The sequence below is a fragment of the Prinia subflava genome, chromosome 9 (assembly GCF_021018805.1).
Source record: "Prinia subflava isolate CZ2003 ecotype Zambia chromosome 9, Cam_Psub_1.2, whole genome shotgun sequence".
Classification (NCBI taxonomy): domain Eukaryota; kingdom Metazoa; phylum Chordata; class Aves; order Passeriformes; family Cisticolidae; genus Prinia; species Prinia subflava.
The window spans coordinates 18,525,538-18,667,192 of record NC_086255.1 but is presented as its reverse complement, the minus strand read 5'-3'; the positions used below and the strand labels follow the sequence as shown (position 1 = coordinate 18,667,192).

Sequence of the window (141,655 nt, the reverse complement as noted above, 5' to 3'; positions counted from 1 at the left end):
TGGAGAATGTATGAGAGTTAATGTTCCATGAACGTGTTTCTCAGCCGACAGTCTCTTCGAGCTAATTACCTTCAGGTGCTAAATGGAGGGAAATTGCAATCCATTTGGATGTGAAAAAATTTCGCCTTTCCAATCCCCTGTGCAACATTCTTTTTCCTGAGTGTTGCAGAAAGAATGCACTTGGCTTCTTTCTTTTTTTTAATGTTTTCCTCCCCTCCCTACCCTCATCCTCCTCCCTCCTTCCCCAAAACCCCCATCCTCACCAAGAACCTGTCTTCCCTCAAAGACCTTGGGTTCTCCAGGAGACTCCATGGCAGGCTCAGCAGAGGGGAGCACTGTCCTCAACACAATCAAATGGGACAGCACACTGGTCAGGAAGAGGGGCGAAAGTAGGCAAATCCATGAAATCCAAACACGTGGTGAAAACATGGAGGGCAAAGTGAGGAAGACAGCAAGAGGCTTCCTTTGGAGGTCTGAAGTTAAAGTGTATTTACACGCTTAATAACACGCTTATTACAGCCATTTCCCAGTTGTTGAGTTTTGAATACAGAGATAATAGAATTTTACAAGCTACATAAAGCCATTATGCTTTTGGATCCGGGACTGGGGAGGGAGTTCGGTAGAACCCATAGAAAAAAGAAAAGTGAAGGAAATCAAATCCAAGTGTGTTCAGACCAGGCCTGGAAGTCAGTGTCTTCATATAGGCTGACAGAGCCAGTCAGAGTACATGTGAACAGGCATAATGGAGGTTTCGTATGAACATCTCTCCTGTCTGGAAATCCCATTCTCTCATGACCCACAGATGACCACTGGAGATGACAGACATCTCAAATATAAGCCCCTGCCAGTAAGAGGTTCGCTGTTAGCCATTTAGCTTCCAAAGAGCCAAGACAAGTGGCGCAAGACAGATTCACCAGACAAAAAAAAACCAGTGAGAATAGCTACACTAAATTCGGAGGGTTCTGTGCCATGACTACCACCAGTAGGTTTTGATCTAATTTGTCCTTGGTGTTTATGATAGACTTACTGCAGCATTATCTAAAAGGCTTCATGCAACCTTGCCTCAGAGTCAACCATGGCAATTATCAGGAGCAGAAGTCTTTTCCACAATAACGTAAATATGCTCCAACTGGGAATGGTGTCACTTGAGAAAAATCCTTGGAGCTTTGCTGAACCAGCAAGATGTTCTTGCAAGATCATTCAAATGCCCCGTTTTTATGGCTCTCCTCATAGTCCAGATGCCACTAAGAGATAAAGCTAAACCTGCACTTTGTCAGTAGACTGAAATTGAAAACGTTTATCAATCTCTGTAGACTAAAACACTTGCTGAATTCTCCTAGCATCATTTCAGCCATTAGTGACTGAAGGTACAGATGGTTTGCTATTCATCCCACTGGTTCTCTGCAAAGATATGTTCACTTTGACGTGGGTGTTGGGGAGCTTGTCTACAGACTCCATCAAAGAAAAGTAGTTAGTCTGAATTACCAGCACTGACCAACTGCCCTAGATAGTGTTTTAAACCACCTTTCCTGAAGCAATAAGGTAATATCAGGTCCAAAACTTCCAAAGTGTGACAACAGTCCAGAACACTGGGAGAACTTGTCTGGAGCTTGGCTCTGACAAAGATCACCAGGGTAGCATGTGAGGTAGCAGACTAGCAGGGGAACTTACATCACTGCAAAGATTTTGCAGAGTATCCTGGCCACTGTCCATGTCTGAATCCTCTCTGAAGTGTTTGTCTGAGCTGCAGAATATGAGTATCTCTTATTCTCTGCAGGATTTCCACTGACACTGTCTGCCACATATGAAAGGCTGCGTGATTTTACCCAGGGCCACCTGAAAGGTGATCACAGAACAGAGTTGTACTAGAAGTTTTCTGCACTTCTAAAGTATCCTTCCTGCCTGTCAGCCCAGTCCCACAAGGGTAGATTTCTGTCACCTTCATGTTCAGCCACTCCTCCACACACCTCTCACACAGCTATCCATCTGCTAGCCCCACATACCTGTGCTCTAGTCAAGTCTCCTTCCCACTTTTGAACATCCAGCCCTTTGAACATCCAGCCCTCAGCCTTTCTACATAGCTGTTCCATTCATTCTTCATTTAATGAGATTGGCTGAGGAAACCAAAAAGGTTCATTTAAATTGGGATCTTTCACAAAAGTCGGGCTTTCTCTGGTGAATTACTAATCCCTCAAAACTTTATTGTTTTTGTTTCATGTTTATTTTTTAATTTTGTGAGGAAGAAGTTGAGTGGGGATGGTAGTGGGACTTCACAGGGAAGCAATAATTTCAGTAGCACTGTAACAATATAGTAAGGTTTTTATCATATTTTTCATGGCCATGTCAAGGTTTTGCTAGCCAATATGGCTGATAGGACTTCACTGGCTATAACCAAGGTGTATACTTGATGCTTCATCCTCAGTCAGGATTAAACCACTGGCTGAAGGAGAGGGTTTAAGCCAGCAGCCAGTCCAATCTGTTGCCTTATGCATGCACAGAAGCACACATTGTCATGAGCTACATAGTTTTTTTAATATACTGTGCTTAGGATGCAGGTGGAAATGGGCTACAAAGGCTTCTCCCTTCCACTTTGACTATCTTTTCACACAAAACTTCACTTTCCCATTCCTGACTCCCTTGTTCCATTTGCTATGTTCTTGCCCTCTTTTTCTCTCTTGCTCTCAAACTGTGTTTTTCTGTATTTGTCCTTCTTTCCTTGTTCTCATCCTCAATTTCTCCTTCTTTTTTAATATATATATATATATAAAAAACCTGGAATTAGAAATATTGAAAAGCTATTTGATCACCAAAGTGGGGCTGATGAGCAGGCAGTAGAATTTCCCCCTGACTTACACTTGGTGCTGACTCCATTGCAGAAAATTCTGTCTTTTTTCGTTGGTTGCTTGCTTTTCAACTTTTCTTTTTTTTTTCTTTTAGTTATACTGCAATTAGTCTAAGATTGTGGGAGTTTGAAAAAGCAGAGCAATTGCAAATCTTTATTTTCTGTCCTTCTGTCATCCCTATGGTTCTCTGAAGCTAGAAAAGCAACTTCAAATTATAAAGAAGGGAAGAACAAAATTAAATTTCAAACTGCACACACTATTCACTTGTTGATTAAAAGAATAAAATGGAGAAAAGAAAGAGGACAATTAGTGTGTTTGGGATGCAAAAACTCGTGTCTGTATGTATGTCAGTACAGAAAATGTGAAAATGGATAACAGAAAGATTGCAGCTAGGAATCGATGTACATTACTGGTGATGGTTTAAATACCATCTTTTAACTTCTTTAATCTGCTTAAAAACCCCTGTGGCTAAATCAGTATAAAGCCTTCAGACTGTAAGCACAGTTACACTGGTATCTGTGTACCTAATACCTGTGTAGCTTAATTTCATGCCTACAAGAGGATAAAGTTAAACTGTTAAAAAGCCTATTTGTATCAGTGTAAATGCTAGAGGGAAATGTGCTGTGTTTACCCTGCTGCCACAATTAAAATTTCTCATAGAGATAAAGCCAAAATGGGACTTCTGACCATTCACCGTTTCTCCTCCTTCCCTTCCTCATCCCTTCAACCCCCTTTGTGTCAGCCTTTTACTTCTCTCTAGAAATTCCCAGCAAACATGTTTGTGGGGCACCTTGGAATTCATGCTTAAATCTCTCACTAAGGGACAGTTCTGTCTTCCTGTGGAGCCCCGTGAGGATGGGAGAGTCCTGAGCCCAACCTCTCCGCAATGGCACACAGGGGCAAGGGGGGAATGATGCACATCTCTGAGTAGCAATAGGACTCATTTTCCTTCCAACTCAGCTTTTCCTGTTTGCTTGCTCTAAGATCAGGAATAAGCCTGAATTTTGTTGGGGAGGGAAAAAAAAAAGACATTAAAATTTAGCAAAAAGAAGAACAGGTATTTGTGAGAAATTTACTGTGTGGGAAAGAAGAACCAGGGAGGCTGAAACTGCAGGAAAACAGAGACTACTCTGGGGAATGTGTAATCTTCCATTTAAAAGCTGGACTGCTGGCTCATTCAGTCCCCACACTTGTCCCTCCTGGCTGTTTAATTTACAAGCTTTTGGGTGCAGAGACTACCTGTACTGCTCCAACAGAAATCCTGGGAGGTTTTCACTTGGCTCTTCACAGCTGTCTGGGGCATGAAAAGGAAGCTGCACTTTAACAACATAGGTCAAAAAAATAGCAGCTGGACTCAGGGGAAGAGAGATTAAAAGGCTCTGCCAAAGTCATCCTGTTAACACTGGTACAATTGAGGCATCCTACCTGCCGTGTCCTATATCCTGTATGTGAAGTAAGAGAATCATGGAGAGACAAAAACAACCTGATAGAATGACAGAAGTAAATAAACCTATTTCTATGCAGAAGACTGCAACCTTTAATGATTTGCATTGAATGTGAAAGGCATCTAACTCTTTGACTGTCTCTTCTTTCTCAAAAATAAATATAAATCCACCCAAGACATACCTTAGGTTTGGGCTTATGGGCAGCTGCCTAAAACCAGAACAGAAGCTTTCAGGCCAAATTCATAACTGGAGCAACTCCACTGACTTCATGGATGTTAAATTGCACAGGGATTGAGGCTGATGTTTTAACTGTAGTCACAAACTCAACTGCAGCCTGATGAGCAGAAAATAATCTATTACCAGAACAATGCAGTCCTGTATCCCAAAGAAAGGAAAACTTGCAGGAGTGAGAGCCTTAGCTGTACTGAGCCTAAGGCCATATCATTTGGAGAAATGGGTATCTGGAACAGCCCTGATATCTTGTTTTTTTTGCACCAGCATCAGGTATAAAGCACTGCAACACCCAGGATCAGTTCACCATCAAGTGATTTGCTCATTAATTTCATCTATAAATCACATTCCTGCTTTTAAAATGGCAAGGACAATAAAACACACAGTAAAAGATATGAAAGACACACAGATCCATACGGTGGGGGAAAATGTTTGCAAAGACAACATTCTAGGTATAAAATAAAGATAATTTCCAAAACTGTATAAAGGACATGTAACACTCTCCTAGGGAGAGCAGTCAAGAAGGGATGATCAGTACAGCCATGCAAACTTCATGACCTCAGGGACTTTAGAAGAGGTTTGCAAAATGCATTAAAGGACTACCTAAATCTCATCACTGAACTATAGTCACTTCTGGGGAAAAATTCAGCATCTCACTTACTAGTGGCACTCAGCAATTAAAATTCCTCATTAGGTACTCTACACTTAAGTATGTCCTGAACTCCTAGCACATGCTTAAATTCTTACCTCTACAGGAATGGTAAAGTCCATGACTAATGAAATAAAAATATAATTTACAAACGTTCAGTCCTTCTTTGGAAGACTGGAGTTACGCATGCAGTTCTCAGTGTCCTTCAATATTTAAATGCAAAAGAAACCAAAAACATTATCACTGAAGAAGTTTTAACAGTGATAAGAATAGATGTATTTGTTGTCTCCATGTTAGGATTTACAAAAGCTTTATAGTCATTGAAAATGGAGCTTAGCCTGATGAACAAAATAACAAAATTCTTATTATAATTTACAGGAACACACACACATAAACATGTATCTATCTGTGTATCTGTAATACATTGTGCCTGGTATATAAAAATTTTATTGCCAAATTGAATACCAAATAATAAGTTAAGCTGACAGAAACATAAAGATCTGCATTAGATGGCACCCAAAGGAAGGCAGAATTTCCAGTAGGAAATTACTCACTACCCCATTGTGATTTGGGGGGAATTTGTAGGATATATGGCAATTGCTGGAACATTTTTGAGTGTGGCTACATGTATCCTCAGGAGATCTGGGTCCTGATAAGGGATGTGGCCTTTCTGTTTCCAGGGCATACATCCAAGTTGAACTCAGTTGCAAGTGCTGAGCACTGGGACATTTCCTGTACTTCCTGAGAACTCGTCAGAGGAGAAGGTAGGTTTCTTGGTGGTTGGGGTGAGAGAAGAGAGACCAACAGGCTGTTCTAGGCATGCTGCTGTAGTGCTGCATTGTAGTGAGAGATCAGGACCAGAGAGAAGGAACATAAGGCAAGAACCAGCAGTGATGAGGAGCACGGCTGCAGAAGACCTCCTTGCACTGGTCCAGGGTGGCTTTGCTTGGCAGAGCATCCTTTGGCCTCGGGGCCGGGGCTGCCCTCCCCAGGGCGCATCAGCCCACATGGACATGGTCCAGTGGCTGCCCTCAGACTGCAGGACAAGGGCAACTACAGGGACTCAGCTGAGACCTGGATGTCTGGGACACAAGTGGTTGGAAGCTATACTGGAAGGCTGTTTGGAGAACATCCCCACAGCATTTGAATGGTTTGGATACAGTGGAGCCGTATGGTGGATTACTGGTCTCAGTTCATGGGAGATGCCAGCTGACTGGGTACTCACTTCCCTTGACTTATCACTTGTCTTTAGGTCATTTGGAGTGTAAAAGTGTCTCCTGTGAGAGGCACCCCTCCTCTCTCAGCAGCCATGCAGCATGGGGCAGCCCTTGGGAGTCCCTGTCAGCGGTGCTTCCTTGCCAGCTGGCAGGAGCAGCTGATGGGCAGCAGCAGCAATCAGAGACAGGTGACACTAGCACAGACACAAGGGACACCTTTTGCAGTGTGCCCTGTGGCCAGGAGAGGTGGGAAGCTGCTGGTTGGTTAGAGATGCCCAGCAGCCAGAGGAAACCCTGCAGACAGCAGTGTGCAAAAGACTGCAGGCATAGGCTCCATTGATAAATGTAAGAGCCAGAATAAATAATCTGATTATGGAAAAATTACTGATTGGCCTCACCTGAAAAGATGGTCCTGTACTCTCTACTTGTGTAGAAAAGGCAGTGCTTTAGACTGTGTCCAAACCCAAGTTAATCTGGTTCTTTCAGGGACAGAAATGTTCCATTAAAAACTTTTTGCCACATTACTTTGGATGGGTCCCAGAAGCTCAGAGCATAACCTGATGGTTTTGCTCAAGGGCCTTCATTGCTCCTGCCCATTCCTGCTGTGTTTCCTACTGACCCTTGCAAAGGTACCTGCAGTTCAGTAACCTTGTGTCTCCAGAGGGAAATACACACCTCTGAACAAAAAGAAACCCAGACATGAAGCTTCTCCTGCATCAAAATGGGGGGATCAAGTCCAATGAGCCTCATTTTAGTCTGTCCTGGACAAGATGCTGAAATCAGCCATGGAACGTGTACTGCCTCTCTGTGTAAGTTTTGGTGCCTCCCATGCTGGGCTGCAACCCTCAAGGGAAAGGAACAGCACTTTATTTAAGGGCACTAGGAGAGATCCTATGAGGGGCAGGGGATGATTTGCACCATGAGCAATACAAAGCCAGGTGCTCTACACCTTGAGTATAAGCTGTTAAAAATGGGCTTTTCCTTCATCTCAGAGGCCAGGAATCAAAAAAATTGTAGAAAACATCTTGTGCTGGTGCTGCCACCTCTGCTTGCAACAGACAGCTCGGGCTGTGAAGACATGGTGCCGAGGTGAGTGTGTGTGTGTGTGTGTGCGTGCATGTGCACGCCTCTTGGTGCGATTCCTCCTTCCTTGCCAAAACATCTCCTGCTGTTTATTTATTTATTTCTCTCTGATAACGGAGGGGATCGCGTTTCCGGAAGAGTGCCAGCAGATGATACGAACCCAGGACTGATACTGCCAGCAAACCCATGCCAGCCCTTTCTGCCGGAAAAATTTCATTTTTTCCAGAAGGAAGCCATGAGTATGAAGCAGAATCCAAATCCGATTTCTCGGCATTTTTTGTTATCGCTCAGCAGCCCACCAGGTGGGGCAATGGAGGGAGCGCACTCAGCTGCAACTCAGTGCCTTAATCCAATTTACAGCTTCTCTTGGAGAGATAATTACAGCCCTGAAACCAGTTAGCACTGTACAAAGAGGCTCTCGAACCAAAGCCCCGATCCTGTCTTTCAAATATTCACCTAGAGTGTCAGGGATGCTTTGGAGAGGGAGGGGGGCACTTGAGCTAAGCCACTATGTATGGAGAAGTGTGTACACAACGCCCCTTCCCAGACACGTGTGCCTCACTTGTACACTCACACAGGTTTCCCAAGACCCACGGGGAGTGACAGTGTGGGACTGCTAGCCCCTGATTCTCCATCTCTGGACACCAGGGCAGCAGGAAGCTGCAAAGCCTTCTCTTCTAAGCACTACTAGCAGATCAAGGGGGGATGATAATGGGAAACCTGGGGTGTGGGAGGGGGGCAGAGAAAATGACCAAACCTGCCCTTAGTCATGGACACAGCAGCTCTCCCATTAAGGTCACTCTGGCAGCCACCCTGAGGAAGCCAAACCTGTTCAATTTTTCCCCAGTGGTTTGTGGTTTAATACTTGGTTTAATACAAAATGCAACGTCTCTTTGAAAGACACCATAGGGTGCAGTATCTCACAAGCCAAGCAGGCCACCCCTGAAGGTGCTGACTTCCTGGCAGCTCGCAGCAGCTGGGCTGGAGTTTTGCACAATCTCTTATCCCTCTGCATGGCCCTTGTGCAGCCACTCAGAGACGTCCCTAAGCTGCAGGGCTGCAGAGGGATTCATAAGCAGTGGTAAGAGGGAGGCTTGGGCACTCTGTAGCAGGGCAAAAGACATACAAAGGACATACAGGGGAATCTATGCTCCATGTAGATCTCCAGATTCCATCCTTTTCAGAACCACAGCCCATTCTCATCACAAGGCACAATGGCTGGTGCCTCTGCTGTCACCATCACACCACTGCCTTGAGAAAGAAGACATCTGAGAACCTGAAGAGTGGTAAAGTCTGTGCAAGTAGATACCTTTAAGATTTCCTGTCATATTACCACAGGGAGGTATGGGGACATACAGACAGGTGACACTTGGTGATGGACATACTGGATTGAACTTGCAAACTATCAAGAAGGAAGCCTGGGGCTTCAGTGGGTTTCCCTAAGCCACATTAAGCAATTTGTAAACTGTAAATTAACCTCCTCTAGTTTAACAATTTTGATCTTCATCATTCAAGTGTGATTCTGGAAGACGTTTCTTGCACGTGATTTCCACTCTGATTGGCATAGTCAAGAGAGGAATCCAGCCTTTGTGTGTTAAAAAGGAATAGAGAGAACAAAAATAGAGATCCTTGCTGGTAGGAATGCCGGCTGATGTAGGAGCAATTTGAGATCAAAACACATGTAAGTAATCCACCAGATATGTAGCCCCCTCCCTGATGCCTTGGTAGCAGAGGCCAAGTTCTGACCACAAGCTGACCAGTTGAAAGTTCTGTTCTGGAAACTCCTCCTTTAGGTGTGAGTCTGGAAAATTTCCCAGAAAAGAATCAGCCAGTATAGCTGAGGCTGCATTTGCTGCGGAGCAGCTCAGAGGCCAAAGTGGACTTTCCTTCCTTGCCTCATGCAGAACTGAAGGAGTCAGGCTGGCTGCCTGGCAGAACACCCTCTTCCAACAGGCCAGAAAGGCCACAGCAAGTCTGCAGTTACAGAGCTTTCTCTGGTAAAAAACCAACCTTTTTGTTGTTGTTGTTCAAGCTTGCAGTCATAAACAGAGTGTGCTTGGTTGGGATCCAGGTTCAAGCCCTCACTCTTCTTTCCTCTGTGTCCTTGGCCAACTCTCTCCACTGAGCATCCGCAGCTGACAGAAGGCACTGTCTCACTCTGGGTGTGCCTGGGCTGGCAGGCACACTCAGAACTGAGCTCTGAAGCATGGCAGTATGCAGGAGAGGTTGGAATTGGCTGGATTCAAGAGCCATGGCTTATTTGTTCATGCGTAGCTGGGGAAGAATGTGCCCAGACACAGAAAGCTGGCACAGGCTGAACCTCTCTCCTTGCAGACCTCTGGTTGGGCTCTTCTGCAGGGCAGGCATGCCCTGATGTGGGCTTGTATCTCAATGGATTAATGATGGATGTAACCTTGATAGGAACCTCCTAGCAATTACCTGGACTCTAGGAGTCAAATACATGGAAGTTTGTCTCTTGCAGGAAAGGAAGTGGCAGAAATCAGATCTCAGAGATATTCTATTTAGAAAGTCTTTAGGCTCTGAAGCATTTGCATAAAAACCTTTCTCTTGTAACACAAGCCCATTGTAGGCCTCAAAATGAACATCTACCCTGTATCAGATACTCCACACTGGACAAATTTATGAAATCCCCAGCTATCCTGTTAGGTACTCACTCTGGCAGTAGTTGCAATGTGAGGATCATAGATATATTCCATGAGAACAGTTGTTTTGATTTTCTAGCAGTACATTAGGATCTAACCCTTCTCCACCCCTTTTGCATAATATTGTTCAGTAATATGAAGCACAGAAGCTCTGCTTTGAACCATCATGTTCTGCCTTTAATTCAGGTCTTCTCAATCAGTGCTCTAGCTGTGGTACTTGGCTTTTCCATTGATTGCTCCTATGGCATTTCTGACCTGCTAGGAATGTGGCAAAAGGGCAGCTGGAGCTTTCCTTCCTAGTAAACCTAGGGCAAAGTGTGGTTCATCTGACACATACCTCTCACAGGGATGACACCCTTTGTGCACGTGATATGCATTTGCTTTTCATAGCACAGCACCATCAGAATCAGTCATTCTCCAAGAGTGTAACAGGACTTACACCATCTTTTTTCTTGTGCAGATACAGGAAAACACATGGAAATTCCTGTATTTATAAAGTAATTTCATCTGCCTCTCTAATACAGAGACTCTAACATGGGACACAACTGCCCCATTAGCAAGCTTATGGTTCCTTGGGACGTCTGCAGAGAAATTAAGTTTATTGGTCTCAGTAGCCAACTGAGTTGAAATCCATGGATCCCTTCACTTCCATCCATTTGGCATCTGGGACATTATATCTGACTGTGAGCAGTGGAGAGACCCAGCCACCCAAAATCCCCATGCTGATTGTGCCAGGGCTGGACACACACCTGTAGGAAATTGAAGCACTGGACCAATGCTGACCCATAGTAGAAAGCAAGGCATTAACACTGCTTCTTAACTCTCCACAGGCTCCACAATGGATGTCTGTACTCACTTCCTCTATCACAACACTAATTGCACTCCAAACTAGACTGTATCGGGAAAGCCCAGGAGATTCGACAATCTCCTCTTCCAATTCAACATCATATCATCCCTTGGGAACAATTCTGATCAGTAGTACCTTCTCTGGAAGACAGACTATGGGCTCTTCATCTCAGAAATACTTTCCAATAGATAGGCAAAATCCATAGCCATTAAAGGAGTGCTGGTAAAATCATTAGTATAAAATAAGCTTGGGCTTTGGGGTGTTTATTGTTTGTTTTTTACATTGGTGGCTGGGTTATCTAATCACTGAAGAACTTAAGAGTGTAAGAGGGGCAGGACATCTGTTAGGTGAAGAAGTATGTATCCAGTGGAAACCGATCAGGAGGCTGGCTTTAATCATGACATTTTACAAATAACTGAATTTTTTAAATGGTGTCCTAAAACAAATTCTAGACCTTGCTTACCTCAGAATTTCATTGTTAGGCCAGCAGCCTTCTGTCAAAACTGTATGCCTGAATCTGTATAGGCAAACTCAATGTCTTCTGCTGGAACTACACTGCCATTAAAAAGCATAAGAATACAGAACTAGAGATTATTGAAAAAGAACAGATGGGAATGAAAACAGGCACCTCTGGTCAACCTGGAGAGAGCACTGAATAGCTCCAATTTGCGACATCATCTTGAAAGCTGTGGTTTATGCAGCCTCAAACTGAGTACCTAATTTTTTAGGGAAACCTCACCTTTTGTTTCTTTTGTGGCTTTGTCTAGACTCCGAAAGCAGCCACATATATAGACAGAAGAAAAGCTGAGTGCTTATCTGGAGTAAACAGGTGAGGATCCCCTGCTCCCAGCAGTCAAATAAGAGCTGGAAGGGAGGGAGGGAGAGTATGACTCTCTCTCATGTTTCTTTTGGTTGGTACAAATGGCAGCCTAAAGGCTGACAGGAATTTCCCCCCCCTCTTATTCTGGTTGGAATTGGGAAAATTCCATGGAGGCTGATGAAGCTGAGTAAGAGCACTGCAGCCAGAGCAGCTGCCAAGCAGCCATCAGGCAAGACTAGGTCAAGACACAGGGACCTGGTCTAGGACCCAGGGGGTCCCTGTGGGTCCTGACCCCTACCACTACGTCCAGGCCTCTTCCTGTCTCTCTGGCAGCAGCACAGACCCCCAGGCCTGTTGCCACCGCCGAGCTGTGCGGCTGAAGGGGATGGCACATTGAAGCAATTTGCCAGGCTGCATGACAATTACTGACACAGATGCTCCTGTGTCAATATGGGCTCTTCTCTCCGTTCTGGTTACAGCAATGGGTGTGCCTGGCGGGGACTCCTCTCAGCACAGGCCAGTAGGATTATGGGGCTGGGAAGGGGCCATGACTGCCTAGGCTTGCAAGAGCAGAAGCAGACTCAGCGGTTGTCCCCACTCCCTCCCCTCCTCCAGTCTTTTTATCAGGATCTTCAGCTGCCTGCCATCCCCACACTCTTCCCTCTGTCTTCTGCTACCCACATACTGTAGCTTTCTCTCTGCAACAGCCCTCCCTTGCTGCCTGTTTGGAGATTAGGGATGAGAGAAAGGGGCACTTTTCCAATTTTTCTGATAATTTCTGTCAAAGGCTCTACATCCCTCATGCACCCTCCTCCTTTCAGTTTATTCTTGTCTCACCCTGCCTCAATATCCCTTGTACTGGGATATCAGTCATTGCATAAGTGCTAAGAAATTACATCCTTCACAGACAGAAGAGAGGTGAGATGGGGCAGATTTTAGGAGGATCAGGACAGGCATAAGGAATTACAGACAAACTCCTTGACCCTATGAGCAGCTCTGAGAGCCATTTTCTCCTGCCAGCTTTTTAACCGGCATCAAAGTCAGTGGTTTTTTCCTGCCAAAGGCTGAAATGCAGCGAAAACATTCACATCCAGTATTCAAATGTCATCAAACTCTATCCAAACCGAAAAACTTCATCAAGGTGACATAAATACCTCAGCCAGACACTGTAAATGATACACACTGCCATCCTCATGTCCTCCTGAATGCCTTGGATGATCCCAGGACCCCTGGGTATGTGGCACAACTAGTTATCAAGTCTGTATGAACAAAAGGGTCCTTCCTTTGGCTGTAGCTTCAGCACCAGGTGGACAGACAAGCAGTCCTAGGCCATTTGCTGCCCAGAGCTGCCCAGCCTTGCCTCTGCAGAGGCCCAGAGGGGCTGTGTCCATGTGTCCATAGTGCCAAGCCTATGTCTCAAAGCTGCACGCTAACCAGTGCCTATCCCAAGTTTAGACATGGCAGTCAGTGCTGAAGGTTGAGACACAAAGCACTCTGCCAGACTTCTTCCAGCACATCTTGAGGTGATTTGAGAGATCACTGCTTTCAGCTGCTCTTCTTTGTTTGCTATTCCCTGTCTCATAGGAGCATGTCCCACTGCCTGCAGGCTGGAGCAGCTGAGGCCCAGCCATGTGTTGCCCTCTGCCAGCTCAGCAATGGTAAATGGGTCTCCAGGAGAAGTGCAGCTGGCCTGAGGAGCTAGGAAAAGGTTATGGGTGTGACAGACCCACCAAAACAGTGTCTGCTAGGACACACTAAGAAACACCATGCCTTCCCCTGCACTGGCTTAACTCTAGGACAAAACTACCTCAGGATGTATCCCTAGTGTCTTCTGCCCTTTGAGGAGACCAGCAAAGGAGTCTGCTGCTCCTGCCGATGCTGCACAAAACTAAACAGGCCTCCTTCAGCCCCAAACCAGCTTCTTCCTGACCCTCCTCTGATGCAAAAAAAAATTGTACTGCTCCTTTAAATGTGGTGCATGTTAAAAAAAAAATTGACAAGCTCCCTCACTCTCAAAAGAGTGAGAAATTTTCATTGATTGATTTCTTCATGGCTTCTTAAACAGATAATTAATTCACCGTGAACCTGCGGACACACCGTCGTGAGTCGTTAATATTGTAAATTCACATATACTTCAATAATCGCCTGACCCCCCCGTCACCCCGAAAAACAGATAGCTGTGCAGCAAGGAGGAGGGGAACAGGGGGGGGAATCGATTTTCGAAGACATGAAGGGATCACCCAGCAAAGGGAAGCTATTGATTCTCTTTTATAAGACACTGCTATAATATTTATTCTTTTGTAAACAGAATTAACCCAGCATCATGGGTCATTCCTATCGAACAACTTTCCTCACATGTGCACAGCAATGCTGATTGTATCAGATGAGGTAGAAACATCCAAACTGTACCACCTACCCTGGCTCGCACCTCAGCATCTGCTCAGCTCCCGCCTGCCGGGTGCTGCCGCCATGGCGCAAACCCAGCTGGCGCAGGGCTGGCCGCAGCCGGGCTCGGCTGCGCAGGTATGGGCAGCCCAGGGAGCAGCCGTGCTGCTCTCACCAAGTGCTGCTGGCACCGTGGTGGTCTTGGGCTGCCTCATGCTGGAGGGGAGGTGGCTGGGGGCTTCCTGCAGCTGGAGCCACAGAAACAGTGCTCATGGTGCATGGCTGAGCTGTGACTCACACCTACCCATGGCTGCTGATAGAGGAGAGGGGGGATTGTGACATAAAGAGGAACTTCTCTCCATCCCCATACCTTCTCCCAGTCTGGAGAGGTGTCTATCCTGCAGACTCGCCATTGTCACCCATCCAGCAGCAGATGGGGCAGCAATTGGAGTGAGGACTCCATCACATCCAAGCTCCTGTCCACTCACCCGTGGCAGGGGATGCAAAGGACCCATTTGGGCCATCACATTCCAGAGCCCTGAGGCTCGGTGGCCCTTGCACAGGGACAGCACAGGGACAAGGAGTAACAGGGCTTCCCCTGTTACTGAGGCGTGAGCTGTTGCTTGTGAGGGGACAACTGCATTTCAACCAAATGAAAGATCACTCCTGAAGGAAGTAAGAGCTTTAATGGCAAAAGTGACAAGCAAAAGCCAAAGGCAGGCTTCTGGATCAAGCATCCCAAGAAAGAGCCAACAGGTTGTGATCCAGTCAGGGAAGGATCTGTAAATCTTGCCTGGAGCTGTTTTCCTTCCCAGATTTTACCTGCATAAACAGTGAATCAGTGTTCCCCATAAGAGACTATTCATACACATTCAAGTCTCTTGAAGATGCATCTTTGTGGGACATAAAAACGTGTTCTCTGTAGATAGAGATGCAAATCTTTGTCTTGGGTACAAACAAGCCTGAGGGGCAGAAAAGTCTGGAGGCTGTAACTGAAAATCCTGGCTGCCCATCAACTCCTGAATTGCCAGCTTGTAACACCATGCAGTCCAAAGCAAAGACAGAAAAAGTAACAACGCAGTTGTTCCTTTTTGCCACACAAACGTGAAACTGTTTTCCAACAAGGTCTTCCCAAGAACTTCTGGCACGGGAAGTATAATTCAGATTTCACAAAAATCAAAACCACGTCTCGGTCACGTTTCACGAGCTAACCCCAGATCTACCCGTCCCAGCGGCCGAGCGGTGCCTGGGGGTTCCCCGGCGGAAGCCCGGCTGCGGGGCTGCGGGGCTGCGGGGCTGCGGGGCTGCGGGGCTGCGGGGCTGCGGGGCTGCGGGGCTGCGGGGCTGCGGGGCTGCGGGGCTGCGGGGCTGCGGGGCTGCGGGGCTGCGGGGCTGCGGGGCTGCGGCCGCTCAGTCCCGGGCGGCAGCGGCGGGACGGCCCCGTGCCCGCTCCTGCGGCGGGGATCCGGACGTGCCGGGCCGCCGGCGCTCCGGCTGGTTTCCCCTCGCCTTCCTCCCGCCGGCCGGCGGCCAGGCCGAGCGAGAGCGAGCGCCGAGCTGTGCCCATGGCTTTAGAAGCGGCGGGGGGAGCAGCAGCCGGGGCCGGGCGGCGGCGGCGGGGCAGCGGAAGCCCTAATTAGAAGCGAGGCCGCGGGCAGGCAGGACTCCATTCAGAGGGCGGACAAAGGGAGGGTCTGTGGAGCAGAACCGGCCGGCACTGAAAGGAGCGCGGGAGGGCCCCGCGGCGCCCCTTGCCCGCCGCAGCGCAGCGCCCCGGCCGGAGCGCCGCCTGACCCGGCCGCCCGCAGCACCCGCGCCCCGCACGGCCCGGGGGAGGCCCGGCCGGTGGCCTGCAGGAGGAGAGCGGGGAGCTCCAGCTCCGCAGGTCACCCCGCGGCCCCCGCCGCCAGACGAGCGCCTTTCCACTCCAGCAGCGCCCCTGAATGCACTAATTAGCCCCCCGAGCCCGGTGCTGGGAAAGGCCACAGCGCTCATATGACCGCCACGAGGGGCCTCGGGCAGCGTCTCCGTGGCCCGGGCCTCCCCGCAGGCTCCGCAGGCTGGGGCACGGCGCAGCGAGGCCGGGCTGGGTGCGGGTGCCAGCCCCGGGGCACCCCTGCGTGCGGGCACCCCTGGGCCGGTGCTCGGAGAAGGTGCCGGCCCTGGAGGTGGAGGGGGCTGTCAAGGTGATGTTCTGAAAGGCTGTGCGGAGAAATGAACAAGAGGCCCAGAACTCTTGTCTAAGGGCAGCAGTACATCACAATTAATTAAGCGCTCTTTCCAAAACAAAGGCTTTCTCTGGATTTCAACGTTTGCACAATAGTGGACAGAAATAGCAGTGAAGTGTCATCTCAAAGGCCCCCTCCCGATCTGTTGCCTCTTTGCCTTCCTTGCCCACACATTCAGCACATCTTCAGCACTGTCTCCTCTTCAGACACCTTCTTGCTACAAATACACTTTTTTGTTTTTACCACACCACATGTGCATTATCAGCATGTCACATGTGTTTTGCTTTCTGCAGACTTCCCAAGGCTCCACTGTGAAGCATCCATGGCAGTGATGCCCCACATGTCCCACTTGGGGATACGCAGCACAGGAAAGCTCATGGCTATGGAAGATGTAGTACAGCAGCCACACATTAGGAAGCCGCTACTGACAAAGGGAAGAGTCCACCCTGCCCTCTTTCCCCTGGACTTGAACAACATCCAACTCAAGCCTCAGCAGAGGCCACTCTATCACACGTACAAAAGCAATTTCTCCAAAAAGAGGGATGAAGACCATCAGCTATATGAGACCTTAGTGACAGTGATCAGGGAATTGGCAGGGGAGAGGGAGGTCACCCATGAAGACCAAGTGAGGTGGCTGTGTCATGAATCCTTCCCCATCCCTGTCCCACTTGACTCCGCACGCAAGCCCAAAGGTGGTAGCCAGCAGCTTTGTCCTCCCATGGTCTCCATGATGAACCAGCTGGGACAGAGAGCATCTCAGTGCACACCTGCACTTCTGCATGATACTTTTGCTTTCTCTGCACATTTGGGATCTGCACCCTGGCAGACCCCAAGATCTCTCACATCCTTGCAGAGAGTGTGCAGTGGTCTTACTCAGCCAACACATACCAGTTAAACCAGGCTGACATACAGCCTTTTGTGTTGATGGCAACACAAAACAAGCCAAACCCCCTGATTTAGCTGGGTGTGCTATCAAGTTCAAGGATTCATGAGCTCCAAGACCCTCCCTCATGGTGCTCACAGCCCTCACAGCAGTGTGGTGCCCCACCCTGGATCTTCAAGCACCCCAAAAACCTGGCAAAGGTTCAAAGCCTTTCAGAGGCTCTGACATGCTGGTAAGGAAAAAGCAGTATAGTATGGAGGAGTAAACAGCAGGCAGTAAACCAAGGCCATGGATTAACCAACTCATCTTTGATTTTTCTCCTTCCCCTCTCCTCCTCTCCCCTCTCCTCTCCTCCTCTATCCAGCTTCCAAAGGTAAGGGCTTCCAGCTAGGGCTGCTTTCTCACCTGCACCCTCCCACATACACCCCCTAATCCCCAGAGGCCTTCATTGCACCCCAGGACCCTGAGAACAACTGCAAAGAGCCAGGAGGCCTCATACAGAAACCCAACAACCCTAGCGAGAATGTAATTGCCTCCAAAACTAGCAGTGCTGGCAGGAGAAGCTGCCTTCAATACAGCCTTTCCACAATCACACGCGTCACCCAGGTGCACAACATCTTTTGCAAAGGCCCAAGGGACTCAACAGCTCTGTAAGGCCCTAAGCGAAGGGAAATTGCTATCAGAGACTCCTGTCGACTGCATAGCCCACCAAGGAGGCTGCTGGCTTCTACAGGCCATCCCCCATCTGTTGGAATAGCAGGAAGTTTAACATTAGCAATAAAAAATAAAAAATGCTGGAGTCCAACTGGTGACTGAAGTCTGGTGCCAGGCTCTGCTGCAGAGACATCACAGCTGCTTACAGTGCCTGCTCAGAAAGAGGTGCTCATTAAACATTTGCCTTAGGTTTGTTTTCCCTGGTTGCTAAAGGCAAACATTCACAACAAAGATCTGTGACGGAGGGCTGCAAAACAAAAGTTTGATTTAATAAAAACAAATATTACCAGCCATCTGACTTGAGGCTCTTCTTCCTTTGGCTTCTGCTCTTAGCCTTTAGGAGTTATTTGGAAAAGCTTAAAGCCACAGGAACTAGAAGTGATTTTTATTTTCTAATTAAGAACTCTAGAATTTCAACGAAGAGATCAGGCTTTAGAGAAGACCTCAAGTAACTAATACACTCTTCAGAGCTGGCAAAAGAGGGTTCATATCATAGAGTTACCTCATGATGCAGAAAGAACTTTTCTGAGGTGGGTATTTTTGGTGGAGTTCTTACCTTTTTTCCCAGCTATGGAGATGCTTTCAGTAGCTGCAAATAACTTCCATGCATGAGCCATGAATAATGGCAGATCAAAGCTGAAGAGTTGGTCAAGAAACTGGACTACTAAAACACAGAATGCTCATCAATGCCAGGCTGCTCAGAGGAAAGCTCTCATCAGCAGAATCCTGACAGCAGAGCTGTGAACAGAATTCAGAAGTACCAACATCCCAATGTTAGCAACACATGAGGTCTCTAGCAGGTGTGGGAAGCTCACAGTCAGCAAGCCAGGTAGCACCCACCACTTTGCATTATATGACCCAACAGCACGTGAGCTAACATGGATGCTAGGTACCATTCAGCTGCAACTCAAGTAGTTAGAAAAGTTCATTTAGCAGGTTCCATAGGTTCACTATGCCCTGAAGCATAGTGAGCTCTGGCTGGTTGCAAGCCCAACTACTGCCATACTAAGGGCTGAGCCTTCACATGTCCCACTGAAACCATCTCAGGAAGCCAGCGCTCCCCAGGCACCACTGCTGTGTTTGCACCCCACACCACAGCAGTGCTGTGCAGCATCCACAGAGCATGGCATCCCCTGCCTGCAGCTCTCCTGGCGGTGCCTCTGCACCTGGGGGCCCATCTGTCTCTGTGCCCACCCTTCTCAGCATGGCCAGCACCAAGCCAGTCTCGCCCAGCTCTCCGGCAACCTGGGGGGAAGCTGGTCTCCTTGTGGAGCCACACTGTGAGGCACTGACATGAATCGATCCGTAAGCCACCCCTGATGTTCTCCACTTCTGATTGCTACATTTTTTGTGACAAATTGATAAACTGCATCTCCACTCAGTTAAAGATTTGATCTCGCTCTCTTAATCCGCTATCAATAAGATATTAATCGTGCACCCGACCCGTTCTGTTCCCCGTCTGCCTGCAAATCCAATAATCATTTCAGAATTCACAGCCGAGTGGGGCACTCCCTTCAAACAATTAATTATAGGGGAGTCTCATTTATTTTCCCTGTAACTCTCTTCCCCCTTACCCCTCCCCTGCCTGCCTGTCTGTTTCCTTCTTCCCCCCTCCCTCCTTCCCCTGCTGAAATTCATGCTCAGCAGAGACAGGAGGTGGGAGTGCCATTCAGACTGGGAGCTGGAGAGGTCCTGCTGAAGTCCCTTCCATTTGCTGCTCCACACAACAGATTAAACCACACTTTGCCCAGCCCCCATATTTCTCTGAAGGTGGAGGCCAAATTCACTCCAAAGCTAAAAACCTGAATAATGCCCACTGATGCATAGTCCCTCTAACACCTCTAGCACTTGCTCTGTCAGTGGCTTGGGATTTCCACCTCTGGCCAACCAGGACAGGGTTTATTCATGGCCAGAGCCTTGTGTTTCAGGGCAGCTCAGGTAAGGGACAGTTGGATGAGAAGTCTCTGTGTGGGCCATGAGGATGGATGAACTGATGACAACTGCGCTTTATCCAGTTGACACTCCATTGACATTTTCTAATAGCCTGCACTGCTATCTGAGCGCTTCTTGATTTGGACTTTAGAGATTTTGTTTCTGTCCCTGGTCCAGAGGAGAACCAAGCTTCCTGGCCACCTGAGCTCTCAGGCAAGGTCTCACTGCACTATTCCTTCCCTGACCAGCCTCTTCTGGTGCTACATTTCAACAGCCAGCCCATTTCAGATGATGCTATTAGGGAATCAGTCTATGCAATAATTTCTAGCCATAGCATTCATATGAAAGCCAGATACACAAATTAAAGTAGTTTCTGTACCAAATTTGCTACCATAAGTGCTAGAGACCAAGAACATAACCCATAGGAAGGTAAAAGGTTGCAAAGAACCACGGAACATGCAAAGTCTTTCAGTTGTCCATGCTACAAATACCAAGGAAAAAGTGTAAGTTAAAGTGTTCCTCACTGTCAGAGGACTCACTCCTGAGTTGCATCTTTTACTTCATCCTCTTTGTCATTCTTCCCCATGGCACTATGACCAGAGATGGGAAGGGCTGGGAGAGAGGAGCTGTCACCAGCAATAGCTGCTCTAAGCATTGGCAGGAAGGCCAGAGGAAAGAGCGTCTCTGCTTCTGTGTGGGGACAGGAGCAGGGCTCTGACAAGCTCTTTAAGCTCCCCAGGCTCCAGAAAATGCTGTGCAAAGTGTTTTAGCAACAAAAGTCTTGAGAAGAACAAACACTCTAATCCCTTAATGAGCCGGCTGATCCCCCATCTTGGCTCTGGCTACTCTAAAGAGCCACACGCTCCCCTCCTCCCTGGCCCCCGGCCCCCTTTGGAGCAACCCGCTGTGGCCGCCTCAGAACCGATTCAAGGTGCTCTTCGGGATCCAATCCAATTACCCTGCATCCTGCTGAGCGGCCCCACAGACAGACTGGCTCTTTCAGGGCAGAGTCTTATGGCCTGTTAATCCTTCCCTCATTAAAAGACCTTGTTCCTCCCTCCTCAGAGATGAAAAAAAAAAAAAAAACCACCACAAAAACCCCCTCAACCCCACACTGGGAAAAGTTTATGCAAGAGAGCCCCAAAGCGGAGCATGAAAGCTGGTCTGGAAGCTGCGGCCTCTGCCTGCTCCCAGGGGTCACCTCTACGCAAGGCAGGAGCATCTCTGCCTCCTCCTGCCCTCAGACCTGGCTCACCCATGAAGAGGACAGGCAGGCAGCCATCCTCACACTGTTCTTGCACTGTGGCTTTATTGGCTTCTCTTTAATGGGCCTGTCATTAAGGCAGGAGGAAGCTGGGTGGGAGGGTTCCCATAAAACTAAGGCCTCAGCTAATGAACGCGGCACCTGAGGGGAAAGGACACAGGGGCCGCGGTTGTTGGTCACACAGGGCTGAGCTGGCTGTCACGGCCTCGCAAGGACAAGGTTCCCTCCTCAATGGGAGAGGAAATGTCAGAGCAGCCCCCTCTGCCATCCACCCCTCTTCTACCACACATGCAGGAGGGACCAAGATCTCTGTCCCAGAGGGTGGCCATTCCCACACCTGGGAGTTCTCCTCAACACTTAGCTGGAGGGATGAGTCAGAGGTCAATCAGCTGCAACCACCTCCTAACAAATGTGTAATGCTGCTGGGATTTTGCACCTCTCCTGCTTCCTCCTGTTGGAAGCTGCAGTCACAAACCCCAGCGTTTTCCCTCCAGCTGCACATGCTATCTGACCAGCTCAGGTTCAAATCCACCAGTTGTACTGTAGATACTGCTACTGGTACCAGTACTCATTAGCCCATCAATAGCGTATAATGAAGAGTAGGATCACTCCTCTTCTGAGGGAAGATCCATCTATGTATAAGCCAGGCACTCCTGGCAGGGGGTGTCTTCAACTTAACCTATTACACATGGCAAAAAGGAAATTTGGTCATGCTGAGAAAATACTTCATAGTCATGTTTTCCAAAATAAATTATAGTTCCTATTGTTACTGTCTGGTAAGCTGAATTTACATCCCCACCAGCACACCACAGTGCAAAATTTCAGTCCCAGATCCCAGGAGTGTTAAAAACATTGCTAAAGATGGAGAAAAACCTATTACATTTGGGTGGAAGATAATAACAAAACCAGAGTTAGATAGTATGATAGGATAACAGCAAGGACTTCTCTCTAAAGATAAGGAAAAAAAAATGAAGCTGAATAAAATTAAGGAAGAAACTCCCTGACAATAAAACTCACTAGGAATTTTCACTATTTGAAGCCCTAAGAAAATGGCACTGACGAAAAGGGCTACAGGGGTGCCCGGAGAGCCTGAGCAGATATTGCAGTACAACACAGAGCTTGGGGGATCACAGTTTTATTCTTGGTCCTGATACCAGTTTGTAGTACAGCCTCACCACATTAAATTATGTTTAGATAACATGTTCAGATAATGCTCCCATCCCTTCAACCGCCAACATGCAGAAGTCACTTGCCAAATTTAGCACATCCAGACAGGCTTTCAGTTAGAGGTAACCTAAGCGGTGTGATTCTGGGCTCAGGAGAATGCAAATTCCACAAAGTCTTCTCAAAACTGAGGCAGGCTCACAATTCCTGTGAAAGCTGCCGTGGAGGTGGTCAGCTTCCCTCCAGAGCTGCAAGAGTACCTGACAGTCATTAAATGTATGAAAAGGAGCCACAAGAATGAAGCAACTAAGTTTTGTGGGGCGAATGGCTCATCCCAGCTTGGGCTAACCCAGGAACTGGTGAGTCAGGCTCTGCTCTGGCTGTGTACTCCAAGGAACAACATATCTGTGATGGTCTGACGCAGTGGGGCTCAGGATTACAGGTGACTGAGAAGGATTTCAATGATAACAAAAGGCATGATTAGGTCTTCCTAAAATTTTGCTGTTGCAGGAAATTGCAGCATGCACTTACTAAGCATTTTTTCACAGTAGGTATCTGATTTTTTTTTTTCTTATAAGACAGTAGAGGGAACTGAACATATTAAGGTGAAAGGGACATTTTTTAGTGAGGTTTTGGTTTGAGTTCAGTTTTTGGGAGAAAGGATGAAAAAAACATTTAAATTTCTGACAACTTTTCTCCCTGCTCAGAAAAAAAAAATCCTTACCAGTCTGTCACAGGCCCCAGGGAGGTGAACTGCATGATCTAATTGGGCATTATCTCAGTCTTCTCAAATTTCTCTCTTGTCACACAGTCTGCTTTTTGACCTATGCCAAGAGAAACAACGTTGGCATGCATCCTTTTTGGCTTTGACAGAGCCTTTTTCTGCTCAGCTCTCTTCCACGAATTCTTTCTAGTTATGCCATCTCATCTATTCACTTTGCACTTGCACATTTTACACCATAATTACAACACACAGGATTAGAAATCAGACTCACCTTTTCCCACCTAGGGCTGTTTTCTTCTTGTTCTTTGTATTCCCTTCAGTAGGACCAATGAAACCCACTTGTTCATTTCACTTTTTTTGTTAATGTCAGGTTCATTTTTTATTCTTTCTTATCGAACCCAGCCATCTGCAGAAAACTACTTTACTCAAGAACTTGGTCTCTGCGCACCGGTTGACTGCCATCAGGTGATAATTCCTCCCCATCTGTTGTTTGAAATTATTTTCTAAATCATTTCTGTGAATGATTCCAACTATCTTGGTCAGCTTTGACTGGATGGAGTGGTTACACACTCCATTTCTTTCCCCATGAGTCTTCAGTCCCTTTTAAAGTCAGGTCTTGGGTGGCAATCCTGGAGTTTTTAGAACAAAACAATTTTCCATTAGATCCTGCTAAATTTTACTTAGAAGTGCTTTGTTCCACAAATACTCTGGCTAGTAAACCTGTCTACTAGAACACAATCAGAAAACACACACCTAAGAGAGAAATTCCAAGGAAATTTAAGTTTTTTTGTTGGATAGTGCACTAACTGAAAATGCATTCTGTGTCAAGATTTACTTCATTATAGGCTGAGTTCAGCAATGCTGCTGCAAACACAAACCTGGTCCTTTGACACACCACAGAATGCTGAGAGCTTTGGACTCAATCCAGCAAAATATTTAAGCACACGAGCAGCTTAAGAAATTAAGTGCATGGTTAAATATCTAGCTAGATCAGGGCCAAAACATTTGGCATCTCGTAGGATTGCTCCATAAAAATGTTCTTCATTTTAAAAAAGCTCATGTTTCATCAAAAATATATTAGGAATTACCAACTTCCTTTTTAGATGCAATTTAACATGGTTATCTAACATAATATCATGCCTTTAACCCTTTTCTCTGGAGACAGTTATTTAGAGGAAGGGTTCTTCTTATGTCGCTCAGCTACAACACAAAGCTAATTTCTTGCCAAGGTGTTGCCTGGGAATCTCCCCTGCAGTTGTGACCAGTCTCAGCACATTCTAGCAAAAAAGGAAAGGTGGTCTGAAGGACACAAATATGCAAAGACTTGTAATTTAGAAGAAGTATGTTCCAAAATGGTGTTCTCAGCAGGATGTCAAGGGACTGGCCCAGATGCAGAGGTCAGATACAAGTGTATGAGCCAAACTTGCTCTCTCTTTATCAAGCAATTGCTTGCACTGTGTTTAGCACAGACTGTGAGATAGAGATCAGAGCCCTCTGTGCTACCTACGAGCATGAACACAGAGTTACTGTCCCACAGACCTGTCCAAATAATCACAGCAGAAACTGGGAGGGGAGACTGCGCTTTGCCAGCGGACAGGGCAAAAAGCTTTCCTGTCTCTCTTTCCAGAAGCAGTTACAGGGGATTGAAGAAGACTACAAGACATCAGCAAGATCTCTTCCTTCATGCTTAAAATACCACCTCACAAGATTAATGGAGCTGATACATGATCCACCACGTTTTCCTCCGCCCACTACCACCTTCACCAGTCTATCCCTGTACCGAAGTACTGGGGACACTGGGAGCCCGTGGGGGCAGAGAGTTGCATCTGTATCTCCCAGAAGTGATAGGTCAAGAGGAAGTCAAGTCAAGCTAGATGGCATTTTACTGATCCTCCCTCTTAAGGCCATAAATAGCTCTATCCTCTGTGACCCTCGGCCTCCCGCAGCCCTTCCCCACCTCTGCCCCCTCCCCAGCACAGGCTGCTCCTTGCCCTCTGCAGATCATTGTCTCCCTGTTAATTGCTCTGTCTAGGAGGAACAGGTCAGCAGCTTCAGGTGAGAGCCAGAGAGAGCTGTTAATAAGTAAATGATAAAAAAAAAAAGTTACAGAATGAACTTGCCTTGCAGTTTGGCAACCACAACTGTCCTGTTGCAAAAGGGCTCTTTTTATCTCTCCTTGACCCAAAACTCTGATGGTAACGTTAAGCACAAACATGTGATCCTCAGCTTCAAAAAGAGTGTATGTTTGTGTGTATGCACGAGTCTTGCCAGTTTAAAGGCTGCCCTGATGGCCCCACTGTATCTCTCTGTCTGTGTTACTAAACAAAACAAAGCAGGAAACAATATGCCCTCAGATCGTTCCTACTGTTTAACTACAGGCTCCCTGGCTGGGGGATGGCCCTGTCTCTCAGACAGTGTATGGTGACAGCCTGTGACACCAACCAGCCCCACTAGACAGCACAGACAAAATCTCCAGCACCATCCAGCATGACTTGCACCCCTTGACACCATTACTTGCCACACCTCGGGGCCCTATCATGCTCTAATGCTCCTGAGATGCAGTGTGGCACTTTCCTGTGATGCCCTCTCTCAGCATGAGCCATGCAGTGCCACACAGGAGCCATGGTGCTGCAGAACCAGCAGTCCCAGCCATTGCTGCTGTCTTTAAGTGTTACAAAACACAGAGAACTCATAGGAAACCTCTCAAAACCAAGTACAACATGAAAGATGAAGCATTTGGAGTGCACACAGGCCACCAGGTCCATCCCAGAGGAGACACTGCAGGAAGAAACTTCTGATGTTAGGAGACCTGAGAACAGACTTGTTCTCAGCCCTAGAATCAACCATCAACCAGAGGGCCTAAATTTCCCCTGGAAGCAGTACCCTGCGCTTGTGCCATCTGGCTTATTGGACATGCTGTCCTCCTGCCTCTGTCCATGGCACAGTCATTCCTGTTGCTGCCCCTTCCCAGGAGGAGGTGCTGTAAGGTGGTGGCCACACTCCTCCGCTCCCCACCTTTGTAAGCCTAACCCTGTGGGGTCTCATATTCCTTTGAAACCTGAGTTGTGTTGATGGATATATTTGCTGGGTGCCTCCCATCTCTCCTGGGCTCAGGCTGCCCTGTCTGGAGGTTCTGTGAGGGAGAGGGGTCTGGAGTTTAAGAGCGTTATTGTTACCGGAGGAAGGAATTTTTGGTCCTATAAATCAGAGGCAGGCAGGAGTAGGGCCAGCATACTTGGGCTGTGTGAACAAACTTCATTTCCTGGGAGACTGGCCTTCAATCACCCTCTGTCATACTCCACTGATCAGAGGTGGACATGAGAGGAGTTCATTAAGGTGGAAGAAAAATAATATAATAGGTCCTCCCCATGCATGCACTATTCCCGACCTCTGGGGGTGGCAAGACATCCCTTCCTTGTGCTAAGATCCAAAACACATACACACAGAGCCACTCACCCTGAATATGCTGGTATTCCTCTGCCTAAGCAAATTTTCTTCTAAAAATGGACACCTCGAACACAGACTGAGAGGTTTTTTTTCTGGCTACTTTTCAGATGAACTCAGTTCCACTGTCTGTTGACTCGCTTTGTAATTCTTGGCTGCACTCTGTCGGGGAAGAATCAGGTCCAGCACTTGAGGCAAAAGGAATCGACAATTTTCTGAGCAAAACAGAACACTCAAAGCTTTCCTTGTTGATTTTGTTTCCTGGCTTTCTGAATGGATCTTTTTTTTTCCTTTAGGAGATTATCTCCTCTGTTTCTCTTTACCCTCCTCAGCACTACTGGTTTTGATTGGAATTAGGAAAAGAGGCAAGAATGTTAAGCAGGCAAAAATTAGAAAAATAAATACATTTAATGAAAAGAGAAAATATTTTGAGTTAAGGATATGGAAAAACGTCAGAAAGGAAAACTGTTTACAAAAAGGTTTGTGTTTTCAAGAGAAATTGTGAGCCAACCTGCTGTATGTAAACACAGAAAAGAGGTCTGGTAAGGCCCAAGAGACTGAGCTGTTGCTAACATGGACTGGTGCAGTGGTGATACCACATGGAATGAAAGCCTTTCAGACTTCTGAGCTTGGCTGGGTTGGTGCCATCCATTTATATGCTTGTCACAGAAAGCATAACTGAAAGAAAGACATAATTTATTGTTTTGACCACTTTGAAAACACTTTTTCTAGCAGTTTTTATGTTTATAAGATACAAATACAAACCAGAGCTTGGACCACAGGACTCAGGAAACTGATACAAGATAAAAAATTGTTATTTGAAGGTGCTGCACAAGTAGCTTCAGGCTAGTGGACAGCTGGTGCTCTCACCTCCTGTATGACAGAGGCACACATTGGTTTAGGGAGCTTCTTGCATGCAGTTTTAATCGATGCCTAGTTGTGCCGCTGGACTCAGCTCCTGGAGAAATTTGTGGTTCTGTCCAGGCAGACAAGGGAGCCCAGGAACTGCCATCCTTGGTTCCAGTGTCTTGCTTCTCTGTCTGTGATGTCTAGAAGGACCAAATCCCACAGAAAAGGATGAGAGGTTGGTGTGAATTGGCCCTGGGAACAGAGGACTCTGGAATATAAAGAGTGCACTGTGGAGCAGGAGCCTCTTCACATGGCAGTGCCTCACGTTCCTCACTTTAGCACAGTTCTGCTGTTGACATTTGTGCACATCCCAGAAGAGGTGGCCAACTGCAGCAGGAGCACTGCTTCAGTCTCTGCTGGTTAGGGGAAGTCCAGAGACCTGCATCTTGGTGAGCTTACAGGGGCTGAGGAATACACTGATTCAGTGCACCCACTGTGACAATCACACCAAGAAAATTCTTCTTCCTTATGATCTCTTATGGTCTCCAAGGAAGGTAGCAAGGTACATCCACAAACAGGTGAACAATCCTGAGCAGTAGCAGGCTGCTCCTGGTTTGAGAAGTAGTTCTTACATTGGTGGGTATAAAATGAGTCATTCCTGGTTACTATCCAGAGGCTGAAGCTGGATGGTGAGGCAAATCAGGTAGTATTTAATCATGCCAGAAAATGTTGGAAGATATTCTCAGAAGGATTCTTGTAGGGACAGTTGCTGCATAGAAAACATAGAACTATCTGGTACAAACATCTCCTCTAGAGAGAGAGATCAGACATTTCAGTGGCATTTGATGAATAGTCACTGAAGGATTTTGCAGGCCTCTCAGATGAAAGAGGTTGTTGGAAAACAAGACTATGGGGTAGCTTTTCCACCCTGGTTGTTCATCACCAGAAAGGCTGTTTGTAAACCTCCCTTTTTATTTTCTGCATAAAATCTTTCTGAATGGGCTTTTTACACTAATATCTAAAAGGAAAGTTGTACAGTTGTTAATGGATATATGCTTCTGTTGGCTTTCAAGCTGCTCAGCATATCTGCATTAAAGAAAAGCTCACTGCATTTGTTAAGAAGTGTCAGAGAACCAGATATATTAACTCTAAGCTCTGCTGGACTGAAAAGCAAAGGGGATAGAACAACTGAGCTAAAAATCTAATGCCATCATTGCAGCACAGAGGAGACAATGATATGCAATATTGATAATGCACTGGTTGGGGTCAAGGGATTGTGGCTGGAGATATGCAAGAGTACTGTCAGAACAAAGTGTATGACAGAGGTGTACCCTATACCCAAACACAGCGATGTGCCCCAGCCCACTCCCACTACATCAGAGCTCTCTTTGGGTCATTAGTGCTTGTTTTAATTTATTTCACCAATTTTATCGCTGGAAACACACAGTGATTTACAACCTTTCCTGAGTGCACAGATTAATAAGTCTTCTTCTCACTTCCCCTAGAGACAATTAGCACATAGCCATGATGGGAAATGACTGTGAGGAGCACACAGGCAATATGCTGTGAGAACTAGACATTAGGCTGAATTCTGCTTACACACAAGGTCACTTGAAAGCCACTACCCGTGCTTTCCTCACCTGGAGACAAAAGACATTCCCATCACTGAGCAGAACACACACAAAATGGACTGAACCACCTCTGGGACACATCTGATCACGGGGTGCAGTTTCAATGCAGAGTCCTCTGGAAAGCTGGCCAGGAGGAGGCAGAGACCCCAGCCTCCTGCATGTTATGCCACTGATTTTGTGTGTGCCCTCGAAGCCTCTTCTGCCTGCCTTTTTGGAGCTGACCCCGCTTTACGTGGAGGTGAGTCCAGACACCTGCAAGGGTCTCTTCCAATCTGAGCTGTTTTGTGACTGTGACACTGCTTTTAACACAACAGGACCCCAAGTTGTAACTCAGCCTGGGAAAGAGTTGCAGCAACTGCCCTTAAGGCTACGGACTTGACTTCCAGCTTCAGAAGGCTTTACTATGAGATGAAACATAAGCAACAGATTGAAAAAAAAAAAAAAACCCAACAAAATAATGTGATAATCTTTCTCTTTTCTCTCAAATTTGTCTGTTGGATTCTTTCCCAAGCCATCACTTTCTCACTTCCAGGCTGCTCCCTCCCAGCAAGCACTATTACAGACTTGGATTTTAAAACAAGACCGAAGAATTCAAACTCATTCTTTCAAAATCAAAGGGGAAAAGGATGACAAAAATATGCTGACAATTTTCTCACAGTTTTTTTTTTTAGCTTACCAAAACTTCTTTCCTCCAGGTCTGATAAGTCAACAATATTTTTATTCTTCAAAACAGAAAAAGATCCAGATTCTGAGAGTGAATATTCAAGAAAATTCTATCAAAAATTTTAGCCAACTTGCAGTCCTTTTTATCTCCACAGGTAATTTTTAAGTAATCCTTTCCACATATGTTCTGATGAAGATGAATATGGTAAACCCCACTTTACATGCAGAAAAACTGAGTCAGATACAGATAAAACCAAATGTGGTGCTTCTGCCTCCCTGGGGAATCTTCTTTCTTATTGCAAAGTCCCATAATTAGCTACACAGTGTGCTCTGATCAACTTGTGTAGCTGGGGCTGTAAAGGTGCTGTTAATAACCCAACACTTCCACTGCTCTGCTGACCCACGCTTGTCACCTCACTTAAGGGAGTCCCATAGGAAGCTGACAGACCTTTCAAGTGCCCTGAGGCACCATGAAGTGGTGCAGAGCTGTGAAGTCATCAGAGGTGACAGAGGAGCATGTCCATCACTGTCCTTCAGCAAAGCCCTTGTCTGTATCTGCCTGCTCTCATGCTTTCTTCCTGAGCAGCTCAGTCTTGGTTCTTTCCTGAAACCCCATCTCTGAGCATCTCAGACTAAACCAGGAAGGTTTGGGAGAGACTCCTGTGGCCTTCTAGCAACTCCTTGGAGTTTGCTAGTCTCATCTGTCTCCTTTTCTTTTCCTAGGCCCTGGTGAATGTGGCCATTGCCCACCAGCACTGTGTGCTCGCTGCCTCCCCATCAGGTGCAGCTCACATGTCTTGTGGGGCATATTCTCACAGCAATTGTATGGCCTCTTGAATAGCTCTGCTGTGATTTTGCTCCCCCATTCAAGTTCCAGTGACAGCATTGTCCTGCAGAGTATCCATGGCTTACATGGAGCTCATTGCCATGGCAGGGCTCGTATGGAGATCTGTAAGGACAGTTTCTAGTGTTTAAAACATTACCAAGAGTCAAATTTCTCTTTGCTCAGGCAGAGCCTGTCCTCTCCTGGGAGTGTCTCATCTCATCTCCTTGCTCGGGTTGCCCAGAGTTGCTCCCACCCTTGGTCTCCACAGATCTCCTTTTCCTTCCCCAGAGCAGCAGTGAGGCTGAGGCAGCAGCAGGACTGCAGTGTGTTTCTGCAGAAGATGATGGGTCAGAGAGGCCAAGGGGAGCGACTTTTAGGGTGTAACAGTGCTGACTGTGTTGCCTTTCCCTCCTCCCTGAACCCAGCCCCGCTGATAGGCATTAGTGGGTGGGAGGCTGGCTCACTCCAGAGAGCCTTTGACATAAAGGGAGTTTTCACCCCACCTCTTCATCAATCAAAACTTAAACTTATTTGTGCTTATATGCTACTTCTTAAGTAGAGAAAATAAAAACTGGGTTTAGGAGAGTGCAAATATTTAACAATAAAAAAACCACATTAATTTACCCTTTTTCATTTCTACAGAAGGATCCTTAATGGAGTCACATGACTCTTATTCTAAGTGATAAACCACAGGTCATAAAGCACCACTTTATCACTCTGCACAAGCAGTATAAATAACAGCTATTACCCAACCTCACTCCATCTGATAAGCTCGGAGATTTTCTAATATACATTTCTGATTTTTTTAAATAATATTCATGATCATTTCCTCTTGAGCGTTATGAGTCTCTGGCTATGTGGCCCTTGAAACCAGGGCCTGCAAGCCCTTGTACCATCTCCCTGATTTATGGCCATGTTGGTCGGGACTGACGCCCTAATGAAATCTGTGACACTGCATTAATGGGGCTGTTTGTTACCACCAGAGTTCAGCAGCTGGCTGTAGTCTCAGCGCCGTGCTCAGGATGGTACACGCAGAGTCTATAAAACCCACCCAGTGGGCAGCAGCCCTACCCCGCTGCACACACCGTGGCACCAGCGCACAGGGGCTGCTGGCCGGGTCAGTGAAGCCTCCAGGTTGCAGGTACAGGGTCACGGCTCTGCACCTCCTGCTGCACTGCACGAGCACACGGAGCATGTGTCAAGCTCGGGGTCTTCCCCGGGCCCATGGCTACACGCACAGACACACGGCTCTCAAGCGTGTAATTAATGCCCAGCCTCCTGTGCGGAGCCGTCGAGTTGCACCACCACAGCGACAGTGCACCAGCAGATTAGCCACTAACACGTGGAGTGTATCCATACACATCCCTTGTGCCTGCAGCAGCCCCGCAGCCCCAGCGTGACGTGTGGGCAAAGAAACACTGCCCACACCTCCCCACCATCCTGCCCAGGGCTGCCTTCCCCTGGCTCCAGAGCAAAGCCACGGGCCAGCACGGAACACCGGCCTGCGATGTGTGTGTCCTTCCACAATGTTTTCCAGTGTGATCTACTTCCATCGACTGAGACATCTAAGTCAAATAGCCACCCAGTTCTCATCAACTCTGATGGCACTTTGGAGGATGATTCATGTCCTCAGCTCAGAAAAACTGAGCCAGCATGTATGCAACAAAGATCTTGTATATCCACTGCACAATAAAACATACCTGCAAGACAGTTATTTTAATACCAATATGCCCTATATAGAGATACATTATCGTGAACTCAATCTTGGACCTACCACGGCAAGCAGAGAGAACTCCAGCTTTCTATAAGCACCGAATGTTGGTACCTCTGCTTGGGCTAAGTAATCACCTGAAGTATTTACTTCAGGTACATGCTTGAGTATCTAGATCTAATACAGACTGACTGAAGCAGTTCCTTTTTGTTGCAATCAGCTACCATCAGCCTGTGCTTTCTCTTGAGTTTTATTTGCTTCTGTTCATCTTTGTTTCATTTTTCCTTTTTTAAAATAGTGTAGGGAACAAATGCAAAGATTTATGTTCATGCAATGCAGACTCCTTTGCAACAGGAAATAAAAATTCCAAAAGTGAATATTTAGCCTTAATTCTGCCCAGGGTAAAACTATGTCAGCTGCTATGACCATATATTACCTATCAAATAATTCAGCACAGCACACACTTTCCTCCACCTTAGGTACATACAAGGAAGAGTCTTAGCTTCTGTGTGCTTTATTTTACAATTTTAAATGCAGGACTATTCATTGAAATGAAAGCGTTCTTCAGGAACATTTTGATGTGAAAAGTGGCAATGTTATGGAATATATTGTTGTGCCTTTAAAATGCAATGCCTTTTTTCAGGATTGCTTTTTTGGTATTTTAATAGTCAAAATGGCTTAACAAGAAATCTGGGGTTTGACCAATTCACATCTTCTGGAATTATTACGTAATTATAAATAATAAAGCATTGAGCTTAAAAATGACAATTTAAAATCAGTAATATTGATATGGCTGAGTTTCATTTATCCTGGAAAGGAAACAGCTTTGACAAGATCGTATTTTTTCATAAAATGAGTGTGATATTTTTCTATCAGGTCTCTTTAATTCCAGTACCATAAAAATGTGGTATATCTTTATTGATAGACTTTAGCTGGTGCATTGTCTTCTCTACAGCATATATATGTTAATGATTTTCTCAGCACTGACATACAATATGTTTAACTGGATGATTTTTCCTTTCACTCAGAGTTACTTCTCTGAGCAGTAATTTAGTGGGCAGTTCTCAAATGACAACTCTGAGAAATACACACACCATGTCTTGTTAAAAGTGTATTTTAATGATGTCTTGCTTGACCATGTTTCTTTTTTGTAGAATTGTAAATAATTCCTACTCTTCTTGTGAGCTGTAGCTAGAGACACAAGACTGAAGGAGACCGGCTATGCAATCAAGTCCAGTGCATTTGCAATCACTTTGCAGCAGGTGTATAGTCCAAAAGAAACCACAATTCCCTCCCTATGCCACAAACCTCAGAATAACTCAGACTTGCATGTGCTAAAAAGATACACACACAAACACAAACACACACACACACAAAACCCAAACAAACAAACAAACAAAAAAACCAAAAAAACACCACCCAAAAACAACAACCAAAAAAACCCCAAAACCAAAACCCAAAGCCCTTGAGAAAAGTAATAACGCATCACAGGGAAACAGCAGAAGATACCTGGAGCCAGAGCATCACCCACTGCTGAGAGCCGCATGGGCAAGGGAGTGTGGTACGTGAACAGGCACAGCTGATCTCAGCACATTGCAAATGTAACTCTAGTCAGGCAGTAGATGTGCTCTCTTTAATGATATTACTGAACAGATTACATAAATGAGTGAGAATTTATGTACAGAATTTGCATGTGTTTGCAACTGATCTGAGACTTATAAATACATTTCTGTATTTACACGCACAAGTAAATTAATATTGATTTCCAAACAGCAAGCACCACCAAAATGGCATTCAAGTGCATGTTTCCAGGTGCAAAGTATTTAGCTGGAGAGCAAAGCAAGCAAGTTTGCAATGAGAACAGTGAAAATGTGCATGCAGTTCTGGAAAGAATGACTTGCACTGTTGGTGTTGCAGCAGTGCTGGAGGTTGGAGGCACCCAGGGGATCTCCTGGGCTATCCTACTGCGGTCCTACTGCAAAAGAGCTTCTCCCCAGCATGTGCTAGTGAGACAAGTGCCTCAGTTTAGCAACATGGGTCTAATTCCCAAGTGGGTGCTTATTATCTGTGCAGAGAGCTTTACTGGGTGCGAAGCTCAACTCTCCAGGTAGGCCATTAAAGGTTTACAAGCCATTGACATGAGCTAGCTCAGGGACATTGTGGCTATTGCATGTACCCAGTCTGCGCCTGCATTGTTTCATTTTCAAACCCCTGCATAGCTGCCAGCTGCACACCCTCAGCACCCCTGCTCCCCATCTTCTCACTCTCCAAGCTCTTACACATCCATGCATTCTCCAAAGAGTACTCTCTCCCTGACTACCCACATTCCAGAGCCTCTATCTACTCCTTCCCTCATCCCTCCTACACAGCCTCCTACTTTTCCTAGACCCGGACCACTACCCTGGGCAGACATGCTGGGTCCCAAGGCACCATTCCTCACTGTCCTCCTGGTCAGCACCCAGTCCAAAGTGAGAACTTTGGGTCAGGGCTGTAGAGGTCAGGGGGAAGAGTAGCTGTTGGGGCTGTGTGAGTCAAGTCTAAACCCCTCTCTCCACCAGAAAAGGCTATTACTTCACTGAGGGTTGGAGTTTTAGCCAAGCTATGACAATCACATATCTCTGGATTTCTTTTGTTTTTTCCTTCTCCTTCCCCTGAAACTCCTCCTGATGTTTGGTGCATTTTTCTTGAGTATGCTTTGTTGTTTTTGGGTTATTTTGTTGCTATTGTTGCTTGCAGCCACCAGAGAGTTCCCTTCCTCTGGTTAATGGCTCATTAACTAGCTCTCTCCATGCAGGAGTAGGGCCTGGGAAGTGCTGAATTCTGGAAAATCTTCACCAGCAAGGAACCATTTGCCAGCAACAAAATCCTCTTTTCAGAGGGGGCCATGTGTCATGGGGCAGCAAGGGGAGACAGTCTGTGGATGGGAAGGATAGGGACAGAGCCTACAGGAGTGTGGGACACAGGCATTGTTGCTGTTTCTTGAAAAAAGGCACTGGCTCTTGGGAAAAGGGGGGAGAGGAGACAGGAGCTGGATTGTTAGAGGATTCAATGAGCTGTGCCCAATGTATTCGAAAGGTGCTTAAGACAGCCAAAGCTCCTCACCAAACATACACTGCTGTGAGCAGCACAGCAGTGCCCACAGGCTGCAGAGAGGCAGCCCAGCTCCCCCGCCCCTCGCACAGCACACCCGAGGAATGGGCACCATCCCCTCTGCCCCACACCACCACAGCATGGCCAAGGCGTCAGAGCTTCCACCCATGCTCACCTGGACTTCTGACTACCCCAGGAGAGGTGCCCATCTCAAACCCTTCACCTCCCTTCCAGGTAGAAAATGACTTGCAGCTTTAGGTTGTCCCAATCAAGCAACCCAATGGCTAGGCCAGAGAGGAGGTACAGGATTTTCCATAGATATAAAAAAGAGAATTCAGAGCAAGTCTTGGTATTGACCTAGGGAAACCTGTTTTCTGATAGCTTTGTGTCTTGATTCCTTTGTCCTCCCTCCATCACCACTACAATAAAGGACAAATTCTCCTCCAGTTCATCCCATTGCTCCCGAGGGACCCTCAGCTTGCATGCTGTCACTGACTCCAAGCCGTGTGCTGTTTGGTCACTGGGCATGGAGGGGTGGCTGGCCAGCAGAGAAGATGGAGTAGTCCTGGTGCTGGCACCAATGTGAACCTCCTTCTTTGCCCCATCATTAATTTAAACACATTTTGTAGGCATAGAATAGTTTAGTGGTCTCTGTCCGTGTGTCAAGTATGGCTGACATTGACAGGTAGGTTAAGCATTATGGAGAGGATGGGGACAAATGACAGACAGTGCAATTGCCTCTGCTGGGTTACCTGAGCTTAAACTTAAAAAAGGTGATAGTTTCATTTCATCAGTGTCAGGAAGTGCCCTCACCTGCAGCTGCAGAACAAAGCACAGCTCAGGCTCATGAACATAAGCAATCAGTTTGTCACACTTTAATCAGGTAGCTCCCATCAGCAAAACTGCAGAAATCACTTTTCTTGGGGGTCTTGTGGCTCAGCTTCACTGCAAAAATGAATTTTCTTTACCCACAAGGGCTGGCACCTCTGGGCCTTCAGAAATACCCTGGGGCAATCAAAATTTAACCTACTCCTGTAGTTGCTGAGCTCTCCAAGTGGGTCCACAGGCACAGCAGAGATGTGCAGATCTTGATGTCACGTGCAGTGACTGTGGCACTGCTTATGACCTAGCCCTGTGGCCACAGTCCCAGCAAGGCAAGTCACCTTGTTACAGGGCAATTTTGGGTTCTGTGGTACCAGCTCACCTACAGATTATCATACCTGATAAAAGCAACAGTTTCTCACCGTGCATATTTCACACATCTCCCAGTTCATCACAAACGAAGTAGTGATGATTATTGCCATTTTAAAGCAGGGAAGCTGAGGTATTTCCTGATGCATGACCCAGGGTCTCCTGAAAGATTGGTGGCAGGGACCAAAGAGACACTCAAGTTCCCTAAATTTCAGTGCAGTGTGTAGGGACTGGATTATCATGTGGACAGTATTCACTCTGTGGTGCCCACACTGGTCTCAGGGGAAGCTTTGTAAGACCAGCTTTACACCCAGGGTGGTCTAGGACTTGAGGGTGGCAGGGCAAAAAGGAGACATTCCCTGACAAGCTTTTGCCTCAGAGAAAGACTTGAAAAAAGTTCAGCTCAAGGTCCTAGTGAAAAGGACGCCTGCAAGGCCACCCGCACCGCTCTCTAGTTGCTCCCAAGCAGTGAATTCATGTGGCTGAAGTTCTGGGGAAAGTGAAAAAAAAGTACATATGAGAAGACAGAAGCTAGCCCCATCGACCACTCACACTGTTTGACATTAAAAAGTGCTGACAGCAGAGAGGGAGGAAAGGAATGGACGAAGGGACACTTTCATCTCATGACAGTCTCCTGCCAGCCCCAGCCACTGCGTCTCCCTCTCGCCCCCCCTTCTGGCCCCTTGCTTTCCTAGCCATTTTATTAAATAGGGTCACAGTCTGCATTACAGTCCCTCCCACGGCCCTGGCAAAATGAAAACACTCGCCCGTCCCCATGACCCCCACCCTCCCAGATCTCCGTCTCCTTCACTGTTTCCCCCCACTCCAGAACTGAGATCGCCACCCCACTGCAACCCTGGCGTTTCACAGCCAAACATCAAGGCTAAGGGCTCTGGGGAGGAGGAAGGTCTCCCCCATTTTTTTTTCCTCTTACATTAATTATCTCATTTAGTTGAAAGAAAAGTCCAAAAATTGAGCTTTCCCTTGGCAATTTATGAGGCTAGAGGAGTAATTTATGGCTTGATACAACTTTATTTTGTTCCTTCTTTACACGCACATGCACACACATACACGCAGATAAAGACACACATACATACACTTAAGGAGACACTAAGCTGAATTTATCACATTAAGTACCTGCCTGCTAAAAGGACAGGACTGGACATAATTTACTAGGCATGATAGGGAGGGGTTCATGTGGGGGGGGAAACATTTAGATGAGTTAATGTTTGAAAGTTGGTCTTTGAAGGCAGGAGGCTCCTCTAGACAGAAAAAGAAAACTTAACTAATTAAAACTGATGTATCAGTTTCAGAAGAAGAATGTGCTGGGAATGAAACTGTGCATTGGTAAAAACAACAGTCAGCCAGGTTAGCCATGACAGTGTAGATACCCCCAGGGAGAAGGCCCCGATTTCAGCATCAGACCAACAGGGTCTGAGATCTAACTCACCGGGGCAGTAGCCAAAGCCCCCTGCCAAAGTGACTGGTCTGATGCAGGACACAACTTGGAAGCTGCAGAAGCAAATGTGGGTCATCTATAGGGTTTGAATCATGGCCATGGCATGCCAACAATGTGACCCACTGTGCTCTGCTTGGAGGAGGAGGGAGGGGACCTTGGGCCTGTTGTTTCAGTAGCAATCAAGCACTGTAGATGGCCAAAGGAGAGGACTTGCCTGGCCCAGAATGCTGACCAACGCAGGCAACAAAAAGGAAAGAGGGCACAGAGGGGTAAGTGCCTGGTCCAAGACCAGTGCAGGCCACCCTTGTGGCCAGCATTCACACCTCCCCAGTCAGCCCTTCAGCCTCGCTGTGTCTCGCTTGGCGAGTTCAAGAGGGAACATCCTGGCTTCATCTCTGCATTTTCCAGTATACCTTCCTGAAGAGTCTTCCTCCCACTTAGGGATACCTGTGGGGGCTCTCCTAGCACCTTCCCCAGTTCTCCAAACCTCTGTAACTGATGCCTAGGGGGGAGGTCCCTCCAGACATTTACCCAGGAAATGTGAAGTCTGAGTAACTAAGTATGCTGAGATAAGAAATATGTGCAGAGCATTTCAACTGATGTTCGATTTTCTTTCATGCACATGAACTTCCCTAACTTCACAACACATCTCTACCTTCCATATAGGAATCTGAGCCATAGCAGATATCCAGTGACTTGGACCTGGATCATAATGTCAGCCAAGTGCTAGGTGAGCCCCCTGCAGCCAGACAGTTCTACGCCAGGGACCTGTACCTGGTGTGGTTGGGCAGAGACTTTAACCCCTCTTCCACTGCCTTTGTTGAGGATGGCACACATCATTTCCTCTGAGTCATAGAATTCTATTGCTCTTACAAGCCTCAAATCCTTTAAATCATTAGGAAGAGAGGTAACACACTGTGGGTGTGGAGGAAGGAGGCAAAGAAAAAAAAAAAAAAAAAAAAAAAAAAGAGAGAGAGAGAATCATAAAAATTATTTTGGAAATGTCCCTTACCCAAATGCAGATTCTTTTCAAAATGTGCCTTGATGAAAACTGGTCAGGCAGCGAGTGCCCTTTTAAAGTGCTGGGTCTGTGCATCAGGGCCACCAGACAATAAACAGCCCCTGCTTGTCAGTCCACACAGCAAATTTCTGGAGCCCACTGAAAAAAGCCCCAGTAGGTGATTTGTATGTAAACACAGAACACCCACTCCCTTCGGCAGGGAAGGTGTTCTTTGTCTTACAGCTTTCCCTGTAGACATCAGCTTGTTTACAAGTCTCACAGCAACCCACAGCCGTGGCATTAAACAGGTGAAGAGAATAACGCTTTTTTCTTATTGATCTAGGGTCGGTTTCATTTGTAAGCAAAAGGGCAGCTGTCAATAGACTGCATGATCTAAGGCACCAATCCAGAGAAATCTTAAGCACGTGAGCGCCAGGGAGCAAGGATGGGATTCAGGGTTGTTGAACTGGGGCCAGCAGCCTAAATCAGGCTTTATTTCATGTTGCATCATAATTCTATTGTGTGAATGAGAGGGAAGCATTAATAAATGGGAGGATGGAAAGGGAAGAAGAAGAAAACATGTCTATTTCTTGTCCAATAATGTTAGCAGTATATTAATAAAACTGAAACAAGACTAATCTTCACTCCTCTGTGCCTCTCAGGGAGCCGTGTCTATGTTGTCTGTTTTGTTTAGATTGTGCACTCTTCATGACAGAGATTATCTGTATTTTGTGTCTTGTAAAGCACTGGGCACTTTTATATAATAGTAATAATCTATAAAATGCACAAATAAAAATATCAGAGCAAACAAATGATATTGCAGAATTGTTTCTGCCTAAAAGGAGCAGCAAAATTGCAGTTAAAAATATCCATGTCTACCTTGATAATAAAATGTATGTATGTGTGTGATTGTGCATGCACATGCACATATGTAGGTGCATGCAGTAGAGAAAAAGAGTCAAGAAAGGAATAAGTTCATCAAATCTGTAAGTATGTGGCACCTCAGCATCATGCAAGCTACCCTGGGCACAATCAAAGCCTTCCGACACTCCGAGGGACTCAGGAGAAGTGTGCAGGATATTAAGAGTGACAAGCCATCAGGACTGCACCATCAGACCAGTAGGGAAGGAAAACTGAAGCAGGGTGTCAGTCTAAATTGTCATTATCCCTGTTCAGGAAACGGAATTGGGCAAAGCAAAGTAGTGGCAGGAAGAAAGGAGGTTGGGACATCTGGGGACTAATCCCCCATCCCCCAGGAATTCTACACCCGTTCAGGGCCTGGGACTCACTGACTTGGCATCACTCCTGGTCCTGCCTTTGTCATCTTGAGAAGGGGGTGTCTGCTCCCAGGGTGCTGGGAGTGGAAGAGCAAGGGGGCAGATGCATCCCTGTGCCCAGGGAAGGGTGTCGGGCAGTGGGAGGAACTCCAGGGTGCAGTGGGAGTGTGCAGCACTGGGCAACACCAGGGATGGAGGGGAGGAAGGGAGGGTGGGGAGGGGATGGCCTATAATCCCCTTGGTAAATCCATGCCTGAACTATAAAAGGATAATCCATGTGCAACCCTGGCCCCACTTATAGGATTTAGCTCTTAGTGTAGAATACTAATATTTGGCTGTTTGTTTACCCCTGTGAACTAATTTGGCAGATTCTTATGATTCTCACAGGGAGAATTTATTTCGATTTTGATATTACTCAAAGCCTTGGGTCCTGGAGTCATAGGATTATATGCAAAGCTCTGAGCAGACTTTTTTAATCCTTTTTCTTAAGAAATAACTATTTGTTGTGGATGCAGCAAAAAGCTTGAAAGCTGGCCTGCTGTTCCACAACACAATGGCATCAGAAAAGAAGCCACTTGCTAATTCCTTTTTTTTTTTTTTTTTAACATGGTGATTTTTAAGCCAGTTTTGCAACTGTGAAAGGTGAAAGGAGATCAAGCCCACGATTTTTGAAGAGTCAGCACAGTCAAGCCAGGCTCTGCCTGTAGATTCACACTGGCTTGGTGAGCTTCAGTGTCTGCTCTCCTGCTCCTAACCGAGTAGCACTGCCTTGGGAGAGCAGTATCACAGGCAGAAATTAGATCCTTCAGCTAAAAATAATGTGCAAAGTTTGGGAGAAGGAGGCACAGGAAGAAAAAGAGTATGTGTTAGGATCAGGAATTCAGCCTTCAATTAAAAAGTAACTTTCTAACCCTGGACAATGCAGAGAATGGCTTGAAAATGTGATGCGTGCATCCCCTTAACACAGAAAGCCAGTACAAGAATCCCAACTCTGTTATTTTTATAATCTTGCTGGTTTGAGGGCTTGCTCTGTGATTTTTGAACAGTTAAAGTTGTTAGTACTAGCGGTGTCCTTTCTTCAAATACAAAATACAGCTTTCGTAGTAAAGTGTAAAGAAATGGAAGGAAAACAACAGTTTTCTCTAAATATATTTGTTCCTCTCCCACTCACTGTCCTGAAAGAAATTAAAAGTTGGAAATGTAATCACAGCTAGGAGCAAGACAAAACTGGATATGTGCTGAAGATTTGACTCTGTATTTATGAAAATACCTATTTTTAATTCTGTGTCCAAGATCATTTCATCTGAGAAGATTTAAGCATGTGCCTGAAGTAGAGTAACTGCAGAGGGAATCCACCAAATCAGGACCACAAGGAGAAAGCTGACAGTAAACCCAAAATTTATTATAAGAACAAAATTCTCTTCCACAGTAAAAACAGAAGCAATGCCTAAAAACCCCAAACCTTCATAAATCAGGCAAACAAGACAGGCAGATGAGAATCTTATCAGGCAGTGGAAATGAGGCAAAAGTAATTCAAATTATTCACACATTTTGAAACTTCGCTGGACTGAGAGGAGAGGGTGAAATCTTGGTGAATAGATCAGGAACACAAACAAAATTTGTGCCTAGCAGTTTAAGCTGCAAACACACTAGGTACAGATCCTAGAAGTCCAACAGTAGAAAGTTTTTAGAGGATGTATGTGCATCATTGGTAGCTGCCTGGTTTTCCTCCTTCCCAGATCCTGCTGTGTCTGGCTGTCTTGCACGACTTCAGCTTCTCGGGCTCCCTCCTTCCCGGAGCCGAGCGGGGAACAAACTCCCCCGGGGCCCGCTCGCTCCCCAGCCCAGCCCGGCTCTGCCGAGTGCCGCGGAGAGGGGATGGGCACTCCACAGCCCCTCCTGTAAATCCCACCCGTACCCCGAACATCTACGTGTGCCTAAATACACTCATTTGTTGTCATGTTACCCCTCACTCAGATACTGATGGCCAGTCCTATCTCTGGTTATAGCTATTAATAATTAGTCTATAATTATAGAGACTGAGAGAATATCTTTTAGATGAGTGATGTTTTCCCGAATTTGTTCCAAAGATAATGTGAAGGGAAACAATGTGTTCATGCACATTGAGACAAAGAGAAGGGAAGGTTTGGCTGTCTGATTTTCTAGTGGTTTGGACTAATTTCTGTGTCCTCCTCCTTCTATCTCGGCTTGTATTCTGGTAACAGGATAGAAGAACCCCAAACATTGCCCAAAACTGGAGGGAAAATGCACTACACCAAGGATCCAAAGGGAGCTATTTATTTAGTCTATTAAAAAGGATTATTGCTTCCCATATATAAGTTTCTTCCTAGGAAAGAAATACCAGGTACTAAAAAAATCCTTAATCTGCCAGAGAAATCTGCAACAAGAGCCAGTGGATAAATGCTGAAGCCAAACAAGTCCAATTAAAAATAAAGTACTGGAGCTTTTTAAATTTTGTTTCACTTTGTCCGAGGAAGTCAGGGTGATTAACCATCAGAGCAGCTGTTACGGGAAGCACTAGAGTTTCCCTTTCTCAACACCTTCCGCTCAAGACTCGTATTCTTTCGGGAAGAAAGTTATTGTGCTCAGTTAAGGGGTAGCAGGGGGACAATCTCGGCTCTGCGTTATGCAGGCAATCCAGTCAAATCATCGGAAAATGTTTTGTGAGCTTAAACTGAATAAACAGCTTAGCACCCCTCAGCTTATTTTTAAGTAGGAGGCTTTTTTAAAAAATTGGGAAAGGGAGAATAAAAATCCTCAGCAACTGAATAATTTTTCTTATTGCAGGGAAAAAAAAAGGTGAAAAATTTTGTAGAAGCAGAGGGATCTGGAGCAAAAAGGATGCCAGGATCCAGGGCAGAGCAAAGCAGAGGGCTCACTGTTGGTCGGGGCTGGTGGAGTTCTCCCCCAGCACCGCGAGCCTTTGGGGAAGGAGCTGCTCAGGCTCCATGGAGAATCCTGCCTTGCTGATTTCCAGCTGAGCAGCTTTCCACACTCAATGGCTGTCCCTGCTGCTTTCATGCAGGGATGTACTCTAGCTCAGAAGAGAGCGGTTCTGTTTAGATAGCCCCCAATCCTAGCTTTACCTCATCCCTTCCAGCAGAGTCACTGTAATTAAGATTTGTTAAGGTTTGGAAGAAATCTCATTAATCAGATAAGATCTGAACTTTATTTTCTTTTTAAAGACCCAATTTGATCTCTCTTGCTTGTGGTAATTGCTCTCCTCTTCTGACATGGAAATTCATTTTCCAGGCACATAAAACACAATAGATTTCCATTGTCAACAGCAGCAACCCCAGGAGACTTAAAAATATTCCTCCAAAGGCTAAAAAGAGTATTGGGAGCAAATCCAGACACAGGCGGGGAGAGGGAGCATGAGACAGGGTGCTGTCAGAGAGATATGGGGTGGAAGGAAGGGGTTTGTATGGCCCAAAAAGGAGGAGGGATACAGCAGGAGCAGGAGGGGCAGCAGGACCCCCACTGTGACCCTCAGTAAGTCCCTAAGGGACTAAGGGACCCTGCACAGAGAGAAGAAAAGTTGTTGTCCGTCCTGGTTCCTGACCTAGGCTGGTAAAAGCATCTTTCTCCTGAGTTTATCAGAAACCAGTACTTCAAAGAGCGATCAGAAAAGCCTCCTCGACGGCTGACATTTCACATGAGGCAGCACCAGGATAAATGACACAGTGTGAAATATACTCCACCACATCAGATCCTATCCATCAGCAGGATTCCTGGTTTCTAAATGTCAGGTATAGAACAGGAACTCCTCAGGAACATCTGAATCAGAGGGTGGATTCCTTCCCTGCCACCTACTCCCCAGTGCCCCAACCTCTCATGGGCTGCACCATGCTTTGGTGGGCTCTGCCTTCCCATCCAGGCCAAGCCCAGGCAGTCAGGTGCTGCTGCCAGGCTGGGAGATGGGTATGGATAGGGCACACACCCTGAACAGGGCTGAGTGTATATGTAGCCCTTCTCACCCAAGAGACTGCACTCCTCAGGACAGACAGGACAGGGGCACATGGCAGCCTGCTGCTGAACCCTTCAGCCAGGGCACAGCATGTCAGCCCAGTGTGTGACCATCAAAACTGGCATCACCATCTTCCCCCTGCCCAGGGCGCTGTATCCTGCCACCCCTCTGTCACACTGGTCACCCCCAGTCCGTGTCCTGCTGCTTGCACCACCCTAATCCTGAGTTTGACCTGGACCAGGAGGGGCTGAGCCTCAGCTGTACCATGAGGCCAGTGGCTACAAGCAACCTCCCTTGTCCTGAACTGTCACAGCAAGAATAAAGCTGAGCCACAGTTTTCCAGCTCTTTCAGGGGGCCACACAATCCTGCAGCAGCAGCAGTCCCTGTCACAGCTCAGCCTGGCCACCTTCTGGAGATGCTGAAACTTTGGTGGAGCAGACAAGGACAGAAACCACTACCAGGCATGCTGTGGGCTCCCAGAAATGGGCAGTCCTGGGCAGCTGGGCCACAAGGCTGGCTGTGAGTGACCAGGGTGGCCAAAGCAGGGAGAGCCCCCTGCACCACTGGCCACGTGGAGGCAGAGACCGGGCATGGTGAGTGCACGCAGAGGTACTAATAGAGACCTAGGGCGAGCATCCCAGCCCTGCCTGCTTCTCTCATTCTCTTTGCAGAGAGAATCTGCAAACATATTAATCTCATCTCACACACAAACCCTCCGTCCTGATCCCAGAATCCATATATTAGAAGATTTACATAAATTACCAGCTATCAATAGGGCACATGAGGTGCAGGGGCTGAGAGCCAGCACCCTTGCCAAGAATACAGTACAAGAGGATTGGAAAGTAGGGAAAGGGAGGGGGCTGCAGAGGAGGGCTAGGAGCACAGACCTGGTGAGCAGAGGTCTGGAATTGCAGTGTCTGGCTGTGGTCTCTGATCTCTGAGTCACTTGCTGCAGCCACTGTATGGTTTGGCTGCAGTGGTAGGTACATAACTAGCAGGGGAAAAGGTATGAGCTCTTCACAGCACTGCTCTGCTTTATTCAAGGCTTTGCATTTGCCTAGGTCAGTGCTCACCCTAGCCACTGGTATCCCCACACCTCAGGAGCATTGAGGAATCAGAGCTGTGTGGCTCTACTGGGGTGTTCAACACATCCTTGACTCCCTCCTGAGGGGTTTTTCCTCTGCTGAGAGAGGAGGAAGGCCTAAGTTCAGCCACTGACCACACCACCTGGCCAGAGCCAGGATGCTCTCTACCTTAGGTGCACTGAAAACTCGGTCTTCTCTGAGCCATGAGAAATACAGGTGATGCTTGGTGAGCATTGTGAGAGCCATGTACAGAGCCCTGGCATGCAGATGCAAAGAAAACCACCAAAACAGATTCCCTTCCAATGTGTTTCCCAGGACAGACCTCCTCTGCAAAGAGGGTGATGGCCAAGCATAAGGCAGACCCAGAAGTGCTCCAGTTGACACCAGGGCAAGGACACAGCCGTGTAATGCTGTACATTTCTAGATCCACCCCCTTGGCATCTGCCTGGGGCACAGCCCCATTCCCATGACCCGAAATCTCAGGCCCTGGGCAAGCCTGGGGCAAGCCCTGGTTCCAAGAGGGTTTGGAGATGGCTCCTTCCGTTCCTAGGCAGGCAGTGTGCCTGACCTCTTCTGCAGCATCTTCTGAGCGTCCCAGGCAGCAGTCCCGGACTCCCCTGCCGTGAAGCTCCCCGAGTCGGGGTCCCTTTTGTCAGCAGCCCGTGGCCACCTGGGGCTGAGCCCGCTTCTCCCGCGGTGCTCTGCTGCCCTCGTGGGTCTGGAGCGCTCATTGCAGCCCCGCACCCGCACCGGCCCCGCGGCCCCGCGCCGCACCTTCCCTGCAGAGAGCCATGCACAGCTCGTTCCCTTCCCTTCCCTGCCGGGGGGAAGGGCAAGGCGAAAAAGGCAGGCAGACCCCGTTTTGGGCCTGGACCGAGAGAAGTGGGGCGGGGAGCACTGACGGGGGGCCCAGCACCCAGTCCCAACCCTGCTGGTGGCGTAAAAAAGGGTGCAGAACAGAAAGAATCTCCTACACCAGAAACAGTGATCACAGGAGTTAGAGCATCACCTCTTCGGAAGGGGCATCACATGTCATCTGTCCTTCCACCTTTCCAGTGGACAGGCAGACATTGCAGCTGAGGCCAGTGTGCCCACAGGCTGCTGGGGCTGTTCCATAGCTGTGAGTACAGAGAGGTACGGGAAGCTTCTTCCAAGCTGAGGTGAGGTACATTCCAGTGTTATTTCCAGTGCAGAGAAAGATAGAAAAGTAGCCAGTGAGGCAAAAAAACAAAGCAATGCAAGCCATGGAAAAGAGGTCTGGATTTATCTGCTAGAGAATAAACGGTGGATTAAACAGGGGAGAATTTTTCTTTTGTTTTATGATAGTGGGGGGAGGGGGGCAGGAAGTTAGGAAAATGGAAACAACCAAAATTAGAGTTCACAGATACAAGACCTTCTGGCACTGTGACTAGAGTACACACAGACCTCAGCGGGTTTGGTTTGTGTTGGTATATGACAACATATGTGGCACAATGAAAATACGACTTGCACCATATGCTTGTACTTGTACAGCATCTAGCACAGCAGACAGCATCCTTCCTAATGCCAGTGTTCAGGTGTAGGCACCTGGCCCACGTACATCCCCAGAAACTCTAGGTATGGTCGAGAAGAGACAAGTCCTACCCAGGTATAGCAGCTAGGTTCCAAACTGAAGCTGAAAGGGGATCCAGACTCATGCCTGCTGTATCTGACACGAGAGCTCTGTGCCAGGGGACAAGATTTTCACGGGGTAAGTGCTCCTAAGGTATCTCGGTTCGGAATCAGGTTTTTGACCCTCCCGAAAGCTCGGCCTGCAGCCCTGCAGCGCTCTCCGCAGGCCGAGAGCATCCCCGCGGCAGCGCCGGGAGCGCCGCACGGAGCGCGGGCTCCGCGCCGCGGCCGTGCCGGGCAGCGCGGGCAGCTCCGGCGGCACTGCCCGCCCGCCCCGCGCTGTGCCCACCCTTACCGCGCCGCATACCCCTACAGCTGCCCCTTCCGACCCTGCCCTCGCCGTCTTTCCTACGAGGGAAGGGGTTGGTTTCGTCTGCTATTTCATTGCTTTCCCCCTCCACTTACCTCAGACACCTTCATCAACACTGCTGTTCCCGAATTTGATCACAGTCCAGACACTTCAAAACCCGGCTCCTTTGAGTCTGAGCTCTTCTCTTTGGGACACACAGGATGGCTCTCTATTTGTTCACTAATCGATTATTTGTCTGCCTTAAAGCACTTGGAAAGCACTGCCACGGTCAGATCCCGGGGTTTTCATTTTCCACCACAGCCACCCCCTTTCACTGTAACCCTCATGCAGAGCCATAACATGGGAATTTGCCCACCCACCCCTGCTTTTTTGTCATCCCAGTGTGAATGGACATTTACAGACACATCAGGTAGATACACTTTGTCCAGTGCCTGGAAATGGCTGGGCAGTGTTTGGTTGTGCCTTGGGTGCAAGACCTGTGTTTTACAGAACCTTTCCAGGGCAACATCTATAAACCAACAACAACAACCCAGTCTCTTGGATGCGGGAGGCAATCCCAACATCAGCAGGCATCAGCATCAGCTCTGTCCTGCTGGGGAAGGAGCGAGAGAGTCTGACAGCTGTACAGAAACTGCCAGAGGTGACAGCATGCCTTGGCCACTGCACCAAGAGAGAGCTCATCACAGCTGCTCCTGAGGAGCAGAGCACTCCCTTGCAGACCTGGAGAGTCACTGTGGGAAAGACAGGTTGTCATCATAGCATTAGAGACTGCAGGTATGGGAAAGGCAGCAGCCAGCCTGATGGCAAATTCTCCTGCAGGACAGGCCAGGCCAACCAGCAAAGTCTGGCTGCTGTTCAGCAAGGGCTGCTGCAGCCCAAATAAACCAAAAATCGTCAGAGCAGCTGGAACAGCACCCAGAGGTCAAAGGTATTGGGGGCCAGGGGAATGTGAGCCTTTCCATACAAGTTTCAGATGCTGATAGAGAAAGAAAAGAACCTACAGTAAATGCAGACAAATTTCAGTCAAAAATGGGATTCACTGATGGGTTTTATATTAAGTGATAGGAGCCTTTCACCTCTGGAGCAAATTCTTCAGAGCAGCAGTAGATTTTCTGTCCCAGTGCCTTCAAACCCTGACAGAAGGCCCTTTGGGAAGGAGAGGTTTAGACAAAAGAAACAAGGAGAATTCCCTCAGTTACCTACCAGCTTACACCAAGTGACTGAACAGCTGCTTTTTGACTTAAATTCTCTCCCTGGCTGTGCTTGAGCTGCACAGCTCTTTCAGGTGTGACAGGCAGACCTGCCTCAAGTACCATAGCCTCCATGTGTGTGGGGACAAGGGGACAAGTGACTCAGGTGGTTTTATAATCTGTCGTAGCAATAGCCAGCTCATGCACTCTATCAACCCTACCATCTCTAGTTTGCCTATTGAGCATCAAACCAGTTGCTACAACAAGCAAATAAAGTTTGCTGAGGAGCATTTTTCTGTTCTTGACCTGCATAAAGGGCACCACCATCAGTTGCCTGTCTCAGAGAAGTGTTTGAGTCACAGGAGCAGTGGAGATGACTGTACCTACTCAAAGAGAGAAGTCTTCTGGTTCAGCAGCTAGTTACAAAATCTCTCACACAATTGCTCATGGACTTTCTCCCCTCCTGGAGTCATAAAACAGAAGGCAGATGCATGTGTGATCCTTCAAAGGACCTTCACCAGGGTGACAGCAACTGTACTGTAATCCCTGGGCACAGAAGCAGCTCCAATGCAGGCAAGACCTTCAGGGCCAGGGCAGATACCAGTTGTCCACTGGGAACCATAAAGCCCTCCCTCTCTTAGTATTCCTCAGAAGCACCTCCTGCATGTAAGCAGCTCAGCAAAGGCTCTCCCAGCTAAGCCCACATTTTCCCAGCAATTCCGTGGGGAAACAGGTACACATCAGCTCACAAGTATAGGGTCCTGCCTCAGCCTGCAGTTCATTTGCTTGTGCTGAAGGGCAGTTCTATGACTGAGAGCTCACCTAGAAGCCCCCTCTGATGCCAGAGACCTCTGTCTAGGCCAAGGCATGCCTCAGGCAAACACACCATAATAAATACTTCCATCACACATTTACTTCCATCTGCACTTGAATCCCCTCAACCCTGGACCACAGCTCTGTTCCCTTCATCCAGAGGCTTCATGCCTGATCTGACCCCAGCTCTAGAGCAGGATGAATGAAATTCCCTCTGATGCATCTGAAATCCAGGGAACTTGAAGCAAACACAAACCAGAATGGGGAGTTTCGAGTAGTCCACAGGTCCTGAGGATGAGTTTTTATCTAGCACCATGCATGCAAGGTTCAGAAGAGGATTTATGGATGGACAGAGAAGAGGGCAGACAGCAGTAGGGACTGGTGATACCAGTGGCCCAGAAAGGGAAACCTTACTGTTCTTTAGTCCTGCCCTTCCCCATTGGAAATTGGGCATACACCTCTACCCAAACCCCAGCGGACATGATCCTCTCTCAGAACTGGCAGGAGGTAAGAGCTGCTCTTCTCAGCAGAAAGCTGAGGGAGGGAGGTTGGTCAGTCGGTCGGTAGGTAGGTAAAGCCTTTGTTGCTCTGGACACCACAGGTACATTGTCTAGGAGACCTCTGCCTCCAGATCTATGTGCAGACTAATGACATCAAGCTGGCAAAGGACAGGGATTAGTAACCCCTTCTTTCATCCGAGGGACAGAGACTCAAACCCACTGGGTTTAGTGCTGCAGGAGCACGGAAATACCCAGAGAAAATAGGAAGCTGGCAACAAGCTACAGTCCAGAGGTAGTAAAGCAAGAGAGCAGAACAAGCAAGGAGCTAGTTCAAGCAAATGCAGAGCCTTTGAAAAGGGACAAGTCTTGAGAAGAACTTCACATTCAAAACTGACCACAGTAGAGATCTTTGTGAGTTTTCTGGACAATGGTTAGAGGGCTGGCTTCATCTGATTGTTATAAAGACAGGGGAATTCTGTAGGTAAATATATCTGTACTAATAGTGTTAGACATGCCTTCTCAGCTTGATTTCTTAATTGTACAACTTCCCTGTGGTACTTATGTATCAGAAAGAGCAAGAATGCTTATAGATATAAACACTGCAAATGCCTAAATCAGCAGGTGACACAAGGCAAGAAATACAAGCTTTTTTTCTAATATACCACATTTAAAGAGATAAGATTATAAGCAGGAATTTCTTCAATTAATAAAAACTCATACTGAAAATAAAGTTTATTTAATAACAATTCATTAAAAGCTTCTTCCACCATTATTTTCACCAATTTTGTTCAGAGCTGAATATGCAAGTGAGGCAGGCATGTTGTCTTACCAAAACGCAGCCCTAGGCAGTCTGCTAGATGAAGCCAAGGACACCGTCACATGCCTGCCTGTAATCTCACCAAAGTTACCCTTTGTTAACGATCCAGGTGCTCCAGTCCAGGGTCTCCATTTCCAGGATCAAATACAAGAAAAGGTATGTTCTCATGGTTGTATATGAACCAATCTGAAAATTCAAGATCCCATGCAGAGCTGAAGAGAACCTACTGCTCCTTGCATCAGCTTTGGACTTCACTGTATTCCTTGAATTCCAGGAAAGCAGCCACTTATGGCAAAGAAACACTAATTTTGTTTATTTTTATTTCACTTGGGCAGATCTTACTCACAGGTTAGTTTCAGAAGATTTCTCCCCAGAGAGGATTGGAATCAGCGAGGCTTTGCTGGGCCAAACTGCCAATATCCTTGGCTTTCCTTGCTGGTGCCCTCTTTACTCCTTCAGAAGCTGTTCTCCCATTAACTGCTGTGCAATTTTGTCTCCCAGATCCAGGACCTCAGGGCAGTCAGTTGAGCCACATTCCTCATAGTATTCAAGCTACTTTCCTGTGTCCTTTGGGAAAGGTACAGCCTTTTCCAAAGGAAAGGTACAGCTGACACTGGCAAGGTGCTTTCCTCCCCCTACTCACAGGTAACTTTTTTCATGTCAGAAAAAGGGGAGTCAGCATATGGCAAGAGAAGAAGAACACCTTTTTGGTACTCTTGTCACTCAGGAAAAAATAATTTTCACATGCTGGCATGTTCTCTGTAAGTGGTGGGATCAGAGCAAGAGGTTTTGAAGCAGACACCTTGCTCAGGCAGTGAGTCCCATGGTTTTAGATGTGCAAGATCCAAGTGCAGTTCCAGTAGATGACAGAGCTCCTTGGCAAGGTGCAAAATGGTTGCCCTGAGGAAGGATTTGGACTGCTGTGTTTTCTACAGTAGCTGGAAAGGTGCTATCCTGGGCAGCATAAGCAGATGGAGCCCGAAGGCACAGGAGATGAACAAGACCCGGCTCTCCCTTTCTGGGAGGCCAAGGCAGCCACTGACCTGCAGCGCCTTCACAGCTCCCGACCTGAGCCAGGCCTGATCCACCTCGCCCATCAGTTCTGCCTCATTGACCACACACAACCTCTTCCAAACGCTGCTGTAAACAGCAGGCTCCTGGAGGGGGCTGGAAGGTGGCATTGGTAAGGTTCATGAGCCACCTCCTGGCTCTCTCCTCTCCAAGCACAGCCACATTGCCATGTGGAGGAAACCTTTGGCAGCTGTCTTGTGCTGGGAGACAGGGCTTGTTGAGCTTGGCTGAGTAATCCCAACCTCTCCCCTCACTGCAGCTGCATGCATCCTTGTTCTCCCAACCTAAGGATCACTGCCTCGCTGAATCACCCCATTAAATTGCTAATATCTTATTGTTCTTTAAGATTTCGAAACTTGCTGCGAAACGTTTACAGATAATTTTTTTTTGCCTGCAGTCACTGTGCCTAATGCCCAGTCATTGAGTGCCATATGTGTTTATATGCACTGCAATTTTCCACTTGATTACATTTTACCACAAACACTTTCATCCACTCCGCAAAGACAGCAGCAACACATCCATAATGTTCAGAGCAGCCCAGACAGACAGAGCTCAGACACAAATGTCTCCACTGGATGGGCACTGCAAAATGTGAGATTCTTAAAACTAACTGACCCAGTCTCCAATTCTGAAGTCTTCAAGGGCACAAACACCTCAGCCACCTAACAGAATGTGCAAAGTTAACTTTATGCTCCAGCTTTCCCATTAAGCGCCAGGTGCTGCTTGTAAGTCTGGAACAGCTACACAACATGGACATGCTTGCCAATAACCAAGGATATCTCAGATTTTCCAGGAGACAGGGGATGACACAGACTGCTACAAGGTTGATTAGCACTTGAACCTCAAAAAAAAAATCCATTGGGACAGCAATGGTGCAGCATGCAGCACAGACAAGTTCCTAAATTAGATCCTGAACCCCGAAAAGTGAAGGCAAGTTCTCATTCAGCCTTCAACTGAGTTGTTAATCCAGCTAGTCCATTGTGGGGGATTTCAGCTCCAGATGGCTACACCTCCTCATCTGCAACTAGGCAAGTCACCCTGCCACCTCAAATAGCACAAAGCATCCTGGCCAGAAGGCCAGTCCCTACCTGGGGACAGGGGTCCCCTGAACTCCACCTGGCTCAGGGCCACAGCAGTGCTGGTGCAAGCTGGCCACAGTCTTGCAGGAGAGGAGAGGCAACATGATCTACACAGCAACACTGGCATCCCCATGTGAGCTCGTTCTTTTCACCAGCACAGCACAGAGCAGAATGCCAGCTCAGCTGCAGCAGTGAGCCAAGCCTCAATACTGCTGATGTGCCAATGCTGCTTTGGCTTCCACAGCCCTTGCCCTGCGATGTCCCACCCTCTCCACTGCCTGGTGTGGACACCCACTGTGGGGAAGTGGCAAACATCTGCCATGTGGTGATCAACAGCTCTCAATCCATTACCATCCACCTGAGCCTGCACTGATGACTGGCTCTGCTGACAGAGACAAGGCTAGTTTGGTGAGGAAGCTCTTCATAATTCTGGAGACCAAAGAAAGTAGCCTACAACATCCATGAAAGATTTTACATAGAGAAATGGAATAACCTGATACTTCCCTTACATCCTGGGTTATCTGGGATGAACTCTGCCTTCAGATCTATGTGCAGACTGCTTCTTCTGTTATGTCCAAGGAAGAAATGTTACTACCTCTTACTGTCTAGGGACAGGCCATTTTCTGCTGCTAATGAACATCTTCCATCCTTGACCAAACTCATGGGAGCAAACATATCCACCCTATATTGGAGAAGAGGCACTCAAGCTGTTAGTGGTCACTAGTCAGGCGGTCCAAAGCCAGCATTCCTCACCCCGGACCCATGAGCACAAGTCTGCAGAAAACAAGGCAAATGAGTGAGCCTTGCTGCCAAGAAGGGCCACCACTATTCTGCCAAGCATTTACAGCCTTTCATTCAACAACACTGATTAGCACCACCAGCACAAAATCAATATTTACTTGAGAGAAATTCTGGTGGAGAGAAACCCAACAGTGACCTTGGCAGAGGCCACTCCCCAGACATGGGGCAGCATGTCTGTCAGAGGGAGCAAACACTGCATGCTGGAAAGTGCCTGTTTACTCCTCTTTTGTTTGAAAATTCCTACCTTCCAGACATCTGATGCAGTCTGTCCTCAAGGGGCAAAGGTGTTTATTCCAGATGAGTTCATTGCCCTCCCTTGGGACTCAGGCTGTATCAGTTTTTAGGTCTGTACCTAAAAGGCAACCTTTTTGAGGAGAAAACAAACAAGAGGGATATGAGCAAGACTGGTTTTTTTCCTTGGCTGCTTCACTGAACCCATTCAGCCTGCTGCTAAAATTCCCACGTGTTTCATATGGGGCAAGAATTCAAGCTCACATGGCAAATAGTAAAAGGGTATGAGCTTCCTAGACTCACTTGGGAGCTATCAGCTGCCTGGCTGCTCCTCACAGAGGAGAAGCTCCACTAAGCTTTGGGGTTTGGCCCTGTGTTGCTGCCTCCATCCCACTGCAAGATGGGGCGACTTCAAAACGCAGCTCATTCAAACCACCATGCTCCTTGGCCTAACAAAGAATTGAAACAGTCTCATGCTAGGGCCTTTTATCTGGGGTGAGCCTATTACCTCTCTTCTAGGCTCAACTCAGGGCTTATTTACTTGTTAAATGCACGAGACTAGAGAGGATCCCTTGAGTCACTGTGTTCAGTCTCCTGCCTTATGATACTTGGCCACCTTGTCCCAGATTTTTACATCACATTCCATTTGACTTCTAGCGCACCACCTACTTCTTTCTCTCCATCAGAATCTCTTCTACTTCTGTAAATGTTAGTTACAATCCATCACCCTGCGCAATGAGTCCCTAGATATCCCCAGAGCCCCTAAGCAGAAGTTATTGTTACCTCTCATTCCCACTGTGGAGGATATCAGCTTTCATGCATAAGAGGGAAAAGAATAATTCTAAAAGTACAGCATCTCTCGTTTCCAGGATGATGGGACAGTGGGTAATGTAAAGCTTGATAAGAGCAGATAAAATCATTTTGGGAATGTCATGCACCTGATGTACCCTATTTTCATCCTAGTTAGGTAGCAGGGCATTTGGAAGAGCAGGTACTGTGGCCCAAGAGCTTCTCAGGCTGCAGGTGAATGGAAGGCATCCTCGTGACAACATGACAAGTCCAGGTGAATCATGACAGAGACTCAGAAGCAACTTCCTTCCTGCACATGACAAAAGGGAGTTTCCTAGGAAGGCTTCCACATCCACCTGCTAAATCATCCCCATTCTTTTTCCCTTGATGATCTCAACCTGCTCCTCTTCCTCTGACAGCTTTTCCCTCCAGCCCCTCTGTTGGAGGCTGATACTTTCCGAGAAGCCCAATTTCTTCTCAATTGCCTTTGTGCTGAAACCAAGATTTGAAGGGAGCCTCAGGAGAGGGAGGGAGCAAAGTATGACACATTCAAGCTATAGTGAAATGACATATTTATCACAGCTAATGGGGGCCCACATGGCACCCCAACTCGATGCTGCCCCACTGCCCATTTCCCAGCTGGCTTTGCTGGAGTTTTCCCCCTGCTCCCCTCCCCATGTTTCTGACGGTGTCACTCCAAGTGAAGTGGCTGATCTGATTGGTGAGAGAACACGAGGGGTGTCAGAGAAGGTGCTCACAGACATTTCTTGGCTGCCTCAAGGAAATAAAGGCCATCGCTGAGCTTGTCAAAATGATTAATCGCTTACAGGGAATGAGGGGGAGGAGGGAGAGGGAGGGAAAAGGAACAAGAGGAAGGAGAAGAGAAAGACAGATGGGATGGGGAGAGCTATAAACAAATAGCAAAAGCAGGAGACACAGGATTGCCTCTGTGCTGGGGAGGAATTGGAAGCAAGAGACCCCAGGCTGTGCTTGGAGTGAGCTGGTGGCAGATGAATGGGTCCTTCACAGCCCCCAATTCCACTTGGAGATTCCTTCCTCAGGTGTGCACCACTCCCAAACACAGGCTCGAAGAGCACTAAGGCCTGCTCCACCAGAGCCAGTGTCAGACCTGACAGCCCTGTGTAACATGGATAACATGGCCCTGTGATGCCTCAGTTCTACAGATCTCAGCAGGTCCTGTGATCTGACAAGACCAGGAGCTTATTACCTCAAATGCCAAGCGAGGCCTTGCCTCCAGCTCCACAGCCTGTAGTGGCTGGCATTTGACACAAATACCCACCAGCACTAGTAATTCTTTGCTGCCAGAAGGATTTTAACCCAATGAAACACAGATGGTTGGGAGCAGCTTCTGAATATCAGAGGTCCTGGCAGGGGAACTTGCAGCAGAATCAGCCCCTTGCCTGTGGTACTAATCTCTTCCACAGAAACTACCCCCTTGGATGCTATTATAACCCCATGTGCCCTCTCTGTGGGCATGGGGACTGCCCTTTTATAGAAGCAAACTATTTGACCTCACCCCTTTAGCTGCTTTCAGCTCAGCTCGAGCCCTCACACAGCTCACTGCATGAGGCCAGCAGCGCTTAAGCAGCTCAAGGGGCACAGAGCATGCAGCAGATCTTGTAACACATATTACCTATACACAGGAGAGCCTCCCTTCCTGGCTTCCCAGGAGGCTAAGTCACATCCAAAGGTCCTTCCCATCAAGGCATTCAATGGCAAATCCTGACTATTCAGGGGAAAAAAAAACCCACAGCTGACACTGAGACAGAAGTCATACTTGTGCTCCTGCCATCCAGTACAATGACATTTACTACAAGGGCAATGCCCTGCCATGTCAAAGTCTGGGATTGCTGCAAGGGTTTGCTGCAAGTTTGTGAAGTGAATTCTGACCCCACTACCTACTACACCACAACCTACCTTCCCCCTCTAAAAGGAGCATGAGGTCCACTCCTCCAAATGTAAACAAGCACCTAAAATGTTGCTGTGAATGAGAAGCAGCCTTCTGCTCATGTTCAAGAGGGAATAAAAGTCACTACCTGACATATCTCCCCATCCTCAGCGATGTGACCAGTGATTCTCCTAACTTCTGTCATGATGAGCTTTGGATGACAAGCCTTGTTAGATCCTGTCCTGAGATCTACTGTTTCCTATTTCATTTGAGTTCCTGTGGTGAACACTAGCTATGAGAAGAGGCTGAAAATCCAAGCTGCTGTCATTTGTCTGAGCTCAGAGCCAGCTGGGAATGAGACAACATGGCTTCAGCTCTCCCCTTTGTATTTCCAGTCACAGAAAGAATAATCACCATGGTGGAGACCTTTACCTCAAGTAAATGACCCAGTCTTGCAAAGACAGGAACTGTCACTGAAATCAATGGATCCAGTAAGCTTAAGTTCTTTAGATGAACCAACCAATATTGTACAGCCCACAAGTGGTCTGTCACGCCCCCTCCCAGATTAGAGCTGTTGATTTAATCAGAGGCAATGCTTCTTCATGCAAACTATACCAAAATATTTAACCTGGCAAGACCATGGATGACAGCTATAGGGAAAACAGGTAACATGGATTTCATATGTACGATAATTTGATGAAAGCCCACAAACCCCAAACAAATGCATACAGTGAATTGTACATGACTGGATGATGAGGTAAGACAGCAAATAACACACAGAGAAGTGACCACTGCCTTCTTTGCTTTACCTTTCATGCAGTCCATGAGGTTCCTCCTTGCTCTTGTAGAAAATGATATTATCATGAGAAGAGCCTGAAACTGCCTTCATGTTGCCTATCCTAAGCTTTCTGCATGACAGCCAAGGCCCCTGCCTGCTCTTTTCCACACCACAAACTGCATGCAAGATGTGGAGAAAGGAGACAGAAAATTTAAGACATTGTTTCTGGGTTTTTGCTTGTCATTTTGTGGCCAGGCATCAAGAGGGAAGCGCAAGGTGTCAGTGAGGGAAGGACCGGTCTCCCAGCTATGCTCTCTCCCTTACTAAGTAGGTATCTGAGAACCACTGAGCAGGACTGGAAGGATTTTGCCACGCTGCCTTCCTCCCCAAGCTTTCCGAGCCAGACATAAAGCTCTTTGCTGCTCTGTACCTAAGCAGAGATGGGTCTGTGGAGCAACAGGAGCACTTAGTTATGCATCTTGTGGACTTCACTCTGGCTCTAGTGGCTGCCTCCATTGTTTGTGGGATATTCTCCCCCCCCTTCCCTCCTTCTAACAAAGATTCTGATTAATGATCGCTCATTCCTAATTGTCAAATTTCTTTTCCTTCATCCTGTGTCTAATCACCAGTGACAGAAGCCATTACGCAAATGAGAGCAGACGACTTCCCACAACTGTTCTCGTTGGTAAAAGCCTTGTAATTTAAAGCTCTGATTTGTAGAGGAAAGCTGCGTTTCCCCAAGGCGTCCGGGCATCTGTTCCACTTACACTCCAAGAGCCTCCACTTCCGCTCCCTCCCCCCACAATTAGTCCTCTGCTTGCAACAAATATTTGACTTTTTGAGGCAGTAATTAGAACTTACTTTGCATGTGTTTGTCACAGTAACAGCATCTTTCCCTTTCCTTCTAGGCAGCACCAATGCAGAGAAGCGTCCAGGGAAGATGGTGGCTTCAGGGCTTCCGAGGACATTGATGGGAGAGGTGCTTTCTGTTCCAAAACAGGAACAGAAGATGGAGACCAGAAGCAGGAGTGCAAGGAAGCTTCTCACACACATGAGGCAGAAATGCATTTCTCTAAGTGTAAAAACATATGAGCAAAGGCAGTACCTCTGCTGCAGCTGCTGCTCTGCTTCCAGGGCTGAGACCATGCATTAACAAAGGCCTGCCAGAGGATTGCTGAGACCCTGAGAGCAGTACCCCCATTCTAGGGCTTTAAAGTACAGCTGGCTGTGTTCAAGGTCAGCTTGGTCATTGGTAAGAGCCGTTGCACACAAAAGAAGTCTTGGCCCAGGCCTGCCCTCTCTCAAGAGCTGCTTTGATGCCAAGGGCGCCCCACAGCTGAATGAGGCTGCCCCTGCACTACAGCTGTGTCTGATACCTCCTCAACCCACGCCTGATCCTCAACTCTTGGCTTTGCCTTGGACTTCATTTATCACTCCAAATTTCCCTAAGCTGAGCATGAGCCTGATCAACAAGGGGGTGAACAAGTGGATCACTTCAAAAACCCACGTGCTTCTCTTTACATAGGGAACATCCTGCAGCTATGATTTACAAGGATTAAGACTTCTCCTCAAAAGGATCCCACTTTTTAAGGAACAGGGAAATGAGGAGAAAAAAAAACGAGAAGAAAGATATTAAGGATATTAACCTAAGTTAATAAAACAAGAGAGAGACTAAAAGTACAAGTGAAAAATCTTGGCCTCTGACCTAGTTTTCAAATGACACACTGCACATCCCTCAGTCTCCTCTGCTCTTTGCATTTCTGAGCTTTGTGATGCTACCTGTACATTATCCAAGAGGCAACTGCAGAGCAGAAAGGATCAGACACAGCAGATCACTAAGTTCAGTGGAACAGAAGGGTGTTCAGAGATGATGATCCCAGCAGGCACAGCACCCACAGTCAGACTTTCTGCACTTGGCCTTCCTACTCCCTTCACATTCACCCTGTCCCCCAAGGCTGTGAGGAGAGAATGCCATCTGAGGTAGCCCAGGCTGAGGCATCTCTCTCTCCCACCACACCAACATCCCTCACCTACTACTCAGCTCCTCCCCATTTTACTACATCTAAGCCATTTGTTCAGAATCAGTCAACATTTCACCAATGGTTAGATTTCAAGATTGCTGCAGTGTTAACATTACCATAATAACTTGTGTTTACTAGGTAGAGAGGACTTCACCTCCCAAGGCTGCTAACACACAGCACAGCAAGCTTCCCTTTAAAATCTCCGTGACAATTAATTGAGTTCATGAAGCCTGGTTCATTAGGTGTAGTTTGCTCTGTCACCCAGTCAGTGACCAGAGTATGATGACACCATTCAGATCAGCAGGGAGGGGAATTTTTCCCTTCCCACAAACACTTCTTGTTGACAGGGTACACAGACAGCATCTTATTGCCAGCTTTCCTTTCAGGGTTATGGAAGTAGTATGGAGAAAGTTGTGAAGACACATAATAATGCAATTGGTATTGCTGTTCTGAAGGCAGTTCTGGACAGCCTTCACCAGTGAAGAACAAACGTGGAGTTGTCAGAGTGAAAGGTAGCTTTATATGCACAAGTCCTTATAGAGCTCTTTTACACAGTCACACATAAAATAAAAGCCACACCGTTCTGTTGTTCAACATTGGTTGTATTTAAGAACTACACTTCAGAAGGTACCATGTGTTTGTCACACCCCACCCCCTGCACACACACCCCTAGCAGAGAACACACAGCTTCCCAATACCATGGCAAGGGGCATTGAAAGCACAAGGTGAAAAGGGAAGGGAGGGGGAGTCAGTCCATCAGTGCATTGTAAATGAGCTTTCACAAAGTCAAGTGCAGCAAAACTTGTTCAGACACTTTAAAAGTTAGACCTTTGGCAAATAAAAGAAAAAAAAAGGATCCTAAAAGTTCTGTAAGTACCATTCTCTCTCCACATGGGATATGAACTCCCACCCTGAGCTTCAAGAGTTGATGGTGTCTAACAAGCAGTACTGAAGATTACCACGTGCTGAATAAATAGCACAGAAATGGGATTTAATTTGAGCATCTTTCAATAAGGGGCATGTGCCCAAGATTCCTGGGAAGGCCTTGCTTTTGGCCAGTCAGAAGCTTCTTCCCCAGTTGTCCAAAGGCTGTGCATTGATAAGCATCCAGCTGAGTGACCTTCGTCTGGATCTAACCATAGCTCTGGAGAGTCTGCCACATGGCAGTCAGACTACTCAGTGACACGTATTTCTCGAACAAGGACCCTGTAGCTGCCAATTAAACTTCATTTATTCTGACCAGTAAATCAGCCAGAAAACTTGCCTCAGGACCTCCTGTTTGAGAAGCCTTTCACTTTTGTGAAAGACAAGCCCACTACAAGTGGTGCATGAGCTGTCCCAGCAAAAAATGGGACCTGAAACCAAAGATGGAGAACTTATCAAGTAGCATGTTACTATTTTATGAGAACCCACATCAGAACAAGCCCAGCACAACAGGAAAAACACTGGGAAGTCTCAACAAAACAAATTTTACACCTTCTGGGATGAGATACATGGGCTATGAAACAGCTTCTCCCACCTCTACCTCTTGGGACCCATTACAACCACATCAAAAATACAAGACCTTTGCACTACTCCCCAAACCAGGGACAGCAGTGCAGCACACCTCAGGGAATAAAATGCCAGCTTCCACCTAAGGCTTCTGCATGGAAGAGGAGAAGAGGAAAGCAAAGTTATTTTTCAGAGTGATAACTGAGGACTCAAACAGAGGTTGTCACTTCCCAGTCTGCCATGTCAAGTCCCGGAACACGAAAAGGATCAAGATAAACTTAATCACATTTAAACAAAAAGCCCTGAACTCTTTCACGTGTCTGTACAAGGAAGAAAACCACACACTGGCATGGATTCAACTGATAGACAGGAGCCACACAAAATCACATCAACATGCGCACCTGTGCGCAGCCACACACGCTTGAGTTCTTGCAGTTTCAGTAAAAAGGGCACTTTCCTGCATTAGTCTGAGGAGCCAGCACCCCTGGTGGGGAGAGGTGAGGCTCTGTACCTATCTGACACTGTGTTTTGACAGTTGAGCTCAGAATCCCTTGGAAATTTAATTTAAAAATGTGGCTTAATCATTCAAGACTTGGACAGTGCCCTGCCATTTATGCATCTCCCTTCATAATGCTACATCCCCTTTTAACCATGCTGCAGCTTCAGAAGAGCAGGAGAGAAGCCCTCACTTCCCTAAAAAGCTGTCAGAAAGGAGATTTATCTAGACTCATAAAAGACAGATGTATTTGGAGAGCATAAGATTTGGTGCTCACACACTAGATAAATTCATTCTGATCTCTACCCTGTACTACATCCAAAGTGTAGATATCTTAGCTTGAAGTAACTGAATCATTTGTCCAGTTGCTCAACACACACAGGCCATCTCACATGTTCGTTTCCATTAATACAAAAAGGTGCCAGAGTTGAGCAGGGACAAGTCCTCTAACAACAGAGGACTGTGAAACCTAACATTTCCCAGCTTATATCCACTGCTGGCACCAACACACAAAGCCAGCCAGGAGGTCCAAATCCCATGAGGCTGAGGAAACAATATTGCTCCTGGTTATCCTCCAAGCTCTTCTTCATATGCCTGAAAACCCTGAAGTAACACATCCGAGAGCCAGAAGCCATGCTCCTTGTTGTGGCAAACAGGGCAGAGGGAAGAAAATAAACAAGTTAGTGAGCATGAATTCAGCTTCCAATAAGTGCAGACTCTTTCTTGGGAGGTTCAGTTAGATGAGAGTGGAGGATGAATAGGGTACTAATGGTTTTGCAGTTCCAGTAGCCCCTTCATTGTAGTGGGGCCAGGATAGGCCAGGAAACCCATCAGTCTGTTAAGTGCTGCGTGCAATACTAGCGCTCAGTATCTTCCATTGCTTGTGAACAAAGCAGCTCCAACATCAGCCAGGGGCACCAGGCATTAGTCATACCGGCCCTTAATCATCATATTCAACAAGGGACCCACCTGTTCAAAGCAAAAACAGGTCATTAGCTGGGATAGTTACACCGAAATGGCAGTACAGAGCCTGCTCCCTCTGCATCACAGAGCCCAAGATACAACGAATCACTTTCAGAGTATTTTCCAGAAAAACACTGGGGCACCCACAAACACATCCTTAAAATACCCTACCAAAACTGCAGGGTTCTCTGTCAACACCTGACTTCAGGTGACACCAAAACATTCCATCCAGAGTACAAACATGCTTGAAACATTTTCACTTCCCACCCAACATCTGTGATTTCTAGATGCAATTAAAGGGAGTCAGTAGTCACCACGGGTTGCTTTTTTCAGAGCAAAGAAGGAACATTCTCACTCTGATCTCTGAGATCAGAAAGAAGAGGGGCTATGACTGATGATTTTCCTAAGGTTTATTTTCAGTCAAGACCACTCCCATATCTCAGCACTGCCTGATCATGTAGAGAAGTTCAGAATGCTATGGCAGTAAAACAATCCCAGGGGAAAGGCTAAAGAAGAGTTTCTGCAAAGTGGTAAGGGTTACAGACCATGAAAACATTTCTATCCTTGACACCCATTTCCACTTTCAGATGATCAGATCTTCAAACGCATACTCAGTCTTTTTAGACTTAGTACCTCAGGGTGGGATATTTTTTTTTGATATACCAGATGGTTAAGATTGCAAAGAATTCAGAGATGAGCAAGACACATGTTAAAGATGAAGCACATGACTTAATAGAGGAGATTTCTGTTATTTAAGAGACTTGGATTCAACAGGTGAAACAGTTTCTTTTTTTTTTTGCAAATAAGGGGTATCATTGCTGCACAGGAGGCTAAGGAGTGTTTGGGAGCAACACTTCCCTGGAACTGCCCGAAGTCAAAGTACATTTTTTCCCACATACAAGAACAACTACATCACTGTTTGTAGTGGTCCTTTCCAGAATTATAATTTTAAGAGCTTGCCTTTTCGTAAGCAACCTTCTGAAGACTGTAGGAAGAACCAGCAAAAGAGCAATCCTGCTTTCTGCCACCCTTACTGTGGCACCTAGAGAGCCAAGTAGCCGTCAGATCAAGTTTTGCATTATGCTTAACGATTTCAACAGCAGTGATGGTTCTTTTCCATACCTCTTGTGGATTTCCTAAGGCTTCTCCTAACATCTTCTCAATGTTCCTCATTATTGCCACTTTCTGATGAGCCTTTAATGGATACTCAATTCTCTTTGGGGTTGGGGCACCCTGAAATATCAAAAAGAGCTCATTTGCATGCCTCCTGTATTGGCAGCTTATTCCACCTTCCCCCAGACACCCATTTCTTCACACATCCAACTCTGAAGAGGAAAAAGTAGCTTCCAGAAGCAAAGGAGTTGGAGCCATGAAGTTCTCATACTGACAGTGTGTGCCAATACATCTCTGCCTGAAAAAACCTTCTGGAATGGAGCTATCCAAGCTGCACTTGTACTCACCTTGTACCAGAAGTTCACAGTGATGGTAATCCCCCCATTCAGGAGAGACTCAATGTGGTGCCACCTGCATGGAAATCACATAAAGAGAAAAAGAAAAGAAACTATTGCTGTAGCTTACAGTGAAATAACTTGGATTTGAGTTCAGAAAGCACAAGACAAGGCTTGCCCTATACCTTCTGCATCAGGACCTCAAAACTTCTGAAAAGCTCTCCTTATTTAAATATAGATACTTTTCTCACACATGTTAGTGAGTACATGTATAATTAATGTGGTGTCAGGGAGAATTACTATTCCCATCAAACAGACAGGAATCGGAAGCATTCTGGCCCAAGATATCACAGAAAATATCACAGTTGCTGGAGAAGTAAAAACAAAATACTCTTAAGAGCCAACCCAACACTGAGTGGAAAACATTTTAAACCACTGTTTTTTATCATAGTGCAGTCCTGCCATCCTCCTTACCAGTACATAGGTATGTACAGCACATCCCCAGGACCCACCACCGTCTCATAGCCAACCACATTCCGGAAGTTCGGGAACTTCTCATAGTCAGGATTGTCAAAGTCCACCTAATAGAAGAAAACATTAAGAAACTCAGGAAAACTTCCTGTAATGATAGTTCTCATCATTGGCTCTCAGTGTCAAATCATCCTGGTCTTTCCTACACGGCTTTTACATTCCCATTTGTATCTTAAGTTCATTGTGAGGTCCTGCAGTACCTCCAGGTACCAGATAGGTAAGAATCTTGCAATTTGTCTGTCAGCAAATCTGTGTTTGACCAAGGGATCAACGAAACAGAACAGAGAAGTTAGCAACTGCAACCCCATTGTGCTATCAGAAAAAGGTTTTTATGGACCTAGAACTTGCGAGTCGGGGCCAGACACAAACAGAAAACCACTAGTTCATCCAGCAATGCATTCCCCACTTAACAAATCTGAACAGAAGTTTTGCAAAAGCTCAGCAAGTGTCTTGCAGCTTTAACTCCAGTGCAGCTTCCTCCCACCTAGCATCTTTACAAATGCCCATTTTTAGCATGGAGCAGAGAACAGATCTGCTACTCTCACCTGGCTCTGTCTGTCACATGGATGGTGCACAGGATAAGGGTAGAGACATTCAAACTGATCAGGAGGGAACAGGATACATCTCTTGTAGCCCTTAATCTGAGCAAAGAAATTCTGTTGCTCATCATAATGAGCTGGTGTCACATTCCCTACATAGAGAGAAAAGATAATTAAGACACTTTCAGGTACAGGTATGAAAAAGAAGCAAGTTATATTCCTTGCTAAAGACAGAAAGTATACTCCCACATGTTCAGAAACTAAACACGGAAAATGACAACAGGAATGTTACAAACTGAGCACTCTACCAGTCAGCCTTTATTGAACAGTTGCTACTCCACTTAATTTCTGTTCCAAATCCATACTCAGCAACTTACGCTCTACAGGATTAGGATTTCCATCTTGTTTCAATGAACAGCAGATGCTGAATGTTGATGGGAAGCTTTTTCATAAAACATTTTGTTTAAATGACAAGTTGTGGAACAGACTGTCAAAGATTATTAGTCTAGAGGAAAAGAGTTCAGTGGTCGGATTTGAAAAAAAAAAGTCCTGGAAGTTTTTCAAGAAAACAAGTAAACAATCTCTGTCACTGGAGCTCCCAATAGCACCTGCTGAAGTCTGATTAAAAGTGCTTGACTGTTTCCACTAGGTCTTAAATTTAATCAATTCTTTAAATACAGTGGGGTGTTTTGTACCCCTCACAACTATTTTTCAGGCTTGCCAATTCCGGCATTACTGTCTTGGCCTGCAAGAATTAAGATAACAGTTAGCCCTGTAACTTCATTAAATAGATCATATGATCACATGCTGCTCTAAAGACACTCCTTTTTCTAGCACATGCTGGTTCAAGACAATTCCTTGGTTTCTGTGCATAACTGTTAACAGGATTTCAGTGGCCTGTCAGGGAGTGTTGGTCCACTGATTTTGTATTATATTCTCTCAGCTAGTAAAACAAGCAGCAAAGACAAACTACTGAAGGTTGAGTATGACTGGGTGCAAAGGGGAAAAAAGCCATCCAAGTTGTGTAATTGAACAATTATAACTGGATGTGTTTGCCACACTGATTATAGGCCCTCCTACTTCACAGAACAGTGCACATTTCTTGCCCAGTTATTGAGATTACATTCTAAAAGAATGTTCTCCTTGTCAACAGCCTAGTGGTACCTCTGTCTTCTAAGGCACCTGCCCCTAAGCCAGGCTCCACATGGATTTGGAATTCTATCCAGACATTTTTAGAATTTACCCATCTTCAAGTTTCCCACTGTCCTCTAGCCTTTCAAGAAAAAAAAAATCAAGTCTTAATCAAAAGAGAATTCCTCCTCACAGTGTACTAGCTCAAATGAGGAAAAAAAAAGGCTTCACAAAATAATCAGGTTTCCTTCTGGGCAGACACTGGATATACTCAGTAAAGCCCAGAAGCCTAACACAGTTCAACCTGCAAACCTTTCTGCTTTTTGAATCTGCAGGCTTTGAGTTTTTTAAATCCACAATGCCTGAAGCATGTAAACAGATCCCAGGATATGATAAGTAGTTACTAGAAACACAGTCTCACCAGCATCACACAGAGCCTTTCCATGAGCATTACATTCAGGCATTCACAATACACCCCTGGCAAAACAGACTATTCCTTTCCTTGTTTCCTCTTTATAACCCAAGTTAAGTGTGACAACAGTCTCCTCCCCAACACAAAGCTTTAAACTACCTCCTCTGAAGGAATACACAGAAACTAGGGGAAAATCCATTTGAAAGATCTTCTAGAACTGAAATATGGAATTGCTGAAGCAAGCTTCTCCCTTTCTCCTCCAATCTGAGGAAGCTATTTACCTTCCATGCCAATAAGAAGTAAGTTAGAAGTCAGTTGACCCCAGCCACGTTTCCCTTGCTGCTTGTTAATCCAGTTCCAGTTGAAGCCAAGGAAATCCACCACAATCTTCCTTCCAACTGTGTCATTCAGTGTTTGCTGTAGATATAGCCTGAATTGTCCAAGAGAGAAAGCAGAAATCAAGTATTAAGCTTTGTCATAAACACAGACATACTGTCTCTTCAGAAAGATTTCAAAACAGAGAAGTACCTCCTGGAGATTCTGTTCTGTCACTATATAATTTCAACACCTGAGGAAGGAAACAGTTTCAAAAAGGCCCCAAACTCTGCTGTAAGGTTTCCCAGTACAGAAGAGAACAGACCTTGGTTCAACTTGAACAATTACAAGGGAAAAACATAATTTTAAGGAAGATCAACCCTCTCACAGGGCAGGAGGAGGAAACTCTAAACAGAGCAGCCAGTATCAAATATGTTCATCTAATCCCTAGATGAATGCCACCCCTCTTAATTCATCTGCAATACCAGTTACTTCTTCTAGCAGAACTACATGAGGGAAAAGGGGGGCTCAGGAGAGCCTGAACATTTCAGTATCAAGTTACTTAAAGCCATGTTTACATTTAGACATAGAGGATCAGAGGAATCAAGCATGTGTACCAACAATCACAGTATGCTGTCTGCAATGCTGGAAGAAAATGCATTTTTAAGAGCAAGGACTGCATTCTCTCTTGGAAAAAGCACACCCAAAGCTGAGACAGAAGAGAAATGCACAGATGACACGTGGGCATGGGTACAGTGTTGCTTCCAGTTAAGACAAAGTTAAGCATCTGTAAGTCCTTTTAGAGGACTGTGACTGAAAACACTCAGGGTTTAAGTACAGCTGCTGACGGTTATATTCCATGTGCACTTGAAGCTCCTCTCAGTAACTTACAGCTCTGTTAGTGGCACAGGCCATCACCACCAGTACACAGCATGTGCACAACCTGCCCTCATATTTCCCAAAGAGGGTTAGCTCCAGCTGCCTTGGGATTCTGTGGGAAAGCCTGAATGCCATAGTGTGCACCTTTTCATCAGACAACAAGCTTCTCTACCAATACCACAGTCTGCCAAAAAAAAGCGAAGCTTAATTTTATCTCTATATAAACCTTGCCTCACAGAGAGGAGGAAAAAAAGAAATACATTCCCACAAGCAGTGTGAACAGTTTGCTTGGTGTGACTTTTCTAATAAAGTAACAAGGCTGCTGTCAACTAGAAGCCCTGCAGGTAAAGCGGGATTATTAAAAAGAAACAAACAAAAAGTCCAAGAAGTTCAAGACACGTTAATCATCAACACCCACTGAAGAGAAACCTAGCTCCTACTTAGGTCTGAAGGAACAGAGAAACCTCCACATGCCACATATCACTTACCTCTCAGCACTCCCTTTTTGTTGTATTTCTTTGAGTCTGTCCACAAACTCGTTAAACTTCATTTCTTCCCTACTTGACTTGGGTTTGAAGTTCTTAAAATTGGCCATTTTCTTCTCATCATAGTACAAAAACTTGTGTGTGCTGGCACTATACACTGAGAAGTCCCCATTGCCAATGTTTTCCTGGAGGTAGTCCAGGTCCCATTTGAGAGCAGGATAAACCAGATTCGTATCTGTCAGCACCACTGGCTCCTAGAGAGAAACAGGAAGTCTATTGATTCAAAGACTTCTTGAACTTAAGAACGAACACATTCATTATTGCACCCACAAAAACTCCCTTTCAAAATGGGGACTTGGAAAAAGCATTTGAAGTAATCATAGACCTTGTTCTAGGGAGAAAACCAAGCAAGACATGACAGGAGGTTTTAAGAAAGTGGTGGCCTGGGGTTACAGTAAGCTCCTAGTAGCAGTGGGACAGATTGCACTATCTACTTAGCCAATCTCTAGCAGCGAGGTTAGACAAACACCAGCTGGCAACACTTCTGGGCCTGCTGGTCCTGCCACGTAGCCAGGAGACACAGCTGATTCTGGCTGGTCACTTCCAGCCTCAGCTGTGAAGGGGGAAATGCCAGCAAAAAAATGCCTCTGAATCCAGAAACAGAATTCATCTCTCTTCTCAGAGGACTGCGAATAATCAGCCATCAAAAACCTGACCATCTCTTCTACCATTACAAAAGAAAGACAAAGGGCATTGCCTGACTCCTCATCTACCAGCAGTAAGCAACCCAGCCAAGGCAGTGCTGTGTTCCCAACCTGTGCATACACAACTTCCCTTCTTGCAGACTTTCCTTAAAAAACCCAACTACCAAACCTACCAAAAGGAGACTGAGCTGGTACAGAACCAATACAAGAGCCACCACTGCAAAGCAACCTTTACACCTGTGGCCGCTCACACTTAAAAACCAATCAATATGTACCCAGGGTTTTACACAACGTTCCCACAAGTTCCATCCCGATAACAAAGGGCTTAAAACAAACGTTTCCTGAGAATTTCACAGCTCAATGCTGTAGCACCGAAGAAAAATGTCCACTACAGCAGAGAGGAGCGGGACAGCGGCTACAACGGAGCCCGCGCGGCAGCCCGGACGGACAGGGCCGGGATGAGGAGGTGACTGCGCCCGGGATCGCCCTCACCTCGTTCTCGATGAGCTCCTCGGCGCGGGGGTCGCTGTGGCTGAGCCGCGGGATGGGCCGCGTCTCGAAGGAGTAGCGGCGGAACTGGGAGTCGTTCCAGCCGGGCCCTGTCGCCACCGTCGGGCCCTCCCGGCAGCCCGCGGCCGCCGCCGAGGAGGAGCAGGAGGAAGAAGAGGGAGGAGAAGAAGAGGGAGAGGAGGAGGAGGACGAGGCCGCCGCCATCGCCGCCTCCACCGGAGAACCCGTACCGAGGAAGCCGGAAGCGGAAGCTGCGCACCCATGGCAACGCCGGAAGCGGAGGGCGAAGGCGGAGGGCGGGGAGGGAGCGGCGGCGGCCGCGGCAGCGCCCCCGCGCGGGCGGAGGCTGCAGGGGCTGCGCTGCCCTTGGCCTGCCGTCCCTTTGCAAGGTTCTCGGTCAGCCCCGGGAGCACAGGCAGCGGCAGACCCGCTGCAGAAAACAGAAAGGATGGGCTCTGCAGCGTCGCTGCCGGGCCCCGTGCCGCCCCGCGTACCTTCAGCCGGCAGCCCCTTCCCCTTAAAGGCGGCGGAGCGGGCGCTAGCGCTGCCCCTCGGGCGTTTCCATTGCCCTGAGGGACAGAGCGCTGCCGCTGCCTCAGGCGGCCCACGGGAAATGGACCGCCAGCTCTGAGCCTGGAAACAAGCACGGTAATTAACACTTGCTACAAAAAAAAGTAGCATTGCCTGGTGCAACTAACACCCAGCCTGTGATAGCGACTACATTATTTTAGCAGGATTTCATGAACTGTGTGACTGAAGTGGGAGCTGTTGAATTATTTTCTTATTGTATGTTTATTATGTGAGACAAAGTCTACATTTAGCTTTTAATCTGCAAACAGCAAGAATGATGATCACTGTTTCCCAAGAATGCACGCCACAATTGGGCATCAGCTCTGGAGAAAATTTTGGTCTCTGGCATTCAGTGGTTTTCATCTTACAGTAACTGGGATTTATTCTGCCTGTGCAGAACTTTGCCTTGTGAGAATAATGCAGTTTCCTTTGTCCTTCCAAAATTTATTAATATAATTAGTTTCTAGGAAAATGAATGCCCTCTCACCTTTTAAATCTACAGCATTTCTGCAGTACAAGCTACCAACATTTTTTACCGTGTGTTTGCAAATATATTTGGGTGCTTAGAAAACTTGAAACACAGCTGTGGAAAACTCAGACATAACTCAGAAAATAAATACCCAGCTGCGAAGAGCTGATGTAAGAAGTAGCTGACCACAATCCAAGCCTGCAGTGTCGCCCAAGTGAACAGGAACCAAGGTCCCCGCTTCCAGTGCTGTCCCCACAGCGCTGTGGGCTGCAGAGGTGGGACAGGCACCAAATGCTGCTCCATGGACAGCAGCAGCATCTGCACTGGAAGGTTGGGCTCTGAGTTAATAACATTATTAGATAACCGAGTAACTTCACTGCACACTCGTTTCAAGGGAGTTGGCTGAACTGACACCATCCCTAAAATGACATTAATAGGCCTTTCTTTGGGATAAGTGAAAGGATCCTGTTCTTTATCTGTGACAAAGCCCCCATCTCAGGCATTGCTGTATCTCAGATATATTTTTGTGGTTCATCACTATCTTCATTCAATTATTAGGTTTAAAATTAATGTTGTTATTAGAAGAAATGGCTTTGATGACAAATTGTCTGTGATAGTTTTTGAGCTGCAAAGGTTTATAATGTAAATCGTTATAGAGACATTTCCCATTATGGCTGATGTGAATAACTGAAAGAAAATGAGTTCAACTACCACAGAGTTTACATAATGAAGTAAACTGCAAAATCCTTTAATGCTCATATTGATTTTATTTACAATAATACATTGCTTACATTTGAAGAATCACATTGCTAAATTAACATGCCATTTCTGCTGTCCACCTTCCCCTGGCTCTATGGAGACAAGACGATTACATTTGGGTATCGAATAATAATATTGATACTGATACAAAGAAGGCGATTTGCATAACACCGCCGGGCACGGCATCGATCCGATTGAGCATCGATCCGGCTGCTCCGCAGGAGGCTCCCCGCGTCTGGAAGGCAGTCCCTGCCATAAATTCCCATTGCCCCGCTTCAGACGATGACAGACAGAGCACAGTAGCGCACCGGTGCCTTTTCCGTCCATTAACCTCGTGTCAGTATTACAAACCAGCGGCCGATTTATTCCTGCTCCGCCGGGGTCAGTGCCGGCGGCACAGCCAGCCCCGGGAGGCCCCGCCCCTCGCCAGCCCCGCCCCAAAGCCCCGCCCCAAAGCCCCGCCCCAAAGCCCCGCCCCCGGGGCTGGCCCCGCCCCCGCCCCGCCGCTCCGTGCCTCTGGCGGCCTCGGCCGCGCCTGCGCGCTGGGGGCGATGGCGGCGGGCGCTCTCCGCGGTGTCCTCTGGCCCCGGGCGGCCGCCGGGCTCAGGGTGGCCCGGGCCGCCTTGGCGGCGCCTTCGGGGGCGCGGGCGGGTGAGCGGAGAGGTGGAGGCTGGAGCGAGGGGCCAGCGGCGGGGCCGGGGTGTCTGGGGCGGCGGGCCGGTGGTTGCAGGGTTGGGGTGGGAGGGCGGCGCGACCTCCCCGGTCCCGCTGTGGCTGCCGGCGGGGCCCGCGCCCACTCTGCCGCGTTTCTCTCCCCGCAGCCTCGGAGATGTCCAAGGACATGATGCCCGGGCCGTACCCGCGGACTCCGGAGGAGCGGGCAGCCGCTGCGAAGAAGTACAACATGCGGGTGGAGGACTACCAGCCCTACCCCGACGACGGCCTCGGGTGAGCTGGGGGGTGCCGTTGTTCCGCAGCCGGGAGCGGGCCGGGGCAGCTCCTGTCCTTGTGGGGAGGTGAATGCCTGGCTTTGCTGTACTGTGAGCTTAGAGCTTTGAGGACACTTCAGTGTTTTAAAATAGGAACGAATTGAACGAGCTGGAGGCCTCTGTGAATAAAACACGAGAGGCTTTTCATGAGAGAAGATTGAGAGACTTCATATGCTGTTGTACTGCAAGGCTACAACAGCATACGAGTGTTGAGAATAAAGGTTTCAGGAAATGTTTAAATGTTGGGGAATACTTTGACATGTGCCAAGATAACTAGTGTTCCATATTTTAGTTAAGCTTGCATTTTCTTTCATCTAGTAGAGCCCAATAAGGCCAGTTTGGGGAATGCCATTTGTTATGGTGACGGGTATCAAGGTAATTATTGTTGTGCTAGTTGTTGTAATGTATTTCAAAAATGTATATGCATAAAAGCTATATGCATAAAAACAAAGTAGTATTCATTTTTTTTCTTAGGTCTGTCTTCCATTGTCTCCTACAAATTATATATGAATTCGTAGAGATTTCTTGATGTTTGATCTTTTGTTTGTTTCTCCTAGGTATGGTGACTATCCCATGCTCCCTAATAAGTCTCAATATGAGAGAGACCCCTGGTACCAGTGGGACCAGCCAGACATGAGGCATAACTGGGGAGAGCCGGTAGGAATCCCAGTCCCACTTCTCAAGTTACTCACCAGTGTTCCTGTTACTGAATTCTAACATGTGCCTCTTGTTAGTGCTTTCTGTTGAATCCTTTGTGTAATTTCATCACCAGAGCAGGTGTGTGTTGCCTGTGCAAGCAGGGACAGTCAGTTCCAGGCAAAGTTAGGCTTTTCAATACTGTTAAACAGTATTTACAGTCTGGGTAAATACTGTAAAAGTGCTGAGGATATTTAACATATGAGGACAGTTATTACTTATGAGAAGAGAGACTTTACAAACTTAACTTTCCCTGCAGGAGCAATTTTGTTTGCCTGATCAGACTCAGTACAAGATCCTGGGTCAGAATTGTTTAGCAAAGAAGCCATTGTTTGAATAAAGTCCTTTTGGTGTAATGGAAGTAGCTACTGTTGCTTTATTACTCCAGGGCTTTTTTGAGGTAGACTACAGACAAGGCTGTGCTCTCTAAAGGAAGTTTGCAACATGTCCTGAAGATAAATGTGAATAGGTCATCTATATTAATTTGAAAATCTAAGCTCCTCAAATTCCTTTCAGGAGTAGCTTTTCTCCTAGTGAATGACTGCAATCTGCAATTACTGAGCTTGGTAATTGACTTATGATCTCTTTACTAAAAGCAAGAGTTCATCTAAATATGTGTGCTTAATATATCATAGTGAAACCATGTCAGAGCATTTCAACATGTGTACCACGGCAAAGTGTATGTTGTAATGACTATAAAAGCACATGAACAAAACCCGTGTTCATTCTGTTTGTTGTACTGTTTGCTGCAGGAACCCCTTGCACATGGTGTTGGCAATAAGAGGACTGTAGTGGTGTATTCCAGCTGCCAGCAGATGCCCCTGTTTAGGCAGCTTTCATTTCTGCTCATTCTGGCTCTGGATTTGATAGGAAATGGCTCTGGGGGAACTACAGCTGGGAATCTGGAAGTAATACTCGAGCTACAAATTAATAAGTTCTCTGCATTTATTAATGTGAAAGGAGACTATAGGCAGAACGTGCTTGAGACTTTTCTATTTATACTTCAGGGCATTGCTACCAGTCTTGCTCTTGTAGTGGAGTAAGAGCAGCAGGTCCTCTCCCTGTTTTGAGGGATCAGCTTCCAAGTGTCAGGTAGTTGCTTCTTTGTTTGAAATATCACTATTTCTGTTTGAGTGTATTACTGACTTCTCTTAATGAGGGTTCCAATTTATACTATTCCTTTCCAATAGTCTTGGAGAACAAAGCTGAGGTGGAGTGATTATGCATAGAAATAAAAACTGCTGCTATCCTGTATTTAAGCATATTGTGTGGTATAAGCATAGGATGAAATGTAGAGTCATTTGAGTTTTACTGTAAGCAACAATTTGTTGTGACTGTAGGTAAACCATGTACCTCCTCTGTGGCTTTATCTCTACACTGGAGGTGGAGATGAAACAGCTTCTGGCAGTTTTGTGAATGCTGTGATGTCCTGCTTCCCTTGAGTGAAGCGTCTTAACCACTGTTGGTAAATGTGCAATTGTTTTCCTTTGTTCTTTAGATGCACTGGGACTTCGACATGTACATTCGGAACAGGGTTGATACATCCGCCACTGTCGTTCCCTGGCACACCATGAGCAAACACTTCTTTATCTTTCTGGGCACAATGCTGATCATGTTTGGTCTTGGAGTGATCTACCCATCCTACATGCCTGTGGTGAGTGAAATCTAAGGGTAAAGGGAGGAAAGGTAGCTGTATTTCTTGTCACTGCCAATGCCCATAAGAGTGGTCTGCCGAAGATGAGTGATGGGTGTGGATGCAAAACTGCTGCTGGCAGTGGACGGGCCAAGCGATGTCCTGTGGCCTCATCTAGCCTGAGTTCTTCTCTTGACTGGCCTAGCTCAGCTCACCCCAGATGCTGCTTCATAGTGAGCAGTCCCTGTTCACAGGGAACAAATTTGAGCTATGCTTCTTACAATATCTTGTCTTTGGTCCACATACTGTCTTTCCCTGTGTGTGCATTTACTCAAGTGAGATGCTTTAACTCTTCTCTTGCCATGTGTTTTTAATTATATCTGGTGAGCTGTATCATTTGGGGAATGTAGTCTTGAAAAATGTCTGAATACACAAGCGGGTTTTGCAATATATTATCCTCATGCTGTGAGATAAACTGTTGATTAAGATTAAAAGCAAGACTGCCTTGATGTTTCTGTTAAAAACAATCATTTATGCAAGGAAGCCCCTATTTCTGAATTTACTTTCCTCATACTCTAATATTCTAGCTGAAGCACTTAAGAAATAAAAGTTTAGGTCATAAATTAGAAGCCTTCATTTGGGTGGGATGGAATGAGACATTTTTCTCTTACAATTTAATTTGCTTGGAGAATGTGGTAAATTTGCCACTCTTTGTCTGTTCTTGTAGGGACCGAAGCAATATCCCTTCAATGACCTGTATCTGGAGAAAGGAGGAGACCCCAATAAAGAGCCACCAGCGGTGATACACTATGAAATTTGAAAGTTGTTCAAGTGCTACATTTCCATCAGTTCTGCTGGGGAAGGAGTCTTCTCCAATGTTCACTGGCATATGTTAACACTTGTTCTTCAATGTTTATCTGCTAACTGCAGTGAAATATATCAGTGACACCTACTGTGCTAGTTGTCTTCTGTTGGTTTGAGAAGGCTGAATTATAGCTAATGAAATGGAGTGAGCTTTGCCATTTTTCTAAATGGGTTAATATCTGTGGGGCAAAGTTATGAGTGCAGACTTAGGTCATTTATATATCTTGTGCACAAACATTCCTCATCTGTGCCTGCTTGTGTAGGCAATATCTGCCTGTAACCAAGGCATTTAATGCAGGTGCTTGCTGCTGGGAGTTGAACTGGAGTGTGACTGTATACTGTAAAATGACAGGCAGAAACAGGCTGCCAAGTGCCAGTCCTTGGGAGTCTTGTACTGTGTCATCCCTTACTGGGAGTTGACTTAGATCTCTTCCAGGTCTAGATGCCCTCTCAGGTGAAGTTTGCACAAGCAGTAGGAAGCACTCGTGGGGCACAGAGCCTTGCAGTGTGTAGCTTGAAGCTGACAGAGCTGTGTGGGCAGCATTGGTATGAAAAGGCTAATGAGCAAGTTCAGCTCTGGCCAGATCTGTTTTATCCAAGTGCACAAGTGCCCATAATGGTTCCTTTATGGCCTGAGTTCATCCACCTGGCCTGAGTTATATTTGACCCATGAAATCTGCCTGTTTTGCTGCAAACCACTGGGCTTGGACCTCCTATAGTTTCAGCAACAGTTTGCTTGGGAAAGTTATACATACAGTTAAATTAAGCTCCTAAATTTATCCAGCTCCACTCTAACATAAGGTTTTTTCCCTCTTGTTGCTGGAGGAGACAGTACCTTTAGTACTGATTTACAAGGAATCTTCTCTCAACTCTGCCATCCTATGCCTTAACACCACTGTTTAGTTGCAGGAGTAGGTGATCACAGAAGGCTGAAGGCTTGGGCCACTCTAGGTGCTTCCTATAAACTGGATGCTGTGCTCTGCTCTCAGCACCCTGTCACAGCTTCTAGTTTTGTGTTTTAAGAGAAGCAGGTATATAAAGACAGTGATTCACGGTTTCTCTATCTGTACAGATTTTAAACCCCAAATTCTAAAGAGACTGTTAACTTTGTTTTTGCGTAGGGGTTTTGATAAGGATATGTATCAAAGGGAATTATAGGACTGGATGCTAGGACATAGTTTTATTTGCACCTAAATATTTGTAACTCCTTTGGAGGTGCTGAATAATCAACATTCCTCATAGCTCTTGTAAGCTGTCCCCTTCTCATTACAGAAATGCTTGCTTTTAAATTATAGTCAATGATATTTTATCCCAGAAGGGCTTTTAAGTGGGTGTTGTTTCTTGTTGGTTTGTTGGTTTTTTTTTTGGCTTTGGAGACCTTAAGACTGAACTCTGTTTTTCAGGATGAAACAGTCCCTGGGGCTACTTGAGTTGAGAATTACCATCTTACAGCACTTACATGAGAGCACTATATACAATGTTATGAGAGTTGTAAGAGTCTTCAAGTAAAAAGAAAGTGGTCAGAGCAGTAATGGAACCGTGCCTTGGTGTGTGTGCTGGTGTAGCACTGCACTGAGGCAGGGCTAGGCCCATCCAGCCCACTGTGCAGCGTTCCAGTGCTGCTGCCCGCTTTGGGGGCTTCAGTCCGTTTGTTCTACAAGGTCGCTTAATTCCGGTTTTCATCATGGGGAAGGCATAATGGGTTGGGCAGATATGGCTCAGAAATCCTAAAAAAATGGGGGTGCTAATGTAATTTTTATCTTAAAGCAGAAGAGATGTAAGGGAAGAAAGCCTGGATCCTTCTGCATGTATTTTCCTGGCAATCAAAATACTTCTAGAAATAGACATTCTTTTCCCTTCTGCACGCCCTCAGGATGTATTACATTTTTAGCTAAGTTAAAGTTCTGAGCGGGGTCATGGCAGCCGCAGCAGAGCCGGGTTCCAGCAGCGGTGTCCTGGCTCCGGCGTGAGCCCTCCGGGGCGGGTGCCCGGAGCCGATTCCGGTCTGTTACCGAGGGTGAGGCTGCCCGGGAGCGCCGGGCCCGGCCGGGGCAGCGGGGCAGCGGGGCGGGCTCCGGGGCCGCTCCGCGCAGGCGCGGCGGGGCGGGGCCGAGGCGCTCGGGGCTCCCCGCGGCCACCGTCGGAGCGCCGGGCTGCGGGAGCGAGCGGCGCGGGAGGCACGGCAGCCAGCCGGAAAGGGCAGCCAGCCGGTAAGGGCCGCCCGCCCCCCGACCCGGCCCGGCCGCGCCCCTCGGACACCGCGCCGGGGCAGGGCCCCGCCTGCCGCGCCCCTGGCCCCCCAGCGCAGGGCTGCGGTGCTGCCCTGCCCGTCTCGCTGTCGAGACTCCGCTCCCAGGTGCCGTGGCCCCGTCCTTGCCCCGGGAGCCTCGGCTCCCCTCTCCCACCTCTCCTCCGCCGGCCGGCTGGCGGCGGGCGGGGAGCGGCCGGGGATCTCAGCTGTGTGACCTGGGCCGCGGAGAGGCCTCTGGCGTAGCCCAGAGCCTGTGTCTGACACCCGGTGTCCGAGGTCAACGCTTTCCTCCTAGAGCCTTGCTCTTTTTCACCATCCCACGGGGTAATGCTGTGCAGACAAGCACGTTTGAGACGTGTGTGCACTGAGAAGCGCTGTGCAATGGGCAGCAGCTTCTGAAACTGCGCAGAGCACAAGAAGTTTCTTTATATACCAGTAGAGCTGTCATGGAGGAATGTGCTGAGCCCTGCCCTGCAACAACCCCACCTTGCACACACCAGTGATTAGCTGAGATTAGCTGAGTGTGTCTCTGCCCTCTGTAATCGGGGTTTATAATAAGCACATACGAGAACAGCCTGGCTGTGGGGTGTTGGGGAGCTGCGGCAGGAGGGTGTCAGATAAGTGCAAATGGAAGGGGCAGTACAGAGATTTTTAAATCGACACCGGGATGTGGAAACTGTAGGGACAGTTTGTGTCTTAACCATTGTGTCTTTGCTGGGGGATGTTTTTCAGGTCTTAGGCTGTCTGCTTGTCACCTGGGTGACCTTGGACAAATCTTTTTTGTTCTGCCCAAGTTTCACTTTTAGCTAAGTGTGGAGAGGTCAGCCTGTCAGGTCCTTTGTGTGCAGTGCTGGAAGTCCAATATCAGTAGGAGTTGTTCAGAGAGGAATGGTTGGATGTCCAGTGGCAGGAGGAGAACTGGGAAAGTCAGTGGGAGGGGATTTCTGATTGACAGTATTTGGTGGTGCAAGAGAGAGGCGACCTCACTAGCGTGCTGTCAGGAATAATTATTATGACAGCTTTGAGGGTCAGTTGGCTCATACAACAACTATGGTCTTACTATAATACTGTAGAGCTGTAAGTATTTCAGGTTAGCAAAGGTGAGGAATTTTTCCCTCCAGCAGCATTGTTTGCATGGTCCAATGTAATTTGGGAATTTTCACTGTTTAGCTGCACACTCTCCATTTCTCAGTGGTGAGGTGTGCTCTGACCTCTCAGGTTTTGCTTTGTAGGCATTGTTACCCTTTAAGGTCTGTGCAGGAAGCCATATGTGAGGAAAGCTGTGGGGAATTGCTGCTTCTGTCCACTCCCTTTGGGGCTGAGTTTCATTAATATATTAGATCTGTAATCAGATGGATGTCTGTAGAAGGGTGAGGAATTGTCATGATTAATTAATTAGAAGTCCTGAGAAAACTATGAGCTTTTTCTTGGAAGTCTTAGATGCTATTTTGAGAGATGACAGCAGGTGGCAAACTCTCCCTAAAAATTCTATTGTGAAAGAGTTTAATACTTGCAGATTTTTCTCAGGCAGCCGGAAGAGTTTGCTAAAGGGCTTTTTCCTTCTTTAAGGATTGTGAGTCCTCAGTCCTCTCCTGGATACAGGTATGCACTTTATAGAAGGATCACTTCTCTAAAAGTAAGATTCTATCAGGCTTTTTTTTTTCCCTTTCAAATTCAGAACTCACTGATTTGAGGAGGTGCTGCTGTATCTCTGCAGATCCTCAGCTGCAGTGGAGCTGAACTGCTCGGACATTTCAAAGAGATGGTTGATACTGTTATTTTTTAGCTTCTTATGCATCCTCTGTGGGCCTTCTCAAGTCTGTTGGAACCACTGCTGGTTTGCCCTTAGGGCCAGGGACACAGTGAACCTGTTCAATACCTATGATCCAGCATTTCTACAGTTGTTCTTGAGCCACTCTGAATGGAGGGTTGTTTGCTTTCCCCATTTGGGTGGGTTACCATGACCAAGACACTTTACCTTCACATTCTGTCCTGACTTAAGTGTGTGAAAAGAGAACAGTAATGATGCAGTAATTGACTTTCTTATGTAAAACGCTCTATTGACAAGAAAAGCCAAACAATTGATCAATTCTGTTCCGCACAATTTTTGCAGCTTATCTTTATTTGCAATTATTTCAGCCATGCAGTCAATCCAGCACAGAGGTAAAGGCCGGGGGGAGCTTGTACCATTCACTCAACTAAGTTTATGATAGTTGTACTTTTCATTGATTCCTTACCAGTTAATTTCCTGTAGGGAAGAGGTCTGTTGGCCATTGTCTATTAATGTTCACAGGGAAGTTGCCCTATCAAAAGCCCAGAAGCAGTGAGGCCTGAGTGTATAGCCAGCTCCTACAACTGACAGGTTGTAACTGGAGGAGGAAGAGGCAGGAAAGGAGCTGTAAGGAGCACACCAAGCTGTCCTGCCCACCACAGTGGTGGAGTCTGCTAGAGCCTTGTGCAATAGACTGTTGCTAGAAGATTCACCTCACTTCTGGGGATATTTTCACTCCCCTCGGCCAGTGTAGGGAGGAAACCTGGACAGGGTTTCGGCAGTAGTATGGGAGGCATGAGTAGGTGCTGGAACATCTTGAGAGATGTGCTGCAGAGAGAGTGTGGTGGACCCCTAGCAAGTAGCCCACAAAGTGTGTACTGGAAGATTGGAAAGTAAGCTTTAGATATCCGTTATGGTAATGATGAGATGACCTTTCCACCCCTATTCGTAGGGGGCATGAAGAAATAGTTACACTGTTTTTAATTGTACAAGAGTTCTGTTCAGATTCTGTTGGGCCTTAACTAAGTTGGGATAAGCTTAATGTGAGAATAGCGGTTGGCAGTTTGAGCTTTGGGAGATACTGCTGCAGACTTAATGCTAAAAAGCATTAAATAGATTCTAGTCAATCAGCATACCCGAATAGTGCATAGGAGAGAGAGAGGATATCCTTAACTTTTGACTCGTGAGGCAGAAGAAACCCTAAAAAAGGGTGTAGAATTATTAGCTGGGAGGTCCAAGCCCGAGAAGTAATGCTGACCAAACTTCTCCCATTCTGTGGACTCTGGGAGTCCGTTTCTTATAAGCCCTGCATCTGAACAGAGGGCCATGTGATGCAGGTTGTGGTTTACACCAGCAGTGTCAAGTAGCCGGGACAGGTTAATCACTGCAAACTGACAGGATGAAGAGGGTTTTGCTGTGCTGCCTGCTGATAATTTTACTTTATTCAACGTGATATCATCTGAGCATACAGTTCTGTTTAGTTGTGCAGCCAAGCTCAAAAAGTTTAGGCACTACTCATGAGAGTGATCCCATTAGCCTGTGAATGTCCATACATCATTTATAATGCTTGGAAGGCCTGTTTGTGGTCAGGAGTGGAGTGCTGGATGCTTTCTTCTTAGTAAGAATGGGATCCTACTCAGAACAATAATTATTTGTATTGTATTCAGTTATCTTTATATTCAGTTTTGCAGCCTCCCAGCTGGCTGCTGTTTATATTTGATTTTCAATTAACCTGCTACATTGTTGCCCAACTAATCTCCCTCTGGAGACATGGTGAAATTCTGTTCCATTTTTACAGGTGTCACTCCATCTATCCTGAGTAAATAAAAAGAGTTGCTCTCAGTGCTGAGATCGAAACCCAGTAGTTACTTGTGGATTACTTCTTCTCACCTTCTACCATTTGCTGGTTCAAAGAGAAAGTCAAATGATTTTTTTTCCTCTCACTTTTCAGAGGAGCAAGAACAAAGTGCATTAACTGAATTGGCACAGATAGCATTGCACTTTGTTTTCTGTTGCCACGTCACTTTTCTGCATGGAATTTAGCCTGCCCTGAGATTTCTTCTGCTCCCTTTTTGCTTATGTATATACTGACATTAGCTTGTTTGGAGAGAGCAACTAGTGCTAGGTAAAAAAACCCATTTGTTTTAATTAATTTCTGCAGCTGATTTAAACCAGCCTGCAGACTTGAGTATGTTAATTTAGATTCCCTTCTTTTTTTTGAAACTCGCCTGTAATTGGGACATATGAAAAAGAGAGCTATATATGAAAGAAAATCTGGGGTCAGACAGTGGGATTGTGATGGGGAGTTTAACAAATTCTTAAATATCCTGATTCATTCCAGTAAAACTCTATTCCTGCCTCAGGAAGTAGCAATTAACTTCACTCTTTTGAGAGCAATGTGTTCTCATCATGTTTCTGATGTGAATCTTTTCACATCAACTGTATCTCTCTGTTCTAAACTCTGTGTGAAATTTCTTTCAGAGTCTAGAAAATGAAGCTAAAAGAAATTGAGCGAACGGCTGTGCAGGCGTGGAGTCCGGCAAACAACCACCCTATTTACCTAGCAACAGGTAAAGTTCTTCACAATTTGGGAATATTAGAGTATGAATCACAGAAAAAAATTATGTAGAGTTGTATAAGTTTTAGTTTTCAACAGTTTCCACCTTGATAGTGTCTGGAAAACTTACAAGCAATATACCAAAAACATTACAGCTTTTATGTTTTTTTAAATTTAGAGAACTATTTCTGTGCCCAACTTTGGTCTTTTAAAAGTGAGTGATTTTTCAAAGGTTGAATACACAATTTTTTGATTGCTGATTAAGACTGTATGGACTCTTAACATTGCTTGCTATTCTGCATTACACGCTTCCTATGCCTGTGGGGGGAAAAAAGTTAATTCAAATAATGTTCATTTAAAGTCACTTGTACTTGTGTGTCTTCCATCATAATCATGTAGCTTGACAATCAAATAGTATAAATATCTTCTCCTGAAGTTGCCTGTTTTGGTTAGCATTCCATTTCCAGTACTTCTGCAAAATGTTACATTGTTGATTTTATTAAGCAATCACTATTCTTAGAGTAATTTTATTTCCTGAAGCAGAAAGTGAGCCTGTTCACTGAGCTGGCAGCAGGCAAGTGTGTCTGTGTGGAGCTGACAGCTCCGGTGGTTTTGTTGGGTTTGCATGGTAAGGCTTTGGTAGCTGGAATATTCTGTAAGAAGCTGCTGGAGCAATGCCAGCCGGCCGCCAGACTGACCCACTGCTGAGCCCTGCAGTGCCAGTGGGAGCGCCTCTGGGATGACAGGGTTAATAAGAGGGAGAAAAAATGCCCTGTGTAACTGAAGCACAAGAGAGGAATGAGAATATGTGAGAGAAACAATGCTGCAGTCACCAAGGTCCATGCAGAAATATGGGCTGGAGTTGCTTCAGGTGCCAGAGCAGAGATTCCTGTGCAGGCCCTGGTGAAGACCTTAGTGAGGCAGGCTGTGGAGGTCCATGGTGAACAGATACCCAACTACAGTCCACCATGCTGGAGCAGATGGATGCCAAGGGATGCTGTGGCCCTGTGGAAACCCCATGCTGGAGCAGGCTCTTGGAAGGGCCTGTGGCCCCATGGAAACAGGAGCCCACACTGGAACAGGTTTGCTGGCAGGACTTGTGACCCTGTGGGGGACTGAGGTTGAGCCAATGTGTTCTGAAAGAGCACCCCATGGAGGAGTCCCACAGTGGATCAGTTTGTGAAGGAGTACAGCCTCTGGGAAGGATTTGCATTGGAGAAGTTTGCAGAGAGCAAAGCCAGAGTTTTGGTTGAACCAAAGGTCTTGGCTTCAGTTTGCTTTAGATGAGAAGCTGTGTAGTTTCATAATTTGTACTGCTTTTTAATAGTCCTTTGGGCACTTTCCATGATGTAAACATCCCTTTGGTAACTGGGGGACAGTTTGCCTGGCAGTGTCCCATGAGGCAATGTTAAATCAAATTGTAGCTTTTATTCCATAAGAATAAGGAGAAAGAAGGAAGCTACCAAATTGTGACTCCTAGCTATATGTGGTTGTTGAGGCATGTTTAGTTGGTTACAGTTAAAGAACTTATGCTGTGGAGTAGGTGTACAAGGTCTGAGTAAGACACGTCATGACTGAGGAGCAACATGCAGTAGTACTTGGGATCATAATTGTAGCTGGATTTTATGATGTTAGTGTATTTATAATTTAGAGAAGAACTTAATATCAAAAGCCATATTTGCTTGGAGGAGGGTGCATGAGTTGCACCTATCCCAAGAAAGAAAGTTACCTGTGTAACAATAACCTTGGTGACCAGAAGTTCTTGAAGAACTTTTAATTTCTTCCAAAGTCTTTGTCATAATTGTTGATTCCTTTTTCTGAGATATTCAGACATGTCCTCTTTTAAATTGTTACAACACCAAGGTTGTGTTGACTATGAAGAAAAGGTTTTCTGTGCTTTACTGGTTTTTGTATCTTGTGCTTTTGATAAAAAATCCCACTTATGTTGCCCTTGTACTTCTGCTAGGAACATCTGCCCAACAACTGGATGCATCCTTCAGTACAAATGCCACCTTGGAAATATTTGAGGTTGACTTCAGGGATCCCTCCCTGGACATGAAGCAGAAAGGAGCACTTCCTGCCTCAAACAGGTACTAGAGGCTCGTACTGATGTATCAATCAATGAAACTGCAAAGGGTTTTCTGGTGCAAGAAAGGAGAGGAGGAGATAATGTTTACAGCATATGAAGTGGTCTTTTGAATCAATTGATCTGTCTTCAAAAACGGAACATCTTTGTTTATACAGATCATATTGGGTATAAAAGGAGAGCAATTGGACTATTAGGGAAATCTGAAATTACTTGTATGGTAGTCAGTAGAGACATTATGTATAATGTGAATTTGCTGGGGCTAACAATTTGCACTGAAGAGACTATAGAGAGAGTGAAACTTACATTCCAGCTTTTTGAGACAAGATGATTTCTTAGGCTCACCAGTGTGGGTGATATCTGCACCCAGTGTAAAACACAGCTTGGATTTCTAACTAGCAGATTTTAAAGGATGTAAACCTATTTTCCAGATAACAGCTCTAGAATTGAAGGCATGTAGATCTCAACTAATTTTCAATAAAGTGCAGACTAGCAGATTTCACCCACCGAATCCCATGTGAGGTCCTAAATGTTTTAAACAAACAACAAAACAGCCAAAAATAGAGACAAGTGCTTCCTTTTTAAGTTCTCTTCAAAATCTGTTGGAAGGAAGCTGATTTCTTTCTTTTCATGCAAGAGCCACAGTCCTCTTAAAAGGGAGATGATTGTTTAAAGTGCTGACTGATGGATATATTTAATAGGTTGAAACATGGATATGAGTTTTCGTGATGAAGAGAGTGTCTTGATTGCCACCAAACATCATGGCCTATGCCAGCTTTATTTTCTTCTTTTTTTAGGTTTCATAAGCTGATCTGGGGGAACTTTGGAAACGGGTCTGCAGAGTCCTCTGGGGTGATCGTTGGTGGAGGGGATAATGGAGTCCTGACAATGTACAGTGTGCACTGCATCTTGACTTCAAAGGGCGACCCTGTCATCGGGCAGACAGAGAAGCACTCAGGGCCTGTTCGAGCCCTTGACTTCAACCCTTTTCAGGTGTGAGACATGAAGATACCAAAGGAAAGTTAACCTCCATGTTAGAGAATATGTTCCTTTGTGTATAGATTCATAACGTGAAGGCACAAATTTTAGCTTAAGAGACAGTAGTTGTAACACAAGGCTGGTGTAAGACTCAGATTTGGGTTCTGTTCACAGCTTTGCAGCTGGATTCCCTGTGACTTTGTTCAAATCACTTACATCTCTATAAAAACATGTCTTGTAATATTGTTACATGTCAAACCATTGTCCTTTTGAAGTCAGAGCTTCAATTTTTTTATTTGTTCAGTTGGTGTTTAATTCAATGGGACTCTGAGTCTGGGAATCACGTTTGAAAGGACTGCAACATCAATGAGGACTGAACAGAACATGGTTCTTGTGATAGCACAAAGGCAAATGGAAAATTGTCTGCATTCAATTATGAGAAACTTGCATCTTCTCTAGAATATACCAGGTCCTTAGTACCAGGATGCAGAGTAAAAGCTCAGCTGGCCAGAGGTGGTGGCTTCCAGGCCTGTGGCACAATTTCATCATGATTAACAGCAGCCACCTGCACAAAACCAGACAAATTTTAAATGTGCCTCTGCTATGCCACAGTGGACGGCATGGAGGCCAGAGATGTGCTTGGTTTATAATCCAGTTTGTAACTTTATGCATGCCAGTGGCTGTGAAATACAGCTCTCATCTCACTTTGAAAGATTTTGGGGTTTTTACTTCTGTTTATTTTTTAAGAAATCTGTGAGCAAGAATTTCAGCTGAGGTTTTCTTCTTTTTTTTCTACAGAGTAATCTCTTGGCTTCCGGAGCCAATGATTCTGAAATTTTCATCTGGGACTTGAATAATTTCAGTGTGCCTATGACTCCAGGGACTAAATCACAGGTAAGCAAGTTTTCCTCTGGGCAATACTCCTGCAGTTTTGTATCTCAGTAGGCAAGACAAAAAGATGTGTGTGGAGATAGCCTAGCCTCATCAGTCTGAGAAAGGGAAATTACTTTGAAGTCTGTCAGGAGAGATGTGAATCAGAAGAGACTGACTGGTTTCATTCTTGGGGCTGGAAGAAGTGTTGTAAAGGGAGGGGGGGTAGACTGGCAAGCTCTGGAAGGATGCACTTTGCATGGATGGGTAAGCTCTTTGTGGATTTGAATCAAGTAACTGACTAGTTTATCTTGTGATCCAGCTGGGGCATGTGTGATGGATTAAGGAGGTTTATTGGACCTTCTCTGAGGAATGAATTTATTTCAGGCTTCAGCTGAGGCTTTTCATATCTCATGAAAGTCATATCCCTAGCAGAGCCAGTGAGCCATTAAATGCATCTTGGCTATTGCTCCCAGATAATGTTTCCCAAGTTTGAAGAGGAAGAAGTTTCTGATCGTCTGATGCTTATTATATTATTCAGGGCAATCAACTCCTGAAAGCAGAAAAATCATAGTAAACTTCAGTAAAAGCAGGCCAGGTTTTTCCTCCAGTAAGTGTCCTGTTTGTTTCCTTCCCCATCTCTTACATTGCTGTAGATACAATAACAGCAATTAGCCATGAATACTTCATCATTTTCCATCTCACTGCATTCCTGAAATGTTGCACAAGGTCATCCTTCCATTTAAGTTCATCTGAGAAGTTGAGGTAGAAACATACATGTGTGCTCAGCTGCAGTTCTCTCTGGAGTGATTTGTAACACTTATGGCCAATGTAGAATCCAGTACCTGTTCCTCAAATGCAATTGTGCTTTTCCAGCTGATATTCTCCTATAGAATTTTACTGTCCATGTACTCTGAGTAAAGGAGTTTCCCTAGTTTTCTGGTTAGTGCTGCCAGTATTTCCAGTTAGTTGATCAGCAACTGAAGATGGGAATCTATGTATCATCAAATCTATAATCCCTCTGTTAAATTATTGTCAGGCTCCTGTGATTGGTGTTCCCTCAGCTGGGGAATAATGGGTGTGTGGCCTTTCCTGTCTTGGCAGCCTCATGAAGACATCAGTGTGGTGTCCTGGAATCGGCAGGTGCAGCACATCCTGTCCTCCGCTCACCCCAGCGGCAAGGCTGTGGTGTGGGACCTCAGGAAGAACGAGCCCATCATCAAAGTCAGTGACCACAGCAACAGAGTGAGTGGAGAAAAGGCTGCATTTCTAACTAGCTTACAACATGTCACATGTCACTACAAAGCAGTGGCACAGGATCTTGGGACAAGTGGTTTTATTCTAGGAGCTGTTGCAGCTAGTTCTCTTGGAGACATAACATCAAAGCACCTCTATTTATTCTTTCCTGAATGAAATGGGGAAACAAGACCCCATACTGTTCTTGAAATTCATGCACTCTTGCATTCAGTTTCTATGTTCACAACTCATTTATGAGAAGCCTCCCAGCTTTCTTCCTAGGTCACCTTTGGGCTTCAACTTCTGTATGGTTAGTGGGTTTTTTGTTTCTGTGAAGAGAAGGTAGAAATACTTGCTGCCTGGAGCAAGACATTACTAGACTTGGTTTATGTCAAGCATTCTAGGCGAGCTCAGTACAGAATGACATGGCTTTGACCCATTTGTGCTATTGCCAGCTTGCTTTGCTGAATTTTCAGCCTGTGCTATTTTTGTCCCTAGATGCATTGCTCAGGAATGGCCTGGCATCCAGAAGTTGCAACCCAGCTAGTTCTCTCCTCTGAGGATGACCGTTTGCCAGTGATCCAAATATGGGACTTACGCTTTGCTACCTCTCCCCTTAGCCAGCTGGAAGGGCACACGAGGTGAGGAATTGCATGTTGTGTTGCATCTTTTCAAGGCAGACGTCTGGGAAACTGGGCTTTGGGGAACTATGATTTTCTCCTGGGCCTGCTATCTTTCCCAGATGAATCTGGTTGAAGGTAGAGATGAGAACTAGCATTTCTGAGCCAAGGTGCCAATGCATGGTGCTTTCTTAGTGACTGCATGGCAGAGCAGACTGTACAGGAAATATGATTGATTTGTTTCTGATCTATTTTAGGGGAGTTCTCTCTGTTTCTTGGTGCCAGGCTGACCCTGAACTGCTGTTGAGTAGTGCCAAAGACAATAGGATCTTGTGCTGGAACCCAGGTTTGGGGGAGGTACGTAACCACTGCTATCAGTGTACATGGTCTGCTTTATATTGTGTGCTTTGCTGTGTGTGTGTCCTTCCCTGTGTCCTTGTGGAGTGCCAGTGTAATTCCATCAAGCGTGTCTTATGCACCCTTTCTGTCTGGAGTGAATGAGTGTGGTCCATATCCAGACTGAAATAGGTTTTTGCTGATACATCTTTGTCCAGAGATCAGAGAGGGAAGAAAACTTTAAAATTTAGTTTGAGTTTCAACTATTTATAATTACTCTTGCTGTGCTCACATTTTAATGTTCTCTGTTTCCATGTGTTTCTTCTTTTTCCTTCTGGAGTAGTAAGTTCTTTTGAGAGGGAGATTTAAAGGACACCAAGGAGAAATTGTTAGAGAGGGTCACTGAAAAGGAAGCAATGTATTTAAACAATGCGTGGAAACTTTATTTATAGTAAAGTAGTTTCACATGGATGTGCTTATCTAATCATGTACCTCAGAATTACCATACTTGGTTTATTTAGGTATCACCTGAATTCAAATGGGGCAGTTTAATTTTTTTTTATTCACACCCATTCATTCAATGTTGAGTTCCTGGATAAAACTGAACTTTGGACAATGCAGTTAATCTTGATAGCATGGGGAAGCTGCTCTAACAATACTGAACAAAGTCCAAATGGGAGCCCCAGCCTAGATTAATTTCGTGGGACAATAACACTCAGCTGACCACTTTTGCCTTAGAGGCAAGGAAAAAAACGAATCAGTTTTCCTAAAATGCACAAAATGCTGCTTTTGTAGTTTCATGGGATTTGATGCTCACTTTGTCTAGATCTCTTGTGGTTAGAAGTCAATCAGACTCTGAAATGTTCCTGATGTCTAATTTTTACAAAAATATTTTCGCTGTCTTTTAGTGGAAAACTTAAAAAAAATTAGTGTGGCTGACTTATCTTTATGGATGCTGCTGTAGATTTGCAGAGTCCCAATTCAAATTAGACTTTCATGTATAAACTACTATTAGGGGCCTCTTTTTGACTTGGTACCAATGAACAGCAAGTTTTCAGGTGAAAAAGTTGGGAAGCTTTGCAGTATTAAGGATTAATATAGTTACACAGAATGGCTAATCTCATAAGTTTGAGGGATGTATTGGTTTCTTCAGGTTTGGGAGATGTTTGGTTTTTGGGATTTGTTTGTTAGCTTTTCTATTTGGCAATCTAGCTTTTAATATAAGCAAATGATATTAATTTGCTTCTACCTGGAACAGAAAGCACACATCATGTTCCCACAGAAAACAAAACTATGATTGTCTATACTTTGTTCCTGTAAACCATAAAGGAAATATATTTGTTTTACGAATGGGAGGTTTAAAGTCAAGGCTGTGTTAGTGAGTTGCCCAACATCAGGCAGGAGGTCTGTGACTGGGCCATGAATTGAACTTTGGCTTTTTGAGTGCTGAACCATAAACTTGTTGGCTGCAATGTCCTTCATAGTTCATGTGCAGCTATTATATTCCTCTCTTCTTGTTCTATTTTTTTCTTTAGACTCTTTATTTTCCTTGTCACATTTGTTACTCCACACTGTTCTTTCTGGTTTTGTGTTCTTGCTCATGACACATTCTTGCCTCTTGACTTCTGGTTTTATTGTGTTGTTTTCTGGTGTCTCTCCCTTGGTTAACAGCAAATGTGACAATGCTATAGTACTCTGATACAGTAGTACTTAGAAAGCAGAGCAAAAGTGACTTCTCACGTTTGGATTTTGTTCTACAGTCAGAATCCAATTTAATGTGAGCTTTCTGTGACTTTCAGCTGTTCAAGGTGCTATAACTTGGTTACAAATGCACCCTTTAAGAAGCAAAAATAAGAGATTTGTATGCAATGGTGACATGTAAATAAAGTGACACACTTGCCATGGGCAAGTAGTTTGGGGAAAGCAGGAGGCTCTTTGTGTTGTGCTTCTATTTTCTCTTTCTCTGTGACAGGTGGTGTATGAGTTGCCCATTCGGAGTCAGTGGTGCTTTGATGTCCAGTGGTGTCCTAGGAATCCTTCAGTCTTCTCTGCTGCCACTTTTGATGGCTGGATCAACATTTATTCTGTTATGGGTGGGAACTTAGAAGCTCAGCAGAAGACACAAGCTGACAAGGTGAAGTCCTGTGACTGTGTTAGACCTTGTCAGACTGGCAGTTTCTCTCGTGGCTGCTCAGAGGGGTGGAAGCACACGTGTGTAACAGAGTCACTTTTAAACAATGCAATCTGTCCCATGCACCAGCACCTATGGCTCTATGGGGTGGGAACCAGGAACTGCCTGTGTGAGGGCTTAATAATCCCACCAGATCCCAAAGGGAGACCACATTGCCTCTGACAAGATGTGTAAAGAGAACCAAGAACAAGCACAGCTGTGATGTTAAGATACATTTTATTGTTATTACTACTAGACTAAAAATAAAGCAGCACACAGGCTTTTCTTGTCATTAGGTTAACATTAAATACATTGATACTAATTAACAGGATGCGTTATTCTTCATTAGTTTAGAAGGTAATTTTATAAAGTGGCTTATAAACCATTATTAGCTTTTGACTACAACTTGGAGGATGTTAATATTTTTGATACTGAAACCCATTACTTAGCCAATGAATAGATGAGCAAACTCTGAACAGATTAAATGTCACTACTGTCTAAAATTTTAGTTTTAATCTGGTGTCTAGTCTTTTAATTCCCTCCCTCTGTCCCAGCCAACAAATGCCTTTCAATACAGGTTTTAAGAGAATACGTATGAGCTGGCTTAAGTGTTATTTATATAGTCATTTACAGCTGACTGAGTTCAGTTTCATAGGATTTGCAAGATACAGAAAATACTTTATCAAGCAACAGCTGCGGGAGATTAAGGATTTATTTAACCCATGGAGAATTTTCTTTCTCTGCATTCTTCATGTGCATGTGCCACACTTCTACTGTTCAAAATTGGGGAACAGTAGTGTTGAATAATTCCTGAATAAATTGAATAAAGGGTAAGAACACAAGCAGAAGGAGATAATGCAGTTATGGTGCCAGGGAGTTTGTGACCAAGAGGTCTCTCTCTTATGAACTCATTAGTCTCAGGACAGAAACTGTCGCAGATCTGGTTGTGTATATTTATTTCTTTAAGGTTTAGGATGTTTGATCTGTTGCATATAAGCTGTTCCTCAAGAAATATTCTTTCTTTGGAACTGGTTTCCTCTGAAGAAAGACAAAACATTGCCTGTGATTCTAAGATTTGGCAACCTTAGCTTGATCAGCCTGATGTTGCTTCTTTTGGGGTACGCTGGTTAGCGGAATTTTAAAGCTATTCCCTATGGTCCACTCAAACTTGAACAGCATTATCTTTAGCAAACAAAAAATCTATGCAAACAATTTAAAAATGAAAAGTGCTTGTGAACAGCATTTTATGTATATTCACTGACTCCCTGAATGTCAGAAATCTGTCTCGGGGCCACTGCCTCTCTCATGTCTAGACCAGAAAGTTTTATTTCATCAGTCTCACCTAAGCCAAAAAAGCGTGAGACAATCCTTGAAACTAACCCATTTGAAAGACTCCAGCAACAAAAAGGGAGTCAGAATTCCTTTGTGAGAAACACAAGAAATAAGTGGGACAACTTTTGACCATATGTTGTCATTATCTTGCATAAAACAAGTAATTTTGCAACTTCTATGTTTAAGCAGGGTGCTAGGCCAAGCAATGTTTTTTGGGAAATTTGCATCTTACTAAGGAAAAACTGCTTGAAAAACTCTTAGGGTAAAACTTTCTTGAGAAACAATTGCTGGAATTGTTTTGAAATGCCATTTCTCTTGCACAGGGTCTCAGAGGTATTCCAGAAAGAGGTGCTGTACTACCCTCATTCTTCATTAGAGTGGAAAGTAACTAATTCCTAAACAATGGGGTTTTGTGCTTACTCCATACAGACAGGAATTGAATTATATTTTCTTCCTATTTCTATCTGATTCTAGATCTCTTCCTCCTTCAACAACCTGGATCCCTTTGGCACAGGACAGAGCCTTCCTCCTCTACAGGTGCCCGAGCAAGTAACTCAGACCACCTTGATTCCACCGTTGAAAAAGCCACCCAAGTGGATTCGCCGACCTGTGGGGGTTTCATTTGCAGTAAGTGAAGGGAGCATCCTTAGCTGAAAATGCGATAGATGTGTTGGCTTGTGACACAATCCTTTAGTTTCACTGGAGAAACCTATATCTTCCTGTTGCTAGTTGTTTTAATGCCTACTTAAGGTGCACTGTGGTGTCCCATGAAGTGAAGTTTGTTTACTCTATATTCAGGTGTATTTCCAACAAGAAAAAGCCCTGTAGCAGAGAATGGGCGATGATAAGAAGCAGTTAACAAAATCTAAGAAAAATTTGTTAAAGCTGTCCTTGTAGGCTGGCATGCGTTCCCATTCCCCTCTGTCTGTCTCTTTCTTGTCCAGGCATTTAATTTTCCTCACATCTTTGCTCCTAAATTGGATGGCTGAATTGTTCTGTCAGCCTGTTGCTTGACTTGTTCTCTGTCTAGTGCCTGCTCTTCACCTCATAGTTTTTATCATTGCAGTCTGCCTCTCCATGTAACAAAAGAACTAACAGTTCTTTTCAATGGTACTTTTTCTTCTGTGCCTCTCTGGCACTTGCAATTGGCTAGGCCTGATCAGATATGCACAAGTGTCAAGTTTATCAGTGTTCAGTTCAGCTGAAGGGCTTGTAATGTGAACTCCCTCAATGTTGATACCATCCATACACACTAAACTCTTGGTTTCCTTGTGATCACTGCTGGAGCTTGGGTCTGCCTTGCTAATATGAAGAACTGAGTAGCTTTTCCCTTTGTTTATAAGAATACTTACTGTGTCTCCCTCTGTCATTCTCAGTTTGGAGGAAAACTGATTACCTTTGGTCTTACCAAAGCTCCTGGACAGCAAATGCAGCAGACTTATCCACATCAGGTATTCATCAGTCAAGTCACTACTGAAACTGAATTCCTACTCCGATCCAAAGAACTGCAGATGGCCTTGCAGTCAGGGAACCTCCTTGATTACTGCCAAGGCAAGATCCAGACAGCCAAGTTGCCATTTGATGAGAACCTTTGGAACTTCTTGAAGGTAGGATGGCTGTGGTGAAATACAGAGATCAGTTCTTTTATGGTCCTGGGGTAGAATAAGGTCCTCTCTAGCCCTTTATGTTCCTGTTCTTTAAAATATAAAATGGAATTGAATGGATAAACTCATTACTTCCCTAAAGCAAGTTGAGTTCTTGGAGGTTGTCTTCGTTTTCATTAGGAATGGTCTTTTCAGTGGACTTGTTTGGACTTCCTGAAACAGGATTTTTTCATCTCAATACACTGCTAAGCTATATCTGCCTGCTACCTGTGGTGCTGTACATCATTATTTTTCAAAGTGACATCCAAATGGACAATGAGATACCCCAGAACAAGGGAGAGAGCTGTGGTGACGTGAGGACTGACTAGCCTTCATGGACAATTTGGTAACATGAGAGTTTAGTAATAAGAAGTGGTCATCCTTCTGAAGAGGCAGGGCTTAGTCTTGGCAGTGGTTTACAGACACTTGTAGCAGATTGTGTGGAGGGCAAAATATTGGGGTCTTTGCCATAGTATTATATTTGCGTGGGGTATCTTGAATAGGATGGCCAGCTGTTAATCTAGGTGGTGACAGGGGTCTCCATTGCAACATCTTCACTTGCATGAAATGAGACACATCAAACTGTCATTGTTACTCAGTTTTTATGATCTGTCTGGTGTGTGGTCCTGAGACACCACTCCAGCACACAAAGGATCTGTTGCAATTGATTGTCGTAAACTACAAACTAGGCTTCTGTACAAAAGTGTCATGTAGCACCATTCCTCCTTCTGCAGGAACAGTTTCTGAAATGGACTGTTCACAAGTATCTTATCCATGTACAGTTTGATCATTTGTGTAGAAGGAGCAGCATGGTACTTAACTGAGACAGACAGATTCTCCTTTCAGAATGTTAATCATGCATTAAAGGATATGAATAGTGCCTATCAATTAGGCTGGGTGCAGCCTGTGGGAATTTTTTTGTCTGAAATCCTCATCCAGGGAGCTTCTGTAAAAGTTAAGTAATTCTTGTGAAGCCAGCTAGCAATTCAGGCAACCACCTTGTCTCTGTTTCATCCAGACTCAAATCAGTCAATTTTCTCTATGAAGAGATTAGCTTGGCAATTCCTAGACTATCCAGGGAATTAGTGACCAAGTACACTAGGTATGTATATAGTCACATTCTTCATTCACAATTGTATCTCAGTTTTAACTGTGGCAAACTTGAGTTTGCCCTTTTATCATGAGTATAGCTTAAATTCCATACATCTTTACACAATAGTTATTAGGTTGACATTTCATAGTTGAATTCTTTATCTATAAACTGGGCTCTAAACTTTGCCGCTGCCAGAAGCAGCTAACTATTGTCAGTGTGTAGATGTCTATTATTTTACTTATTTTTTGTCTTTTTAACATCCATTGTGATTCAGGTGAATTTGGAGCAGGAGTCCAGGACTAAACTTCTCAAGCTGCTGGGCTACAGTAAAGAGGATCTTCAAAAAAAGGTAAGGGATATTTCCAATAGATAGAAACCTTTACAGGACTAAAGCTGCTTCAGGAGAGTTGTAGGGTCCTACTGGAACTGAGCAAGTGATCTCACAGCACACAAAAGACCAAACTGTGTGAAATTTCAGCTGGGAGTCATGTGAAGTATACCCCACTAAAAAGCAAATGCAAGCACTTGGAAGGGTGTGACTGTAGCTGTACTGAATCAAGTCAAAGGGATCTTGAGCCCAGTTACCTTGCTTTCAGTTGTTGGTGCACTGGGAAGTGTTTAACAACAGTGCAGCTGGGAGAGCTTCTTTTAGCATTCAGCTCTCTGCATCTCAGGGGATTCTTCAGCTGGGAAGAAGGTGACAGGTGGAGGCAGTCTGGCACAGTACTGATGGATAATGCTATGAAAAGGATAAATAGTCACTGATAGGCAGCCAGTCAGGAATAGGGTGAGGTAGAAGTTTTCAAACTGGTGAAAGTGTTGGGGAATTATGTCTGGGACTTGCCAGTCTCTTGGTAGTTTTGCTGTCCAGGTGCTTACTTGGCTTTGCTCTTTGTGTGTCCGTTACTTTTCTAGATTGCCTCATGTTTGAGTAATGGGATCCCAGATAAACAGCCCCTTCCTGAGGCAGGTGATACAAATGCTGCACCAGATCAGGTATGTCCTGTACCACTTGCCAGCTTGGGAGAGCAGAGGGGGGTAGAATGAACTGGGGTCTAATTCCAACCACAACTTGCTGGACTCAGTGCTGACATTGCAGAGTGCAGTTCACAGGCCTGTCAGACCCTCACAGGGTCAGAATAAATGACAATAACTTTCCCTTCTGGCTTTAAAACAAATCAGTGAATAGTGATGGACTCTTGGCTTTTATTCCTGCAAGAAGGTTTGCTTCACCTGTGTTGATTTCTTCAGTGGCAGAATTAGCCTCAGCCCAGCTTAACTTGAGGCTACTGTTCTGGATTTCCAATGTGAAGCTTCTGCTGTGGTATTTCTTTCTTTTTCATCTCTATGCTCTGAAATGTATTTTCACATAATTTGAAGATGTTCATCTTCAGATGCCTTCCAAGGCCTGGTTCACTGTAAATTTTTCTCCTCTGAGGTATCTAAAACTTCTATCTTCTGATTGGTAATTATCTTCACAAGCCACAAACACTGGCTGAGATATTCTGGGAGTAGCAATTGTGTCCTACGTTTCAGTAAAGCACCACGCATGGCTGTGATCCAATCTGTTATTTACAGATTTTACCTGTTTGTCTTGTGTCTGTTCCATCCAAAATAGTTCAGCTTGCTCAAGTGCTGACAGTTGAGTTGACAAATGCTGCCCAGCAGTGCTGTTGGCATTGAATGCCTTGCACCATCAATCTCCTAAGCTTTGTCAGTTGCAGCACTGCTCTTGTTGCTTCCCTTGTGAAACTGTGCAGATTGATTGTGCAGTGACAGGAGTTTCCAAACTGAAATTAGATTTATATGAGCATGTACAACCAAATGGAGAACAGCTCCATACCACCCTGTAATCCACTAAACCGTTTTGGGTAGGATATGTGTGTGCAGTGAATTAAATAAACTCTTGCACTTTTTGCACAGCTTTTGATGAATTCCAGCGATGATGTAGCTGCTGTTTCTTCCTCTTCAGCCTTTTTTGATAACCTCATCCCACAGAATATGAGCACATTGGAGATTCCTGTCACAGAAGGTATGTTACATAGTGTTTCTGCCCTCTTAGGAAAAGGGGAGAGGAGGGGAAACCAGAAAATTGAGAGACCAGGAAGAATCTAGTTGACTCCAGCAGACTTATACTTTTAAAACATATGACCCCTTCAAGTGTCATGCAGCATATCTCATTGAGCATAGAAGTACTTCTCCCAGCTAAGAAACCCATTAAAAATATAGAAGAATCTTCTAAATGATGGAAGACTTAGAGTGATTAAAATTATTTGACTTAGAGTCAAATGAGTGGGGCTTTTTGAGTTTCCACATTTTCTTTTAGCTGGCCTTTACGCTGTTACTGCGTTTTACTGCCTGCCCTTTAAAACAACCATCATCAATGAATCTGAGTGATGACTCTTTGGTTTGACTCTGCTTCTCACCTCTGTAGATACAGATGGACTCATCAGCCAAGCCCTTTTGTTGGGGAATTTTGAGGGTGCAGTGGAGCTGTGCATGCGAGCAGAGCGCTTTGCTGATGCCATCATCTTAGCCATAGCTGGTGGGGATAACCTCCTAAAGGAAACCCAGAAGCGCTACTTTGCCAAGCGTAAAACAAATCTCTCTGTGGTGAGTGATGGTTTTGTGTACACACTGAGCAGGGGAAGGTGTGTGCTGTCTTCCTAAATGTTTCTCTGAATATATGTGAAAATGCTTTTTCTTCAATGAAGGAAGTGGAATGTCAGCAGAATCTGTGTATCTCCTACTGAAGTGACATTTACTCTAATATCTTGGTAGTTTTATGACAATCTTATGTTGTCTGTGTAGTATGTCTGTGTTCTCTATTCCCTTTTGTTGTTTTTTTTTTAATGGTTTCTGTCTCAGCTTCCCATGCTTGTAACCTGTGGTACATGCTGCCCCTTTACAGCTCAACTAGGAAGTTCCTAGCTTATTAATTTACAAATGGGAAGTGTAACAGAGGTTGGGATATCTTAACACTGTGCTCCCAGCCATTGATAAGCTGCTCTGAAACAAGATACGTGTTAGATCTTTAGTCTTGTCTAGTGTGGCTGTTTCCATATTCTTTTAAATGCTTTGTTGGGCCATTTTACTTTCCTTAGAGGCATCATTTTCCAAGTACTACGTTAACATAGGGATGCTGAGATTGTTGGACCTTAATGTACAGTGAGAAAGTCACTGCATGGTGGCAAGCATGTTTGAAAGTGATCTGTTGCTTAGACTGTCAGCTTATCTTTGTCTTCAGTGACTGACAGGCCTTCTGCTTCCCTTACAGCTGCTCTCCTCCATTGTGCAGCAGAACTGGCAAGATATTGTTTGCACATGTGATCTACGGTGCTGGAAGGAGGCACTGGCCATCTTGTTAACATATTCAAAGCATGAGGACTACACTCAGCTCTGTGGTATGCAGTGTACTATGTTCTGATACACCTTCCCTTGCAGGGGGTACCTCTGCATGCTTACAGAAAGAAGTGGATAGAGTTAAGAAAAGAAAGCACTTCTTACTCATTACACCTACCCAGAACTTAAATAAGTGTGGACTGTTGAGTTAGGAGAATGATAGGTGCACACCATAGCTGAGAATCATGGTATAAAGTTGTATAAGTGGATATTTCCTGTGACCTCTGGAAGAAGCATGGAAAAAAACCAGGGATAGATGCTGTCCCTAGGCTGAGACATGAAGAGGGTGATTTTTATTCTGTAGAGAAAGATATTTTGTTTACAGTAAAAGGTCCAGTGGGCTTCATTCCATCTAAAACAGATTTCAGCACCCTACTATTGCCTGGAGATTCCCACACCTCCTTTGGAAATTTAAAAAAGATGTGTTGGATTTTTTCACTGAACTCATCTGTCATTTTTGTTTTACGTGTTTATACAGACATATAAAAATTGGCAGATATAGAAAAAGGGTTTTTTTGTCAACCGGGTTGCCTTTGAGTTTCCTTCCCATTTCTCTGTTATCAAACAGTTGTGCAATGGAGCTGATGAAGGGTCTAGATCCCAAGTCTTATGAGGAGCAGCTAAGGGGTTGTTTAGCATGGAGAAAAGGAGGTTTGGAGTGACCTTACGGCTCTCTACAACTACCCAAAAGGAGGTTGTACTTCTCCAAAATAGCAAGTGATAGCAGAAGAAGAAACAGCCAGGGGAAGATTAAATTGGGCATTAGGAAAACCACCTACACTCAACGGGTTGTCAAGCATTGGAACAGGCTGTCCAGGGAAGTGGTGGAGTCACCATCCCTGGAGTTACTTAAAAAACAAGTCTATGTGGCACTTAAAATCTTGGTTCAGTGGGATTTGGCAGTTCTAGGTTTATAGTTAGAGTATAACTAGTCTAACTATATCAACATCAGGATGTTCTTTCCTGATCTAAATGATTCTGTGACTCTAATTAGGTGCAGATTCAAAGCATTGAAGTTAATGAGCTCTTCCAAAGGGGAGTGTGTTAAATGTTGGCTGCATGTCTTCCTCTCTAGACATGCTGGGTGCCCGCCTGGAGTCAGAGGGAGATGCAGCCCTGTCCAATGATGCCTGCCTCTGCTATATCTCATCAGGCAATGTGGAGAGGCTGGTGGAATGCTGGGTAAAAAACCACGAGACTTCATCACCACTTGCCCTACAGGTACAGATGTTATGATGTTGGTTTGACTCCTCTTTAGGCCAGTCTGGTAGCCCTGAACTGTTCACATTTTCCTGTCAGGGTATCTGTCAGAGCCATCTGGTATTGTCTCAGCACAAGATGGACCAGTAAAGTTAGTCAGATTCTGAGTAGTCTTATTTCTTCCTTCCCCTGGCTTATTCAGGATCTTATCGAGAAGGTGATGGTGCTAAGCAGGTCCATTGAGCTGCTCCGAGGCACAGCAGGACCAGCACCAGGCCCTGTCTTGGCAGAACGCATCACCCAGTATGCCAATCTCCTGGCATCACAAGGATGCTTGGCAGCTGCAATGAATTACCTACCCAGCAGCTCTAAAGAGGTGAGTGAGCAGCAAGCTGTTGTGGGAAAGAGTAGGAGAGGGGGGAATATGATGCTTTGTATGAGAGAGAGCTGGGATTTTCACATGCACCAGGACAAGAAGTTTCACCTTAGTTATGCTAACTTGAGAATAGAGGAGGAATAATAGAGGTCCTGGAAGGTGTTCCAGGATATGGGTTTGTCCTTCATTTGCATTTTCTTTATAGTGCTTTTGATTCAAGGAAAAGGAAAGGAGCTGTAAAATGGTTGATGGATAACAACACTGGGAAGCAGCTCTCCAGGGAAGCTGCCTCTCTTCTTGAAACTAGCTGGTAGAGGAAGGGAATGGAGAGGTCATGTGGCAATTTGAAATAAGTCCATTAGTGCCTAAATGTGGGTAGGGTTTGGGGAGGGAATACTCTAAAGACTGGGAGAAGGATCAGGGAAACTTCATCTGCCTGGCACTATGGCAGGTGATGTCCCAGATTGTAATTTACCATTTGCTGAGGTTTTTTTACCTGGTGGCTGTTGGGGACATGGTTAGTTTTGCAGTTTGATTCATAATGCTTTAGATCAGGGTCTACTTTAAATACCTCCCCAGCATTTTCCATCTGGGGCTCTCAAAATGCTTCTTCTGAAGCGGAGTTTGTTTCAGCTCCTGATTGAACAGCTCCGAGACCGGCTCTTCCATGCTCAAGGAGACAATGTGGGTGATCAGCAGCCACCCCCTTTTCCCTACACTCCTGTCAATGTAGGGGTTAAACCCACAGCAGCCAAAGGTGGTTCCAGCCTTGAAGGAGCAGCCCACAAAGCAGGTTCCAGACATCAGCAGAAGGTAGGCCCTAAACTCAGATGTTCATGATTTGGGAAGAGGGAAGAAGGCTACTGGGTTGTGGAAGGCATATGAAGTAATATGAGATGACAAACTGCAGACACTGAAGAACTCCTCAGTGATGTCCTTCACTGGAGCAAACACAAGCTCTGTGACAATCCAAAATAAGCTGTCTGGCATCTTTTCACATAGCCCTGTCCTACTTGCAGTCCCTGGAGGAGAATGTTACTATTGTAGTGATCCACTAAGATCTCAGATCTTAGGATGAAAGGGGCTGTGGTCATTTTCCTATACTCATCTTACCCTGATATCTTAGTAAAATTAGTGTAGTATGCCTTCATCTCAGTTCTTGCACAAGAAGACTGTTACCAAAGTCTTGCTTCCGACTTCTATTATTCCATTATTGTTCCTTCATTATTTCCTCTGGTTGTGCTTTCAGGAAGTCATTATATGGGAACTTGCTCCTGAGGACTAATCCTTTTGAGAGCTGGAGAATACTCTGAAGAGTGTGGTGCTCATCTTGTTGAGCAAGTTATGTGGTGGGAAAGGCCTTTGACTGAGTGCATCCAGGGCACCAGCAGCTTCTGTTGCCTGAGATGTGACAGGGGTAGAATTTGCATCTGCTAGTATGTGTATGCATATGACTCTGTCGGCCATTTGCAAGTTCTTTGTTTTTTAATTGCAGCCCAACTATCAGGCATCATTTGCCCCTTCAGCACCATCTCAGCCTTCAGTGCCTTCCCTCTTCACACCTCAGCCAGTGCCAGCTATGTCTGTGACACCTCACCACGTTGTCCCGTCCCAGGCCAGCACGGGTCCACAAACAAGTGTCTATTCCAGGGGGCACCCATATCCACAGTACAACTTGGGCTTGAATCCAGCAACTGTCTCAGGGCCAGGTAAGCATTATCTGATTGTCTGGGCATTGTGTCCATTTCTAGGCTTTCTGAGACTAAAGCCTTCAACGTGGGTGGCTGCTCTAGTTGTTTTTCTCACAGGCCTATTGTACTGACAAATAACAAGTCAGCTGTCTAAGAGGCTTCTCAGTGCTTCTGACCTATCTAGTTGTAGTAACTGTTGCTGCATGTGTGCTGATAGTAAGCATACAGAGGGGTGAAAAAGCCACAGCTGGCTTGGTGATGGTTTGACTGATGTAGCCTGGGCTAGGGGGGACACAGATATTAAAGGGTGTGGCTTGAAGAAGGGAAAGTTTACTACCAAGAAGGATAGTGTCATGAGTAGTTGGCACATGAAACAAATATGCTGATACACTCTCTTTGTTGTCTGTAGCTGTGTCACAGTCTCAGCCATTTGCACCAGTGGGAGTCAGACCTGTTGGTCCTCCTCCCTTCTCCAACCAGCCCTCTCTGCCAGGACAGTCCATGCCCATGACACCTCCTGGTGTTCCACCACCCAGACCTGCCCTCTTCACTCCAGCCTCAGTCCCATCATCTCAGCTTCCTGCAGCTTGTCCTCCCCCTGTGGCAAACCAGTCTCCTCTAGACTTCTCTTCAGCACCTTTCAACTGCCCCATGAACATGGGTTATCCTCAGGGAGGTCCTGGAGCTCCATCTACCAAACCACTGCCAGCAGCCATTCCTCCTCCTCCCACAGGTAAGTACTGCTTGTGTGACCTGTGTGTCCAGGACAAGCCCAGGTGGGGTTTTCAGTATGTAATGGACATGGATCTTCTGAGGTCTGGTCTTTCTCCATGAAGGCTGGATGTGGTGCTGAGGTAAACCTTACAGGCACAGAGTGCTGAGTCTTGCTGTGGTGGTGAAACACAACAATGGTGACGGTTTCATTCAGCCTGCTCAGTTGTTCTGTCTCCCAGGCTGTGGTTGCAAGATGATGTCTCTTCAGGTCCTCAGTGCACCCTGAAGAGTCATCTACTCCAAAAGCATCTGCTCTGATGGAAAGGGTGGTGGTTACCAAGGAATGCCTGGTAGAAGGTTTGCTCATTTCGTCCTTGCTTATGCAACTTACATGAGAAGTGTATTTGAAATGGTGGGAGAGCTTCTCTGTCCATGAGATACCCCTTACTTAGCTTCAGGATTAAATTCCTCTGACTGCTGTGCTCTCGTGCTCCCATTTTCTTCCTATTGTCATAAAGGGCTTGCCTGGGAATCACTTCTGGATTCCTCACTGCAGTGTTTTATACCCCTCTGGGTCTACAGTTTGAATCCAGTCTACCGTGTGAGGTCCTTACTAGCATGATGAATAGAAAGTGTTGTTGGACCTATTTCCCCATGGATGGGCATTCCTTGTATGTCCCAGAATATCTGGTGTTTGTTGATTCTCTGTTTGCTGTCTCAAGGGCCAGGCTTAGCCAGGCTGTGGAGATCTCTAACAACAAGGCTGACAATCCATAGATTTTTGAGCAGATGCTTCTCCAAGCCCCATGTTTGCTGAGAGTGAAGGAACTGAGGCTATGATATTTGCCTTCACCTGAAATCCTTTGCTGACCTGTGTTTAACCAAGGATAGCAAATCCCACTAGGGAGTCTGTGGGGACTACACACCAAAGGCTCTAAGCTACAGCTGGACAAATCCCTTCCTGAAAAGCTTCTTGGCATAATAGTCCAGTGAAATTACTCACTGAGTGAAAGCTGTTGGTGATCATGCCTTTTCCACCCTGCCTTGATTTTCAGGTTTCTTCCCTTGGCTAGATCCCCACACGGATCATGCAGGTAGTACCCAGAGAAACCTCCAGACTTGTGGGGCAGGCAATGTTGTTGCTTCCAGTGAAATGCATGTTTTGATGTGTGTGCATGCGTGCATGCTCACTGCTGTTTGTGGTTTCCTCGCATGCCTGGGGAGCTGTACAGGTGGGGTAGGGAACACATCTGTCCTGAGGACTAGTAAATGACAGCTGGGGATATTGGAAGTGAAATAAAAGTACTGTGCTTTTTTACTCATGAGTCTGGGTACAGAAAATAGCGTCTCCCACTTCTTCCTTCTCTATTTTCCTCCAGTTCTGGAGGTATTAGTCCATTTTCAGTCTGTCTTTTCAGGCAGTTGCTGGGCCAGCAGGACAGGGAAGCAGGCAGTTTTCCTGCCTTGGTTCTCTAGGCAAGGAACAGGCCAGTGGTTGTAACTCGTCTCTCCCTGTTACTCTCCCAGCCTTGTGCATGGTTTTGCTTGTGTTTTCCCCGTGCTTCAGAAGAGGTGAAATCCCAGCAGAAGAAGTGGTGGAGTACAGCTTCCCAAGCAGAATTTCGGGGTTCTCTTCCAAGGGGAACTGGAAATCCCTTTTGGCTTTAGTTAAAGGGTGAGGTTTGGCTTTGAATCTTGGTTTGACTGTTCCTGAAAATTTGGACCCAAGGGGTTTTCTGATACTTGGTACTGATTTCTCTCCTTTGGATTCACTGGTGTTGGCAGGTAGTAATTTTCTAATCTACATTGTCAGTGGGGTAAGGCTCAATGTGTTTGTGGTCTGTCGCTGCAGTGATTGCTGCTTTTTGGTGGGACCATCTACCAGGCACAAATCTCACAGCTTTATTTAGGAAATCCTAGTAATTCTAGGTACTTATACCCCCAAGCAGTCTGGCTGTGCAGAGTGGGGCTCCAGAGAGGAAGTTGTCCCTTCAGCAGAGAAACAAAATACCTCTGTTTTTCCCTTTAAGGGAAGATGATTCCATGGCAAGGATTTCAAGCACTTCCTTAGGCTGAAGATGCCTTTCAGGAATTCACTACTGAGAAATTCCCTTCTCCTGGGAGTATTTGCCCCCAGTTTTAATGGCAATGTATGGCATGTTTGGTTCAGCAGTGATAACTGGCTTCCTTGAGAGTACTTTCTTGCCTGCTATTATTGTTCTGGTTTTGATGTGTATTTTTCTTAATCTGGGAAAAAACAGAAAGTGATTTTACATAGCCTTTTCCCTACAGAAAAGGGACTGTAAAATCACTCAATCTGACTGGCCAAAATTGCTTGCTTTGGAAATTCCTGAACATAGTATCTACAGCTCATTAAAATTATTACTACCACAATGAACAGACACCTCCACTTGTAGAAATCCCAAGTTCCTGAGAGTGTCAGGGACAAGGTGAAGGACAGCAAGATGTTGGCTCATCTCCTTTCTGGCCAGGATAATCCCTGCTTCCAGCCTCTGATGGTCTTGTTTTTCTGGGACAGGCATTGCTGGGGACTGCTGCCATGGGGCACTCCTTTCAGGGATGGTGAGAAATCCTATTTCACCAGTAGCATAGGGAGGATAGCATTTCACCCCAGCAAAATGCACCAGGGTCTGTTGGCCTCTCATGTCTGATGATTAAGTGCCTGGCTTAAACAGCATAATTTAAATAGCTGTTTCTAGTGAGGATACAGAGTGCTACTGGGTTGGAATAGTGCCAAGGACTGCTAGGCCACAGACTCAGTGGGGGCCAGCAGAGTTCTAGGGCACAGAATGCCCAAGCTAGAAATAGGTGCCAACTTAATTAAACTTCTGATCCAAACTCATCAGAGAGCGAGTCTTGAAATCATGGGAAAAGGGAGGGCAAAAAGAGGCTGCCAGAATTTTAATAATAAAGGTAATTAAAGTAATGAAGCACCTTTTGCATCTTTCCCCTGTGATTTTTAAAGCTCAGTTCAGGATCAGTTGCTCATTAAGTATGGCTCAGAGCTCCAGCAATTCTGATATTGCCCTCTTAGAATTACTCTGTTTTCTCACAGATTATTCCTGTCTCATGGGATGGAGGTTATTAATACTGGGGTTTTGTCTAAAGATGCAGGTACCTTTACAGGACAGCAGCAGACAAGGTAGTTGCAATTTGACCTTTGCAGAATGAAGAGTGGACACAAGTCTGTTGATGTCATGTTGTCTGATGGATTTTAAATTACCTAGAGTGAGGTTAGAGTACCACAGAAGGATCTGCTGAGACACTTCTTTGCTCCCAAAGCATTTACTAGTTAAGTCTATTCCCTTCTATTTTGCAGTCAGCAAATTTTGCTAAGTTTTGGTTCTGAACATGATTTTGGAAGGGAACCCGCACCTAAATCTTTCTGACTTTATCAGAACAGCCTGTATTCCTTTGGATTGCCACCATGAGCATTCTTGTGAGTGCTGGTGAGAAGCCCTCTCACCTGTAGCACAGTTCTTGCTGTGCTCCCACAGTGCCAGATTCTCTGGGGAACCCCAAGAACTTCCTGAAATGTGAGGTGCACACTTATGCAGGTCCCCACCAAGGTTCAGGCCTGACTCTGAGGTTGACTTCTGCAGCTTATACAGGATCTAGAAAGCTTCAGGTAGTTAAAAAAATATTCCTGTGTGGGAGTGGGTGTGTGCCAGTTCAGTCTGATCAGACATCACCTCATGAAGGCTGTGCACACACTTGAATACTAAGAATGAAATTAAGGAAGGGAGGGGGAAGCAAAAGCATCTCATGGGCCTGTGAGCCGGGTTTGAAATTCCTCAGCTGAAACAGTCTAAAAGTGCAGTGACAAGGGAATTAAAGCCAAAGGGCCTTCTCCTGAAGGAAGTTCGAAACTCTGCAAGCAGCTGTGAATTGTTGCTGCAACCAGCTTCTCACAGTCTGAGGTTTGTGTCTTGTCCTCTGTCCTGGCAGCTCAGGAATCTTGGAGTGATCCCTCTACTGGAAGAGGTGGCCTTCAAAAGAAAAAGGTAAGTTTTCAGCTACAATATGTGTTGGTTATCTTTTAGCCAGGGAGTTCCATGTTACAGATACAGTCCTATAAATGCTTGCTGTCAAACTCTGCCATTCTCTATCCCTGTCTATGTCTACGTTGCTCTGTCTACATCTGCACTGCATGCATGGCTAGGCCTGGAGTCTAAGTAATCTTGACTCTTTCCCATCCAAAGTCACATGCCTTTCTGCAGGGTGACTGTTTTGTAACATGATTATCAGTTCTAATGTTGCATCCTCTTTCAGTACTTCCCAGGTTGCCTACAGTAATTTGTTGTTAAAAATATGGATTTAATCTTATGCCCTTGCCTACACAATTTTTTTGATAGTGGCTGGGGAGGTCAAATTCTCTTCACTCCTGACAGCTAGGGGCAGCATTGTCCCTCAGCACGGTGGACTAACAGTGATTTTCCTTAGATGCTGATAACAAATGAAAAGGCACATGTGCTGAGAGAGGCTGGGACAGGTGTAGCTGTGAGCTGCCTGCCGGGTTGGTCCTGTAGCTCTCTGCCTTGTGATTGCACTGGAGGGCCTGTGAGCTGAGCTCTTCTGCAACAAATGCTCTCAATACCCCATTTCTATCACTGCTGCCTGCTGGCAGGTGTGACAAGAAGCTTCTTTGGCATCCTTCCCACCCCCCACTCCTCTTCTTTAGCTTGGAACAGACTTCTCGCCCTTTTTTCTGGCAGCATAGCTGGGAACCTGCTTCAGGCTGTGCTCACTACAACAGGATTAGCCTCTTGTTAAAGCCATCTCCTTTTGATCTAGCCCTGTTGGAGAGAATCTGTCATGACTCTCTGGCTTAGCAGGGGCATGATGAAGTGTTTGCAAGAGGAATCTCCCCCCATGTCGTGGGATTTTCCCCAATACTTGCTCAGTTGGACACTTTACTGCTGCTAATCTCTACATTCAGGACTCGTGCCGTTGCAGAGACCAAGCGGCTTTCTGAGGACCAGTGCTCTCAGGGGTAACGGATCTGTTTGATTGAACAATTCCAGAGGGGTTTTCTTGCTGTCACTTTGACTGTTCATATAGGATGGAAGAGGAAGGGCCCCATTCTCTGAGTCAGGGGCTGAAAGAGCAGGGATATGTTCTTTCATCATCTTGAGAACTGGAGATTCTTCAAGTTAGAAAGGATGTTGAATTTTTCTGTGGAGAAGCAACCAACCCTTCTTCCTTGGACTTGGTTTTCTTGATTGTTTTTTTTTTTTTTTCTTTCCTTTCTTTGCTGACAGTTGCCTGAGAAATTTACTCCTCTGGCCCCCATCACAGCTCCAGTAATGGGCCTGCCTGCTGAACCCCAAGGGATCCATCCTCAGCTATCCAGGTTGCAAGAATCTGGCCAGACACCCCCAGGAGCACCCAAGGAAGGCAGCCTACAGGTACCAGGGAAAGTGGGGCATTCCCCAGGCACCAGCATCTTGTCAAGTAGAAAAACAACTCAGCTTTTGAGGTTCTTGCTACTTGGCAGCTGCAGAGGGCTTATGTTGCTCCCTAGCCCCTACCAGGCATCTCTGTCTGAGCATTAGAGGAGTTGGCAGGTTGGAAAAATGACACTTGGCTATGGGTGGGAGAGAGCGAGGGAGACCAGGCAGGCTGTCAGCCTGCTGGAAGTTGAGAATCCACAGAGGCTTGGAGCTGTATCACAGTGTGAAGTTAACCTAACTCTATGCTTCCAGATATTCTCTGGGTTTTATGAAGGGGTGAAATTCTCTCTGTTCTCTAGTTTGAAGAGGGGAATCTACCTGCTCCAGCCTTTCATGGTCCTGTTGCATTCGTTCAGCTGCTTTTTTTTTTTTTTTTTTTTGTCAGTATCACCAGCTACCTGCGGAAAGTATTGAGAGGAAGGAGCTGCCCCCTGAGCACCAGGCTTTGAAGGCTACATTTGAAGGGTTGGTGCAACGCTGCTCAGCTGTTGCCACTGATCCAGTAAGTCCTCCCTTCTCTGATCTTTGACATTTTTCCGTTATAGATGTTTGACTGGTGCTTCCTTCTTTTGGTTGAGTAGAGAGGAAAAGTCTTGTCCCTATAACCACGTTAATCTCCATTTGCCTCCTTCCTTTAGGCTGCAGGCTTATTCATCTTTGGGAGCTGAGATGCATTCTCTAACTTTTATCCACTGCTTCTCATTGCCTTCTTGGAGCAATCATTCTGTCCTCCCGGGTCTTTCTTTTAAGGAAAGTAGAATTTACTCAGCTAATTCAGTTTCACTGGCTTGATCTGCAGATAGCTCCTGCAGAGCTCGTATTACCAGCTATCTTTAGAGCTTAGAGGGAAAGGCTGAGATATCCCGGGTGGAAGAGAAAGCCAAACAGTCTTTGTGTCCAAGTAACTGTAATTTCTCCAGCCTGGTTCCCGAAAGGCTATTGGCACATCACATTGGGTGAATTGCAATTTCTGGGGGATAATCGAAAGGTTCTCTCTATGGACAGAAGGGCCTGTTGGTTTGGGCTTAAGCACTTGACTCAGGTGGTGGTTGAATAGCTGGCTCTGTACAGCAGTGCAAGGCACCTGAACTCCTGTGGCTTCCAGGCCTGTTCCAGCCATCCCCAGAGCCAGGCATTTGTGTTCATGGAATAAGTTACCTGTGAGTGGATTATTCAAGATGGGGTTAATGAGGTCAGTCTCATCAGAGCTTCAGTACTCAGTCACTTTCCTTAGTAGTTACCTAGAGTGGGAAGGATATTCCCTCTTTTCCATAAGGAGATCAGGAAGAAGTTCTGTCTTGAGTCAATCAGGGTGAAGCTGTCTGAACATCCCATGGGTCAACTAGTGGGTGTTTCTCACACTTTGGAAGTAGTCACTCTGTCCTGTGGTCTGCAAGTACTGGCAGAAGGGAGGAATGCCTAGGCTGGGAGATGGGAAAAGAGGCAATCCATCTTTCTGTGTTGGGGAGAGAATGTGTATATATGTACATGTGCAGAGTGAGGGCACGGCTGGCTTGTTTCACAGACCCTAGCTGTCTGAGGTGCAGCTGAATTGTAAGGTGCTGTGGAAAGACAGAGGGAGGGGGGGACTGAGTGAGAGCACCTTGGCTCTGGAGGATGGCTTTGAAGCTCTGGCAGACAAGCAATTCCTGTTTTGCTTCAGAAAACGCGCAGGAAGCTGGAGGACGCGTTGCAGCGGCTGGAGTGTTTGTATGAGAAGCTCCGCGAGCAGGCGGTAAGTAGGTGCCACCGTTCCTTGTGCTCCAGCTGGGTCCCTGAGCCCACCTTGGCACTGGGCTGTGGGTCTTGGTGTCTGTGCCAGTGTAACCAGCATATATTCTCTTGGAAGACAAGGGGAGTGCCAAACCTTGTAGTGACCATGAATCCAGCCAGCCTTGTATCTTCTTTCTTAACTTTGGCCCAGACATAGTGTAAGGCAAAGCTGAGGATGTATCTGCAAGGTGCTTTTACCCTTCTATATCTCCTGGGATACAGATCCCAGGTGGGAAGGGGCAATTGGCAGTGGTTAAGTGTGAACGTAGTGTTACTAGCTTAGAAAATTGCGAAGCTGGTGATGCCAGTTGCTGATGCCATCTGGCAGTTGTGGTCTGGGAAAGCAAGGGAAGAAGCAGCTATCCTTCCTGCCAGTGCTTGTCTGTATAGGTGCTGTTTGGTGAAGATGGAGTGGAGAACAGTAAGGAAGGGTGTGGAGGGAGGGAGATCTGTGTTATATTGCTGAACATGCTGACTCATTTTGTCTCCCTCTCCACAGCTCTCTCCAGCCATCCTCATGGGTCTCCACGAAATTGCCCGATGCATTGAGGCTAAGAACTACTCACAAGGTCTCCTGGTTCACACCCAAGTTGTGAGCAGCAGCAGTTTCAGTGAGGTGTCTGGTTTCATGCCTATCCTGAAAGTCCTCATGACCATAGCAGGCAAACTGAATGTGTAGAGTGTGAAGCAGCTGGAACAGTGCACACCAAGAGCTGGCGGACTGCCTCACCTGTTGATGTGCTGCAGGTTGTGGACTCTCCTGATTTTGGAGAAATAGGTCTGTCCCAGTGCCTGGAACTGTGCTAGGCCAGCATACGTGGCCTCATCCACTTTCCAGACAGCCCACTGGTGCCTGCAGCTCCTGGAGACTGTTCTTTCTCTCTTCTTTCTTACTAGTCTGAGGCCACTTTTTAGCCCAGGGATTGCAGTTTCAGGCTGTCCAGGTTGCACAGAGGTCCTTCTTCTTCCCTATATCCCCAGCACAAAGGGGAAATTCCTTCCCTTCTAGGCTGACATTGCTTTTTATTTTTCAGGAAACAAACAGGGCTGGTACCTGCAGCACCACCACAGAAGAGCCTCAGGCTCTATTCCCTGCTGCAGAGTAAACTTCCTCAGTGGTAGCTGGCCTGCCTTGGGAACCTAGGTTGGTGTGTCCTCACTCTGCTGGGTTGCAGAAAGGATCTCTCCTGGCTCCTTCTTTTTCTTCATTCTCATCCTTGACTCACTCTTCACACCTCTGCACCCATATCCTGCTGCAGCTGGGGCTAACTACTAGTCTGCTCTGGGCCAGCTTTGGTTCTCTTCCTTCTTCAACCAGCTCTTGTTTTTAAAAGTCAAGTCTCCTGTTTACCCTCTATCCACCTTCCTTTATATCTTTTCCCATCAGCTGCAGGCTCAAGCCCACAATGTTTCAGGTCCAGGGATGATTTTGCTTTCCAGTTCCAGGGACTCTGCCATTCAGGAATGTTGGCAGGTTGTGCTCTGTGCGTTTCTCCCCAGTCACATCCTGTCTTGGGGCTAAAAGCTGCCCTTTCTGGCTCCTGGCCTTTTTCACTTCTTTTATTTTAGCACAGCTGGACTTTTACCCACTGGTGTTATCTAAAGGCTTCCTACTTCAGGTTTTTCAGATGGCCTAGGGACTTTAGGAGCAGCAGGGTTTGTTTAAGTCCCACAAAGATCTCTCTTGAGCTACCCTGACCACCACAGACTTGAGCAGGGAGAGAGACAGCTCATTGCTACAGGTATGGTGCATTCATACTGCCTACAATTACAGATACATGCAAAGGTAGTTCTCAAAGGCCTCTTGGCACTGTGGTGGTAGGAATATGCTGCAAGAGGTGATGCTGTCAGGACTTCAAGATATGGATTGTGCTGAGACTTGTCATCACTGTGGCAATTCCTCTGGGAGTAGATGAATGAAGCATATCTGTTCTGAGGAAGAAGTCTGGGGAGGCAGATGGGATTTTAGGGTACATCTTTGTGTGTGTATATTTCCCTCTCTTCTTCCCTCCTTGCCTTCTCTCTCAACATCCTTCTTACTAACCAGGCAGCATAATCACTGATCCATAGCTGAAAGCAAGGCTTATTCCCAAGATTTGGGTGCAGCCAGCCCCTACTTGCTTTGCTTGCTGCTTGAGTGATAATGCTATCGTGGGCCTGCAGTTCAGTGACGTACACGAATCAACCATGAGACTTAGGAGGGAGGAGAATCAGAGAAGGGAGGAAGAGGACATGTCTCATTTCTCTCCTTTCCAGGTCAAAGTGCCTCTTTGTTGCTGCTGTGTTGTTTCTATTGCTGCGGTTTGATGCACTGAGAAATTACAGAACAGTGAAATAAAAGCTGTGGTTTGTGATGCTTTTTTTCATAGGCTCATCACCTCTGGCTGCATGAGACTTCCTCAGTCTGCATGGCCATCCACTGACGGGGCAGTTGAGAACTGTGTGGGGCAAACCAGATTTTAGGCTCTGCTGCTGTGGGCAGCGTCCGTCCTGGTGTGGTGAGACCTCAGGTCTTACCCACTCCCTAAGGCTGCAGGGTCAGAGCACTGATCTTCTCCAGATCACCTGTGTCCATTGTGACAATTCATCTGCATCAGACACAAGAAGGCCCTCAGACTCGGGTTCTCTGGGGAATCTCAGCAGTGTTGGGGATTTTGCACTTGACTTCAAGAGTTGCAAGTATGTCAGTAAGTAAACAGAGAGGTGTTGATGACATTGTCTCCCACTGGAAATAAATGTTACACCACTGAAGCCATGCAGCTTGAACTAGGATAAGGATTGGACCTGTGTGGAAATTTATACCTTGAATTGTCAGTTCTTATCATTAGTTAATAACTTACAAATCTATTGGCCGATTTCATTTATTCCTTTAATGAGGAAAGAAGGCCTGAATTGAAACCTAGTACTGAGATAAAAAGGTGGGGGAATCAAACTTCCTTCTTACAAAAGAAAGAAATTCTGATGTAATCTTTTTTTTCTGTCAGCTAGCTAGCATGTATGTACAAGCCTGCCAATCAGCACACATGAAACTCTGAAATATGAAGGACTGTATTACACAGCCCAAGGCTGCAGGACTTGGGAGGAAGCAAAGGCTTGGAAAGATTGTTTGGATGGTGAAAATTTTAAGGGCTGTGGCTGGGAAGGGCCCAGGGTATATGGGAGTTTTGGGTGTTAGGGACACACCACATGTATTCAAGGAAAACAAGCCTTTTTGTAGTTCTGCTACCAACAGAGACAAACATCCAGTGTGAAGGAGTCTTGAAGAGCTTTTGGTCTGGAGCAGTTAGCAAACAGCTTGCCCTAACAGCTGTCCCCCAGCAGGGGCAAGCAAAGCTGATTTTCAAAGGTATCACTTGTGCAGCATCAGAATGGGCTACCTGGGGTAGCCCAGGTGGCATACATTTGCTTAATGTGTCTGTAAGGGAAGTCCCAGCTTTCTGAGATCACTTAACAAGCCTGGCATTTCTTAGATTCTGCCTTTCAGCATTCAGTTATAGTACCCTGCGCAGTCCAGCCCTTTGCTCTCTTTAACTCAGGCCACTTCTGCTGAGAAATAAGCACAGATTTTCCACGTATCTCTCAGATACACATGACATTAGTTCCCTCCAGCATGCATAGTTACTGCTAGCTGGTACTCATGCAGAGACTGGCTGTGTATCCTGCCTTTCATGTGAGTCCTTCCCACCTGCCCCTCTGTTGCTCTGTTTTGCTTCATGTTTACCTCTGTAAGCACCATCCCTGGAGCTCTTTGTAGTTGTTATAAATGCCATTTATAACATAGTGAAAGCAAGCACAGGGGGAAGTGAGGTGACTCGCTTGAAAGTCTTGGAGAGTCTTGTGGCAGAAGCCCTGTCTCTGCAGCCCTGGTGTGGTACATTACCGTTCAAACCCCGCTGGAAAGTGTTCCTCCATTTATAGCACCGTCTCTCTGGCAATATCTCATGTACAGGCAGTGAGCAGTGCCCCCTCCCATGTGGGCACATGGCTTCACGGCACCCGGGCACCAGAGAAAGCATTTGCAGTTGGGTGAGAAGGCTTTGGGTTTACAAAGAATCTGGGGGGGAAGGGGGCAGCAGGAAAGGATCCCTGCACAGAGAACAGAGCTCTAATCCTGTGGCAGATAACATCATGTCTGCAGGCTAGGCTTGTGTGTGTTTGGGGGAGCTGGAGGGGCAGAGATTGTTAGGCAGTATTTGTTTGTAAAGCCACTTGCTCTGAAGATAATGCTTGCACTAACTTCTATTGAGGGAGCAGTGTGAGTCCCCACAAAGTCCTTTCCCAAAGTGTCTTTGAAGCCAAGAACCCATTGAAAGGAAGAAAGGCCAAGAGAGGGGATTAGTTTGTTCAGCAGCTGTGAATTTCAGTGGGAGGCTGATGAACTCCAAAGTCTTTGTTGAGATGTTTTTTGTAAGGAGCCCTGCTGGAGGGAGAGACCCACACCGGGGCCGCGGCCTTAGACAAGAAGGAATCTGAAGCGGCGGGGAGCTGTAAACGGGCCACAAGGACTTTTCCCAAACACTTTTCGGAAAAGGTGTTGTAAAGAGATCGGAGGGGGATTAGCATGTGAAATGACACTTTCCATTGACTCCACTGAGGGGAGGGGAAAAGGGCTGGCTGGCTGATTTATTAGCATTTTGTTCCCTTCTCTATTCTGCTCCCCAGCAGCCCCCCCCTCCGCTGTCTCCCCTCCTCCCGAGCCCTCTAAAGAGCCTTGGATTGGAAAAGGGAGCGGGGGGCTGCCTGTTTGTGTGTCATCTGGGCGAAGGTGACCACCTGGGAAGCTGAATGTAAATATTTCTCCTCTGAGGAATGCGCCTTCATTAAACCGAAATGAATACATGGAAGCATCCAATCCTGCCCACAATGGCAGCGGGGCCTTTACCGCTGAGGGCTCGGTGCGCCGGGAGGGGGGCCGCTGCTGAGGTCAGCACATTCTGCAGCTGCGCTGCCGCCGTTTCCCCAGCGGAAGCAGCGGTGGCGGCGGGGCTCACGCTGGGGCGCCCCACACGGCCCCGGGCCCTGCCGCGGCCTTCGCGGGGCAGCGGTGCCAGCGGGGCACGGATGGAGTGCGAGGGAAACGGCTTCCACAGCTTTTTCCAGCTGACTGTGGAACGGGGAGAGCCAGAAGGAAAAGGGAGGCCCATGCTGGAGCTTTCCCTGGTGGTCGAGAGGCTCTTGTGTCCTCTTTCCTTTCGTGGCCAACCCCAGGGACGTAGAGGAACTGCTGATGGGGATGCAAGAGAGACCTTTGGCAGGGTCACTGTGCTGGTAAGAACCTCTGTGCAAACAGTGGTGGTTTGTGTGTGAAGTGGAAGTGTTTCAGTTTTCCCTGAGAATAGGCCAAGATTTCTTGCAATTTTTGAAAGGCCAGATTCTTGCTTGACAAGAATGCTCTTGTTCTGGTGAGACCTTAGGTCCAAATTCCTGCTCCCTACAGACTGTCCTAGAATCAAGGAACTAACTGATAATGAAGAGACAAATACAGGTTGCTGAGTGTCTTTAATATATCAGCTATGTAGTGGGCAACTGGGCCCTGCCTGCCCCCCTCCCACCCCATTTCCTCCTGGCAGTGGCATTTTGCAGTTGGATATACCCTCAGGCAAGCTCAGGAGGGAGCACATCCTTTCCCCTCGAGGTAGGGGCTGAGGTTGTGCTGGCTGGAACTGGTTAGGTCTTCCCAGGCTCAGATGCGTAAGCAGTGTGTTTTAATCTCCAGGACTCCTTAATTTATATGTACACACACAAAAGGGGGTGAAAGAACACCCAGCCACTTCGACACAACAGCGTTTTGCAAGCACTTGGCTACTGATTTATTGCATTGGCTATTGGTTTACAAATATTGGCTACAAGATAAGTCTAATGGCCAGCAACATCTCTGCTGGCTTCTTGTCTGGCTAAAGGACACTTCAAACAGCAAAGTAGATGATATTATCGCAGCACAGGGGAAGATTGCTCTGATGGTGCAGTGAGCTTCCCCAAGTCCTGCAGCTGGCAACTTGCTTACGTCCCTCCCCTAGCCTCAGCAAGGGAACAGAGATGCATCAACCAAATCTTCCTGCTGCTTGCTTAGCCTATAGAATATATACAATAAGTGGTAGAGGAAAAACTGTTATGTATACATCACAGTAACTGTGCAATAAATTAAACTTCAAAGTGCTTCACTTTCCTATTTACACCACCATTAAATAGTAACTGACAGTATTTTCTCAGACTAGGAAGAAGTATTGTTAGTTAGCTGACAGCTTAAGACTGCTTGGCAAGTACAGCAGGACATGGGGAGTAGGCTCAGCTTGGCAGCTTCTCTCTAGGAGAGATTTGGAAGGAAGGAGGTATTGGAGAAGTGTGAGGACATCTTTATGGCATCAGTCAGGGGCTTTGATAAGAATTCTGGCCTAAAAAGGGAGACCACACCTGGAGGCTTGGAAAACATAGAGAAAGCATGTAAAAACCAAGTGATGGGACCCCTTTTTTGGACAGCTGTGTAATGGGCAGGTCAAGCAGCAATTTTGATCTTGCTTCTGCCATTTCAAATACAAAGTAAAGCACCGGAGAGCTTAGCAAAGCTGTCAGAGGGGGGGTAGCAAAGCTGTGGGGTTCCTGGAGACTGGCTTGCTGAGAAAGGAGTTGCATGCCTTTTCTATTTCCTCATGGTGTAGGCCTGAGGCAATAACTGTTTTAATACCTCTATTTTTTAAAAGCCTCTTTTCATTTAAGATTATTTATCTGAGTTGCCCAATTGTTGGTGCCATCTCAGTTTCCCTTACTTTTTATCTCACTTACTCAAAAGCCCACAGCCGGTGCTTGTTTGGGGACAAGCCCAAAAGTTCAGACCCTCCTGTGTTTTCAGAGATAATGCCATAGTCACTGGATAGAGTGACCCTGAGTTGAAGGGACTGAGTCTAACCTTGTTTTGTCAACTTGAAGGTCTCCCCAGAAGACATTACCCACTGCACTAATGCCCTGTATGGGCAAGGCCTGAGCACACATACAAGGCTCTTTTGCCTTGCCCAAGCCCTAGTGAGGCAGCAGTGGGAATGAGACAAAACTATGCCAAACAGAAATGGTGCCAGGAGCTGATGGGAAGGGTGGGAGAGGGGCAGGCAGGACTGTGGAGGAGTAGAAGCAAGTTAGAGCTTTCTCTTGAGCTTGTGGCTGGCTGCGCCACCGCCGCTCCGCTCCCGCTTCTCCTTGCGGACACAGAAGTACTTGGTGACCCGTTTGCGGCACTGCTCGCAGCGCACAGCGCAGCACCAGTGGAATTTGCAGTTGCAGCTGGACACCATCTCGGCTCGCCTCTCCTCCACCGCCAGCCCGCAGTCCCCACACAGCCGCCGGCAGCTCCGCTTCTCCCACTTGCTGAGCGCCTTGCCCCTCTTCAGGCACTCCCTGCCCTCCGTGCCCAGCAGCCCCAGTGTCTTGTTCTCCAGGCAGTAGTCAGGAGAGTCTTCCAAATGGACCAGCTCCTTCTTGGAGATGGAACTGAAGGTCTCGGCAATGGCACCCCGGCTGGCAGCGCTGTTCCCTGCTCCCTGCAGCAAGTCCACCTTCAGGGCTTTGTGGTACCTCTCTTTGAGGTAAGTGCCCACCTCCCGAAACTCAGGCAACTGCAGCCAGCAGGTCTGGGTGGTGCAGCTCCCCGACACACCATGGCATTTGCAGGTCCGCTTCATGGTCCCTTTCACTGCCTACAGGGTGAGCAGAGAGAGGGGTTCAAGAAAAAGCCCTGCAGGAGCTGTTTCTGTGCTGCAATGCATGCAGAAACAGGGCTGCAGGCCTGTGAAAGAGTTTGGCATCAATTCTCCCTGCACAGTAGTCCTGAAGCTCACAGATTTGCTTTTCTACAGTGCTCCCCTCCTTGAACTGGGAGAATGAGGACTGCAGAAAGTCATTAACACTAATACAGAAGCTTTGCTACCTTACAGCAGACACCATTGTACTGCCACCATCCCCCAAAAAATTTATTTCTTCTGGACATGTGTTTTTAGCCACATCAAATTGTGACTCTCCACAGTGAATGTTCAGGGCCAATTTGGTATGCACTGTCAGCTCTGGAGGGAGAGAGGGGCTCACCTTTCTACCTGCCTCGTTGTTATGCAGGTTCATAGCAGCTCTGGCATCTTGTCCAGTTTCCAGGGCATCCACAAACTGCTTGGAAATAGCTTCCCCAAAGCCCACGTTATCGCTGCAGCCTCCCCACAGCCAGCCTTGTCCCCCTAAGAAAGGAAATGAGATGTGTGCTGTCAAAGAACCAGAAGAGGTTTCAGAAGTAATAGAAGGGAATGGAGGCTGTGGGGCAAATCCAGCCTTTCACCGCACAGTACTCCCAGATTCCCTCCCGCTGAGTTCATGACATTTCTTCTGAGGCCTGGACAGTAAGTGGCTCAGGCAGGCAGCAAAGGGGAATGTCCTGTACAAAAAATGCAGGGCTTTCCAGGCTTTCTATAGAGCAGGATTTAGAAGCTGTCAGTTATCATGCATTAGCAGACATGCAATAAGCCTTTGGGTCTCTAATCACCTCTCAAACCCTGACTTCAGCTGGTTCAGCATGACTTCCAGGGATAAAATCTTGCTAACTTGGATTAACAAACTGGTGGAGGCATCCTGGTCAGAGGCACCAGATTCCCCTCTGCCTAGAACAGCCCAAGCCTGGCACACGTGCATCAAGGAGGCCCTGGTTTTGGCACACCCAGAATTCTGAGATGATGTTGGGCATCTTAGAAGGGTCTGATTTTCTAGTTACCATCAAGAAACAAAGGAGTCAGTACAGAACTGTGAAATTACACAAAAATATGTGGAAGGTACTTTTCCTAACTGAGTGGGAGCTGAGCAGGACTGGAAAAATATAATGCAGTTTTTTCCTCCTAGAGAAAGATGCCAAATTATTAATGAAGATTTGAAATCTGGAATATTCTGACCCTGACATGCCACATTGGTACATCTTGGGAGTTGTGGTTTAATGGCCTTGTGCCTCTCTGGAAAGGCCTGGCCCTTGCCAAGGCATCGTGATCCCCTCTCCCAGGGAAAGACAGGAGTGTTTCATGGGAGGTGGGTAATTGCAGTGGATGATGCAGTCCAAATCAAGAACTGGGACTGAAGGAAGTAGGAAGACCTTTCGCCAGCTTGGATTCAGTCCAATGGCTGAATTGGATCATGCTGTTTTGGTCAAGCCCAAAGATTTCCTGTGCCTTACAAGGCTTTAAGTCCACACTGGAAAGTTTTTTATTAAAAACAGATCTATTTAGGGAAAAAGAAATGTAGCATGACTAACTTGATTTTCCAGAGAAGATAGAATTTGATGTGTTGTTGCAAAAGTCTTGTTCTGCATTCCCAAACTTTGGACACCTAAGCAGTAGTGGCTATTTTCAAAACTACCAGCCAGTAAATTACTAAATACTGGACACTCCAGAGGAGTTTTTCATAAAGTGACACATACTGACTGCCTAATGTGGCTGGACACGGCATGGCTTTTAAAAGATTTTCATAATTTGAAATTTGGCCTCTTTCTATTCAAAACAAAACCCGTAAATGTCAATGTTTTCTGTGAAAGCTTAGGAGAGAGCTGGAGTGGTGCAGCCTGGAGTTCCCCACCAGGGGTGCTTGGATACCAAGGGCCTGGATACCACTGTCATGTGGAGGGTGTGATGGCTGTGTGCCACAGTGATTCTCTTGGTTCTGCTCTTGTGTGCCTGCCATGCTGACAAGTGCTAGAGAGGTTTATGGATGCCAGCCTGCTTTTCCTCATGGTCATTCTGCTGTGGGGCCAGCCTGGTCCTGCAGACCCTGGGAACCCTGAGATCCCTGACCTGTGCTGCTATACCAAGATCATTTAGGTGCATGGCAACAGATCCGCTCCTCTGCACATGTGATATAGTTATTCTCTCCACAGTTTAAATAGAACCAGGGAAACTGCAAGCCCTTCGACTTTCCTGCTCATTTAGAAAGTAAGGGAAAGCATCAAGAGCTTGGCTGGTGTGAACTGGAGGTGGCTCCATTAGCTTCCATCAAGCTACTTTGGTTTAAACCATGGAAAGCTCTGCTCTGAGCATTGTTCCCAAGTGTGGGGACCAGGATGGGAAGGTGTTTCTGCAGGCCTCAGTGGAGAAGAGCTTCTCCTGCTGCCTGGGATGAGTGAGGGGCAGCAGCTCATCTCTCCTTACCCAGCTGTCCATTGCGGGAGTCGTCACAGCCACAGTTGTCAAAATCGCCCAGGCTGCAGTTCCGGGTCAGTGTGTACATGACGCCCGCAGAGCTGATGGCATGGACAAAGGCTGTTTCTCGGTTTGCTGTCGAGGGGGAATGCAAAGAGAGCAGATATGCAAAAGATTTCCGGACAAGGGCAGTGTTAGAAATTGTTCCTACCATGCAGGAGTCTTTTGGGCTTGAACTGCATGAAGGCAGAAGCTCCCAAATATGATCCAGACTGACTCACGCCATTTGAAAAGGTGTGGACGAGATAGCACCTGGCTGTCCTTGTGGGAGCTCAGCAGTGGTGATTTACCACAGACACTTCTCACTAACACACCCCCAACAGGAAGGAGTTCTCTCCATCTAGTATCAAGGAGCTCCTTCCCCACAGTTCCCTCGAGCCTTACCTTCTGCTGAAAGGGCTCTGAGCAGTGACCATACCTACCCACCAGGATCAGTCTGAGAATCATCAGCTGGCTTCACTGAGCCTTTGGCTTTCATTTAATACCAGCAAGGTGTAGATCTGAGCAGATAACCTTGACAGGAATGATTCAGGGACCTGCTTGTGATCTCAGAGTGGGCCTTGTGCTGCAATTGTCTCCTCAAGGCCCCGCTTTGAAACCTTTGTCCACCTTTGCCTAGGACTCTGGTCTCTGCTGCCAGTCCCACCAGAGGCCTGAGGCTCTCCTCCACACCCAGGTCCTGCTTTTACAGAGCAGGTATGAGCCCAGCCTAGCATAAAACATAGGTCTAGAGGGCCAGATATGCACTGAAATATTTCCTGGGACCTGGTAGGAAAATAGGTAAGAAATAGGATACACTGACAATGACCACAGCCCCATGCCCTGCAGTGACTCAGGTCAGGGATCCTGTATTTCTGCCTAAGGTGATTTTGACACCTGGAAGATGTAGGAAGACTTTTCTCCTGCCTCCTGGCCAGAGCACAGCCACTGATGAACTCTTTCCTGCTCCCTTCAGCCTTATCCCTCTGCTTGCTACCCGGCCAGCCTGCACTGGCTCTCAGCCTCCCTGGGATACCCTGGGACACTGTCTAGGTGTGGTGTGTCCAGCAGGCCATGCACAGGTCAGGGAGGTGCATCCTTGAGGGGAGGCATTGAGTGAGGGTTGGTCCTGTGCCAGCAGGGGTTCAGCAGGTCCATGGATAAGGCTGGCATTGCAAGGAGGCCTTGGAGCTAGATCCCAGTGTATCTGGCAGCTGATGGGGGAAGGGGTCTCCTGGGGAGATCACTCTGGGGGATTCCTGGGAAAGACACTTCCCAGGTGGGAATGGGGAAGAAAAGGAGGCATTTGGGAAGAGAAGAGGGGGCCATGGGCTCTAACCTGTAGCCAGGGGATCCCAGTAGTGGTATCCAATGCTTTCCTTACCACTGCGCAGCCCACCGTGGCTGGAGAGCTGCAGTGCCCTCTCCGGGCAGTTCCAGCGGTCCCAGGCGAACTGGAACTTGCACTCCTCGATGCCGCTCTGCGCCCCAGCTGCCACACTGCTGGAGTAGATGAGGTAGGCCTAGGAGCAGAGCTGGGGGTCAGCACAGGGACGATGCCTATTTTCAACTGAAAGCAGCCAGCTCGGTATGTCTTGTCTTACAAAGACAAGACATACAGAGCTCAGAAGGTCGCCCAGGTTTGGCATCCCTGGGAAGCTCACCACCAGCAGCAAATCCATTTCCTGCTGTTATTGGGTCAGAGCCTGTGCCTTCTGGGTGAGAAAGCTGAGCTCTTGGCTGTTAGCCACATTAGGAAATGTGCCAGCCAGCCTCTACCATGGGGAACCCCTTATCTCTCCACCATGAGAGGAAAACAGAGCTTTCTGCTCAGAACAGGGAGCTCCAGGCCAGAAGATGCCTCAACCTGCCTTGTTCTTCACCCCAGCCCATGGGGGAGAGCTAGTGCTTTGGGGCAAGGTTGCTTCACCAATGTATTGGGATCTAGATGGGCCTGGAGGTGTTCCTGGAGAATAGCCAGAACAAAACCTTGGTAAATTTTACAACGGGTCCTGGCTAAGAAAAAAAAAACCTCTGAAAAAGGAGCACAAGGATGTGAGGGATCAAAAATGTGGAACAAAGTCCTGGCAATTCTCGTTGTGCTCCTTGAGGAACTATGTTTTACAGGACCTACAGAAAATACTTTCTGGCTGGATCAGAAGCCCTGATGCCAACCTGATCCTCAGGAAGCAACAGATGTCAGGTGAGAGCCTTGACTGGCGTCAATAGAAAAATCTCCAGAATCTGGCTGCAACTGGCTTAAAAAAACCCCAGGTCAGCATTGCTCAGGGCCCGTGCAGCCCAAGGAGCTCCCAAGTTGCAGCTCACAGCAAATCTTTCCTGGCCTTTCTTTGCCTTTTTGCTGGAGACCTGGGGGTGAGGGGAGCTCTTGCCAAGGCTGGGTGGAGAGGAGTGGGAAGGAGGAGCCCCTCTCTCTCTCTCCTTCCCTCCCTGGGTTTAGTGGAATCAGGAACAGAGATCAAAGGGATTTCTCTTACCTTGGGGCCCGTCATCAGGAAATTATTCACTGACCTGGAAGACAGAGACAGTGTCAGCAGGGAGGGGGTGATGGTGGAGGGGCCTGGGGAATGCCAGGCATCCCAGGGCTCTCCTCTCTCTCCCCCACAGTCTGCCTGTCTCCTGACTGCAAGCACCTCTGGTCTCTCCCCCATGTCCCCTTGGGACAGGGACTGCTCCCTAAGGGACAGGACAGTGCTGTCCCCTTCCCCCCACCGTGCTCCCCTCAGTCAGGCTGTACTGGGCTGCAGTTCCTTCAGTGCTCCCTCCTTTTGCTTTCCTCTGCTCAGCTACCCTTTGTACCAATCCACCCATTGTTTAGCTTTCCTGTTCCCCTAGCCTTGCTTTTTACCTCACTTGACTAAACTCAAGGTAGCATTTCCCCCAGCCCAAGGAATGGGACCACGCTGAGGGAAGGAGGGCATCACACCGCTGCTCCTTTGCAATATGTGTCCAGATGCATCTCCCACATCACAGTCCCTTGTTTTCCTGTGGTGCCATATCTGACTGCCCACACTCTCCTCTTGGTCAGGTTATGGTGATGGCTGAGCACAAATATACATCCTTCCCATCCTCCTGGACACTGTGCAAGGGACCCTGGGGGTTTGGGGTGGGTGGGAGGTCCTAGACAAAATTAACCTTTCTGGTCTTTCTACTGACGGTGTGGAAGGATCACCTCCAAGGGTCAGGCAGTGTGGCTTGTCTCCAACACTGTCCCTACGGTCTTGCAGAACTGATGCTGTCTGGTCTGAGTCTTTCTCCAGTAAGAAAGAATGTTTCTGTGCAAATGGTCAGTCAGTGTTTAGGACTCCATATGGTGCAGTGACCACCTGCAGAATCTGGAGAATGGCTGGGTGAATCCTGCTTAGCTGTGTCATGGCAGAAAGGACTGACTCTGAAAAAGCCCAAGAGCCAACTCCAAATATCCCAAGCCAGAAATGAAGTATGAAAAGAGAGAGTCTCCTAAAAATACCTAATTCCACTCTCTCCAGCTATGTAAAATAACACTCATCACTATTTCTGGTGAGTCTGTGGAGCATTTTCCCTGCTGGAATCCAGGACTTCAGAGAAATGTGTGAGTGCTGCTATCACCCAGAAAGAACACTGAAGCCAGAGAGGTGGAATGAGTGGATTGAGACCTTGCAGTGAGTGAATGATTGGGAAAATGACAGAGCATGCACTGATAGAAACTTGGCTCTTCAGCTTCTTCTCCAGATTATGTCCTGCTTCAAATGAGCCACAAGTATTCTCTCATAAGGGAGAAAAAATACTGTATTTTTGTGCTACAAATCCAGCACAGACACTGTGGGGGCACCCAGGGTGGGCTCAAGCCCAGGCAGAAGCAGGCACTGCTGTCAAAGCTGAGGGTCAAAGTGCAGCCCTGCCCTGACACAGGGACAGACAGGGTGGCAGGACTGGTGCCAGACCTCAGACACGTGAGAGACTGAGAGAGGATGCTGTCCTGCCCTGGAAAACCACTTGTGCAGTTAGCCAGCCCACACCACCTCCACTAGAACTGTGCCCACAGAGATCCTTTCCAAAGTACACCACAAAAGGAGGTCTTATTACTTTTGCTTGGTCAAAATCACAAGAAACCTGATCTTTGCTGTTACAGTTTAGAAAGAGTTAGGAGAATGAGTTTGCAACATTTCATTCTGGCAAGTCTAGCTATCTTTTGTTTTGGTTTGGTTTTTGTGTTTTGGGTTGGTTTTTTTTTTGTGAAAATATGTTTATATTGATGAAGCTTGCTTTGGGAAAGATTCCCCTGGGTCAAAGCAGGAGTGAGCTGTGCCAGGGCACTGCAAGAACAGGAGATTCTTTGCCTTTGTTCCAGGCTTGGGATTCAGACCCGGCTGTGCTCCAGCCCCCATGGGTACTTTAGCATGAAGTTGATGGTTGTTTTGCAGAGGAATTTTCCTTTGGAAGCTGCTTCTGCATTGTACAGCTAATTAAATATTTCCTGGGACTTGGAGAGACGGCATCTGTAGCCGAGTGATTAGAGCATCGGGTGACCTGAATCACACAGGGCCATGAACCTGGGGCTAATCAGACTGTGTAAGCTCCATGGGTCCCCATCCTAACGCAACTGGGTAGCAGCATGAACAAGTCATTTTTCCATCTGGTTTCCCTTCTGTCCATTGCCTTGACCTTAAGTTCTTTGCTAGGGGGACCACACTCAGGATAGTGTCAGTGTGAATCTGAGCCCTGGTAGCAGCTGTGAGAAAACTCTGGTAAAATGCTCCTGCGTAGGCAAGAGCTAGAAAATTGCAAGTCCTCTCTTATCTTGCTTTTGTTACCAAAACAAGAGATATATCCCATCTGCATTGCTTCCCATGTGGGTAGGAAAACCCAAATTCACAGTGTATAGGAGTGATTTTGCTCAATCCCTTGGATTAGGAACTTCTGAGAAGCTGCAAGAATGGCTTTAGGAGGAGGACGGTAATCCACACCATCAGAGTTTACAGCAAACCAGCCTGTTAGCAGGAGTCAATTGACATGACTGCATAGATGCAGAGGATCTGTTCTTTCCAGGATAAACTTCAAGGTTCACAAAAAGGCCAAGTTCAGGATATGCCAATTCTCCATCTGCAGCTGAGCAAATGATACAGTAGCAATTTCGCAGCAGGATAGTCTAAACAGTTTATAAAGTCAGAGAGACAGAAGGCATTTTCCTTGAGCTCTCAGATCAACAGGCAGGCATGCTGCTGCCTGGATTTGTAGGACTTAAACAAGTAAAGGATTCACAAAGTTTAAAGCATTTGGTGCATTTGACACCCCAACATTTGACTCTTGCAACTTCAAGTGGGTTCAGGAGAAGGAGGGATGGGACTGTCATATAGCTGGAGGCTGGCTGAAATTTTTCTTACTCATGTTGAGGAGGAAGGAAAGAAAATAATGGAGACAGAATCTGTGTGCTTTGTCCTTGCTCTTATAATTTAGCTAAGAAAAATGCATTTCCATTCTGTATATAGTCTCCAGTAAGGGCAGAGAGCAATTAACACTACTTACACAGATGTAGTACAATAGTGACAGTGTCTCTAGAATCAATCGGATCCAATATTAGAAATTTATCTCAAAGCTAGTGAATATCTTTAGCAGGAGTTTTCTATCATATTTTTATTGAATCTGAAAGCAAAGAACCCTGCCAAGCAGCTGTCCCATTATATTTTACTCATATCAAATACTAATAAGCCTCTGATAATTCTGTCTCCGTTATAGGTTTAACCAATAATATCACACTCCTCAGTTTAGCATCACACTCTTCAGTTTAATATGCCCTAAGAGCCTTATCTAATCTCTTATTACAATATTTGTCTGATATCTTACCACCCACTTGGGCTACTGTGCTGCTGGTTCTGCTCTTTAGAAAATTATAAAGCTGGATTTACATCTTCACTATCATTATTGTAAATAGAGAAAATGGATAGAAATTCCCTTTGGATCTGAGTTTTGTTCCCAATATGAGCTCCACGAGGTTATTAGAAAATCAGGGAGGCTGGAAACCAAAGGCAGTCTCATAGCTGAAATGTAAAGAATACATTTAGAAGCGAACTACTGAATTAGAGATCTTGATATTATTCCCAGAGGAGAGGAGACTTGGCAGCAACTTGATAACATTTGGAACTTTACTTATTTTTTCTTCATTTTTCTCTGTTTTGTTATATTTATTTTGAGGATTTTGTTCCTAAATTCAACACTGATGTTTTGATCACCTAGAAATAATACACTGGTTGAACAGTCCTTTAAATGGTAAAATCTAAGCCACACTCAAAGAAGGGAAATGGCCACATATATATATCTGTATGTATGTATATAAACATTTTTGTTGTTCTATATTACTCCCCCCCATGCTCCCACTCCCAATTCTTGTGATTAAATCACAGGAAAAAATGTTTTGTTTTAAGCCATTGGATCAGATAGAGAAAACAAGCACAAATTTCAAGCAGAATTATTTTATGATTCCCACAAATTTGTCTTTTTTCCCTTCAAGAATTAAGGGACAGTGTCTGCAAAATGATAATTTCAAATAAGGGTTGCAATTTTCCTTCCTCTATGGAACTTATGACCTCTGAGCAACATGCAGAGAGAAGCAGGGTTGTCTTGATCTAAAAACTTTTCTCTTAGATAAAAACTGCTGAAAGACAGGGAATTTAAACATCCAACTTTGGACTGAAAATGTCTTGGATTTCCATATTTAGCTCTACTTTGCACACATGGATTTCCATATTTAGCTCTACTTTGAAATTTCTCTCCTTTGAACTGCTTCTTTAAAAGGTTGGGTTTTTTTCTTTTAACGCATTCTAAACCTTTTTTTATGGAGGAAAGCAAGACATGTACATAGGAAGAGCAGAAAAATAATAATAAAATCAGCATGAGCTCTTCCCTAGCCTTTCTGTGGAACATACATATTCCACTTGTTCCAGACGGGAAGTTTATCTTGAGTTTGCTGCTGTATAGTGTTTAGACATATACAAATTGTTGCATATTCTTTTAATGAAGGGAGCAGAAAATATTTGAAAGAACATGAATTTCACTTCCAAACTAACTGGAATGAGTCCATATTTACTCTTTAGTTTCTCATTTTGTAATTTTGACTTCACCATCTATGATAATAACCCTAGAGATCTGCTATGGGGAAGGCAGGGGATTTTAGTAATGGAATGGTAAAATACTTTCCTTGCCATTAGAGATAAGTCTGTAACCTATTGAGCAGATTCCCCAGGGCATCACAGCAATTGAGAAAAAAAGTTTGAGTACTCAGTAAAAATCATGTAGGAAAAATACCTGCAGAGATGATTTCTCTTTGGGAATGGCACTGATATATCCTACAAGGAATAATATGAGATTTGATGCAAGCGTAATCTCTTTCTGTTCACCCTTAAAGGTCTGTTGGGAGAATAAATATAACACTGCCCTCAGGACAAAGCTAGAGGTCCACAGGAGATGGCCACAGATTTGTGCACAACAGACCTGGTCTGACGGGACTCAGGTGGTTGGAAACCGAGCTGTAGCAATCACCATTGCAAAAGCTTCTCCCCAGGAAATCCTAATACATGAATTTCAGCCATGTAATTCGGACCCTGTGTGTGCCAAGGAGCTTGGCTCTCAGGCTGCTCATCCAGAGTGACACTTCTGTGGATGTAACTCACCCCTGTGGGCTCTGAGCTCTTAATCACAGACTGTCTTTGGGGAGCGTGAGAGAAGCCCCACTTGATTTAATTAAGACAAGAGACAAGCTGACTGGGAGCCTTTGGAAAAACAGAAGTTTCTGACTCTTCCCTTGGGTTATCTTCTCACTTGAAAGTGAGGGGCTAGGTCTCAGCATCCACTCTCCTCTATTTTACCCCAGCTTACAATCTGGCCCCTACTTATTTTTGGGAGGCACGGGGGAAAAGGGGGACTTTCATAGATCTAACATTTCTGCAAATGAGTGTGTAGGGACTTGGCTAAATATCTGATTCCATTAAAGACAGAACTGAGCTAAGTGAGAAAGAGGAGATATTTAGGAAAGTGAAGAGGAATTTTCTTAGGGTATCTGGGACGAGCACCTGCCTGTGACACAGACTGAGATGCTCTTGATACTCACCAGGCATAGCAGGACTGGAAGAAGGGAGTGAGGAAGAAGATGCCCAGGTAAGGGTCCATGTGAAATATAAAATCCAAATAAAGAGGGAGAAAAGAGATCCTAAAAAAACCCCAAACTTGTGTACCACCACCACCAGAGAAAAAAAAAAAAAAAAAAAAAAAAGAAACACAACTAATTTAGGGAAGGGATGGAGTTATTTTCCACCCGGCAATCCTGGTGTGATGAAGAGGCGGATGCCTCCTGAATCCCACCTTCTGCAAAGGATAACCAATCCTAAAGTAAGAGCTAAAGGGGGCTGGTGAAATGGAGCCGCAGAACTTCCTAAGAAGAGATTATCTACTTAATTAAAGATTTTTTTTCCCTTAAGTCCTTCAACCAATCAGGACTCAAGTGCCAGAGAGAGATTGAACTGATGAAAAGAACACCCCAGGTTCCTCGAAGACAAATGCACCACGAAAGGGATAAGAGGGAGGGAAAAGGGGGGGGGGAAGAAAAAAAGAAGAAAAAAAAAAACCTGAGAGAGAGGGATAAAGAAAGAGACAGCAAATCCCTTAAAGTAATCATTAGATTCAATCTCCACCAGCACTGCCCTGGCTCTCCCTTCCCCGCAAAGGCAACTGGAAGGGCTGCTTTTGAAGTGTCCTCTCCTCCTCCTGACTTGGAGACCCTGCTGAGCTGGGGTGCACTGGGTGCTCTGGGATGGGGAAATTTTGGGTTCAGGCTGTCTGCATCTGCTGCTTATGTCACAGATATGTGATCATTGTCTCTGCCTCAGTCTCCCCCAGAGGTTTAAGGAGGATCGGGGCCAGTTTCTAGCTCCATCTGCTTCTCCATCGTGGTGACCTGCTCTTTCTTCCCATCTCCTGTTCACATCAGGCCATCCTCACCCCAAGAGAAAGGCCTCTGACTAAACCTTCCTATTCCCCCTTAATTTTTTGCTTTTGGCATGTCCTATAAATTCCATGGGAGGGGGTCTTTGGTTTGGAAGGGTTAGCAGTCTCTCACTGAGGGCTTATCCCAGGCCAACAGCTGCTGGAGCTACTTAGAAGTGCATGCAGCCTGTGGCAGCTGGCCACAAGGGACATCCCAGTTACTGTTGCAGCACCCACCACAGATACCCTGACTGGCTGTAAATCAACATGACCAGTTGTATCATCATGTCCCAAAGCCATAGGGAGATCTTCTCAACACTATATAATTAAATTTTGTGCTGTGGATGTGATCAGCCAAAACATGGGCTGAGACCAGTCAAACTCATTTCATCCAGGGCACAGCTATCAAGCAGAAGTGCTGGACCCAGGCAGGATTTGAAGAGGACTGAGACCATGTGGCTGAGCCATCAGGTAGGGCTGGTGAGAGGCTGAGCTCTGCTTGGGGACACTTTGGGTGGACAGAAGTCCCTGCTGGGTTGCACAGTCTCAGGAAAGGAAAGCTGCCCGGCAGAGATTTGCTCTCTGATGGATTTTGGCCATCTCACACTGAGCCCAGCTGTGCTCAAGGCAGGGAGCCCTGGCCAGGCACAGCACGTAGGACACTGCTGGCAAAACACTACCCAGAGCACTGTCTGTCCAGCCAGGGCACTCCCTCACCCCAAGGCTGACTGGGCAATTTGTGGGCACCCAGAGGAGAAGAAAATGCAGGTGGCAGCAGTTTATCTCTGGGCCAGCTGTGCCCCCAGATGAGTCTCATTACAGCAAGACCGATGGTATCTGCACTCATTTAAAGCCCCAAGTCCTGGAGCCCTGAGCATTTTAAAAACTAAGGTGTTACATATGCTGAGAAAAAAGCTTGAGAATTTGTCTAGTAGAAGATAAAACCTAAAAAACTGAAAGATGAGGGAAATGAGCCCTTTATTTATTCTTAGATTATTTTTTAAGAATACTATTTTTAATTATTAATTATATTGAAACAAAATTTCAGTGCTGTGATGTTTAGCGCAGTTTAATGGTTTGGGGTCTAATTCAAGTAGTGGAGGTAGCTGTGCTCCCCCTGCCAGGTTGTCCTGGACTTGGTGTAGAGAGCAGCTGCAGAGGCTGATGCTGCCTCAGGGGAGCTGAGGGTCTGCCAAGGGGCTCAGTCCCTCTGGGACAGCACTGGTGAGATGCAGGAGATGCCACCATCCTGCATTTGGCATCTATTTCTGACGGGAGAAAGGGGAAGAATTTTCAGTTGTTTCTTGTAAGTCTCCAAATGTCTATTTTAGGATTCTTGAGCTGAAGTTTTCACATTTCTCAGGTCTGGCAGCAACAGCATTTTGAAATCATACCACACATCAGATATTTCTTGACCAATTGGAAAGGAGGGGCACCATTGGGTTCACTGGGGTGAGCTGTTTCTGTTACTCCGAGAAAAATTAAGTAAGAAGATTACAAAAGGTAGGAAAATATTAATAGCAGGTGGATCCAAAATAAACAGATGCAATTAATTGTTTTTATTAACTGTTGCAAGAGGCACCCAGGCCTTTCTCCAAGCTCGCAGAAGCACCAGCCACTTTGAAAACATCAGCCTCCTTTGTCAACATCTAATTACAATTAAATGCAATACTTACTTTCCTGGAAACAAGCATGTTTTTCAGACCAAAGAAGCTGTAGGCAAAGTCTGAAACAAAACTATCATGAACATGTTTCAAAGTATTTAATTATAGTTCTCAAAAGCTATTTAAAAGATTCTGTGAAGCACTATCTAAAGAAATGGGATGCAAAATTATTTTTAATGTTCCTCAAATTTTGTTATTTTTACTGACAAAAGCTCTGTAAATTTATTAAATGGATGTAGAGAGAAGTAAAACACATTTTATGGCCAGAACAGGTACCTTACCCCACTTGACCCACTGGCCAATACAGATCTCTTCTGACCTTTGCACTGAGTACTCTAATGTGTGTTTGGCTATTTGTTCATCTCCCAAAAGGCAGGCAGGGCTTGAGGACAACAGGAGCCACCACTGCCACCATCTGCAGTAATTGCTTCCTGTTTATTTTTTAAAAAAACAAACAAACCCCCAAACAAACAAAAAACCCAACAAAATTTTAATATCACATGTCTAAGTTTAATTCCACAGTACAGAGAAAATCTGAACTATCCTAAAAGAACTTGTACAAGTAATCACAAAACTCAGAGAAAAAGTGAAAAATAAGGCCTTTAACACTCCTACTGCCTTCCACCTTGGTACCAATGCAACTGATGGATATAAAAAAGTTTAAAAGTGAGGGTAATAATTCCAAGTCTGGCTCACAGATATCTCAAAAGTTTCTTCATGTCAATGCAAAGTGTCCAAAGGACAGATTTCTTAAAACAAAATGGCCATTAAAAAGGTCAAGAAAGAATTCAACATTTCTTCTGTTAAAAAGATATGTAAAAGGTATGAAATCAAAATAAAAGGGAATTATAATCTCATAATAAGAATAGTCTTATCTAGGCAACACACAGAATTCAAACCTGAAAAGGCTGAAATAGTTTAAGAAGGTCCAGCTTCCAGTGTAGTAAATGAATTTCAATTGCTTTGACTGTAGCTTTGCCTTTTGGACCAAATAAATACATCTTCAATAGTGTCTAAAATCTGTCAAAACATCCACCAGCACCCCAACAGGGTGTACATTTTGCTCACAGTTCTGTACTGAAAATGCCCTGTGCTATTCTGCTTCTTCAGTCAAGTGGCTCCAGAAACAAAACCAAATAAAGGCTGGGGAAATGCAATAGCTTTCTTGAGATCAACAGACATGAAATGGAAGCAAATATGGAATTTTTAGCATTTTGGCTCTGAAGAGGCAGGAAAGGTGCTGATGTGCCCAGAAGCGTCTCTGTTTATTTTTGTGTTTAGCTGTATCAGTCTGAGATTGTGCCATTAAAGACAGTATTGACACACCAGAAGATGCCAATAGTGGTATGACCTCTTTGCTGTAAGCTTGATTTTGTAACCTAGTGCTGTTCCCCCGTGTTGTTCTCTGCCTGGATGACGCACACAGAACAGCCTCCTGTGAGGTCTGCTTGTGCTTTGCCAGTACTGAGAGTATCCTCACATTTGTAGGTTCTCTGTAAGGTTCATTCAGGGACAGCTCAGTGGATCCTTGTCCACTGCAGTGAACTGTGGGATGGGACACATCCATCACACATTATAGGAAGTGACTTGACCCGAGGAAGCAGACCTGAGGAACCCAAGAAAAATCTACTTGGGAGCTGCTTAAACAGGTCCACTGTTGCACCAGAGACATACATTTTCTTTGCCTTTCAGGCTCTCAGTGCTCCCTTCAATATTATTATTATCAGGAATATTTGTAAACAAAACTACATTTTGAACTGTAAGAATGAAGCATTAAAAGGCTGCCCACTGACATGTTTCAAACTTCTTTAGCTGAAACTGTTCACAAGCTCTGCAAGATCTCTAAATCCAGCTCACTAACAACTAAATCTCCTTCACGCAAGTCACTTTGTTTGGCTCTAGTGCAGAAAGACTGGCTGGTTTGGAGTCCCTTTTGTGAAGCTGACAGGAGGAGGTTTAGCTGAGGGATTTGTCCAACCTGTGATTTTTTTCAGCTCTGATTTGCTATGCGGTCTAATGACCGTGCAGCGGCATAAGCAGCTCTGGGTTACCCTGTAATTTGTCCCTCTGCCGAGCAGCCTGCTGTGTCAAAGCCGGCAGATGGTGCTCCCCGCTTGGCCTGCGGCTGGGCTGCACCTCAGCTCTCCTGTGGAAGAGCAGGGGATTGCAGGGGTGCAGGGAAATGCTGCTGTGCTAGACATGGCCGTGTCCAGCACAGACAACAGGCTCTGCACAACATCCAAGCTTAAAACTTCTTTCCTCCTCCCTGTTTCTCCAGACCAAGTATCTTGAGGCCTCAGAGTAGGTAAAGTCCAAAGATGATTCTGACTGGTTGTGTCACAGCAGTGGTGTGGAGCTGCTGGTGGCTGTGCCCACAGCTGGAGGTCAGCAGTGCCAAGGTGCAGCTGCCACCTGTGTGCTGCAGTGTGCTTCCCACACCCAGCCATGGTGGCAGCCACTGTGGCAGCCCATGAGACTCCTACCAGCACCTGGCCTCAGCTCAGGGACGAGCAGACGCTCACCAGCTCTCAGCAGGAAGGTGGGTGTAAGGCTGTCAGCAGTATGCACAGATCTGTATCCACACTTTCTCACTGGTGTCGCCCTTCACAGGTTCTGGGACAAACCCCAAGGTCAGGGACCAGCAAATCTAGCCCAGCTCTTTGCCCTACAATAGCAATGAAAACTGCACTGGGGCAAGTCTGGTGAGGTCCTTCCTCTTTGCCTACAGCTGCATTTGACTAACCTTCTGCATTTATTCAGAATGAGTCAGACCTGTAAAATCATGAGACCAGCTTCAAAACAATACACAGTGTGAGCTATTTGTGTCCAAGTCTTTACAGTACTCTTGGGGCTTGTTTCCTCTGGAAATGGCAGAGCTGGGAACATGCTGTTCTCTTGTAAGAAAGGCAAGCTGACAGTCCTGGGCTCCAGGTAATCAGACTTTCCAATGAACACCAATGTCCAAAGGCTTGCCAGAAATTATGGGGGTAGTGAGACTGAGCAGGTATACAGGGCCACTCTGTGTTGACCAAAACTTGCTGAGTGTGGGTCCTGGCTGTTTGCCTGAGAGATCTCACACATTCAGTGTTTGTACATTAAAATACTGGATCCTTTTTGCTCTTTCCTTGGCCAAGAACTCCTCTTGGCCTTGCTTGTAATACTTGTTGCTGCTCTTCACTTTAGGAGTGGCTGCAATTTAGAGGTGAACATGAGATCAGCCCATGGGGTGCGGTGGCTCCCAGTGAGCTGCAAGGAAAGCTGAATCATTTCCCCATAAAACCCAGGGTGCAGGATCTGGCTCCAGCTCCAGCGTCCCCCCAGTGTCATCTGCATTGACTAGGACTATTGCTTTTGTCAAAATAGTCATCCAGTCCCAATAAATGGTGATGATGATGATGAACTTGGAGGCTGAATCAGGCAGCCAACATGAAGAAATAGCTCCAAGAAGGTCAGGATAAACTGGCACCACAAATCTATCACCAATCCTTTGCAAATGTCATTGCTGACAGAGTCACTATCAGGCTCTCTGTCACAATCTTAAACATGAAGCACTTTTAGTGATGGTTGTTGGAAAAATGTGACAGACAGACTGTTGTTGGACAACCCTGACTCCTTTTATAATTGTCCCAAGAAATAGGCATAAATAATAAAGAATCACATTTTTTTGCCTGTTTGGAACAAGCCCCTTGGCTTTCATACTGCCAGCTTGGACAAGGTTTCACCACTGATGTGGGCCACCACAAAGAGGTGCTTTATTGAAGCACAACACTCTCTGGAGGAGATGTTTCTTTTACCATCTAAGATGAACCAGATATTTTTGGTTAAATGTTAAGAGATCTTAACATTTAAGACCTCTGTAAAATGGTCTGTGTCCTAATCAATATTTTCCCTGAGTCCTACAAACCAGAGATGCAGAGAGTGGAGTAAAGAGAATTGTGCCTAGAAATAATAAGGTTTTTTGAGTGCTACTGTTGAATCCACAGGTAGGAAAGATGGCTTTGTGCTGTCACATGCTGCTGAGGGGAGTCAATATATGATGACAAACTTTTGGCTGGTTATGTTCATTTGTCACAACTGACAGCAGTCAAGCCTACTTTGTATAAATCGTTTACAAAGTAGTTCTTATTTCACCTCCATCACTCCAGCATCTCAGGACATGGGCTACTGCAACTTCTCAGTATACTTACGAAGTGTCAGCTCTTGACTAGAGGCAGGTAACTGAGGCATGACATAGATAATGATTTGTCCAGACTCAGACAGCTAAATGGTGTCCCATGTGGTACATCTGAGCTGAAAACAAACCAGGATAAAGCCTGCTAATGGTGAGAAGAAGAGGGAGCTGAGGGTGCCCATACAACAAATCACTGCTCAGAAGGAGGGTACCCCACAGCAGAAGATACAAAAACATCCTGGCTTCTGGCTAGAGGTTACTGTGAACTGAGACCCCAGTGGGGCACTGCCTCGAAAGTACAAGAGGATCCTGTATAAAGTCAGCTCTTCTCAAACACTGGCATTTATATGGAGACTTGTATCTGGTGTCAGAATGAGAATCAACAGCAAAATTTGCACTCGTTTCACATTAACATATGCAAAGTAGGAATAAGCCCTACTTTGTAGAGGACAAAGCATTCCTTGCCATGAGAGAAGGCAGCAAAAAACATCAACCACCACATTAGAAGAAACTATTTATAGAGTTTCTTTATACAAATGTTCACATTTATCCATCACAGGGTGGTATTTTTTGGAATAATGTACTTAACATAGCTTTATCCTTACCCACTGCCACTGTGAAAGACGAGCTAACTCCCAGACTTTGTGTTGTCAGATTAAAGTACCTGTTTGGAGGCAGAGCCCAACCTTTCCTCACCGCAGTTTTTAGAAATATGGCAATATAATTCAGACTTTATGCCATCAGGGCGACCGAAGGGGAATCTGTGATTCAGACACGTTGTGCCTGCAGTTCCCTGACCGACTCCAGGGTGGCGATGCTGCCTCAGCTCTTACTCCAGCTGATAATGCACACTGTGCACTCTGGGGAGGGATTTTTTATTAGCGCCACAGGGTGTGATGAAAGGTGATTGCATATGGCAGGAGTCATTCTTACAGCCACGGTCCGCCTGTTTTTGCTGCATCTGAAGCCTTGCATGTAGCTGCTGGAACAGCCCTTCCTTCCCATGGATTCTAACCAGAGGAAGAACAGAAAGAAATTACTTAGAAATTCCTAAGAAATTACACGGCTTATTTCTGGGATGATTTTTATTATGAGTATTTATAGATGGTGTCAGTCATTGGTAGGTGGTTATGCTAAGGGGAGATAACAGATCCCACCCAGGACACAGGCTCTTCTAAATCCAGCTCAACCTTTGATCATGGATAAATTATTCTTCTTTTACATGCCTCAGTCTCTCTCCCATTCAAATGTCTACTTATACTGCAAGCTTTTAAAGACAGTGGGTGTCTCATAGCATGGAGATACGGAATGTAGTACTGGTACTGTACAGCACCCAGAAAAATGGAGATCTTGATCTTGATGGTAGCCTTCACTAATTATCTTAACAAGAGTATCCAAGTCTATACATGAAACACTTCATCTGAACAATCTATTTGCCATACTGACTCTAGATCAGACACGTGATAAGAAGTGGCAGAGAAAACTGTAGAACCATTTTATGTCTTTGAAATGACTGAAGATGTAACTTTTGCAGTCCGAGTGGAGGTGAGTGCCCTCCAAGTGGCAGCACTACACCTCAGACACGTGTGTGCCATTTCCATTTCCTGCTAGAAGCTTTCTTCTGAGTAGGAAAAAGAAATTAACTGCACGTCTTGGATCCCAAAGGGCAATTTTGTAGCAATTGTGGTGGCTCTCTGAAGGGAACAACTCCTTGGAGTGCTGGACTAATACTACACTGGCACCAGAGAAGGAACTGGTACCTCCCTTATGAGGGGACACTACACATCTGAAGAGGGAGCAAAAAACACAGGTTTGAGGAGACTGGACCCTCCAGTACTCCAGTCCCTTTTCCATTTTTAAGGACACACTAGAAACACCATGAGAGATAGGAAGCATCAATTCTTAAGGAAAACTCCCTTTTGACTAAAAAAAATCTCACAAAGGACATTTTAATGGAGAGGTTTTGAGCATAAGTAGTGTGGGGACCATTAATACTGTTCCACCATCGTTAAGAGAGTGAACTTCCCATCTTGTGTGGCAGAAGAACAGACCCTACAGTGTACCTCGCCTCCAAGAGTATGTCTTCCAGCTTTGCTGGGCTGCAAGGAGCAGATGTGTGTGCAGCCTCTACCAGAGAGAGTTTATTTCATTGGTGTACTACTACCTCTCTTAACCAAGACATCAGCCAGTCATTCAAAAGACCTGGTAGTGCTTCCTCAGGTCAGTTTTGTGTCTTATGTGTCTCCTCCACATATCCACACTGTGCAGGATCCTCCTGGCAACACTAGGCATACCAAAGCAACAGTGAACCTCTGTACCTCTATTCCTCATTTGCCAGCCACTTTCTAATCCAAGCCTTGCTATTTTTATCCAGTTCAGATTTCTTCACTCCTTTATTAAATAAATAATGTGGCAATCTCTCAAATGTCTGGCCAAAGGCAAAGCAGTTTGCAGTCATTTGTGGCCCTACTGCAGGCAAACAACTGACTAATCAAATGTCATCTTGCTTGCTAAGCTGACCCCAGTAACAAGGTTCTCCTCTCAGAGGAAGCACCTGAATATCAGGACTCTGTCAGCACTTACACTAAACTAGGGGGGTCTCTTTCCCCTTCTTTGCCAAAATAACTGGATTAATGTAGCAGACGACAATTCAGCAGCATCCTTCCATGTCCACCATCTTCCCCAAACACCAAAGGAGCAAGTGCCTTATGTGCCTCAAGGGAGGTTGCAGGACCTCCAAAAATGAACTCGGTCCTTGAGGTTTCTGCCCTCGATGTCCCAACAAATGGAACAGTGTCCAGTGCCTTGTCCTCCTGTGACCTTAACCCCAGTGTGCCCTAGATGTGATACCTCTCTGAGAGCTGAGTGACTCTTCTGGCTTGGACCACCAGCAGACACAGCTGGGGCTTTGTCTGAGCTGAGTCAAAGCACACACATTCAAAATGTGCTAAGCCCTATCATAACAGGGAGAAGGTGGCCCCAAATATGTTGTTTGTAGCATCAGCTAAATGCTAATTTGGAGCTGGGTTTCCTCCCATTTTGCTGGGCTATCTTGACAGAACAAAACCCAGAATTCCTGAGGAACTAGCAACTACTATCAAGTTTCCAAGGGCAAAACTCAGAAAACATCTAAGCAAAAACAAAAAAGAAAACCCAAAAAACCAAAAACCAAACACTTATAAAATCTCTGATTTCTGAAAAATAAACAGAGTCTCTTCCCTCTGAAAACTCTGCTTCACACTATCTTTGGTAGGATTTCCAAAATCACCTGTATATAAAAGCCTTGGACTGGGTGTCATTTCTGCAAGGCTCAGATGATGGATTGTTCTCTTATGGTCAGTCAAATATACTGCTAAATGTCTTTCAGGCCTAGTTAGGGGCTCACCCTGTGCATTTTAGAGCTTGTACAGAAAGGAGCACAAGGTGGAAACTACTCTGCTGAAAAAAGGTAGACTGACCCCTCTGAATCTCAGCTATGCTTTTGTCCCTCCTTTCAGGTGGGGGAATTTCTAGGGAATAGAGGGCAGCTGAGCACTTGGACTTTCCTATAAAAGGAGACTATGGGGGTAGAGCATTTGGAAGACTGAGGGATGTGGGTATGTAGGGTATTGATGATATGTGCCAGGGGAAGGGTGGGTTGCAGCAAAACTGTAATGCAGGTTTGGAGATTAGGCCCAGAAACTCTGTGGTTTAGGCTGTTGTTTAAGGCTGGTAAAGCAGCTGCTAGAGAAAAGGGGAACCAGATGAATTTGAATACTACTTATGACTGGTACTGTGGAGGGGAAATGAAGCAAAACAATGCACGGTCTGCTCTCAGAGACGGAAGCATACTTGGTTGCATAGAGATCTACCTTTTTAAATTCTCCCTTTCTACCTCTTTTCTGTAGTTAGGTATGCTCTGGGTAGTGTAAATTAAACTTTACTGGGAGCCTGAAGCAACCCTGAGGCCCCAGAGCCTATAAATGTTTCTGAGAGGTTAGGGTCTCCTGCTGTTGTAGAGAGCAGTGCCCTTGTCCCTTACATGCAACAAAGACTTGTGGAAGTCTCTCTTCTGATGATGATATGGCAGTCTGACCTCCCATGTGGCCTTTCTCTACTTATTGCTGGGATATCATCAGGGTCTAGGAGTTTATGAATTAGTTCTGGGGACAGGGCTGCTATTTTAAGTGCCTTTGTTCCCTTATCCAGAGGCATAGGAAAGCTATGGTTTTTAGGTCTCTGAACATCTTAATAGTTCATTTGTAGGTTCTTCTCTATGCCAGAGCATGTCTGCTGTGTGATCTCTTTGGGCAAGCCAGGAGTATTTCTCAGCTGATGACCCCTCAGACACTGGGCTGGAGGGGCAGAGCTCCAGGAAGTGCCATTACAGGTGCTGGAGACTGAGGCCATCCTCGGATGAGCTCTGTCACTGACCTGCTATCTTGGTTGGGTGATGTCATCCTTAGTGAAGGTTGGTGTGCTGGCAGTGCCTGGTCAGGACATTTCACTTAAGTAACCCCTTGTTCTTCACAGGTCAGAGAGTGCTGGGTGCATCAACCAGCCTTTTGCCTGGCGCTGCTCTTATCTGCGGGTTACTGTTCTCAGGTTTCTGTGCTCAGCCAAAGATTTGCAACTCCCTGGTGCTTGTAGCCAAACAGAAAATCTGGCACTTGTGTTAGTGTGTCCCTGCAGTAGTTGACAGGAATTGGTCTGAGGGAAAATGACAGAGTTTGACCTTCAAACAGTGTCCATTGGGACCCCTGCTAGATCTGAAGAGCTATCATATCTCTGATACCTGAAAAGCAGGTATTAAGCTGAAAAGCTGCCAGTGGCTATACCCCAGCTCTTTCATCACTAGGCAAATAGTTTTCAAATCTTTTTATTATTTACTTATGTGAAATTTTAAAGGCTTTTGGGCCTGAAATTGACCTTTTCCTTCATTTGCAAAAAGATCTTAATCAAGATTGCAGAATCAAATCAGCTGTGGATGGTTCAAACCCAACTGCTCTGCCAAGCCTCTGGCCATCTAGGATAGGTCCAGTTATTCCTTTAATGGGTGCAGCAGGATCACAGGCTGCAGCAGGGGTTTGGTGCATAGGGCTAGGTGGGAATTAGTACTTCTTGTGAAGAAGGAACAAGAAGACACGGCTGAGATTGCTCAGCTGATCAGTGGCAGAGTGGGAATGAGCTCCAGTTCATGCTTCATGCATCAGCTGAAAAAAAAGCACAATTTTTTAATCCTCATTATACTTCTACAGGGGTAAAGGGGGGTTGGAAATTTCTGCCCCATTGATGGAGAAGCTGATATGCTCACCTTATTACATATAAAGCCAGATAGGAAACACTTCTTTGAGGGCAGGGAATGGATGTGACTGGGGTTTAACTTGAGTAGGTGGATAAATTACCTCATACAAGTTTGCTTGCTCTGTAATTAATTCAAGTCCTAAAGTGATGGGATTTAATCTTAGTGTTCTTGCTGGCTCCCTTCTGGCATTTCTGGCAATATAGCGTTGGAGAACTCTCACTTGATACCCTAAGGCTTTCTAAATGCCACAGGGGGTAACTCTGTTTGGGTTGCTGGCAGCAGCAGTGGGGAAGCTTTAGAGGGCACTGGAGCCATGCCATCAGCTGCCATACCTGCTGGTGCACAGGGAGAGGTAAAGGCAGGTTGCATTCTGAAGTTGGGAAGCTTCTGCTAGAAGTGTGGGGATTTGACAGTGTTTTGGCACTGGTAGAGAGGATTGGAAATTAGTTCCTCTAGCTCCACAGGTGCTTACATCCCAAAGGCTTTCCTTTAAGTCTGAGGCAGAAGTGGAAGTAACAAAGCTAAGCAAAGTTTTCAGGGCTGTCTCAGCAGGACTGGTATCACCCATTTCACAGATGAAAGAGAGTAGAGGAAAAAGGAAAGTAAGCATTGAGAACACTGAGTGAGTAAAAATTCATGACGAATATCATTAAGGCATAGCTGAGTCAGCTCATTTTCCCTGTTTTTCAATCACACACAATTTGGCTTCTTTTACTTGAGCACTAAGTAAATCCCATGGCTGTAGGCAATGTGTAGGCTCAAGAGGTCCCACAGCCTGGGGGACCTTCTTTTGCCCTCAAAGTGAGGTGCTGGGCACAAAAGCAAACATTTCATTGTCTGCCCATGCAGGCAGGTGACAGTGGGAAGTCAGCTGCTGATTGCAAATGTTTGCTGACCACAGCTTGCCAGCTCCAGCTGCCAGCACCCAGAAAGCTCTCAAAGCCAGGACCTCATCAGTGATTACAATGGTGGGGGAAGGGAAACACTGGAAAAGGTCTGCTGCATGTCTTAATAAATCATAATGTTGCTGATATCAGTGTGCTGGTACTGAAGGAGTTACCGGAGGCCGTAGGCTCATCAAGCAGAAAGTTTTGCTTGAATGGTGTAACAGCTGGGCATGCACTAGCACTGTGGTCCTGCACACTTGGAGGTCAGTGCATGAGGGATTTCAGTGATCAGGCTGAAACAGCACCAGAAAATCTGGAAGAAAATTTCATCTGTCAAAGCCTTTGTTTCTTTAATCACTCTTGTCATGTTTTGGACAGATAGTTTCGAAAATATAACCTAGTGGCAAGAGACTGCATGTGAGTCTCAGCTTTGCCATGAATGCTCTGGGCTGCCTCTTGCAAGGCAGCTCTGTGCCTGCATTTGTAGACTGTGTGATCTGCTGAAACCTTTCAGCACTTACATGGAAGGAGTGCTTCACAGAAGGTGAGGTTACTGGTAGTTATTATATATATATATATATGTAAAATCTGGCTGTTCTTCTATAGGGATCAAAGCATCTGCTGCTGGCTGTGGTTAGTTAGAGGATACCTTTGGTCTGACTCAATAAAGCTAGTTTTATTGCAATAGTTAGTCAAACAATCTCACATTCTTTTTATAGATGGAAAAATCTGGCTGTTGCTTAATTGGAGGTACAAACTTCAGAGCCTTGGAGAGATGGGAATGCAGATTACCTGGAGGCAGATCAAAAGGGAGGCTTACAAGATAAGTTGTCATGGGTCTCACTTATTTGCAGCGGCGTAACTTCCAACACTTGCTACTTTTCTGCATTAGAAGTGATGAGTTTGCACAGATTCTCTGGACATCTGTGGAAGCCACAAGGCATATGCAGATGCTTCAGTAAAACAGCAGACTCGAGCAAAGCCCATGTTTGCTGAGTGACTAAGTGGCAGAGTTGGGCCTGCCAGTTCATGGTCTCCAGCCATGCATTGAAGCATGAAGGGAAGACAACATGTGGGTGATGGAGCAGAAAGCACTTAGCTGGCTCTTACGTGGGACCTTCTCCTTTTGAGCTGATCTTGCCCCTACAGACATGCACGTGGCTCCTGTCAGGTCCCTCCACAGGGCTGAATCTGACTGAATTTCCTATAGTACATTTCAGGAGGAGGGACAAGTTCTCCACAGCCACCAATTCTGTCTGGCAAACAGTAGCATGTGTATCACTGGGTTTCCACAAACCATTTCATGGTTTGTTTTGGTCACGGAAGCTGTCCTGTGCTAGCACTCTCTATCCTAGCTGCATCTGCAGGTGCCACCATAAGAGTTCTGTATGCCACACTCTCTTTAATATGTTTTTCCCAAACAGTAGTATAAGGTCCTATTTTCTTTGATATGATATGGAATACTCTTGGGGGAAAACACAGATTACAACTGCTATTTCTTAAAATATCTTTTATTCATTAGCTGCATTAATAGAATCAAGGTGTTATTAGTAAAGCAGATAAGTATTCACACAGCACATCATTCATTCACGTTCACTTATTGGCAGGAGCAGCCATTAGAAGGCCAATCCCAATGTGAGTGCTTGGAAGGAGGTCATCCTGATGCACCACTGCCTTCTGGGTAGGTCTTTATAGAAATTCCTTCAGAGGGCACTTTGTTTCACCACCTGTATACATAACTCTGTATTCTTAATCTGTGTAGA

General features: G+C 46.0%; 4 protein-coding genes across 6 annotated transcripts; 2 read left to right on the top strand and 2 right to left on the bottom strand.

Moving 5' to 3' along the window:
* Positions 1–59,847: 59,847 nt before the first annotated feature.
* HIF1AN (hypoxia inducible factor 1 subunit alpha inhibitor) lies at positions 59,848–69,434 on the bottom strand. The gene is made up of 8 exons (XM_063405751.1): positions 69,153–69,434; positions 67,960–68,210; positions 66,559–66,707; positions 64,741–64,886; positions 64,139–64,245; positions 63,677–63,740; positions 63,339–63,449; positions 59,848–62,222 (listed from the first exon to the last, which is right to left on the bottom strand). The coding sequence occupies exons 1-8, from the start codon at positions 69,372–69,374 to the stop codon at positions 62,178–62,180; spliced, it is 1,095 nt and encodes a 364-aa protein (XP_063261821.1). The 5' UTR covers positions 69,375–69,434; the 3' UTR covers positions 59,848–62,177.
* Positions 69,435–71,459: 2,025 nt separating this feature from the next.
* On the top strand, positions 71,460–75,239 carry NDUFB8 (NADH:ubiquinone oxidoreductase subunit B8). Its single transcript, XM_063405750.1, has 5 exons — positions 71,460–71,619; positions 71,790–71,916; positions 72,515–72,614; positions 74,152–74,307; positions 75,014–75,239. The coding sequence occupies exons 1-5, from the start codon at positions 71,520–71,522 to the stop codon at positions 75,104–75,106; spliced, it is 576 nt and encodes a 191-aa protein (XP_063261820.1). The 5' UTR covers positions 71,460–71,519; the 3' UTR covers positions 75,107–75,239.
* A 1,971-nt stretch (positions 75,240–77,210) lies between these two features.
* SEC31B (SEC31 homolog B, COPII coat complex component) lies at positions 77,211–111,063 on the top strand. 3 transcript variants are annotated; one of them, XM_063405747.1, is made up of 27 exons: positions 77,211–77,360; positions 81,654–81,742; positions 83,696–83,819; positions 84,613–84,808; positions 85,592–85,687; positions 86,768–86,908; positions 87,398–87,540; positions 87,777–87,876; positions 89,828–89,989; positions 91,832–91,984; positions 92,734–92,964; positions 94,368–94,442; positions 95,009–95,089; positions 96,017–96,125; positions 96,528–96,706; positions 97,371–97,497; positions 98,571–98,716; positions 98,898–99,071; positions 99,705–99,884; positions 100,567–100,780; positions 101,172–101,495; positions 102,532–102,570; positions 105,446–105,501; positions 106,759–106,905; positions 107,336–107,452; positions 108,614–108,685; positions 109,223–111,063. In XM_063405747.1, exons 2-27 carry the CDS (start codon positions 81,664–81,666, stop codon positions 109,400–109,402), a joined length of 3,645 nt encoding a protein of 1,214 aa, XP_063261817.1. In that variant the 5' UTR covers positions 77,211–77,360; positions 81,654–81,663; the 3' UTR covers positions 109,403–111,063. The 3 variants fall into 3 exon arrangements, with proteins under 3 accessions (XP_063261817.1, XP_063261819.1, XP_063261818.1); XM_063405748.1 differs by lacking the exon at positions 77,211–77,360 and adding an exon at positions 77,488–77,506; XM_063405749.1 differs by lacking the exon at positions 102,532–102,570.
* Positions 111,064–115,850: 4,787 nt separating this feature from the next.
* On the bottom strand, positions 115,851–128,891 carry WNT8B (Wnt family member 8B). The gene is made up of 6 exons (XM_063406477.1): positions 127,015–128,891; positions 121,409–121,442; positions 120,295–120,433; positions 118,881–119,006; positions 116,794–116,936; positions 115,851–116,408 (listed from the first exon to the last, which is right to left on the bottom strand). Exons 1-6 carry the CDS (start codon positions 127,071–127,073, stop codon positions 115,851–115,853), a joined length of 1,059 nt encoding a protein of 352 aa, XP_063262547.1. The 5' UTR covers positions 127,074–128,891.
* Positions 128,892–141,655: the final 12,764 nt, after the last annotated feature.

What these genes read in the sequence shown, in the direction of transcription:
- HIF1AN (XM_063405751.1), bottom strand. Translation starts at nt 69,374, where the DNA reads ATGGCGGCGGCCTCGTCCTCCTCCTCCTCTCCCTCTTCTTCTCCTCCC. An exon ending in AGGAGCTCATCGAGAACGAG is followed by an intron (nt 68,211 to 69,152) that starts GTGAGGGCGATC and finishes GTTTCTCTCTAG; the next exon opens with GAGCCAGTGGTGCTGACAGA. An exon ending in CTGTGAACTTCTGGTACAAG is followed by an intron (nt 63,450 to 63,676) that starts GTGAGTACAAGT and finishes TTGATATTTCAG; the next exon opens with GGTGCCCCAACCCCAAAGAG.
- NDUFB8 (XM_063405750.1), top strand. Translation starts at nt 71,520, where the DNA reads ATGGCGGCGGGCGCTCTCCGCGGTGTCCTCTGGCCCCGGGCGGCCGCC. An exon ending in TACCCCGACGACGGCCTCGG is followed by an intron (nt 71,917 to 72,514) that starts GTGAGCTGGGGG and finishes TGTTTCTCCTAG; the next exon opens with GTATGGTGACTATCCCATGC. An exon ending in ACCCATCCTACATGCCTGTG is followed by an intron (nt 74,308 to 75,013) that starts GTGAGTGAAATC and finishes CTGTTCTTGTAG; the next exon opens with GGACCGAAGCAATATCCCTT.
- SEC31B (XM_063405747.1), top strand. Translation starts at nt 81,664, where the DNA reads ATGAAGCTAAAAGAAATTGAGCGAACGGCTGTGCAGGCGTGGAGTCCG. An exon ending in GGAACCCAGGTTTGGGGGAG is followed by an intron (nt 87,877 to 89,827) that starts GTACGTAACCAC and finishes TCTCTGTGACAG; the next exon opens with GTGGTGTATGAGTTGCCCAT. An exon ending in CAAATGCTGCACCAGATCAG is followed by an intron (nt 95,090 to 96,016) that starts GTATGTCCTGTA and finishes CTTTTTGCACAG; the next exon opens with CTTTTGATGAATTCCAGCGA.
- WNT8B (XM_063406477.1), bottom strand. Translation starts at nt 127,073, where the DNA reads ATGGACCCTTACCTGGGCATCTTCTTCCTCACTCCCTTCTTCCAGTCC. An exon ending in CCACGGTGGGCTGCGCAGTG is followed by an intron (nt 119,007 to 120,294) that starts GTAAGGAAAGCA and finishes CCCCCTCGACAG; the next exon opens with CAAACCGAGAAACAGCCTTT. An exon ending in ACAACGAGGCAGGTAGAAAG is followed by an intron (nt 116,409 to 116,793) that starts GTGAGCCCCTCT and finishes CTCACCCTGTAG; the next exon opens with GCAGTGAAAGGGACCATGAA.